This window comes from Pygocentrus nattereri, chromosome 14 (assembly GCF_015220715.1).
Source record: "Pygocentrus nattereri isolate fPygNat1 chromosome 14, fPygNat1.pri, whole genome shotgun sequence".
NCBI lineage: Eukaryota > Metazoa > Chordata > Actinopteri > Characiformes > Serrasalmidae > Pygocentrus > Pygocentrus nattereri.
This window is the reverse complement of record NC_051224.1, coordinates 25,069,381-25,181,986: the sequence shown is the minus strand read 5'-3', so window position 1 is coordinate 25,181,986 and position 112,606 is coordinate 25,069,381. Positions and strand designations below refer to the sequence as shown.

General features: G+C 39.4%; 5 protein-coding genes across 10 annotated transcripts; 2 read left to right on the top strand and 3 right to left on the bottom strand.

Moving 5' to 3' along the window:
• The first annotated feature begins 10,261 nt into the window (after positions 1-10,261).
• On the top strand, positions 10,262-34,783 carry rgs9a (regulator of G protein signaling 9a). Its single transcript, XM_017715491.2, has 17 exons — positions 10,262-10,404; positions 12,599-12,695; positions 16,789-16,839; positions 16,937-17,043; positions 17,152-17,203; positions 17,917-17,975; positions 20,020-20,096; positions 20,644-20,725; positions 22,122-22,184; positions 24,981-25,010; positions 25,098-25,159; positions 27,105-27,218; positions 27,685-27,800; positions 28,590-28,677; positions 28,900-29,038; positions 29,128-29,210; positions 33,754-34,783. The coding sequence occupies exons 1-17, from the start codon at positions 10,339-10,341 to the stop codon at positions 33,908-33,910; spliced, it is 1,443 nt and encodes a 480-aa protein (XP_017570980.1). The 5' UTR covers positions 10,262-10,338; the 3' UTR covers positions 33,911-34,783.
• A 2,117-nt stretch (positions 34,784-36,900) lies between these two features.
• On the bottom strand, positions 36,901-60,915 carry cog1 (component of oligomeric golgi complex 1). Of its 2 annotated transcripts, XM_017715490.2 has the most exons (16): positions 60,550-60,915; positions 59,197-59,441; positions 56,298-56,479; positions 55,164-55,337; positions 54,268-54,424; positions 53,208-53,418; positions 50,141-50,353; positions 48,627-49,214; positions 47,917-48,063; positions 44,892-45,053; positions 44,266-44,390; positions 43,927-44,035; positions 42,066-42,175; positions 40,895-40,976; positions 40,674-40,725; positions 37,377-37,512 (listed from the first exon to the last, which is right to left on the bottom strand). In XM_017715490.2, exons 1-15 carry the CDS (start codon positions 60,856-60,858, stop codon positions 40,720-40,722), a joined length of 2,820 nt encoding a protein of 939 aa, XP_017570979.1. In that variant the 5' UTR covers positions 60,859-60,915; the 3' UTR covers positions 37,377-37,512; positions 40,674-40,719. The 2 variants fall into 2 exon arrangements, with proteins under 2 accessions (XP_017570978.1, XP_017570979.1); XM_017715489.2 differs by lacking the exon at positions 40,674-40,725 and having other exon boundaries at positions 36,901-37,512.
• A 1,134-nt stretch (positions 60,916-62,049) lies between these two features.
• On the top strand, positions 62,050-68,094 carry smim22 (small integral membrane protein 22). 3 transcript variants are annotated; one of them, XM_017715512.2, is made up of 4 exons: positions 62,050-62,206; positions 64,571-64,708; positions 65,356-65,423; positions 67,632-68,094. In XM_017715512.2, exons 2-4 carry the CDS (start codon positions 64,579-64,581, stop codon positions 67,677-67,679), a joined length of 246 nt encoding a protein of 81 aa, XP_017571001.1. In that variant the 5' UTR covers positions 62,050-62,206; positions 64,571-64,578; the 3' UTR covers positions 67,680-68,094. The 3 variants fall into 3 exon arrangements, with proteins under 3 accessions (XP_017571001.1, XP_017571002.1, XP_017570999.1); XM_017715513.1 differs by lacking the exon at positions 62,050-62,206 and adding an exon at positions 62,862-62,880; XM_017715510.2 differs by lacking the exon at positions 62,050-62,206 and having other exon boundaries at positions 64,560-64,708.
• Positions 68,095-70,519: 2,425 nt separating this feature from the next.
• rogdi (rogdi atypical leucine zipper) lies at positions 70,520-82,065 on the bottom strand. The gene is made up of 11 exons (XM_017715509.2): positions 81,868-82,065; positions 80,279-80,350; positions 80,116-80,198; positions 77,399-77,453; positions 76,608-76,688; positions 76,144-76,239; positions 75,001-75,099; positions 74,797-74,910; positions 72,651-72,700; positions 72,351-72,477; positions 70,520-71,332 (listed from the first exon to the last, which is right to left on the bottom strand). Exons 1-11 carry the CDS (start codon positions 81,943-81,945, stop codon positions 71,291-71,293), a joined length of 897 nt encoding a protein of 298 aa, XP_017570998.1. The 5' UTR covers positions 81,946-82,065; the 3' UTR covers positions 70,520-71,290.
• Positions 82,066-86,566: 4,501 nt separating this feature from the next.
• Positions 86,567-109,529, bottom strand: glyr1 (glyoxylate reductase 1 homolog (Arabidopsis)). 3 transcript variants are annotated; one of them, XM_037544884.1, is made up of 16 exons: positions 109,440-109,529; positions 108,362-108,398; positions 107,791-107,870; positions 107,565-107,703; positions 104,591-104,707; positions 104,198-104,281; positions 99,235-99,288; positions 96,509-96,559; positions 96,354-96,427; positions 93,982-94,081; positions 93,069-93,179; positions 92,733-92,834; positions 92,210-92,372; positions 89,804-89,983; positions 89,585-89,709; positions 86,567-88,293 (listed from the first exon to the last, which is right to left on the bottom strand). In XM_037544884.1, exons 1-16 carry the CDS (start codon positions 109,475-109,477, stop codon positions 88,219-88,221), a joined length of 1,530 nt encoding a protein of 509 aa, XP_037400781.1. In that variant the 5' UTR covers positions 109,478-109,529; the 3' UTR covers positions 86,567-88,218. The 3 variants fall into 3 exon arrangements, with proteins under 3 accessions (XP_037400781.1, XP_037400782.1, XP_017570977.1); XM_037544885.1 differs by lacking the exon at positions 99,235-99,288; XM_017715488.2 differs by lacking the exons at positions 99,235-99,288; positions 104,198-104,281.
• Positions 109,530-112,606: the final 3,077 nt, after the last annotated feature.

Below are 112,606 nucleotides of genomic sequence, written 5' to 3'. Positions count from 1 at the left end.
GTTATTTTTATTAGATTCATTATTATTCGTTATTTTTATTCATTAGATAATTATTACATTTTTCTAAAACATTTAGAATTATAGTAATATATGTCAAAGAAGCCTCATAAAATCAACAAAACCGCTAAATAATTCTATTCATAATTCTATAACATTTCTGTAAAGCCCTTAGAGCTTCCACCAGTATGAAAAGTGCACAATAAATAGAGGTATTGTAATCATTGTGGTTGTTATTGTGTTTACCCAGTCCAGTCCTAGCTGTCATTGTTCGCGAAGAGGAGGGGAATGGGGTTAATTTGACTAATTAGTGACGTGTTATTTGTGTATTTTTAGTGGAAATGATGAGTGTAAATTTGACTGATCGCTCTATCCACCCACCCTGGGGCGAAAATGAATCGGTGAATCGGACCTTCGATTCACTGAAACGGACCGCAGAAATAAATCGATTCCCCAAACTGAATCAGACGCCCCTTGTCTACAGTGCTGGAGGGCGCGGTCACGAGAGGCCGAGCGCGGGCACGGCTCAGTCATGGGCACGTTTAATCACATTAGTTATGTCAGTAGGGAAGATTAATGTGTCTGAATATCTTAGATGGAGCTCTGCTGAACTGCGCAGCGCGCTGAACAGGTCGTGAAATAATAATGGCACCCATGTTGGAGCTGTCTGGGGTTTAGCCGCATGGTAACTGTACTGAGGAGGCCTGTTTGAATCTGATTGAGCATCTTGAGTAGTAATTTATCATCAGGGTTGGGAAGTGAAAGAATATGTATATTAGGAATACATATTCAAAACACAGAAATTAAGTATCTGTATTCAGCCTGGGTTGTGTTTTGTATGGGCAGCATTGAGAATACAATCACTTTTTGAATTTTAAGTGAAAACATCTAGATCTTTAAAAGAAACACCATCAATGCTTTTTTATTAACTTATCCTAAAATCTGCACCCTTGCCAAAAAGGCTTGTTAGACAAACTCTAAAGAAGGCCTCAATTAACAGCTTTTTTTTATAAACAACGAAGTTCCCGCTAAAGCCTGAGTAGACTGATAAATCAATGTGATCAGTTATTAATCTCTTTGTTACAGAGGTCTGTTAAAGTCTGAGGAGACTGATAAATCAATGTGATCAGTTATTATTCTCAGCGTTACTGAGCTCTGTTAAAGCCTGAGTAGACTGATAAATCAATGTGATCAGTTGTTAATCTCAGTGTTACTGAGCTCTGCTAAAGCCTGAGTAGACTGATAAATCAATGTGATCAGTTGTTAATCTCAGTGTTACTGAGCTCTGCTAAAGCCTGAGTAGACTGATAAATCAGTGTGATCACTTATTAATCTCAGCGTTACTTAGCTCTGCTAAAGCCTGAATAGACTGATAAATCAATGTGATCAGTTATTAATCTCAGTGTGACTGAGCTCTGCTAAAGCCTGACTAGACTGATAAATCAATGTGATCAGTTATTAATCTCAGCATTAGTGAGCTCTGCTAAAGCCTGAGTAAACTGATAAATCAATGTGATTGGTTATTCATCTCAGTGTGACTGAGCTCTGCTAAAGCCTGAGTAGACTGATAAATCAATGTGATCAGTTATTAATCCCAGTGTTACTGAACTTTGCTAAAGCCTGAGTAGACTAATAAATCAATGTGATTGGTTATTTATCTCAGCGTTACTGAGCTCTGCTAAAGCCTGAGTGGACTAATAAATCAATGTGATTGGTTATTTATCTCAGCGTTACTGAGCTCTGCTAAAGCCTGAGTAGACTAATAAATCAATGTGATTGGTTATTTATCTCAGTGTTACTGAGCTCTGCTAAAGCCTGAGTAAACTGATAAATCAATGTGATCAGTTATTAATCTCAGCGTTACTGAGCTCTGCTAAAGCCTGAGTAAACTGATAAATCAATGTGATCAGTTATTAATCTCAGTGTGACTGAGCTCTGCTAAAGCCTGACTAGACTGATAAATCAATGTGATCAGTTATTAATCTCAGCGTTAGTGAGCTCTGCTAAAGCCTGAGTAGACTAATGAATCAATGTGATCAGTTATTAATCTCTTTGTTACTGAGCTCTGCTAAAGCCTGAGTAGACTAATGAATCAATGTGATCAGTTATTAATCTCTTTGTTACTGAGCTCTGTTAAAGTCTGAGTTGACTGATAAATCAATGTGATCAGTTATTAATCTCAGCGTTACTGAGCTCTGCTAAAGCCTGAGTAGACTGATAGATCATTGTGATTGGTTATTTATCTCAGCGTTACTGAGCTCTGCTAAAGCCTGAATAGACTGATAAATCAATGTGATCAGTTATTAATCTCAGTGTGACTGAGCTCTGTTAAAGCCTGACTAGACTGATAAATCAATGTGATCAGTTATTAATCTCAGCGTTACTGAGCTCTGCTAAAGCCTGAGTAAACTGATAAATCAATGTGATTGGTTATTAATCTCAGTGTGACTGAGCTCTGCTAAAGCCTGAGTAGACTGATAAATCAATGTGATCAGTTATTAATCCCAGTGTTACTGAACTTTGCTAAAGCCTGAGTAGACTGATAAATCAATGTGATCAGTTATTAATCTGAGCGTTACTGAGCTCTGCTAAAGCCTGAGTAGACTGATAAATCAATGTGATTGGTTATTAATCTCAGCGTTACTGAGGTCTGTTAAAGCCTGAGTAGACTAATAAATCAATGTGATCAGTTATTAATCTCAGTGTTACTGAGCTCTGCTAAAGCCTGAGTAGATGATAAATCATTGTGATCAGTTATTAATCTCTTTGTTACTTCGGTCTGTTAATGCCTGAGTAGACTGACGAATCACTGTGATCAGTTATTAATGTCAGTGTTACTGAGCTCTGCTAAAGCCTGAGTAGATGATAAATCATTGTGATCAGTTATTAATCTCTTTGTTACTTCGGTCTGTTAATGCCTGAGTAGACTGACGAATCACTGTGATCAGTTATTAATCTCAGCGTTACTGAGCTCTGCTAAAGCCTGAGTAGACTGATAAATCAGTGTGATCAGTTATTAATCTCAGCGTTACTGAGCTCTGCTAAAGCCTGAGTAGACTGATAAATCAGTGTGATCAGTTATTAATCTCAGCGTTACTGAGCTCTGCTAAAGCCTGAGTAGACTAATAAATCAATGTGATTGGTTATTTATCTCAGCGTTACTGAGCTCTGCTAAAGCCTGAATAGACTGATAAATCAATGTGATCGATTATTAATCTCAGTGTCATTGAACTCATTACTTTTTATACATTGTAATGTGATATGTTACTAAATACATTTAGCCCAACTCAGCCCATCGCTGCATTTGTTCTAATTACACTTCATCTTACTTTGACTTTTTACAACATAATTTGCATTTAAATGAGCAAAGACTATACATTAATATGTTTGTATATCACTACTTGTCTCTCTCCCTCACTTTGAAACTTTGAAACAATTCATCTTGATTTACCCATGAAAGTACAGTCCTAAAAAGGATGGTTCTTCAATCCATCCATCCATCATCGTTGACCGCTAGTCCAGACAGGGTCGTGGTAGCAGTTGGGAGAGCAGAGAATCCCAGATGACCCTGTCCCCTGCAACTTCCTCCAGCTCATTCCCGGGACCCCAAGCCGCTCCCAGGCCAACTTGGAGACATAATGCCTCCAGGCGTCCAGGGGGCATCCGGATCAGATGCCCGAACCACCTCAGCTGGCTCCTCTCAATGCGGAGGAGTAGCGGCTCTACTCTGAGCTCCTTCCGGATGACCGAGCTCCTCACTCTATCGCATAGCGTGTAGCCCGCCACCCGACGAAGAAAGTTCATTTCCGCCGCTTCCACCCACAGCTCATGACCATAGGTGAGGGTTGGGATGTAGATCGACCGGTAAACAGAGAGCTTCGCCTTTTGGCTCAACTCCCTCCTCACCACTAGTCCGGTACAGTGACCGCATTACCGCTGCCACCTCTCCCAGCCTATGGCCGATCTCACGATCCCTCATGTCACTCGTGAACAAGACCCCAAGATACTTAAACTCCTCCACCTGGGGCAGGTCCTTTCCCCTTACCTGGCGTGGGCATGCCATTCTTTTCCGGGCCAAGACCATGGACTCAGACTTGGAGATGCTGATCCGCATACCAACCGCTTCACACTCAGCTGCAAACCGCTCCAGCGAGCGCTGGAGGCATCCATGTGATTCCGCCAAAAGAGCAATATCATCTGCAAATAGCAGAGACGCCACCCTCCGGCCTCCACACATAATGCCCTCCTGACCCTGGCTACGCCCTGACACTCTGTCCATGAATATCACAAACAAGAGTGGAGACAGAGCACAACCCTGGCGGAGTCCTACGCTAACACTGAAAGAGTCTGACTTAATGCCAAGTATACGGACACAGCTCTCACTCCAGGAGTACAGAGATTAGATAGCCCGGAGTAGTAGCCCCAGCACCCCATACTCCCGGAGGACCTCCCACAAGATATCTCGAGGAACACAGTCATAATTATCAACCCCAGTCTCCACTCCATCAGATCCAACTGAACTAGATTTACTAACCGATTATTTAGAAAATACCTTACGATCCACCTTAGAAAATGTGGCCCCACTTAAAATAAAAAGAATAAGGCAGAAAAAGTTCGCCCCGTGGTACAACGATAAAACCCGGACCTTAAAACAAACAGCTCGGAAATTAGAGCGGAAATGGCGTCATACCAAACTAGAAGTGTTCCACACTGCCTGGAAGGACAGCCTTATAGAGTATAGAAATGCTCTCACTGAAGCTCGCTCAGCATATCTGGCCTCGCTGATCGAGAATAATAAGTATAATCCTAGAGTTCTGTTTAATGTGATTTCCCAAATCACACAAAATCAGGCAGGTAATGAACCAGAAATCCCAGCAACCCTCACCAGTGAAGTTTTTATGGACTTCTTTAATAATAAAATTGATAATATTAGACAACAAATTCAACCCACAGTATCAAATTCAAATCCAGCTTTGCTGCCATCTGACTTGGCTGATATAGAACAAAACACAGCTGTAGAAAAGAGTCTGGAAACCGTTTACCCCCTCCCACAGCTGGAGCTAGAGAAGATTATCTCCTCTGCAAATTGCACAACCTGCACACTCGATGCAATTCCATCAAAATTACTCAAAGAAGTACTGCCAGTTATTATAAACCCTATCTCAACTATTGTAAACTCATCCCTTAGTCTGGGCCATGTACCCAAAGCTTTTAAACTTGCTGTTATCAAACCTCTGATCAAGAAACCAAATCTTGATGTCACCGTTTTGTCCAATTACAGGCCTGTTTCTAACTTACCGTTTATATCTAAGATCTTAGAAAAAGCTGTGGCCCAACAACTTAGTTCATATCTACACAAGAACCATATATATGAAAAATTTCAGTCTGGATTCAGGCCACACCATAGCACTGAGACGGCTCTAGTTAAGATAACTAATGATCTTCTTCTTGCCTCTGATCAAGGTTACATATCTCTCTTAGTGCTACTTGACCTTAGCGCGGCTTTTGATACAATAGACCACAATATTCTTCTAGAAAGGTTAGAAAACATGGTTGGAGTCACAGGGACGGCCCTATCATGGTTCAGATCTTACCTATCAGAACGTTATCAGTTCGTTAGGGTAAACAATTTATCTTCCACTTATTCAAAAGTGAGATTTGGAATTCCGCAGGGGTCTATATTAGGACCATTACTATTTACACTATACATGTTACCGTTAGGCACAGTTATAAGTAATCATGGCGTAAACTTTCATTGTTATGCAGACGATACTCAACTGTACATATCAGCCAAGCCTGATGACCAACACAGGTTAAAGAAAATGGAGGACTGTGTAAAAGACGTGAAAGGCTGGATGTCACGCAACTTCCTCCTATTAAACAGTAACAAAACAGAGGTTCTCCTTCTGGGTCCAAAATTAGCAAGAAGTAAATCACCAGATTTAATCTTAAATCTCGCCGACTTTCCAGCCGCACCTGGACTAGCAGCAAAAAATCTCGGCGTTATAATAGATTCAGATTTATCATTCGATCAACACATAGGCAGCATCACTAGGACAGCTTTTCTACATCTTCGCAACATTGCCAAGATCAGAAATGGCCTATCCCTGCGTGATGCAGAAACACTAGTACATGCCTTTATTACTTCTAGGCTAGACTACTGTAATGCGCTACTGTCAGGATGTACGAGCAGGAATTTAAACAAACTCCAACTAGTCCAAAACGCCGCAGCTAGGGTCCTCACTAAAACTAGAAAATTTGAGCATATCAGTCCAGTGCTATCATCACTTCATTGGCTACCTATTAAATTCCGTATTGATTATAAAATCATTTTACTGACTTATAAAGCCCTACATGGTCTTGCCCCTGAATACCTGCAAGACCTTATTTCTCATTATGAGCCATCACGACCACTCAGATCCCAGAGCGCTGGCTTATTAATAGTTCCTAGAATTCAGAAGGTTTCATCTGGGGGAAGAGCTTTTTCTTATAAAGCCCCCAAACTCTGGAATGATCTTCCAGAAACTGTTCGGGACTCAGACACAGTCTCAATCTTTAAGACTAGGCTGAAAACACACTTGTTCAGTTTAGCTTTTGGTAGGTAATGTTCCCCCCTAGATAAAGGCAGCAGATCCAGGGGTCCATGGACACAGGGAATTATAGTAAACTGAGACGCTGGTGCTGTCGTCCCGCTGCTCGCACGCGGTCACTCAAGTTTGTGGACGGTGGAGTGGAGGGATGCCGAACTGTTTCAGAGTGCTGCCGTGTCTGTGTGTCCTTCCGGTTCTCTCCTTTTAGTTAAGCTGTCATAGTCAGATCTGCCGGGGTCATTAGCCACACTCTGTAAATGTTTACATTCCCTGTTCATGTACAAACGGATAGAACAAAACTAATCCCATGTACCTGCTTTTTTTCCGAGTATACAACCGCCCACATGTCCGGCTGGACACTGAAGGACGACTGACTGCCGAGCCCCCCTGCTACCCACTTCAGACCAGCTGCCCATGCCTCAGCTACCACCAACCACCTTGGATGAGCTGCCCACCCTACCCTGATGTTCTCATAGACTCCTAGATATTCCTAATATCAATATTACTGCTGATAATATTAGTAGTATAATCACTTGTAGGTAGTTTGACCAGAGGAGGATGGGTCCCCCCTGGTGAGCCTGGTTCCTCCCAAGGTTTCTTCCTCAGTTCTGAGGGAGTTTTTCCTTGCCACTGTTGCCCCTGGCTTGCCCACTGGGGGGTTTCTGTACAGTCTTCATATTCTTTAAGTCCTGTGGAAACTTTGTCTTTTCTGAAATCCTGTAAAGCTGCTTTGTGACAACATCCGTTGTAAAAAGCGCTATACAAATAAATTTGATTTGATTTGATTTGATAAGCCTTCTCCAAGTCCACAAAACACATGTAGTCTGGGTTGGCAAACTCCCATGCCCCCTCAACAATCTGTGAGAGGGTGAAAAGCTGATCCCTTGTTCCACGGCCGGGACGGAATCCACATTGTTCCTCCTCAATCTGAGGTTCAACAATCGGTTGGAGTCTCCTTTCCAGCACCTTTGCATAGACTTTCCCAGGGAGGGTGAGCAGTGTGATACCCCGATAATTGGCACACACCCTCTGGTCCCCCTTTTTAAAAATAGGGACCACCACCCCAGTCTGCCACTCCAAGGGTACTGTTCCCGAGGTCCATGCAATATTGCAGAGGCATGTTAGCCATGACAGCCCCACAATATCCAGAGCCTTAAGCGTTTCTGGACGAATCTCATCCACCCCCGGTACCTTGCCACTGAGGAGCTTACCAACTACCTCAGTGACCTCAGTGACCAGGGAAATGGAACTTGACACCCCAGAAGCCTCTGGCCCTGACTCCCGTGAGGGAGGCACGTCTCCTGGATTAAGAAATTCCTCAAAGTGCTCCTTCCACCGACTGACAGTATCCTCATTTGAAGTCAGAGTTTCTCCACCCTTGCCGAATACAGCTTGAGCGCAGCCACCCCGACCCCTCCTGAGTCGCAGGACAGTTGTCCAGAACCTCTTTGAGGCCGAACGAAAGTCTTTTTCGAAGGCCTCACCAAACTCCTCCCATGACCTGGATTTTGCTTTTGCCACCGTTGCAGCTGTCACCTTTTTTGCCTGTCGGTACCTATCTGCTGAATCGGGAGTTCTTTGGGCCAACCAGTCCCTAAAGGCCTCTATCTTCAGCTTGACGGCCTCCCTCACCACCGGTGTTCACCAGGAGGTTCTTGGGTTACCGCCCCGACAGGCACCCACAAGCTTTTGGCCACAGCTACGCTTGGCAGCTTCCACAATGGAGGTTTTGAACAGGGTCCATTCAGACTCCATGTTCCCTACCTCCTCCGGGACGTGAGAAAAGCTCTCCCGGGGGTGGGAGTTGAAATCATTCCGAACAGGGGCCTCTGAAAGTCATTCCCAGCACACCCTCACTATTCGCTTGGACCTACCGGATCTGACCATCAGTCTTCCCTGCCATCTGATGCAACTCACCACCAGATGGTGATCAGTTGACAGCTCAGCTGACCTTTGACCCAAGGAGCTCTGGTACCATGTACACTTATGAACATCCTTGTGTTCGAAATTGGTGTTCGTTATGGACAATCCATGCCTGGCACAGAAGTCCAATAACAATTCACCATTCGGGTTTAGATCGGGCAGGCCGTTCTTCCCAATCACGCCTCTCCAGGTCTCCCAGTCATTGCCAACGTGAGCATTGAAGTCTCCCAGTATGACTATGGAGTCTGTAGGCGGGACCCTTTCCAGAACCCCGCCCACTTCCTCCAAGAAGGCCGAATACTCTGACCTGTTGTTTGGTGCATACGCACAGACAACAAAGTGTTTGTACCTTGATGAACGAAAAACGTACCTGATCAGAACCTTTATTTCTAACCGTGTAGATGACAAATGGTTGATTAGCACATGTTGGAATAGTATGTCTGCACCTTTGGTGAAAGTGTGGCTGATAGAGTTCTCTTCAGGTCTAATTTTGAAAGAATAACTGATACGATAAAACATAAACACAAGGCTTTTTGTGACATATAGAATTTTCTTTTGAAATTTTTGAGGAAATAGATATCAGGTTGGCACCTCAACATTCCACCTGTGAATGGGTTGAATGCACAAATGTATTTATTAATTTACTCTATTATTATCATTATGGTCATCATTGTTATTATTATTGTTATTTATTTATTTATTTTAATTATCTATTTATTTAAAAGTGAATCATGATTTTGCATTTGTGATTGTGTCAGCCACGTGATGGTAAAATGAGTTAACTGTCAAAAATGAGTCCGTTATAATCGTTTATGGTGTTAATGACTTTTTACAGTTGGATACATGCGTTAGAGAGTCTATAAACGTATACAGTTTATAGACTCTCTAATCATTAGACTCATATTTAGCCTGTAATGTTATTGATCCAAATACATAATTTTCTCATTAATGACTAAACTATGTTACACCAACACATTAAAACCAAAACTGTGAATAATTGGTGGACGTCCCCTTTGAGTACACGCCTAAAAATGATGGTTCTTCAGTGGTTCTTTGGTAAGAAAAAGAAAAACAGTTCTATATTATGTATCCCTCCACCATAAATGGAGTTTAAGACCAAAATCCTCTCAAAACCATCATTAAACCGTGTCTCAGACATCGGGCAGTGAGTTCATAGCCATGTAGTAACTTTCTGTGAGGGAGCTTTTAGAGGTGGACATCTGGTTCCATTCACCACCACTGTAAGCAAATCTGACTCTGTAAGTATCTCTAGATCAAAGCGTTTCACGCCACTCTGTTTGCATCTTGACCACATAATTATGGAAGATTTTTTGTAAAATTGGTGGAATACCCTTTATACAATGTATGAGCATTTTCAGATCTTTTTGTGGTTCTACATGGAGCCATGAACACTTAAAGAACACGTGCATGATTAAAGGGTTCTTGGCATCATGAAATGGTTCTTCAGATTGACAGAGAGTGCTGTGTATGATTTAAGATTTTTTGTATTGTTTACAATGTTAATCTTGTAACAATAGAAGAACCCTTTTGGTGCTATATAGAACCATTTTGTTTTACTAAAGAACCCTTGGAGGACCATCCTTTTTATGTGTGTGGATTAGGGCAGAAGTGATGGAGCAGTCAAAATTCGCTTTGGCGGCGCCTGCTGGCCACCGATGGTACTGCAGCGCCTCCTTGCGCTCTGATTGGTGGACAAATCTGTCCTCGGTCAGTGTCTGTTTCTGTAGAGAGTGACTTCTCTAACGGGGGAGAAGCTGTAGAGCGCAGACTGAACTCGCTGCACCTTTAGGAAGTAATAACTACAAAGATGACGATAAAATTCATCCGAGATCATGGACAACATTACCGCCCGAGAATGGCCTGTTTGGCGAAGGTGGGTCAGCCTGTGTTCCACTTTATTAGGGTATAGACTGTAGAGTTTATCAGTGTCTTACTGCAAGTAAGATATTTCTTGATGAATTCATTCATTTCAAATGTATATTCCATCTATTTTTCACAATTCCTGCAACCATAACTTTTGCATAAGCCACACTTGTGCATGGATGCATGGATATATTGACTTATTTTTCGGTTAGAAAATCAACAAAAAGATGGATTTTTTTTTCCAGACTTTTGAACACGACTGTATAAAACTGACTCTGATATTATATATGATTATATAGTGCTGGTGCTCTGTACAGAGACAGGCTGTTTGCAGCCACTGATGCTAATCTGCCTGCACTGGCTATATACAGCAGCTTTCAATTCTTAATAATTCATTCGTTTCAAAAGGACATTCAATTGATTTTTTACAATTCCAGCAAACAAATGGTTCAGATGTCTTTACAGTGGTGGTGATGGGAACCAGGGGTCGCCGTTACTACAACACAAATATAAACATTTTATTTACTATCCAGAACAACCAGAGAACCTACACAAGTCTTCTGAGTTTATATGGAATGTTGATGATGGAAAATAGTGGAAAATGTGGAATAATAAGTTTTCTTTGGGGACTATTTTGTCTCACAGCGCCCTTCATGTTATGTATCCCTCCACCAGTTTAAGAGTTTAAGGCCAAAATCTTCTCAAAACTATCATAAAACAGCGTCTCAATCATCAGGCAGTGAATTCATAACCATTTCATGTAGTAACTTTCTGTGAGGGAGATTTTAGAGGTGGACATCTGGTTCCTGGTTCCATCTGTTTGTTCATATCTGATGAGTTGATGAAAAGGTTATATATACATACAGCAGCAGATGACAAGAGACATTGTAGCAGAGTCCTTTTTTTGGTGCTATATAGAACCATTTTCAAAGAGATTCTACATAGAACCATCTGCAGCACATTCTCCATCAGTCTGAGGAACCCTTTCACAATGCAAAGAACCCTGTTAATCGTGCAATGGGTTCTTTGAATGTGTTCATGGCTGTATATAGACCCATTTCCTTTAGTAAAGAACCCTTGAAGAAGCATAATTTCTAAGAGTATACACTCACTGAAGAACTAAATCTTAATGTATATAATCCAAAATTATTTTTCTAAAATAAAAAAGTCTGTTTTTTGCTTATTGTTTTCTGTGTATTGTTCTGTGTACTGTGAGTGCCTGGAGCCGTGAGTGCAGGAAAGACCGCTAATGCTAATCCTTTTTCACTTTAAAGCCAATTGGTTTGGCACATGGCCACTTTTGCAGGCCTTACGTTGACCTGTCTAAGATCAGAGGTGACACTGTCCATGAACAGAGCTCAGTTTTTCTCCCATTACCTTTTCAAAAGCAACAAAGTAGCTGTTGTGTGTGAAGGGTGAAATGAAGGGATCTGTACTTTAACTTTAAAACGATTGAAATTAGCATTTAAATGATCACAAAAGCTCTTAAAATGTCTGTGTCCACCTTTAAAATTGTGATTTTGGGCTGCCCCTCCGTCACTGGCACTGAACTTGTGTATGAAATATATTCATATATATCTTTCTGTAACACTATAGTTGCAAAATAATATAGTATAATATAGTATAAATATAGTATAATAGTTTCAAGTAATTTAATGTTAATTAGAAGGCGGGGCTATATTTTAGCCATGCCCCTGCATTTTAGAGCAGGATGAGAGGCTGCATCCCTGTCCCTCATGGCCACATGGTGATCTGTTACATCCCCTTGTTTTGAAGTAAATGTGTCCCAAAGTGTGAAAGTCAGTGTGGAACATTAATAATCGTGATATTTTCTGCAGCTCAGCACTTTAAAGTGTTTTAATGAAGAATATGATGATTTTCTGTGTGAACAGCTGTTCAAAGCTGTGTTTGCTGGTCATGATCTGAGTTTTTGAGCTCAAAATGAGCTACAATTGTCACTGAAACAGTCCCTAAAATATTTGGTAAAGCTTGGTAGAGTTATGATTGTATTGGCAGTGACAAAAAACAATATTCAATCATTAATTTAAATAAAATAATCATAATTAAGGTTTAGAGTTACTCAGAGCAACAGGATTTTAGTCTAAAGTCTAAGATCAGTTAAAAGTCACAAATATATTTCAGCTCTGACTTTGAACCCATTGATCCAAATGTGTGATATCCTTGTTTGTACCACTCTGTCTCAGGTGGAGGCCATGGTGTTGGAGATGCAGGACTCCAAATCTGGGGTGAAATCGTCTGAACAGAAGCTGAACATTACCTCCATTCCTCATGTCGTCACTGGTGAGTTGAAATGAAATAAACCTCTGTCGTTAGAATGTCTTCATTTCACACTGACATGATATCCGGATTCAAAATACTGAGTCTTGATTCAGCAAAGTAACTTCTGACTGTATTTGTGCATTTAAAGCGGCCGTATCATGGGTAAACAGAGTACATATATGTGGTCACTTATCAGCCCATTTTAAAATTCATTGGCCCAGTCCTGTTTCACCCCTTGCCCCACCACTCGTCCCTACCCCGCTGTTTTGTGCATTCACGTCTAGGGGGTAGGGTGCCCCGATTCTTGTTGAGATAGAGGGGGAGGGTGAAGTGTTAGGGCTACATGACCCTCCAAATGGAGGTTTTTCAGAGACTCCAAACAGAGTGATATGAGGAAAATCAGAAAAACCGGTAAGATGGAGCACAAGAGACTAAAGAAACCCACAAATGTGAGAATCTACTCTGTTAAAATTGCAATAACCATCATTCTATTATATTAGTTTAATGTCGTTTTAAGTGTATTATAGTCGTTTCCTTCATAACAATCGCTAATACTATGCTAAAGTCTCAGTAGCTATCTAGCTAAATTTCACACTCCACCTTAAATAGTTCAGAAGTTCTGGCCCCTGAGGTGCCAGAATGTAACTGCTGCTTCATTTAAGGTGGAACAGGAAAATTCTAACGATAATCTGGTAAATGTCTGACTTCAGCTTCATATCACTGAAGAATTAGGGGTGGGTGATAATAAATAATTGCCCCCTCTTTGAAGGCATAAGATGCCCAGCAGTGAGGAACTGAACTTTCCCCTCCTCTGCTGTCACTGCAGACTGGCAGGGTCGCCTACAGAGCAGTGCTAATAGTTGTTAATGAAGTAATGCTCTTTATTTGAGGGCCCCATTTCAGAGGGAAGATTTCAACCACTACCCCTTATAACTCAATTCTAAAGGGCAAGGAGACACTGGAAAACAAGGGACAGGGGTAAAAATTAGAAATGGGATAGGGCCATTGTCTCTGTGATGTCACAAACACCAACACATTTACATATTATATTATTTGCTAAGTTTAACAAAAAATAAAATGTAAAATATAAAATGTGCCATAATTTTTGCACAGGACACATTTTATGTTTTATTTTTTCCAATATGTCAAATTAAGCAAATAAACATTAATTGTGTATTAACATTTGCAGAAGCGTGTCTCTATAGAGACTATGTTCACTTATTTTACTTTAAAAATCAACAAAAAAACAGAATTTTGGCCAGGGTGCTCAGACTTTTGCACACGACTGTATAAAACTGACTCTTATATTATAGAATCATTATTATCTACTGTATGGAATCATTATATCTACTGTGGAATTTATAAGTACAATATAATTATCTTCACATCTTTAGTATCTGTTTATTCCTCAGTCTGCACATACAGTATGTGCTGTAATGAAAGCCGACATTCTAGGTAAATGTTCTGTGCTGGTGCTCTGAACAGAGACAGGCTGTCTGCAGCCATTGATGCTAATCTGCCTGCACTGGCTATATACAGCAGCTTTCAATTGGATGAGGTCTGTGTGCTGATTTGTTCTTCAAAGTTGCCCTTTAATCCTAATGAGGGAGCATGTATGAGCCTCGTGTGCTGGAGACCCGCAGAGTCAGCTCCCTCCTCGCTGTTGTATGACTTCATAGCAATAAGAGGAGTTTTATCACTGCAGAATAAAAAGATGAAGCTAACCTGATACACTTACACTAGCACCACACACACTATCATGTCAGTATCACTACTGTGCTGAAAACGGACCACCACCCAAATAATATCTGGTCAGTGGTGGTCTTGTGGTGGTCCCTTTCCACTGAAATTTGTGGAGGGGGGGCTAATGACAGATGAGCTATAGTCTATAACTGTACACCTACAAAGTGCGTCTATATGGTAGGTGTTTCTGATAAAATGGCCAATGATTGTATTTTATGCAGTGTTTCCACCATTTTTTGCATGCCCTGTTTTGATTTCATACTTAAATAATGCATAATGTCTAATTACATTACGTAATAACATGTAACTATGACAATTGTCTTCATGCTCTTAGATATAAGACTTAATGGTGGTATGTACAATGAAAGAAAAATGGGTCTAGTACAGAACCCTGAGATATACCATGAAGAAAATCATGTTTTCCAGAGAAATGCTCGCCTAATCTAACATAGTACTTTCTTCAGTTTCTTCAAGACATGTTTAATATTACTGTTCCAGTTTAATATCAGTGTTCCACTATTCTCTGTTCCCAAGAAGCTTCACACACATTAGTGAAAGAATGAGTCGTTTTAAGCAGCTCGCTGAATTTGAGCGTGGTGCTGTAATAGGATGCCGCCATTGCAGCAAGTCAGTTTAGTGAAATTTCTATTCTCCCAGATACAGTTACTGAGGAGTGCTGCAGAGCATAGAGCATAAAAGTCACCAACGCTCTGCTGTACTCAGTAACTGCAGAGATCTCACCTCCTCTGGTATCAACATCAGCACAAAAACTGCACCGGGAGCTTCATGGCAAGGTATCCATGTCCATGCAGCTGCATGCAAGATTTACATCACCAAGAACAATGCCAAGCATCCAGCCACCACTGGAAACGTATTCTGTGGAGTGACGAATCAGCTTCTCTATCTGTCAGTGTAATGGACGGGTCTGGGTTTGGCGAATGCCAGGAGAACTGCCAGCTGTAAAGTTTGGTGGAGGAGGGATAATAATATGGGGCTGTTTTTTAGGTGTTGTCTAGAGCCCTTAGTTCCAGTGAAGGGAAATCTTAATGCTTCAGCACCAAGACATTTTGGATAATTGTATGCTTCCAACTTTGTGGAAACAGTTTGGAGAAGAACCTTTTCTGTTCCAGCATGGCTGAGCCCCAACGCACAAAGCAGCTCCATAAAGTCATGGCTGGGTGAGTTTGGAGTAGAACTTCACTGGCCCTCACAATGTCCTGACCTCAGCCCCATGAAACACCTTTAGGATGAACTAGAATGGAGATTGTGAGCCAGGCCCTCTCGTCCAGCATCAGTGTCTGACCTCACAAATGTCCTTCTGGATGAATGGGCAAACATTCCCATAGATACTCTCCAAAATCTTGTAGAAAGCTTCCCAAAAGAGTGGAAGCTGTTAGAGCTGCAAAAGGAGACCAACTCCATATTAATGCCTATGGATTTAGAATGGGATTCATAAAAGCTCCCATGGATGTAATGTGTAGGTGTTCCAATGTGTTTTGCTTTTTTTTTTTAGTGTATACACATATATATATATATATATATATATATATACAAAACAAAGCAATGGTATGCATTTTATGGTTCTTAGGATGAAGTATAATCCTGGTAGGTTATACTATGGATGGTTTGGATGGTGTCCAAAACTGTGAGGTTTGGTTTTTGAGAGATACATACAGTTTTTCCATTGATATGTGATCCAGTAACGAGTTTTTCCAGTGTGTAATGTTAATGGAATTTTTTCAGTTTCCAGCTCAAGAGGATGGTTTTCATGGTGATGTTAGTGCTTTATAGATTCCTCCAGTATATCTATTAGTCACACTGTTTACTGTCTCCAACCAGACAAAGTGATGGAGGTACGGGCTTGATTTCATGTGTATATAATGCATAATATCTAATTACATAATGTAATAATGTAGCTATGACAACTGACTTCCTGCTCTTCAAAAATCTAATGGTATCATGTGCAATGAAAATGATAGTGGGCATAGTACAGAACCCTGAGGTACATCACAAAGAAAATGTTTTCCAGAGAAATTCTCACCTAGTCTAACAAAATACTTTTTTCATTAAAGATATGATTCATATCACTTCAAGATGGTTCCAAAGAGGGCAATCAAAGGGTAGATGCATTGTGCAGCAACAGATAAACTACCGTGTGTAAAGTGTGAAAAGAACTCTTATGTGGCCAGAATTTCTGATCTCGAGTTGTTTCCATTATTGTGCACTCTTTTATAGATTTCACAATAATATAATGCATAATATTACATTATATGATAAAAAAATTATACATAGTAGTAGGTGTTTCTGATAAAATGGCCAAGTTAAGAGAGTCTAATCAACTGAAAACTCTGCAAGAATCTGTGTTGTGCAGGTCAGGACATTCTCGCCTGGATTGCCAATCATATGAAGGTGGATGCTCAAGGTAACCTCATCGTTTCTGGCCAGAATAATCTGTGATATTGAAATGCTGCAGTTTTTTGCTTTGTACTCATCAAAGTCTTTTTAATTGCCTTTGCTAGAGGCTCAAACTATAGGCACCATGCTGGTGGCGTATGGGTTCATCTACCCACTGCAGGACCACAAAAAGCTCATCCTCAAACCGGATGTAAGTCTGTACCGCTTTCAGGTAACTATGTGTTTATTGCTCTTTCTTTATACAACTTTAGGAAAGATTTTAAAAAAATAATTTAATGTTACACTGTGCAGTAATCTTACATCTTTTTGTCTATGACAGACTCCTTACTTCTGGCCTGTTCAGAAATGGAAGGCTGACAACACTGATTACGGTAATGTTGCTTTCTTCATCATTAGCTATGCTTACATGCAGCCTGATAAGCCATTAATAATCTGAGCAATAGCTCAATCGTAGTGGAGTACATTCATATGTACATTCCATTCGGATACAATTTATATCCGACTAAACAAGGTGAGCAATCCTGTAAATAATCTGGTAAATAGAAGAATAATATCTGTGTAAATGCCTGTATCTGATTACATTCCCTATCAGAAAGTTTAAGTCTGTTCTGTGCATGTGCGTCATGTCAGAAAGTTTAAAATGTTCAACGTTTTGTTTTGGATTACTTGTAGTTATGCATGTAAACTGACATTGTCCATCAGATTGTTGAGTAGAGTGAGCAGGTAAACACTTCGGTCTTTATCTAGAAACAAAATGTATTCAATCAGCAAAAATCTTTGCATGTCATGCAAAATGTCATGGCATGACAGCCATTCAGTCATAAGAAATTGAGATACTTCATTACACATTGGTAGATACTGTAAATCTTCACAAGGTGCACTTGCATTTTTATTTTATTGTAATTTTACAGTTATTTAAAATTTTATAATTCACTACCTTGTCTGTGTAAACGTGAGCTAATTTCAAGATAAATTCTTTATGCACCACTGTTCAAATTTTGGCATGTTAATACATTTTATTATTTTATGTACAATTTTGGACCATTTCTATTTCTAATTAAGCCACTCTTTTTTCTCACTTAAGCAATTTACCTGGCAAAGAGAAACATTCGGAAGAAGGGCACGCTGGATGTGTATGAGCAGGTGCTGTTGCTTCTACTTATCAACTCATATTCATATTACTCATGTATTATATTATATTACTCAATACTACAACCCCATTTCCAAAAAAGTTGCGATGCTGTGCAAAATGTATGCAAAAATAAAATGCAATGATATGCAAATCATGTAAGCCATAATTTTAAAGGAAAATACTACAAAGACAACAAACCAAATGTTGAAAATGAGAAATTGTATTGCTTTTTGAAAAATATATACTCATTTTGAATTTGATGCCAACAACATGTTCCAAAAAAGTTGGGATGGGGGCATGTTTACCATTGTGTTTTATCATGTCTTCCTTTAACAAAACTCTGTAAGCATTTGGGAACTGAGGAGACACTGCTGTAGTTTTGAAAGTGGAAGTTCCTGTCCTTCGTTGATGTAAGATTTTAGCTGCTCAACAGTTCGGGATCTCTTTTGTTGCATTGTTCATTTCATAATGTGGCAAATGTTTTCAGTGGGTGACAGGTCTGAACTGCAGGCAGTTTAGCACACAGACACTTTTAATACAGAGCAATGCTGCTCTAATGGGTGCAGAGTGTGGTTTGACATTGTCTTGCTGAAATACTTAAGGCCTTCCCTGAAACAAGACGTTGTCTGGATGGCAGCATATGCTTTGTCTGGATGCCAAAACATGTTTATATCGTTCAGCATTAATTGTGACTTCACAGATGTACCAGCCACCCACACCATGTGCACTAATGCCTGCCTATACCATCATGAAAACTGGCTTTTGAACTGTGCACTGATAAAAGGCTGAGTGGTCTTTAGTCCGGAGGACTCAGTGTCCATGATTTCCAAAAAGAATTTCAAATGTTGATTCGTCAGACCAGAGGACACTTTTCCACTTCCCCTCAGTCCATTTTAAATGAGCTCAGGCCCAGAGAAGGTGGCAGCGTTTCTGGATCCTGTTTATATTTGGTCTCTTCTTTGCCTTTTTAGAGTTTTAACTTGCATTTGTGGATATAGCGATGAACTGTTTTCATAGACAGTGGTTTTCAAAAGTGTTTCTGAGCCCATGCAGTGATTTCCACTACAGAATCATGACAGTTTTTAATGCAGTGCTGCCTGAGGGCCCAAAGATCACAGCCAGCCAATACTGGTTTTCAGCCTTTTCCCTTACATACAGGGATTTCTCCAGATTCTCTTAATCTTTTAATGTTATTATGTACTGTAGACGATGAAAAGCAAAAGTTCTTTGCTATTTTATGTTGAGAAATGTTTTCCTTGAATTGTTTCACTATTTGATTATGCAGTCTTTCACAGAGTGGTGAACCCCTCCTTATCTTTACTTCTGAAAGACTCAGCCTCTTTGAGATGCTCTTTTTAACTACCAGATGTTTTTTTAGCATTGCACAATTTTACCAGCCTTTTGTTGTTCCAACTTTTTTGGAAATGGTGTTGTATCAACATAACTATGATCTTATGGGGTTATGTATCAACATAACCTCCCCCCCTTAAAAATGACGTAATTTGCTTGTTTGTTCATTGCTGTGTCTCAACCAAGTATGCTAATAATTAAAGGATTTTTGAAGTATGATTATGTGTTCGAAGCTACCGATGAGTGCTAGGTGTAAGATTCCATAATCAGTGATTATAAGTAGTGCTGGGCAGTATGACAATATATATAATTATCGTAATAAATTATGTCACAATATGATACAACATGCTTTTCTGAACACGGTGTATATCTCGTCAGCACTGAACAACTGCATGTTTCATTATAAAGAGAGCAAACTTAGTCCTGTTTAACTGGATTTAGTGACAAAAAATGAATAAAAATCACAAACAACTGATCAGATGTCTGAAAAAATAAATATTGTGACAAGTATCATGAAAAATGACTTAAAGTATCACAATATTGTATTTTTGCCATATTGCCCCTCTAGAGATAAGGGGTCCAATGAAGACATTAGGGGGTTTGCTTATGCCTAAACACCATGTGCCCTTACCACTCACATCACTGTTTGTACCTTCATGTTTTGTGATAACAACAACATAATACCAGTTTAAATGTCTTAAACAGGAGTACTACAAGAACCTTCACAAATGGCTCAACCATAAATGGGACTTTATCGTGATGCAGGCCAAAGAGCAGTACAGGTCAGTCTCCACTGTGATCATGATAAAATAAAATAAAGCTTTGCTTCTATAATTATTGAACCCTAAATGTAGCTTGATTTTGGCCCATTTATGAATAAATACATTGTTGTAGACATAAGTTATTATTATAAAAAACATTTATTGCACCAAGACCTATAGATTAAGAATAATCCCAGACCTCCAACATCTTTTGAAGCTCCAGAGCAACCTTAATACTATAGTTTGCCATTTTCCCCTTTCTCCAAATATCATTGATCAGACAGGTTTGAAGTTTAGCCTCTTTAGTTTTACACTTCTTTAGTTTTACACTGGACCACGTGGAGTTGTTCAGTATCTATAATAGTACACTGTATGTCATGTACATATTGTAGTATTGACAATAAAGCTGACTTGACTAATAGAATTGTGCTTTCTGACATTGACTCATTGTTATCTATAAACATGGACTACAGCACATTAGCTTAGCTAAAAACAGTACCATTCATGTTGAATTCTGTCAGCACGTTTTTGTCCATTTTTTATATTTCTGCTGTGTTGTGTGTCGCAGGGCGGGCAAGGAGAGGAATAAAGCAGATCGGGTTGTGTTTGATTGTCAAGAGAGAGCGTACTGGATAGTGCATCGGCCTCCAGTGAGCAAACACTGAAATATACCTATTTGTTATGGATAGCTAGACATCCACCAGTAGAAAAAGAGCACAGCTAAAAATCTACCAATAAGAGAGCAATACAGTTAAAAATCCACCAGTAGAAGAACAATACAGTTAAAAATCCACCAATAGGACAGTAGTTCAGCTAAAAATCCACCAAAAGAAGAACAATACGACTAGAAATCTACCAACAGAAGAAAAATACAGCTAAAAATCCACCAATAGAAGAATAATACAGCTAAAAATACATCACTAGAAGAACAATATGAATAGTAATCCATCAATAGAAAAACAATACAGCTAAATATTTACCAATAGAAGAACAATACAGCTAAAAATCAACCAAAAGTAGGGCAATACAGCTAAAAATCAACCAAAAGGAGAGCTATATCCACCAATAGAACCAAAAAATCCACCAATAGAAGAACAATACAGTGAAAAATCCACCAAATCCACCAATAGAAGAACAATATGCAACAAAACTAGAAATCAACCATTAGAAGAAAAGCATGGCTAAAAATCCACCAATACAAGAACATTACTGCTAAAAATCCACCAATACAAGAACATTACTGCTAAAAATCCACCAATAGAAGAACAATACAGCTAAAAATCAACCAATAGAAGACCAATACAGCTAAAAAGTCACCAATAGAAGAACAATACGGCTAAAAATCTACCAATAGAAGAACAATACAGCTAAAAATCAAGTAAGCATGCAAAGTTTATTTATATAGGTTGTTTGCTTGCTTGCTTGCTAGCTAAAAATCCACCAATAGAAGAGCAATACAGTTAAAAATCCACCAATGGAAGAACAATATGGCTAAATATCCACTAATAGAAGAACAATACAGTAAAAAATCCACAAATAGAAGAACAATATGGCTAAAAATCCACCAATAGAAGAATAATACAGCTAAAAATCCACCAATAGAAGAACAATACAGCTAAATCTCCACCAATAGAAGAACAATACAACTAGAAATCCACCTATAGGACAGCAATACAGCTAAAAATCCACAAATAGAAGAATAATACAGGTAAATATCCACCAAAAGGAGAGAAATACAGCTAAAAATCTAAAATAAATTGTGCATGAAGGTTTGCAGACAGAAACCATCTGTAGAGGTTGTGTTTAATTTATTTTCACTTAGAATATCAACAAAACATACTTTGAGTCTGTGGTGTTCTAACTTTTGCATATGATTAAGTACTATTAATTGTAATTTCACAATAGCAGTACTGCAAATTAATATTATTTTATATTATTCCATGAAGTATCCAGTCCTGTACAGGTTTTATATTGCAGTTTTAGGTTATGTTACATTGCTGAGGAAAAACTGACCCATGCTGATTTGACCTTTTGTCAACTCCTCAGCCTAGAACTCATAGTGCTATGGACTATGGAGTGGATCGTCTCATTGACCCCAATGCAGAAGAGGTGAAAGGTGAGGGAGCACATGGTGTGCGTGTTTTGTCAAGCAGGACAGCAAACAGCAGCAGATTAATGTTAGAATCCACCTGATCATTAGATTGGTCTGCTAATGTATCCTCACTATGTCTGATTAAATACTGGTGATCAATGCAGTCGTGCTGTTGCGTTATATCTCAACTAAAGCGTTTTAACAGGATCCAACTTGACTATTTTTGTACTTCTGATAAGAACTGGAGACCAAAATGGATCGGACCACCTCAAACTCCACAGGCTAATAGCGTTAGCTCAGATTAGTTAGCTCAGCCGTGTAGCTCTCTCAGCACTGAGAAGGCCTTGGACAGTCTCTTTCTATCTGCTTAGTCTGATTAAGAGGATTCCTGACCGCTGATCGGCCCAGGAGTTCGCCAACCCCGCCCTCACTAATGCTAGCATGGATTAGCATGAGCAGCACATGGCCTCTCTCTACTGGCAAACAAAATACTCTGCTAATTCATTAGTGCTGGGGCCAAACTCCTACACTGCACTTGTGTTTATGTTGGTGTTAGGAGGATAAATAAAGCAACCCAGGGCATTTTTTCAAAGCTGCTCATCTTCTATATATATATACACCGATCAGACATAACATTCTGACCACCTCCTTGTTTTTACTCTCTTTGTCCATTTTATCAGCTCCACTTACTGTATAGGTGCACTTTGTAGTTCTACAGTTACAGACTGTAGTCCATTTGGTTCTGTATATACTTTGTTAGCCCCCTTTTACCCTGTTCTTCCGTGCTCAGGACCCCCCCTGCACCCCCACATAGCAAGTACTATTTGGGTGGGTTGATCATTCTCAGCACTGCAGTAACACTGACATGGTGGTGGTGTGCTAGTTTGTGTTGCACTGGTCTGAGTGGGTCAGACACAGCAGTTCTGCTGGAGGTTTTAAACACTCTGTCCACTCACTGTCCACTCTATTAGACACTGCTACCTTGTCAGTCCACCTTGTAGATGTAAAGTCAGAGACGACAGTTCATCTACTGCCTCACAGTTTGTATTGGTCATCCTCTAGTCCTTCGTCCACTCACTGTTCATTCTATTAGATGCACCTGCATTGTTGGTCCACCTTGTAGATGTAAAGCTGATGATAGCTCATCTGCAGCTACACAGTTTGTGTTGGTCATCCTCTAGTTACCTGTAGAACTACAAAGTGCACCTCTATAGTAAGTGGAGCTGATAAAATGGACAATGAGTGTAGAAACAAGGACGTTTTTCAGTTTTTGACATGATATGAAAATGCCGGTTGCCCTTTACATTACCTTTTAATTCCGTGATGAATGGAGTAAAAGAAACAACCTAAAATGACTTTCAAATGGTTTCAATGACTTACATTAAAAGTAAAGTTTGTTTTCTTCCAACAACAGTGATATATCTGATAGAAAATATTCATTCAGTATTCATATGTGGATGGCATATATTACTTATATAAAATAATTATATAAAAGTGCTGAAGAGTTTGTGGGTTCAGTCTGTGTTTTTGCTGTTGTCTCGGCCTGAATAGAACACAGAGATTAGCATTCAAACAAACCGTAGATCCAGACAGAACTCGCTTGCCTCAGTACCGAGAACAATGATCACTGTTGTTGACTGTGAGTGCATGGATCACTCGTGAGGTGGACTGATTTTTTGGTGTGTGTGTGTGTGTGTGTGTGTGTGTGTGCGTGTGGACTAGTTGCATAAACTGCTTTCTCTCTCTCTGTTTTTTCCAGGCATTTTTCATTTTTCTCTTTAGCCTGCATGGCTTTTCAAGAAGATGTCTGCTTACATACTCAAGAAAATAAAGTTTTCCCCTCTAATCTCTGACTGATAGAGACTGATAGACTGCAGAGTTACCGCTGATACAGATCACAGCTTAAAACCACAGTTCTTCTCATCTTAGCAGTTTTTAAAAACACCTACCTTGTGGTTCCACTGACTGGCCACTTTATTAGAATCACCGACATTGTACTTTCACTCACGGGCCACTTTCTTAGAAACACCCACCTTTGTACCTCCACTTGCTGGCCACTTTATTAGAAACACTCACCTTGTACTTCCTCTTACTGGCCACTTTATTAGAAACCCCCACATTGTACTTCCTCTAACTGGCTACTTTATTAGAAACGGCCACCTTGTACTTCCACTCACTGGCCACTTTATTAGAAACGGACAACTTGTACTTCCACTCACTGGCCACTTTGTTAGAAACACATACCTTCTAAGCTCTACTATGAAGGTTTCATACTGTAGTCCATCTGTATCCTGAAAGTTTACCAGCCCCTCTGTTTCATTTATCACTGACCATTCTGACCACAAGACTGCTGTTGTCCAGATATTATTGGGGTGTTGGTCAGTTCTCAGCACAACAGTGCCACTGACATGATAGGGTGTGTATTAGACACAGCGGTGCTGGTCTTTAACACATTAGTGTCGCTGCTATGTTGAGAGTGGACCATCCACCAGTAGGGTAGTTTCTGGTTAAGTGGCCTGTGGGTGGAGCTACAAGGGAGGAGATTCTGATAAAGTGGCCAGTGGGTGGGGCTACAAAAGGAGGGGTTTATGTTTATGAATTTCAGAGAGATAGTATTTCTCCACACATTTTCCATCAGTTTATATGTCAGTTTAAGAACTGTGCATTTAAGTCTGCCTTGCTGTACATTTAGTCATAGAACCCTTGAATGTGTTGGATGTTTGTGTTTGTGTCATGTGTAAATAGTCTGTAAATAGCTGCTCTCTTTTTTTCTCAGAAATAATAAAGTGCTTACGTTCTGTCCTTTTTTTTAGAATAAAACGTTTGACTACTACAGAAGAATTGTGAGTAAAATCTCTTTAAATAGTGTTAAACTAGTTTGGGTTATTTCTGTCCTCATTAATCATTTTAACTCTGATCTTCCCTTTTAGATCATCTTCACACAGCAAGCCATCATGAGGTCAAAGGTCAAATCCACAGTGTCCCTCGGAGCGTAAGTCCAATAACAAAACAAAGTTTAAACTCATGCATACTGTATCATTTACCATTAAAGGGTCCATATCATACATTTTTCTTGCATTTTATTTTTTCTCTTATCATGTTTGTGTGGTTTTATGTGCAGTAAACACTCTCTTTATCCTTTAGAATGAAAAAAGCTGCTTATGTTACTGCACTTTTAAGATATGTAAATGACCTCTATTCAGATTGGTTTCCTTGTGTCAAGCTTCATTTAAAAAGCACTCCACTCCTTACAACTTCAGTGTGAATGGGTGGAGCTAAACTGCTCGTGAGATCGTTTTGTAAAACTTTTGGTGAGAGCACAAAAGCAATGACTACAAAATGGGGTGTTTTTGCAGCTTAGTTTCCATATATGGACTGTAAATTGGTGCCTCTTTAAAGGGCCCATATCATGGAAAAACAAAGTTTCAAAATGTTCAGTTCACTTCCATAATCCATATATGTAAATTACGCTGCAAAAACAACCGATTTTATATTGATTGTTTCTGTGATGTCACAAAAAACAACAAATTTGCATATAGCTGCCTATTCAGTCTACTGGAGTTTAGCGCCGCCTACTAACAATGAAGTTATAAGGAGTGTGTCAGTTATGAGTCCTTTTTAAATGAGTCACAATACAGGACAGCCAGTTGGAACAGAGCTCATTTACATATACATTATATTTCCAAAAGGATTCAGTCACCCATCCAAATCATTGAATTCAGGTGTTCCAAGCACTTCCATGGCCACAGGTGTATAAAACCAAGCACCTAGACCTGCAGACTGCTTCTACAAACATTAGTGAAAGAATGGGTCGCTCTCAGGAGCTCAGTGAATTCCAGCATGGTACCGTGATCGGACACCACCTGTTCAACAAGTCCAGTCGTGAAATTTCCTCACTAATAAAATATTCCACAGTCAACTGTCAGTGGGATTATAACAAAGTGGAAGTGATTGGGAACGACAGCAACTCAGCCCCAAAGTGGTAGGCCACGTAAAATGACAGAGTGGGGTCAGTGGAACAGTTTGGCAATGGCCCCTTCCTGTTCCAAGATGACTGTGCACCAGTGCACAAAGCAAGGTTCATAAAGACATGGATGAGCGAGTTTGGTGGGGAAGAACTTGACTGGCCTGCACAGAGTCCAGACCTCAACCCGATATAACAGCTTTGGGATGAATTAGAACAGAGACTGCGAGCCAGGCCTTCTCGTCCAATGTCAGTGTGTGACCCCACAAATGCGCTTCTGGAAGAAAGGTCAAAAATTCCCATAAACACACTCCTAAACCTTGTGGAAAGCCTTCCCAGAGTTGAAGCTGTTATAGCTGCAAAGGGTGGGCCGGCATCATATTAAACCCTATAGATTAAGAATGGGATGCCACTCAAGTTCATATGTGTGTGGAGGCAGACGAGCGAATACTTTTGGCAATATAGTGCATATCAGTTTTAAAGGCACAGTAACAAAAATAGCCTGTTTAATAAAGCCCTATTGGTTGTCAGTAAAAACACTATTTAACATTAGAATGAATACAAATAAACATAAATACAGTAGTCAGGAGTCAGAATGTGTTGTTTTAGTGAAGTTATGAATGTGAAGGTTAGAAGTTATAAATAGTTTGGTTTCTGACTGGCTGCACTTCAGCCATTGCATGGCTTTGTTCAGTTCCATTACCAGACTTAATATAATGAAGTATTGATAAGATGAAGCTGATATTGGATGATAACTATACATAATACTGAGGTTCTAGGGCAGGAAATGGTTAAACACACACTCTGACATACATGAAAGCACTATCACTAAATCACTTACCTACTTATTTTACTGTATTGTATTGTATGTGTTGTTTGTTGGCTTAAACGTTTGCACATTACTGTACATACTGTAGATTTTCCCATAGTAAATCACTGAAAAGCTGATCTGTTTGTTGCGGGTTTTTTTCAGGATCTTGAAGCACATGACAACATATAAAGACCATGACCCCTTCCTCGCCCCATGCCTACCCAGCAACCCCTGGCAGACTGACGACAGCTCCTACTGGGACCTCAACATGAGGAAGTGAGATTATACCACATGGGCTTAAAGGGGAACTCCACCAATTTTTCAAAATTAAGGACATTTTTAAAGTCTGTTCATGGTGGACTACCAATACACAACCAATACACTACCAATACACTACCAGTGCACTACCAATGCACTACCAATGCACTACCAATAGCGTAATTGCTGTGGCTGCGTGGACCTCCGAAGGTGATGTGGCTTCATATAATCAAATCAAATCAAGCTACCTTTATATATACAGCACATTCAGTAGATGTTTAGTGTCGGCCAAAGTGCTGCATGATAGAATCAACTGAAATATGAACCTAATTAAATAAAAAGAACAATAACACCATGAATGAGAAGTCAAAACTGCACAATAAATTAAACAGGAAAAATAACATACAGATATAAATAAATTGAATAAAAAGCCTGTGTTTTAGATGGTAGGTGATCATGTTTTTGTGCTTGTGTTTTTCCACAGTGTTGAAATTCCCACAAAGATGAGAGTGGAGCGCTGGTCCTTCAGCTTCTTCGAACTACTGAATGACCCACGAGGACGAACTGACTTCAAAGTGTTCCTGAAGAAAGAGTTCAGCGGTGTGTGGATGTTTATTATAGACATCTTATAGAAATATTGTATTATGTAGTGGTCAAGTTATGACCACATCCTTGTTTCTATGCTCATTGTCCATTTTATCAGCTCCACTTACTATATAGGTGCACTCTGTAGTTCTACAGTTACAGACTGTAGTCCATCTGTTTATCTGATACTTTGTTAGCCCCCTTTTATCCTGTTCTTCAGTTCTCAGGACCCCCATGGACCCTCACAGTGCAGGTACTATTTGGGTGGTAGATCATTCTCAGCACTGCAGTAACACTGACGTGGTGGTTGTGTGTTAGTTTGTGTTGCACTGGTCTGAGTGGATCAGACACAGCAGTGCTGCTGGAGTTTTTAAACACGTAAATGTCACTGCTGGATTGAGAATCAAAAACATCCGGCCAACAGCGTCCTGTGGGCAGCGTCCTGTGACCACTGATGAAGGACTAGAGAATGACCAACACAAACTGTGCAGCAGCAGATGAGCTATCGTCTCTGACTTTACATCTACAAGGTGGACTGACAAGGTAGAAGTGTCTAATAGAGTGGACAGTGAGTGGACACTAGCAGAACTGCTGTGTCTGATCCATTCACACCAGCACAACACACACTTACACAACACCACCACATCAGTGTCATTGCAGTGCTGAGAATGACCCACCATCCAAATAATAAATAGAACAAAGTATGTTCTGTATAACAACCTATAACCTCTTTCTACAGAGGATGGTCATTTTGCAAGGTGGAAGTTGGACTGATTTGATTTGATTTGTATTTTGTTCTTGCAGGTGAGAACTTGGCCTTCTGGGAAGCTGCTGAGGAGATGAAGTGGGGGACAGCATCGTCCATCTCTGAGAAAGCGCAGACTATTTTCAAGTGAGCGTTTCATTAGTTGTTTTAAACAGGCGTAACAACACAGCTTGAGTTATGTATTACATTTTAAATGGATCATATCGTACGGAATTGGTTAAAAGTCAGAGCTGAAACACTTCTGGGACTTTTAAGTGATTTAGAGTTCAGACTAAAATCCTTTTGCTTTGAGTGACCTTACACCTTCATTATGATATTTTATTAAAATAACTGACTGAACATGTGCAGGACCTTTCTGGCCCCCGGAGCTCCACGCTGGATCAACATCGACGGCCGGACAATGGGTCTGACGGTGAAGGGTTTGGAGCATCCTCACCGCTATGTCCTGGACGCTGCACAGACTCACATCTTCATGTTGATGAAAAAGGTTTGTCCGTGTGGACACTGTGATTTAAAAATCAGAAAAGGGGAAAATGATGATGTTTAACACTGTCTTAATCCGCATGGTTTTTGCAGGACACTTTCTACCGATATCTGAAGTCTCCAGTTTATAAGGACATTCAGAAAAAGGCCCTTTCACCTGCTCCGCATAACTTCACGTAAGCATGTTTTAATACACAGTTTTATATATATATCTTCTTCTTTCAGCTGCTCCCTTTAGGGGTCGCCACAGCGGATCATCTGCCTCTCCATTGCCTTATCCATTGCCTCCTCTACTTTCACACCAACCATCTCCATGTCCACCTTCACTACATACAGTTTTATATATATATATATATATATATATATATATATATATATATATATATATATATATGTATTTATTTATATATATATATATATATATGTATATATATATGTGTGTGTGTGTGTGTGTGTATATATATATATATACATCCATCCAGCCATCATCTTCCGCTTCTCCGGGGTTCGGGTCGCGGGGGCAGCATCCTGAGCAATGAAGCCCAGACCTCCCTTTCCCCAGCCACTTCCACTAGCTCCCTGGGAGGGATTCCAAGGCGCTCCCAGGCCAGCTGGGCGATATAGTCACGCCAGCGTGTCCTGGGTCTTCCCCGGGGTCTCCTCCCCGGTGGACTTGCCTGTGACACCTCCCAAGGGAGGCGTCCAGGAGGCATCCTAACAAGATGCCCGAACCACCTCAACTGGCTCCTCTCGACGTGAAGAAGCAGCGGCTCTACTCCGAGTCCCTCCCGGATGACCGAACTTCTCACCCTATCTCTAAGGGAGAGTCCAGCCACCCTGCGGAGGAAACTCATTTCGGCCGCTTGTATTCGCGATCTCGTTCTTTCGGTCATTACCCAAAGCTCATGACCATAGGTGAGGGTGGGAACGTAGATCGACCAGTAAATCGAGAGCCTTGCCTTATGGCTCAGCTCTTTCTTTACCACAACAGACCGGTAAAGAGCCCGCATCACTGCTGACCCAGCACCAATCCGCCTGTCAATCTCCCGCTCCCTTGTACCATCACTCGTGAACAAGACCCCGCGATACTTAAACTCCTCCACTTGAGGCAAGAGCTCATCCCCGACCCAGAGAGGGCTCTCCACCCTTTCCCGCGTGAGAACCATGGCCTCGGATTTGGAGGTACTGATCCTCATCCCGGCCGCTTCACACTCGGCTGCAAACCGATCCAGTGAAAGCTGAAGTTCACGGCCTGATGTCCCCAATAGGACCACATCATCTGCAAACAGCAGAGATGTGACCCTGAGGTCACCAAACCGGACACCCTTCATCCCCTGACTGCGCCTAGAAATTCTATCCATAAAAATTATGAATAGAATCGGTGACAAAGGGCAGCCCTGATGGAGTCCAACTCTCACTGGGAAAAAGTCTGACTTACTGCCGGCCATGCGAACCAAACTCCTGCTTTGTTTGTACAGGGCCTGAATGGCTCGTAGCAAAGAGCCATGTACCCCGTACTCCTGAAGCACCTCCCACAGAATACCCCGGGGAACACAGTCGAATGCCTTCTCCAAATCCACAAAGCACATGTGGACTGGTTGGGCAAACTCCCATGAACCCTCCAGAATCCTGGAGAGGGTAAAGAGTTGGTCCAGTGTTCCACGACCAGTGCGGAACCCGCACTGCTCCTCCTGAATCCGAGGTTCGACTATAAGCCGGACTCTCTTCTCCAGTACCCTTGCATAGACCTTACCAGGGAGGCTGAGGAGTGTGATTCCCCTGTAGTTGGAACACACCCTCCGGTCCCCCTTTTTAAAAAGAGGCACCACCACCCAGTCTGCCAATCCAGTGGCACCACCCCCGATGTCCACGCAATGTTGAAAAGGCAGCCCCACAACATCCAGAGCCTTGAGGAACAATGGAGGAGCGGAACATGACCCATTCTGAGTCAATGTCCCCCACCTCCCCCGATATCTGGTCAAAGTTCTGACGGAAGTGTGAGTTGAAGATCAATCTGACAGGTTCTTCTGCCAGACGTTCCCAGCAAACCCTCACTATACGTTTGGGTTTGCCTGGTCTGACTGGCATCTTCCCCCACCACCTGATCCAACTCACCACCAGGTGGTGATCAGTTGACAGCTCAGCTCCTCTCTTTACCCGAGTGTCCAGTACACATGGCCGCAAGTCCGCTGACACGACAACAAAGTCAATCATTGAACTGCGGCCTAGGGTGTCCTGGTGCCATGTGCACTTATGGACATCCTTGTGTTCAAGCACGGTGCTCGTTATGGACAAACTGTGGTTTGCACAGAAGTCCAAAAACTGAACACCACTCGGGTTCAGATCAGAGGCCATTCCTCCCAATCACACCCCTCCAGGTCTTACTGTCATTGCCCACGTGAGCGTTGAAGTCCCCCAGTAGGACAATCGAGTCTCCAGGAGGAGCACTTTCAAGCACCCCTTCCAAGGACTCTATGAAGGCTGGGTATTCTGAACTGCTGTTCGGTGCAAAAGCACAGACAACAGTCAGGACCCGTTCCCTAACCCGAAGGCGTAGGGAAGCTACCCTCTCGTCCACCAGGGAAAACCCCAACATACAGGCGCCGAGTCGAGGGGCTATGAGAAAGCCCACACCTGCCCGCCACCTCTCACCATGGGCAACTCCAGAAAAGAAAAAAGTCCAGCCCCTCTCAAGGAGATTGGACCCAGAGCCCAAGCTGTGTGTTGAGTTGAGCCCGACTATATCTAGCCGGTATCTCTCAACCTCGCGCACGGTAACCCTGATCCGGGCAGGGTACACAAGTCCTGCTTTGCTGTCCTCATAGGGGTGGTTATGGATCACACTTTGTATGGCCTGTCACCTAGGACCAGTTTGCCATGGGAGACCCTACCAGGAGCTTTTGCTCCAGACAACATAGCTCCTAGGGTCCTTCAAGCACACAAACCTCTCCACCACGATAAGGTGGTGATCCATGGAGAGGTGTATATATATATATATATATATATATATATATATATATATATATATATATATATATATATATATATATGTATATATATATATATATATATATATATATATATATATCCCGCGACCCTGACGGGGAAGCGGCTTAGAAAATGGATGGATGGATGGATGGATATATATATATATAGCTGATGTCTGAACAAAACCTTGTATCTCCAAAATAGTAACTTTACAGGGGAAGGAAAAGACAATGGAACCAGAAGGTATTTTGGTCTGTTTCTTTTGATCCATTCATCATGAAATTTACACACAGTGCAAAGAGCAACAGGCATTTTCGAATTATGTCAAAAACTGAAAAACAACAAAAATGGAGATTTTTCTTCTGACAACAGCGATATATATATAAGCAGTTTATCTGGGCTTTGTGTGTGTTTTGGCAGTAAAACATCACATAATGTAATAAATACGAATAAACATGAATACAGTAAAGCATAGTTGAAGTGTGTTGTTTCAGATGAAGTTATAAATATCGTTGCTGTTGCCGAACAAAACCTCATATCTCCAAAACACTAATTTTACAGGAGAAGCAAAACACATTCTTGACTTTCAATGTAAGTTAATGCAACAAGTTTTCATTCTAAGTCATTCTGGAACATCGTTATGAAATTTTGACACTACGTTCCCAGTCCCATTTCACCCCTCGCCCCTATCACTCAGCCCCACCCCTCTGTTTTGCGTGTTCACATCTAGGGGTAGGGTGTCCCGATTCTTTAGAGAGAGTGGTGGGGCTACATGACCTTCAGAGGTTTTTCAGAGAATCCAAACAGAGTATTATGAGAAAAACAGAAAGACTGGCAAGATGCGGCACAAGAGACCAAAGAAACCCACAACTGTGAGGATTTTCTTTGTTAAAAAATTACTATATTATTTTATCTTAGTTTAATGTTGTTTCAAAGTATTATGGTCCCTTTTCTTCATAATAAGCATAAACAATTGCTAGTATGCTGAGGCCATTTAAGGTGGATTCGGAAAATTCAAACAAGAAGCTGGCAAATTTCTGACTTCAGCTTCATGTCACTGAAGAATTAGGGCTGGTGATAATAAATAATTGCCCCCCACTTTGAAGACTATGGAAGCATACAATTATCCAAAATGTCTTGGTGCTGAGTCATTAAGATTTCTCTTCACTGGAATGAAGGGTTCTAGACCAACCCCTAAAAAACACCCCCATAGCATCCCTCCTCCACCAAAATTTACAACTGGCTAAGTGCCGTCAGGCAGGTAACGTTCTCCATACCCAGACTCGTCCATCAGACTGACAGATAGAGCAGTGTGACTCATCACTCCACAGAATACGTTTCTACTGCTTCAGAGTCCAGTGACAGCGTGTTTTATACTCTGTGAGTTTGCGATGTCTACCGCTTTGTAGCTGAGCTGATGTTGCTTCTAGATGCTTCCATTTAACAATAACAGCACTTACAGTTGTCTGGGGCAGATCTAGCAGGGCACAAATTTCACAAACTGAGTTGTAGCAGAGGCGGCATCCTATGACAGTGAGTTTAAAGTCACTGAGCTCATCAGTGCCAGCGTTTGTCTATGGAGATGGCAAGGCTATGTACATAACTTTATCTAGCTGTTAGCAATGGGTATGGCTGAAACACCTGGACTCAATAATTAGGAGGGGTAGCCCAGTACTTTTGTATATATAGATGCATAAAGTGTGAATAAAGCCTTCACTCGTTTCTCCACAGTCCTTCTCAGCTGGAGCAGAACGCTCAGAACCGCAAACCAGGGATCAATCCCATCATCATCTGGCAACAGGAAGAGGAGGAGAGGGCCAAAGCAGCCGCCGCTGCCGGACCTATTGACATTAAAAAACTGATGGCCAGCAAACTGGACCGTAAATAGAGGTGTGAAGGCGGGAGCAGACAGAGCTTCAGGTTAACTATCTGAAATAGGTCAAAACATCAGTAGTAAGTCTTAAATAAGTAGTAAGAAAACCTCACACCTCTAACATGGTAACTTTACTAATGAAGGAAGAACCATCTGTTAACGTAATTAAAGATAATTGAATGGTTTAAAATTTTCTCATGATGTAAAAGGCAGCTGGTGTAAAAAGAAATCAAAAGTGGGAGTTTTATTGGTGAAACGTCCTGCCAAAAATATTTGTATGATTGTCTGGAGTTTGTGTGTGTAATCAAAAAATAAACAAAACCCAAAAGTTAAAACATGTATTTTAATTACATCAATTTCCATATAATTTAAATACATACATCCAATGTAAAATGGTATTATAATGTATGTTTCTCCATCATGTTCAGTAAACCAGAATGAATTAAATAAGGTTTAAATTAGAAGCGCTTGCAGGATTTATGCAATTCTTTTACATGACATTTATGGATTTCTAAAGAGTTAATAGTACCTTCTGTATTCACAGCACAATTACGTAGACTGTGTAAATGTATTAAATGATAAAATATGTTAAATTCAAACATTTATTGTAGTCCAGACTGTATTGAACAATATTTCCTGAGTCACATTACACGACGCATGTAATCTTTAAAGTCTAATATGAAAGAAATAAACAGAACTTTATAGATTTCAGCTGTGATCAAATTCCCTGCTTTAGAATTCCTGTTCACCCCCAGCTGAGCTACTAATTAAGGCAAATGTTTATGGGCACAACATTCCTATTGAGGTGCAGCTCTCATGCTAACCATCATGCAAGTTAGCAAGCTAACGCTATCAGGCAATTCATGCCGTGCTAATATGTTGAGGTCACCTACAGTTACAAAAACCAGGAACTGTTGATTTGAATATTAATGGAATACATTTTTATTTACTGCACTTCACAATAAATCACTGCCACTGTTTATTTAATCTACCATTTGTACCCGTTGCCATGGCAGCAGACCTAGCAAGGATGCTAGCTAGCTAGTTCACTGGTGTGCAGTGAACAGAGAACTTGTAGAGAGGAGAATTCCTACTCTGCAATGTCTTCCGGGTTTCTCAGACGCTAGAGTGCGCTCCCGAGTGAGTTCAAAGCGAATGGGTTGATAGGGAGCAAAATCATAGCTTATAAATGCTTCAACATTTTTAATGTAACAGAATACAGTAATCTCCTGAACAGCATAAAACATTTCAGCCCTGCTGTTATACTTTCAGAGCTTTTAAAAATTCGAGCTATAGGAGTTTAAAACGGAGCCTCATGTAGGTCCCTGACGTCAGTGAGCGCAAACAGCCAATGAGCTGCTCCGCTCGCCAATCAATCAGCTCATTACTAGTAAAGCCCGCTTCCTGCTGCCCGAAACCCATTTGCTGTAGAAAAAAGGAAACATGTCGGTAAGATTTCTTTGTTTTTTTAGTGAAATACATCCTTCTGCTTTCGAAAATTAAAGAAACTTTCTGGGTAAAAGATTAGAAACTATTTTAACTTTTCGTTTTTAGCCTTTGAGCTCCATTTACTTCCATTCAATAAGGACTCACTTGCGGGTGCCCTCTGCTGTTTAGCCGTTCTGTTTTTCATATAATGGGGGAAATAGGAAGTGGCTTCTTGTAAACCGGCTCTGGTCTAGAGTAGAGTTGATGATGTGTTTCCTGTTACTATTGCATTTGCGCACAGCCTCCTAATAAGATTTAGTGGAAAAATCGAATAGGTCTTATACAATTCAGTTAAGTTAGTTTTGGATTTATCCAAATTGGGTTGCTTCTAATGAATATAAAAAAGTAAAGTATATTTTTATGTTTATAAATAAGTTTTATGTAAAATATTTGCTTAATGTTTATGACGGCCATAAATATTTTTTTTGTGTGTTTCAGACTGGATGTAGCTGTAGTTCTACAGTAGGTATTTGTCGTTGGACTGACATTTCTGTAAATATGACAATGCAGTCACTCTAGTGAGAGTGCAGCGCCGTGCATAGGTCAGACCCCCAAACAGCCTTTAAGCATTAGGTTATTCATTTTTCACAGAGAAAATGTGATTCCTAACAACCACCTGGAAGACCTGGGAGACCCCAAAACTGCCCTCATCAGATAAACAGCACTGAAAGCTTAAGAAAATCAAGCAGCTTCAGATCTGAAAACATCTGAAAGGATGTGTAGCTGTTCAAAAAGAACCTCACTGAGAAAAGGAGACGGACACATCAAACAAAGTAGCTGAACAACGGACTGACCACCCCAAAGACCAGACCTCAACACCACTGAATGTATTTGATTACTTCAGGAAATCATCAACCAGCTTCTAAGATTCTGTTGTCATTCCATGAATATTTTGCACTTAATAGCCGTTATGACTGGAAATAAACTAAATGGGTCTCTGACTTTTGCACAGCGCTGTATAAAGTACACTAAATAAGCTGTTTTCAGACTATGTGGTTCATAGATTCAGTGTTTTGTTCTGTATCAGGCTTATTCTTTGTGTATTATGGGTGTAAAAAAGCTATCAATATAAACTGTTACTGAATCTGCTGTTATTGAAATATTTCCTTTTTAAATTCACTATATCCCATGTCACAGATGTATTAAAGGGCCCGTGTCATGGAACACCACAGTTTCCCCACATTTGTCCCATTTTTAACTTTTAAATGTACTATCCATAAAATGAACACATTTATATATTTGCCTGTTAAGCATTCTGCAGTTTAGCACCACCCATTCCTTATGTGGACTTTTTTTTAATTTTTTTAAATTTTTTTTTTACAGCCAATCAGAGCAGCACTAATTTACATAGATCAGTCTTAAAAGCCCAGTAGCAAAAACAGCCTGGAATAAGAAAAAAAGAAAACTTTAAAAATGAAGAAGAAAAAAAATATAGAAATGATCTATGACTGTTTTTTGGTACCAAAAACACATAAATGTCATAAATGGACCCAGAATTCAATACAAACAAACTAATGTAGATTTAGGCCCTTTAATGTTGTCACTGTCACTAACGACCCAGCAAAGCCCTTTTCAATTGTGCTTGTTTAAGGTTCTGTCTTGTTCTTGTTTGTGTGTGTTCTGTACATATGATTGATCTCCCATAAAGATCCATAGCACATTATGGCTTACAGTTATATTGTTACGCTTACATGCTTAACAAAGATGGTTCTCAGGTAAAGACAATGGTTCCTTATAGAACCATGAACACTCAAAATAATTTGAGTGCAACATTAGCGCTTTTTATTTCTGACAGAACCAATTACAGCTAACCGATTCACACGTGGCCCAATATTATATTTCAATATTTTATTTTCTCCAGTATAAGAAAACAATCATCCCAAAACATATTTATACATAATATATATTATTTTTACAGCCTTTTGTGTGTTAAAAACCTTAAACTTCATCCCAAAAACAAAATAAAGCAAAACAAAAGAAAGAAATTAGTACTATTTGGCCATGCCGGAGAGCCAGCCTAATTTAAAGAGGGAGGGGCCAGCGGGTTCTTCGTCCTGATTGGCTAACTGCCTGAAAAGGTTTCCTGGGCGGAAGGTGTCTTCTGGGGCTGGAGTGGACGAGGGAGCCATCTGAAAACAAAAAAAAAGAGAAATCAAAAAAGAGCATACACTATAGGTATAGATATATAATGATAGGCTCAAAGAGATAAGTAAACAAACAAAAAAAATCCAGTTTAGAGCATCTCAAATGCACTCATACATGTTTGGTGTCTGAAGTTTGTTTCTTTAGTCAATAATATTTGTCAGAGCCACAGTTTCACGCCAGCAGATTCACTTCAGCAGGCTCAAGCCAGTAGCCTACACCTGTCTTGGTATTCATGGCGTATTTTAGGTGAATTGATATCAGTAATTTTATTTAATACATAAGTTATGTTAGTTTCCAATAAATGTGTGAAGCATTTGCGCTGGGCTAACAACATATATAAAGCTTTAGGCTAAAACAAACTGGTTTGAACACACCAGTGGTGGTTAGAAACTGAGTAAATGTAATTGGTTTCTGTACTTAAGTAGTTTTTTGTGTATCTGTACTGAAGTTTATCCATTTTGGGCGACTTTTTACTTTCACTCCACTACATTTCAGAGTCTAATATCTGACTTTTTCCTCCACTATATTTTGAGAAATCTGTCCTTCCTTTTGGTTTCTGTGTGTATAAAAACGTAACATGTTAAAATGAAAGAAGAGCAAAGCAAGAACACCAATCAGGGCACAGCGGTCACTTTGTTTTGAGCTTGTTTTGACCTGTTGGTCATACCGATCCAGTGCAGCACACGTTTCAACATCAGCGCAGCAGTGTAAAATTTTTTAAATCTATTCAACATAAATGATGAACTAACCTAACTTTGTGTAAATAGAGCACAATATAGAAATATGGACACACATGCTGACGCGGCTTTTTACTGAATTTATACAAACACTTTCATTTTTCATTGGTGGTTGGTGTAGTGTAGTGGTTAACACCTCTGCCTTCTACACTGTAGACTGGGGTTCAATCCCCACCTGGGTGAACACCCTACACTATACCAATAAGGGTCCTTGGGCAAGACTCCTAACACCACCTTGGCCCCCCCGTGTAAAATGATCAAGTTGTAAGTCGCTCTGGATAAGAGCGTCAGCCAAATGCCGTAAATGTAAATTTTATAGTAAATTAGTTTTGGCTAGTTTATGTTTATGAACAGAGGCCTACAGATTAACATAGTAAAGGAGCTCATTTGTGATCCTGAGTTTAAAGCCAGTTTATATTAAATTTAAACTTGAAACTAAGTTGTAAATAAATCTTAAACTGAAATTTTAAACTTTGTAAAAAGTGATTTCAGAGCCACTCGGTTCTCCCTGATGGAAACTGTGCCTTCAGTGTTTTGTGCTTATGATAATTTTAATAGACATCATCATTTAATAGACATTTAATAGACATCAGCATGTTTTTTAAGCACAGATCAATAATAGAGGGCTCAACATTAATGTTTGCCCACTTGCCCTAGACAAGTTTTATTGCATATTGTGACATCATTTATCACAATAAAGATTGATATTGTCATATTTCCCAGCCCTCATATTTAGTATTCAGATCATATTGTCCTTTTTTAAGCCACAAAAATTATTATCTGAGTACAGTTCAGCCGGCTACATGCCTGATTTCAGTTTTCAATTTGTGCCATTACTGTTTATTTAAACATCCCCTACTAGAAACAATTCAAACTGCAGTAATAATCATCCTTTTACTTTTAATATATATATATATATATATATATATATATATATATATATATTTTGCTTGCTTTGCAAGTTTGTCTGACATTGGTAATCTGATTGGCCAATGGCATCAGTCTCATAGATCCAGGACAGCACATTGTAGCAACAAGCCAATTTTCATGTCAATCGGACAGCCTTTGGTTGAGTAACTCATTTCTGCAATTTTCTGCAATTTTTTTGGTAATTATTAAAGTTCAGCTTCTTAGGCTTCTAATGATAACAGACTTGTGCAGATTGTGTGAAAATATTTTTTGCAAATTTGCATAAAATGCTAAATTATATCACCAGAGATTTTTAATATGAGCAAAATAGCTGTTTTGTACACCATGACATTACTAATCAGGAGAAGAAGGAATTTTGTCCCTATGATATACGGTACAGAATCACCAGCCCTAAACATACAAACTTTGCTATAGCACCACCGTCAGGCCAATTGGGCTGAGCTTGAGTGCCTGAGTAGCGGGACTAATACTTACTGACCACATTTCATGTCTGTACGACTTGCGGTTTGGTCTGCATGATTTGTTTTAGGGCATAAAAAGACGAAGAAGAAAAATCCTAAAAATTACAATAGGGTTTCAGCATTTTGTGCTTGGACGCTTAATTGGTTTTTAAAAGTGCTTTTGAGAATCAGCATTCAGGTGCACATTTGGAAACACCAATATGTGCAGCCTGTTAAATACTGTTTGGGGCAGCCCTACAAAACGTGATACAACTCAAATCCAACTGAAAGTTATTGTAAAGTCACTGCATCTGATATTCACTTTCAGAAATAAAGCTGCTAAACAGAGCCCCTCATCTCAGTACCTTTAGTCAGGGAACATAACTGAACAATAATCCACTGAAATCATATGTTCTAAGCTGTACTGACTCCACACACCCCATCTCTTAATTTTACTGTTCTGTTTTAAAACATTCGGTTAGGAAAGGTACAAATACAAACTTTTCACTGGAAAAACTGATTGAAGGTGCACAATCGGATCTTAAAACGATCTTGAGTCACATTTACACTGTTTGAACCTTGATGAACAGAAAATGTACCTGCACAGAACTTTTATTTTCTAACACTGTAACGTCTAAACTGTTTAACTGTGCAGCTTTACAGCATGACCGACAAAGTGACCGCTCCTTCAAATGCCGTAAAAGCACTGCTAAAATAAAGATGGACTAAAAAAAAAAAAAAAATGTTGTCAAAAAAATAACAAACATTGTCATCTTTGGCAAATAAATAAGCCTTATGCATATTTGCCACACTTGGCGACCACTTTTAAAATTTAGCATAAAGTCCTGTAGAGCTGTTGGTCCTGCATAATCTGAAATCGGCCAATCAAAAGGTGCTTTTCACACTCGGTTAAAGCCTGGAACTTCCAGCCAAAGCTAAGCCAAGAGTGGTTTAGTTTTAGGGCCAGGAGATGCAAAGTTCTTGCAAACCACACTGCAAGCAGAACCACAGCAAAACCACACAGCATTATAACATCACCGAGATCCTCCAGATCCACCGGGCCACCTCCTCCAGACTTCACAACTCAAAACTGAAAATTGCAAAATCAGGAAACTGCTGGTTTGAAGAGGCACAAAAAATGAAGTTCATGACAGCTTGACCATCACACTGTAATTCTGCTGTATGAAGAAAGGATCCTGCTCGTCTGAGCAGGCGGATGCTTTCATATGAAACACACTAACAGTGCAATTTACACTTACGAGTGGTTTAGTGATGTCTGTTGCTCGAGATGTTGATTTGGCTTTCCTGGAGTTGGTCATACTCAGCGGCAGCAGACCAAACCTAACAGACACACAGCAAAAGAGGAGAACAGCAACAGTGTTAGAGGTTACATAATCAGAATATGTATCACTTTAGCACTGAAAGCTATTATAAGTAAATACAAATATGGACAAGAATAGATCTTGAAGAGGAATTCCACTTTTTTTCCAAAATTTGTCCATAATTAAATGGTTAAGATGTACACAAAGTCACTAAGCATCAGAACTGTTCACAGTGGTAGTGATAGGAACCAGACGTCCACCTCTAAAAGCTCCCTCACAGAAAGTTCCTACATGAAATGGTTAAGAATTCACTGCCTGATGACTGAGACACTGTTTTATGATAGTTTTGGGAAGATTTTTGCTTAAAATATACTGTGTATATAAATATAGTAAAATATACGTCACTGTCCAATATAAAAACAAGTATCTCCAGAATGGTAACTTTATAGTAGAGGGCACTGCAGCTTTTAATACAAGTTAATGTAAAGAGATTTTATTCCAAATTATTTTATTGGTCCATTCATCACAAACAAGCGACAATATGTTCTATAATCCATTTATGATATAGCAATACAGTCCCCAAAGAAAAATTATTATTTCAGATTTTACACTATTTTCCCCCAGTCACCATTTAATTATAAAAATACCATAGCTTTGCAAACACTACACTGTTAGTAATTAAGGTTCTCTGCAGGTACATTTTTCTTTCATGAAGGTACAAACAGTGTAAATGTTCCCTCAAAGGTGCAGCAGTGGTTTTAAGGTCTGATTATGAAGCTTAAATATGTTTTTCCACTGGAAAAGTTCATATTTGTACCTTTTCATAAGCAAATATTTTAAACAGAACAGTAAAATAAAAGCCTGGAGGCGAGGCGGGGTGTGTGGAGTCAGTACAGCTTAGACAATATAATTTCATATATGGTTCAGTTATGTTCCCTGACTAAAGATACTGAGATGGACCCGTTAGGGACCCACCTCAGCAACGGGAGGGGCACTGACCCAGTGACAGCTTAGTACCTTTATTTCTGAGAGTGTAACAGTGTTGATGACTTTCTTTTATTTAAAGTGGATTCTTCAGAATGTAGCTCAGAGATGTAAACATGCTCACCGGATCTGGCTGCTGGCCAGAGGAAGGATGTTGTACGGTTCCTGAGAGCCGACGCTGCTGCTTCTGGGAACAAACTGCTTCTCTGTGCCGGTTAAAAGGCCTAAAAGCACCTGCAGATTACACAACGTTCACAAGCGGAACAGTGAGATACGATAACACCATCACAGTGTTACGGTGCAGCAGCACATCCAACCGGAAATTAAGTGAAAAGGCGTCTTGATCTCATTAAAAGAGCCCCTTCACAATTTCTTTACAACTTCGATAAGAAGATCTGTGGCTGTTTATCAAAGACCAAGTCAAAAATATCTTCACACAATCAGTTTTGATGTTTTTGCTGCTTTTTCCTCCCTGAAAATGAACAAAACATTCTGATTTCTACACTTGCAGCAACAAGGGTTCTATGTAGTGCCAAAAAGGGGTTTATTGGCTTGTAATTACAGTGGACCCTTTTTAGTGTTATAAAGAACCATCTCTACAGAACCATCTACAGCACCTTCTTCATCAATCTGAAGAACCCTTTCACGATGCACAGAACCCTTTAAGCATGCACAGGGTTCTTTGAGTGCTCATGGTTCTATATAAAACCATGTTCTTCAGTAAAGAACCCTTTAGGAACCATCATTAAGAGTGTATGGCTACACTGTATCCAGTATATACATCAGATAAAGGTGAATAAATGCAAACATAAGTTAATTAAAGTGGCTACAATTTTTTTATTTAATGTTTATTAGTTATTAAATTAGTTATTAGTTTATGAATATTATTTGATGGGAGCTGGTATATAAGAATAAAATAAATATTAAATGAATACACTCGTAAAAAGGTGGCTCCCTAGTGAAGAAAATGGTTCTATTAGGAACCATGAACACTCAAACAATCCTTTGCATGATTAAATTGCTCTTTGTATGGTGAAAGGGTTCTTCCGATTTAAGGATTATATATAGCTCCAAAAGGGTTCCACTATTGTTACAAGCCAAAGGAACCTTTTTTGGTACTTTATAGAACCCTTTTTGCTAAGGCTATGTTCACACAGCAGGTAAAAGTGGCCCAAATCAGATCTTTTTCTCCGTATGTGACTCAGATGTGTGTCAGTGTGAACAGATAAAAACATTTTCAATTCCGATTTGAGACGCTTTCATATGTGGTACTCAAATCTGCAGCAATGCGACTCCGTCTGAACAGCCAGCTCAGAATTCATGCAATTTTTATGTCAGTCCAACTCGACATCTGTCATGATGTCGCACTGCTGAGACTCAAACATTTAGGCTGATGTTTCTGTACCAAAAAATTAGAAGAGACTCATCCTAGCCTCTTCGTGTTTGAAGAGGTTTCGAATGAAATGGCCGAATGTGGCTGGAGGAGACGAGGCTGCAGCATCAGAGAACAGTTTAAAGAAACCGAGGACACAAACTCAAGTAGTGGCCGAGGCCGAATAACGCGCCCTTTTTACGGCGAACTTGAACACACTGTAGGTGATGAGCTCAGCTGTCAACCATTAGAACTTAATGATTACTCCTGTGATGCTGGTGAAGACGAAACTGATGCTCCAGGAGTGACAGGCGTTTGTTGGCAGTCGTGATTGTTTACCTCTGTGAAGCTCTGCTCTTTGGCTGCTGTGGGTCAGTTTAGGAGCTGATCTATTCAGACTAATGTCGCATACAGATCGCAATTAAAAGACAATGTGAACAAACAAATAAATCAGGTTTGTTGAGAAAATCAGATTTGGGTAGTTAAGTGGAATTTCCTGTGTAATCATACTGAATGTTAAGGTAGAAAGTGTTCAGTTGTAAATATTTACTCATTGTTTTACTAAGTAAAGCATTAAACTGTCTTGTTTTGGCTAGAAACTCTCTCTGCTTACTGCAGTTCTCTGTGTGAGGCGGTTCAGGTTGCTGTTTAGATGCGGGGTGAACACGTCCAGGTCAAAAGGGTCAATGTGACCCTCCAGTAAGTCACAAATCTCCTGGATCCTAAAAAATAAAAGAGAACCGGCACAAAAGCATCACAAGGTGAGTGATGTGGAGGAGATAAAGACAGTTCTACCATTTCTAAACATCAACAGATCCAAACAAATTAAACAGTGATTAAACAGACAATGAAACAGTGACTAAAATGCCACACAGGACATTTCCTTAGTTCTGGTTGGTGTTTGAACCTGTGCTGTAGAGAAGCAGAGGTGAAAGGCGAAGGGTTGGGGTACCTGGGGTCCTGCTGCGAACGGGAGCTTTTCCCCTCCTCCAGTCGAGAGCCCAGAGTGGCCGAGAGGAAGCGCAGATCAAACAGCAGCTGCAGTGCTCTATTCTGCGTGATAGGAGGCGCTGCATCCTGAAACAGACAGAGGGATTTACAAAACATGAAAAAGGAGAAGGGGAAGGTCAAAAAGAAAAACTAGTGGGAAAATCAGAAGAAAGTAAAAACAAAGCCAAAGACAAAAAAAAAGAAATTCATATAGAAAATCAAAAGAAAAGAGAATAAAGCACAAAGTAAGGTAAAAGAAAAATAAGAAAATAGAAAGTTTGTTTATAGAGCACACTTCATACACAAAGGCCATTCAAAGCATTTTATACAAATAAAAGCAAAAGTAATTAAAGTTAAATAACAACAAGAGTTAAAAAATAATTACATTTAAATAAAGTCAGTGAAGATAAAGCAATGAACACAGAGTAGAAGAACAGAAATAACTAAAGGAAGCTAAAGAGCATTACCTAAAAAAGAAATAAACAAAAGAATCAGAAAAACAGGAAAATAAATTATAAAACAGAAGCTAAAATAAAAGAAAAACAAAATTATAAACAATGAAGCATCTCCGCTGTGCTGTGGGCTCACCTTTCTCTCTGAGCGCTGAGTGAGCTTCTCGTACTCGGTCAGCACCTGATCCATACAGCCCCTCAGCAGCTCCAGCAGAGTGACCTTTGGCAGAGCATGACCTCCAACCCTGTTCACCTCCAGACATAGCTGGAACAGCAGAGACTGAACGTACCACGATGGCTGACGACAACAACAAAAAACAAAGTTGATGCACATTAAACACTGTATTAGAGCTGGACTGGTTTACTATAGATGATTTTGCAGTGCAGTGCTGTAAGAAATTCCACTGGCTGATACATATATAATAAATGTGATCTTTAGATATTCCCAAATTACCCCAGACAGACCATCTAAACATCACTGAGCCAGGCGTTCAGGTCAGCATTAGGTTTAAAATTAAACTCATAATTTATCCAATGTCGCAATGATGTCATCACCAGAATGCAGTATTACCAGGATTACAGTAGCTCCGTTTTGAAAGTGTGGATAAAGTAAACGCGCCTAGTTGGACCGGTTCTTTGTCCATCAGCAGGTTGTTGTTATTACATTACAGTGAAGTCAATTTAAAACAGCAGTACTATTACCGAGGGATGAGGGAGCACCGGGTTCAGCAAACTATTTAAGGTATTTGTCCCTGGAATAATAATAATAATAATAATAATAATAATAATAATAATAATAATAATAATAATAATAATAATAATAAACAACAACAACAACAACAACAACAACAACAACAACAACAACAACTCTTACTATACCTTATACTCAGCAATGAGTATAATAAAAATGCTTTCTTTTTTAAAAAGTGATATGACACATATTCTGGCTGTTAATAGCCTTTCTTAAAGAGATTTTGATATTTTGTTTTCACCTCTGCCTCTTTAAGCATCAGACATCTGCTATAGTTGATATCCAGATTATAGTTACCTGTAGACTAAATTCACACATTTCCTGTAAGTTAGTATAGTTGTATATATATATATATATATATATATATATATATATATATATATATATATATATATATATATATATATATATATATATATATATATATATATATATATACACACACACACACACACACACACACACACACATATATATACACAAATACAAAACTCCTAATAATTAAAACAATTAATAATAAAATAACATGTAATGATAAAGTAGTGACCCAGAGATGGGTGAGTAAGCTTGGGATTATAAATATATACACTATATTGCCAAAAGTATTGGCTCATTTGCCTTCAGATGCATATGAACTTGAGTGATAACCCCTTCTTAATCCATAGAGTTTAATATGATGTTGGCCCACCCTTTGCAGCTATAACAGTTTCAGCTCTTCTGGGAAGGCTTTCTACAGGTTTTTGTGTTTATGGGAATTTTTGACCATTCTTCCAGAAGCGCATTTGTGAGGTCAGACACTGACGTTGGACATGAAGGCCTGGCTCACAGTCTCCGCTCTAATTCATCCCAAAGGTGTTCTATTGCGTTGAGGTCAGGACTCTGTGCAGGCCAGTCAAGTACTTCCCCACCAAACTCGCTCATCCATATCTTTATGGACCTTGCTTTGTGCACTGGTGTGCTGTCATGTTGGAACAGGAAGGGGCCATCCCCAAACTGTTCCCACAAAGTTGGGAGAATGAAATTGTCCAAAATCTCTTGGTGCTAAAGCATTCAGAGTTCCTTTCACTGGAACTAAGGGGCCAAGCCAAACTCCTGAAAAACAACCCAACACCATAATCCCCCCTCCACCAAACTTTACACTTAGCACAATGCAGTCAGACAAGTACCATTCTCCTGGCAACCCACAAACCTAAACTCGTCCATTGGATTGCCAGATGGAGAAGCGTGATTCGTCATTCCAGAGAACACGTCTCCACTGTTCTAGAGTCCAGTGGCGGCGCTTTACACCACTGCATTCCACGCTTTGCATTGCGCTTGGTGATGTAAGACTTGGATGCAGCTGCTTGGCCATGGAAACCCATTCCATGAAGCTCTCTATGCTGTTCTTGAGCTGATCTGAAGGCCACATGAAGTTTGGAGGTCTGTAGCGATTGACTCTGCAGAAAGTTGGCGACCTCTGTGCACTTAGCCTCAGCATCCGCTGACCCCGCTCTGTCATTTTACATGGCCGACTTCGTCAGGCTGAGTTGCTGTTGCTCCCAATTATTTCCACTTTGTTATAATACCACTGACAGTTGACTGTGGAATATTTAGTAGTGAGGAAATTTCACAACTGGACTTGTTGCACAGGTGGCGTCCGATCACAGTACCACGCTGGAATTCACTGAGCTCCTGAGAGTGACCCATTCTTTCACTAATGTTTGTAGAAGCAGTCTGCAGGCCTAGGTGCTTGGTTTTATACACCTGTGGCCATGGAAGTGATTGGAACACCTGAATTCAATGATTTGGATGGGTGATTGAATACTTTTGGAAATAATAAATAAATAATAACTAAATAAATAGTGATGGGACATTACCATGTTTGATGATACATGGCTGTATAAAAACCAATGATGACAACTTCAAACTCCGAACAGCCTGGTACAATTACTGCCTTAAAAATTTAAACGCCAGCCCAAGAAAAGTAAATATATACATACATACATACATACATACATACATACATACATACATACATACATACATACATACATAGTTTATTTTATAACTTAGCAGGCTACGGACACGGCAGACCCTCTCCATTGAAAACTAATCAAGCTCCAATAGGGCTGCAACATGTTTACACAGTAAAGAGTGTCAGTGCTACAGTGCAGTAATTTCACATCCAACTAAATCACAGTGGATTTTCGGGGTTATAATGAAATACATGCGTCTGTCAGTATAACTACAATGCATTGATTTCATATCGGCAAAACACAGAATACTGTAATACTTTTGATCACCGACACTGGCACGTTCACGTCCCTCCATACAACTAAAATGTATCACACTTTGCTATTAACTCAGCCACAAACTGCCATCAGCATTCTGCAACACACTGATATTAACAGTGTCCTCCTGAGGTGTTTACCTGTACAGGCAGGTGGATTTTGGACATGATGGTGTTTCCTGACTCTGCCTCCTCCTGGATCTCCTGCTCTTCCCAGTGTGTAGCAGTGGCTAGGATGGAGCCGGCCGAGCCAGCATGGAGAGAACCCGTAAAACTGGCCAACAGCGCCTAATATAGATTAGAGAATATTAAAATATATTTGTTTAAATCTTAATATTTATAATTTATAATTACCTAGAATGAAGTTCTGATAAAATTAAAATCCAAAAAATTTGTTTATAAATTTAACAACCATAATGAAGTTCTAATAAAACTTATATTTAGTAATTCAATTAAATTAAAATTAAATAAAACACCCAGAATGCATGGTAATTTGAAGATATTATTGTAAATATAACCATATAGTGCATTATTTAACATAATAACTTCTTGATTTTTCTCGTTTTACTTTTCTGATGTTTTTTTTTTTTATTTCTTATGGTTTTGTTTACAGTCCACTTTATAGCATTGGATATGGTCAGTTTAATGACTTGCATTGAAATGCAGCATGAAATGGAAATTTCTGGACTTCTTACACCAAAGGAGAAAAAAGGAATGTAACATATTTTAAACACAGGATATGCAGACATGGACAAACTGCTGTGTAAATTTTATAATAAAGTTGACGTGTAAACTGCACAGTAAACAGGTAACAGGTGACGTAGCTTCACAATCTGAGTGGACAGTCTGACCTTGGACACAGCGCTGCTCCAGATGCGGTACGCCTCCATACTGCAGGCCAGCAACTCCTCCTTCAGTCCGGCCCATTTTGCCTGAGCTGGACTAAGCTCCACCCCTTTGACCGCACCGCCTTTGCCCAGCTTTTTGCCCTGCCGGGGGGTTCCTCTGCCAGCAGCGTCCACGGCGCCACCCTGCTGGCCCAGCACGCACTGCCTCAGGCTGGGACACAGCTCCCCCAGAGACTGACACAGCCGCGCCATGAACAAGGTTGAGCTCATTCGGCCCGAACCGACAGGATCGGCCTGCAGCCCGGTCAGCTGTGAGCGAACGCTGGACAGGATGTCCCTCACGCAGGCCAGGCAGTGCTCCCGCAGAGCCTCCTCCACAGCGCTGGAGTCTGTAAAGCGGTTGAAGGAGGGTGTGGCCGGTGCCGGTGTGCTCTCAGGCTGATCCTTCACAGCTGGTTCTGGAGGTAAATAGTGCTGCAGGTCCTCCAGCTTGACCTTCAGCTTAGTATCGAGCGCGGAGCAGAAACTCTGAATGCAGGGCGTGAGGGCTTGGGTCTTCATGGACAGACTGCTCTTCACCTGAGGATACAGCTGCATGATATAAAATAAAATATCAGGAATATATGATGTAGAATAAATGTAACATCCAGAAGGAAGATCTAATAAAATTACCATTCAGAATGAAGTTCTAATAAAAATTAATATCTAAAATTAAATTCTAATAAAATAATAACAGCCAGAAAGAAGCTCTAATAAACTGACATCCAGAATGAGGTTCTAATAAAATGAACAACCAGAATGAAGTTCTAATATAATTAATATTCAGAATTAAGTTCTAATATAATTAATATTCAGAATGAGGTTCTAATAAAATTAACATCCAGAATGAGGTTCTAATAAAATTAACATCCAGAATGAAGTTCTAATATAATTAATATTCAGAATTAAGTTCTAATGTAATTAATATTCAGAATGAGGTTCTAATAAAATTAACATCCAGAATGAGGTTCTAATAAAATTAACATCCAGAATGAAGATCTAATATAATTAATATTCAGAATGAAGTTCTAATATAAATATTCAGAATGAAGTTCTAATATAAATATTCAGAATGAAGTTCTAATATAAATATTCAGAATGAAGTTCTAATATAACTAATGCTATATACTAATATATACTAATAAAATTAAATAACATGAACATGAATGACTGGTATTTTGTAGATAACAGAATGAAGAAATTATTGTAAATATAACATTACAGTACATTATTTAATACATAATAACCTTGATTTCCCAGAAAACTTGAACTATTAACCTTAAACTACTTTTATTACTTAACAAAAAAAGAGCAATTAATATGTCAAATCTTTTGAACAGTAGTCTCTAGAGTTTACAGCTATATGCAAAAGACAACCACATTTTATTGCATTTTTTCATGTTCAATGTTAAATTCAGTAATTATTGTGATCCACAGCCTCAGGCACTGTGTATGTTATATATATGGTGCCATGTTACCTGCGGGCCACGCTGGGACACGCTGACCCACGCCGCGTCACTCGGCAGGTCTCCCTGAGACTCCGTCCACAGAAACGCAGCCACATCGCTCTCGTACTGAGCTCCCCGGCCGAACACTCCGGACTGAGACTGAGCCTCCAGGTCCCGCAAGGCAGAGGACAGGAGCTGCCTGGAGCTACTGGAGATTCCCTCCATGCCCTCCTGGGTGATCGCCTGCAGTGACACAACCAAACATCAGCAAACTACATAACACTGCAGTTACACTCAACTCTGCAACCCTCTTGTCGTTTTACTGCACTCAGAATATCTGTTTACATTATATAATTGACACATTCAAGAGTTTGGGCGCTCCAGGTCAAATGGCCTGTTTTAAAGGGTGGACAATATCACAAGAATTTATTGTTATTGTGATAAACTATGTCACAATATGTTAAGAACACTAATCACGTTTCACTAGAAAGTTAGCATAATTAGGCCTATTTAACTGGATTTAGTGCAGTGCAGTTTGTGATCAGCTAATCTGTAACTCATCTAACATACAACAAACTGCGTCTGCACTGACACACTGAGCCAGTCAAACCAGTAACATCCGCAATAAAACACTGCAGACACTGGGTGTGGCAAGTAGGCCTGTGACAACTGTGAACCTAGAGCTAGACAATATAATGACCACATAAATAACTGTGATTAACAATTTAATAGTCTGTTTTGTTTACTGCATTCATTATAAGTACACAGACACGGCACAAATCATGGGTCAGGAACCCGTATACCCCCTCTGGCAAAGTGCAGTAACTCAACGTGGATCGATTCAGCAAGTGGACGGAAGGCATCTCGAGGGATGAATGTTGAGCCATGTCATCCGGATAGCCAACCACAGCACTGGGGTGTTTATAGGTGCAGGATCTCTAGTGCGAATGGACCTCACAACCACATCCCATAAATGCTCGAACAGGCTCATATCGGACACATATGCAGACCACAAAATTCATCAGAACTCTTCAAAATGGTCCTCGAATCAATTCTGGACAACTTGGACCCGAAGGCACAGAGTATTACCCTGCTGGAATACCCCATCATTGTGGTGGTACATGAAGTCCATGAAGGGCTGCACATGGTCACCAAGCAGTGAAACGTAGCAGTCCCCGGTCAATGACATGTTTAGATGGACCAGTGTATCCAACCCGTGCCATGACAACACACCCCACACCACTGAACCACAACCAGCCTGCACAGTGCTTTGTTGACAACTAGGGTAAATGGCTTCATGGAGTCTGTGCCACTCACAACCCCTACCATCAGCCCAAAACAACTGGTACCATGACTCCTCAGACCATACCACATGCTGCCAGTCCTTTAAGGCCCAGTTAGCAACCTCACGGGTCCAGGAGTGAGATGCTGTGTCCAGTCTTGTGGTGTTAACCGAGGCACTCTGGTGGGCCTTCTGCTCCCACATCCCATGGAAGCTGCAGTGACCTGCATGTGCAATGTGGGGTCTCCAGCATTGAATGTGGATATGATTTCTGAGTCGCTTGTCTGTTCATTCTAGAAAGACGCCACCGGTCACGATCAATAAGCACCTGTGCACTGTCCAGTGTGGGTTGTAATGCATTTTATGATGTATTCCCGGCAAACATGTAGCACTGTGTATCAAGGAATGAAAAATGCCTGCATAACTTAGAATATGGAACACCCCATCCATCTGGCACCCACTACCATGCCTCGTTTGAACTCCAATAATTCACCAAGGCTGGCCATGACCATGCTGGCCAGCACTCAACCTCACTCACAAGATAACACCTCACAACTTATACAGGTGTGGGTGTCCCAAACCATCCCCTGAGGTAAGACTACTTCACATCAGTTTACAGACTACTATCCCATGGCAGTTAGTACGTCAGTGTACAAGCCTAAAGTGTCCTAAAGTCTCATCTGGGTGATCAGCTGTTTTCCCTCTAGCTGTTGACTCTCAGTAACTTCCAACTTACGATGGACACAGCTCAAATTTAAATAAATAAAACATCGCTCACCACCGCCCCCTAAAGGTGATAAACAAGTGAGAAGTAATGACTTCTATTACTGTAAGACTCATGATGTGTCTCAATAAGCATGTTTCATACCTTCTTTTAGTTACATGTATTTGCCTCAAACCAACTGATAAAAAACATGTGGAAGGTAAGAACTGAAAATATTCATCTTATTAAGAAAATAACTACGATCATCTCAAATAACTGCAATCAGGCAATTACATAATAACTGTGGAAGGCCTAATGGCAAGTTTATTTAACACCATTTGCCGGAGTTTGTTCATGTTTTATTGATTTTTTCTTTTAAGTGAAATAAGTTAACGTCCTGTACAGACTGCACACGTTAACACACAATTACTTATTGTTTCAAATTGATTATTTGAACAACTGTAACCTAGCAAACCTCCCTTACTGTATATCTGTATAACAAATCCTGATATGTACTGTGAATAATAATTTATTTAGACTGATTCCTTTTATATGCAACATACTTGGTGACAAAGTGACTCTGATTCTGCTTATTTGCTGAATTTAACATATCTGGAGGAAAAATCTATCATTAAACAAAGTCTGTACAAAAGTAGCGGCCCATATTATATTTTATGCATTATATTTTCATATTTTCCCAATATGTTAATCTCAGCAAATAAATAGAAGCAGAAAAGTGTAATATTTCACTGTGATCACTACAGAGGATGTGGTAATTTCTTTTTTACTAAGAAAATCAACGCAATGTGTAATCTGCTGTCGGAACAAAACCTCTATTTTTATATATATATTTTTTTTACATAATTTGAAAATGCATGTTGTCTACTACATTATGAGCAAGTTCATGATGAATGGATCACAACAAAAGGCCCAGAATAACTTGGAAAAAATATTCTGGTTCCATTGACTTACATTAAATGTAAAGTATGGTTTTTCCTTCTCCTGTAAACTTACCATTTTGGAGATGCAAGATTTTCTTCCGACAAGTTAATTTTTATATATATCTACACACACACACGGCATGCAGCGCTAGGGTGTTCAGTGCTGTGTACCTGCAGGCGCTGCAGGAAGAGCTGCTGCAGCAGGTCGTCCCACAGACAGAGTGGTTTCTCCAGCAGCCGCAGACACACCGCACTCCAGTGCAGGCTGATGGACTCGCTGCTCAGCAGCTCCCACACTGCGTCCCTGATCGCCGCCAGGGCTTTCAGACTCTTCACATACACCAGCAGACTGCTCACACCGCCACGGATATCCTCCTTACACCTGCAGCACACAGCAGAACACTCATAATAATAATAATAATAATAATAATAATAATAACAACAACAATTTTAAAAAATAATAATGGTAATAATAATAATAATAATAATAATTCATTTTTAATTCACCTTTTCAGACTGAAGTTCACTGTACAATACAAATACATCGTTGCTGTCGGAAAACAACCTTGTATCTCCATTTTTGGCATTTTTCAGTTTTTGACATAATTTGAAAGTATCTGTTACCCTTTACATTGTTTGTAAATTTTATGATGAATGGCCTAAAAGAAATGACCCAAGATGACATGGGAATAATTCTGGTTCCATTGACTTACACTGAAAGTGAAGTATGTTTTTTCCTTCTCCTGTAAAGTTACTATTTTGGAGATACAAGGTTTTCTTCCAACAGCAGCGACATATAAAAGGTGAAAAGCTAACAAAAATAAAAGTTACCAATAATTTTGAGCACATCATGTACTGCACAGATATTTAAATTATAATTAGCATGCTGGTCTATTCTATTTTTGTTAATTTTTTATAAAAGTGAGAAAATGTGGATGGTTAAGGAACTTTGGAAAGGTGCATCAAAAACCAAGAGAGAAATATGAGTGTGAGATTTTTACATAACAATTCCAAACGATTTATAAGGACATCTTAATGTCTTAACTTTCTGTGAGGGAGCTTTTAGAGGTGGACATCTGGTTCCTATCACCACCACTGTGAAAGATTCTGAGTTTCTCTAGAATAGAGAACTCTGTTTACATCTAAATCCCTTAATTGTGCAAATTTGAAAATATAGTGGAACATAAGCCACAGTGTGTTACTGAGTGCAGATGGAATGTCAAACACTCACGTGTCGATCCACTGCTGCAGCGTGTCTCTGAGCTGGTCACTCTGTATAGGCTGGGCCAGCGTGCGGAGGACAGGCTGGAAGTCGGTGACGGACGGAGGCAGATATTTAAACCAGCTCCCTGCGCTGCCCTCACCATGCAGGACCTTCCGGCCTTTAGCTAGAGAATAAAGAATATAAACAAAACCACCAGACATCAGCAAACCACATCACACTGCACTTATACTCAACCTGGCAAGCACTCTGTCCTTTTACTGCACTCAAAATATCTGTTCACATAATATAATCTGACAGAGTCAAAAGTTTGGATGCTCCAGGTCAAATGACCTGTTTTCAGGGGTTGGCAATATGACACATTATGATGATAATTCATGTCGCAAGATGTTTTTCTGAGCAGATATCATCAGTAAGAAACACTGTCTACATGTTTCCCTACAGAGTGAGAATAATCAGGCAAGTTTAACTGTATTTAGTGCAGTCTGTGAAACAGTGTATAAAAACACTGTAGCTGTAGGTTTATTATTATTATTATTATTATTATTATTATTATCATCATTATCATAGTATATGTGACTTTGCAGTTAACAAAGTAAAACACAACTGAAAAATCTGACCTTACTGTTAAAATGAAAACATTCAGATGTCCTTTTAAACACACAGTAAACAACAGCAGTTTAAATCTCAATCTCATTCAATTCTTTCGGTATGATTCAGAATTATTACTGTAAAATTCCAAACACACAAATGTAAGTATTTACAAATTTAGTGGAAGATAATAACAAATAAAAGTATACAAAACCTCAGATCAACCATGATACATTAATACATTAGTGCCACCTGTAAACAAATATATAAATAGAGTATAAAGCTTGTTTTGTGGTGTTAAATCTTCTACTCACTGGTGGATGTTGTGGAGGTGACGTTTTCCAGCGTGGTGAAGAGTAACCCGCAGCTCAGCCCAGGGTCCACCCCCCGAACTCCCTCTGGCGGCAGGTAGAACACGGCGTATGCCTGATACAGTGTGGTCACCAGCAGCTCCACCAAAGAGCAGACCTGCGCTTTAATCCCAGCTCCTACATGAATGACAACATGTAAGATTAACATATAGATATATATATGTAGATACACATACACACATTCATACATACACCAATCAGGCAAAACATTCTGACCACCTCCTTGTTTCTACACTCATTGTCCATTCTATCAGCTCCACTTACTGTATAGGTGCATTTTGTAGTTCTACAGTTACAGACTGTAGTCCATCTGTTTCTCTGAAACTTTGTTAGCCCCCTTTTCCCCTGTTCTTCAGTGGTCAGGTCCCCCATGGACCCTCACAGAGCAGGTACTATTTGCGTGGTGTATCATTCTCAGCACTGCAGTAACACTGATGTGGTGGTGGTGTGTTGCGCTGGTCTGAGTGGATCAGACACAGCAGTGCTACTGGAGTTTTTAAAAACCTCAATGTCACTGCTGGACTGAGAATAGTCCACCAACCAAAAATATCCAGTATACACTAACACACCACCACCACGTCAGTGTTACTGCAGTGCTGAGAATGATCCACCACCCAAATAGTACCTGGTCCATGGGGGTCCTGACCACTGAAGAACAGGGTAAAAGGGGGCTAACAAAGTATCAGAGAAACAGATGGACTACAGTCTGTAATTGTAGAACTACAAAGTGCACCTATACAGTAAGTGGAGCTGATAAAAAGTAATGACTATAGAAACAAGGTGGTAGTCATAATGTTATGCCTGATCGGTGAATATAGAGCCTTTTTGAAAAGGGTTCAATATAGCAACAAAATGGGTTCTGCTTTTGTTACAGGCTTGACATCGTAACCCTGTTTGGTGCTATTCACCAATAGGTTCTATACAGAACCACATACAAAACATTTTATGGCCAAAAAAAGTCCTTTAAGGAGCCACCTTTTCTTAAAGGGTACAATCTGAGGATTGGCTGTCCTACACTGAGACTCATTCAGAAAGCACTCAGACAGTGATGGGGAGTAATGTGCCTGTTGAGGGTACCATGCTGTGGCTGGTTCAGGAGCTGCTGAATGGAGGCTTTCCTGGCCAGCAGGAAGTCTGCTAGGGCCTGTCTAGGCGAGCTGCCTTCCAGGAGCATGGTGGATACCAGAGCTTCGGCTATAGCCTGGTCAGACACTGCCCGACCTCGCAACACCGACTTACTGTCCAGCAGGATCGTGGACCTGGAACAAGAAGAGAAGGAGAGGTTCTAAATACCATGTGTCAAACACAAGCCAGGCCTGTGGCTCGATCTTATTGGCCACAAAATTATTTAAATTGTCTATTAATATTAGCCCATTTTACATGAGCTGCACTACAGTTCCCAGCATGCACTGCACCATAATGTGTGCTCCCACCCTCTCCCCATCAATGATCTATGGGACAGCCCCACAAAAGCAAAAATAAAAAAATTTTTTAAAAAGTGTCCAGTTCAAGCGAATGGGCAGTTTTTAAAAAATGACTGTATGTTGGGGACATTTAAAGTAGCTTAACAGAATCTGCAGCTAATCTGTTATTTTATATAAAACTATTTGTTTTTATTTCAAATTATTGTGAATTGTTCAACTATTTAGTGCCTTTTTTAGGCATATTTTAAGGCCAGTTGGGGTCATGGCAAAATGTAAAAATAAAATAAAAACACTGATCTTGAGATTTTTTAATACAGTCTTTTCAGTGCTTGAGTTTGACACCCGTGATCTAAACCAACAGCACCTTCTGAGGCCACATGCCTAGAGACAAAATGGCACATGAACACGGATCTGTCCAAATCAGATCTGATCCACTTTCATATACACTCCTAGATCAGATAGACATCTGATGTGTGGCCATGGTATTTATATAATATAGTTGTAGAATATATTTTTATGGGGTTTACCTTTAACTCCTTTTGCCTAAAATACTATGCACTAGGAGCCTTATTTATTCCTTATCTGCAATAAATATAAATAATTTGGACACTTAGGCTTCACACAGCAGGGAAAAGTGGCCCAAATCTTTTTCCTACATGTGACGCAGATGTGTGTCAGTGTGAACAGATAAACACACTGAATCTGACAACTTCAAATGCGATTTGAGACGCTTTCATATGTGGAACTGAAATCCTACACGTATTCAATCTGCAGCAATGCAACTCAGTCTGAACAGCCAGATTGGAATTGATGTGGCTTTTACGTCCGTCCAACTCCACATTCGTCATAATTTCATGCTGCTGACATTCATAAACATTTAGGCTGATGTTTCTGTACCAAAATTATTAGAGACATATCCAAAACCCTCCGTGTTTGAAGAGATTTGAAAGAAATGTCCGAACGAGGCCGTAGAACAACAAGGGTGCAGCATTTCAGAACAGTTGAAAGATTGAAAGCAAAGTTTAAAGAATCTGAAGACACGAGCCAAAGAAGTGATCGTGCCCTTTTAATAGCGAGCTGAACACATTCTGGGTGATGAGCTCAGCTGTCAGTCAGTGAAGCTTCATGATGGCTCCTGTGATGCTGGTCATGATTGTCTACCTCTAGATGAGCCATGTGAAGCTCTGTTCTTTTGTGCATTGTGCATAATGGTCAGTTTAGGAGCTGATCTGTTCAGACTATCACATACAGATGATATTTAAAATATAATCTGAACAGCCAAAATAAATAAATAAATAAATAATCAGATTTGGACCACTTTTACCTGCTGTGTGAATGAAGCCTTAAAAACCAACGAGAAACACAGCAAGCAGTGGTGGACAGTAACTAAGTAAATGTAATTGGTTTCTGTACTTAAGTAGTTTTTTTTCGTGTATCTGTACTGAAGTTTTTCCATTTTGGGCGACTTTTTACTTTCACTCCACTACATTTCAAAGTCTAATATCTGACTTTTTCCTCCACTACATTTTGAGAAATCTGTCCTTCCTTTTGGTTTCTGTGTGTATAAAAACGTAACATGTCAAAACAAAAGAAGCGCAAAGCAAGAACACCAATCAGGGCACAGCGGTCACTTTGTTTTGAGCTTGTTTTGACCTGTTGGTCATACCGACCCAGTGCAGCACACGGTTCAACATCAGTGCAGCAGCATAAAACTTTGGGAGAGTCTATTCAACATAAATGATGAACTAACCTAACTTTGTTTAAATAGAGCACAATATAGAAATATGGACACATATGCAGTCGTGACTGACGCGTCTTTTTACTGAATTTATACAAACACTTTCATTTTATAGTAAATTAGTCTGGGCTGGTTTATGTTTATGAACAGAGACCTACAGATCAACATAGTAAAGGAGCTCATTTGTGATCCTGAGTTTAAAGCCAGTTTTTATTAAACTTAAACTTGTAACTAAGTTGTAAATAAATCTTAAACTGAAACTTTGCTTGTTTGTAAAAAGTGATTTCAGAGCCACTCGGTTCTCCCTGATGGAAACTGTTTACCTTCAGTGTTTTGTGCTTATGATCATTTTAATAGACGTCAGCGTCACTAATTAATGACGTTCTATTAAAAGACTAGTTTACCAAGAGAGACACTGGAGGATTTTCACCTAAAATTAGTTCATGAAGCGAGTCTAGTTATAAAAATGATAACAGGACATTAAAGTCATAATTAATTTTTCAGTACTTTTACTTTTGATACTTTAGTACATTTGAAGATGAATACTTTTGTACTTTTACTCAAGTGGAGGTCTAAAGGGAGGAACTGCTACTTTTAATGGAGTAATATTTTACTTTGGGTTCCTCGACTTTAACTCAAGTACAGGGTTTGTGTACTTCGTCCTCCACTGACAGCAAGCATGTCCAACAGCCTATTTTCACAACTAATTAATATATTTTTTTCTTTTTTTTGCACTGGTCTGTTCAGTATGTGTGCCCTCACTGAGACAACTTTCTCACATGTGTAAAATACTCAGCGAAAGTGATAACTGTACCTGAAATGCCCGGCCGCAGCCACCTGGCGCACCAGTATGGGGAAGCGTGAGAGGACGGGGCTATAGTGGGGGCTCCCTCCGTCCAGGTGCAGCTGGCGGTGGAGGTGACAGCATAGCAGGTAGAGCTGAGTGGCCTGCAGGTACTGAGAACACTCCATAGCACTCCATATCCGCTCGGGTATCTCCAGGAGGAGCTTTATCTGCGAAGCGATGGAGTAGAATTTCTCTTTGGACTGTTTCTGATCCTGTAAAACATAGAAAGAGCAGTTTAACATAGCTTAGACTGATCAAGGGACAAATCCATCAAATAAAAATCTACAACATTTTAAAGGGGTGTTCCAGCCTAAAATAAGCATTTAATATGTTATTTTACAGAATTTGTGATTTTGGGTCCTGTTTTTTGTTTCAGTTTTCTCTCAATACAGTACATATTATTCGCAAAACCTGGAGAGCGAGTTCCATGGCCACATTGTTGACATTACGTCAGCGTAACGCAGGGGTGCAACTTTTTTTTAAAGGTTGTGCTCTGTCAAAACATGGGAGGGCTGAAATATTATTAATAAATGATTAAAAGTATCAAGTTTTCAAAATATCAGCACATAGAATCTGAGCTTTCAGTGAGCTACCGCGTTTCCTATCACTGCATAAAAGATGCACAAGGCTTCATGCACAATGGTTCATCTCTGCATGGTGAAATGGTTTGTCAGACTGATGGAGAATGTGTTGAACGTGGTTCTATATAGAACCTTTCAAAAATGGGTCTATCTAGCACTCACAGTTCTGTTTAGAACCATTTCATGCTTAAATGTTTCTTTGGTTCTTTTTGAAAATGGTTCTATATAGCACTCGTGGTTCTATATAAAATGTTTTTTTTGTTTTTTTACACACTGAAACAGTTCTTCAGAGCTGATGGAGAATGTGTTGTACGTGGTTCTACATAGCACCAAAAAGGGTTCTTTGATTGTAACGAGCTTGACACTGTAAACAAGAAAAGAAGCTTTTAGGTGCTAGCTATGTAGAGCCATTAAAAAAAGGTTCCTTATAGAATCTTATACAACACATTCTCCATCAATCTGAAGTGCAATTTAAGAATGCAAATGGTTCTAAATAGAATCCTAGAACCATACGTACTACACAGAATCGTTTTCCAAAAAGGTTCCGTAAAGAACCATATACAAAAGACTCTAGCTATCAATCTGAAGAATACTTTAAGCATGCAAGAACCGTTTCTATCAACGAAACGCTTCTATCTAAAACTCATTGTTCTAAACAGAACCATTCCCTTTACTAAAGAACCCTTTAAGACCAACTTTTTTAAATGTGGTTCCGCGGTAAGAAGGACCGGCGCATTACCTCCAGTTTGCTGAGACTCTGTAGAGGGTTTCTGGACTGTTTGAGCTGCTGGCAGTATCGGTCCATGTCCTGGATCGACCGGACCACACTCTCCGAGCACTGCCGCATCTCCCCGATGGTGTCCGCGGCGTCGATCAGGTCTCGGTACCGCTCGCCCACCATCTGCCGGAGCTCCTCTTTCTTCTGCTCGATCTCTCCGCGGATCTTCCGCTCCACTGCGCGGATCTCCTCCGTGCTGTACCGCTCGAACAGCACATTGGGGTCTTTAATGTCCGAGACCCGCAGAGAGTGGGCCGGTACCGAAGCCATGGCTCTCCGATTCCGGAGCAAAAACGCCAGAGACGGATTTTGTGTTTGTGTTTTTCTCCAACCCGTTTTCCGGAACGTCCCGCCTCCCGGAAGCTCGGATTGGCTGCCGCCTGCGCTCGGATTGGTCAAAGGAGAAGCGTTCTAGAACGTTGAGTGAACTAGTAGCCAATCCCAGCTCAGGTGAGCGGGGGCTTGTCTGAAAACAGGTGGGAAATAAAAACGCCAGCTCCACCTATGAGCTCCACGTCAACGCAAGTTCAGAGATGAAAATCAGACTGTTACAAAAAACGGTACAGCGCCTCTACCGGCCAATGCGTTTTATCATCCGAGCCCCGCAAGTAGATCTATAACTCACCAAAAGCCTGCGGATCTTAGAAATGATGGTTATTCAAAGGTTCTTTAGTAAAAATGAAATGGATATAAATAGAACCATGACTATATAGAGCCATTTTATGCTCAAATGGTTCTTCTGGTTGTTCAGATCGATGGAGAATGTGTTGTATATGGTTCTATATAAAACTTTTTAAAATTGTTCAAGATATCTAGCACCAAAAGGGTTCTTTTACTTTTACTACACAATGTCAAACGTCATAATGGAAGAACCCTGTAAATGGCAGTGACATTTAATAAGAGAACTTGTAGAGAGGAGAATTTCCACTCTGCAATGTCTTTCAGGTTACTCAAACGCTAGAGGGCGATCCCGAGTGAGTCCAAATGGATTGATGGGGAGTATTTGAGCAAAATCATAGCTTATAAATGCTTCCACATTTTTAATGTAACAGAATACAGTAATCTCCTGAACAGCATAAAACATTTGAGCCCCGCGGTTATACTTTCAGAGCTTTTAAACTCGAGCTATAGGAGTTTAAATCCGAGCATCATGTGTGTCCATGACGTCAGTGAGCGCAAACAGCCAATGAGCTGCTCCGCTCGCCAACCAATTAGCACTCAGTAGCAGTAACGCCCGCCTCCTGCTGCCCAAAACCCGTTTACTGTAAACATATCGGTAAGATTTCTTTGGTTTTTGGTGAAATTCATCCTTCTACTCTCTAGAATTAAAGAAATTGATTAGAAACTATTTTAACCTTTCGTTTTAGGCATTAAGCGCCGTTTACTCCCATTCATCGAGGACTCACTCGCGGGCGCCCTCTGCTGTTCGGCAGTCCTGTTTTTGCTATAGCGGGAGGAGTAGGGAGCGGCCCGGCTCCTCATGAACCGGCTCTACTTTAATCACTATGAGATTGTGTAATGGGGAAGCAGCGCCCTCTGGCGCCGCGACACGGAGCTGCGCTTCTGCGCAACAGGTGAGACGCAGGTAACGCGGAAACGAGACCAAACGAAAGCACAGGTGAGTGAGCTCGTGTTTCTGTCTTCCTAACAGGTGTTTTTTATCAGGTATCAAGACAGAAAAAGCTGAAAGTTAAGAACAAATCGTGTATTTCGTGGGTTGGCGCAATACAGAACGGGCTGTGTTTATGTTTTACGTTTTTAGCTTTTGTCGCTAATTCAAACATTTAACCACTAAATACAGTAAAGTTAAAATTCCTACACGTTCATTGTACATCATAATTAGCCTACACCAGCAGTTAAAAGTGTTACTTTTTCTCTATTTATATCAGTTGATTTTACGTTTAAGGAAGAAAAACTGAAACTCTTCTTCCTTAAACTGTTTCCGGGAGCTTCTCTCACCACACAGCGGTGTTTATTTAGCCTTTAGCTGGATATTCGAGTTTTTTGTTGCTTTCTCAGTCAGGAGAGAAGCTAGGAAGAAAATATAGTTAAAAATATGGTTGGTCAACATTTTGCTGTATGTATTTATTTATTTATTGCTCAGAAACGCAGTTCAGTGGTGCTTCAGTAATCAGTAATAGAGTTGAGTGATTTAGGTGTATTTATTGTGGAGAAAAGAAGCTAAAAGGAGAATTAGAGTGCAGAAATGTGCCCGTAGTAAACTAATGGCTTTCTTAATGCCTCCTACAGACTACAGCTTTACAAACCATCTGCCTTTGGTTGAATTTTGAGGTAATTCTACGTTTAACATAAACGATACTTTAAAATTGTGGTATAAGCTAATATGTATTAGCCACTACACAATAACATTAATAAATATACGTTAAAATTAAAACAATATGCAGTTTAGGAAAATGACGACTTTATATAGGGCACTACCTAATTTTATTTGTGTATTAGTACCAGATTTCAAAATAAAAGTCTCTTTTAGAAAGATGCTAGGTGGTGAGAACGACAGCAACCAGCTTGATTTACTGCAGAATTTGGGTTATTCGTGTTATTTTTCTCTGTCTGGGTCATTGTAGTTCATTTTTAGCCATGTGGAGGGAGAATAGCCCAAAACAAAGCACAAACAAAACATTAATTCAGTAACGTCCTGATTAGAAGCTAAATTAGCCTCCGACAAACAGGTAACCTACACTACTGAAAAGATGGTTTATCATAGGTTCTTTAGTAAAGGCAGTGGTTCTGGCCAGAACCAGGAGTTTTACGTAGAACCTTTCTTCAGATTGATGGAGAATTTGCTCTATATGTTTCTGTATAGACCATTTATTAAAATGATTCTGTAGAACACCAAAAAGGGTTCTTCTTTTAAGTTAAGTGACCCTTATTAGTCCCACAATGGGGAAATTTCACCTCCGCATTTAACCCATCCGTGAAGTGAAACACCACATACACAGCACACACACACTAGGGGGCAGTGAGCACATTTGCCCAGAGTGGTGGGCAGCCCTATCTGCAGCGCCCGGGGAGCAGTTGGGGGTTAGGTGTCTTGCTCAAGGACACCTCAGTCATGTGCTGTCGGCTCTGGGGATCGAACCTGTGACCTTCCGGTCACGAGGCTGGATCCCTAACCTCCAGCCCATGACTGCCCCAAAGAGTGTGCTTTTCACTAAGATGGTTCTTCAAGGTTTTTTCTGTAGTAAATGGAATGGTTCTATTTAGAAACCAGAGTTCTGTATAGAACCATTTGCATGCTTTGCTGTTCTTTGCATGGCGAAATGGTTGTTCAGGTTGATGGAGAATGTGTTGTATATTGTTCTAGATCCTTTTTTAAATGGTTCCGTGTAGCTCCAAAAAGGGTTCTGCTCTTGCTTTGATGTCAAGCTTTTAACGGTAGAACAACCAGGTTTATTTAAAAAATAATAGAACCGTATACAACACATTCCCCATCAGTCTGAAGAACCATTTAAGCATGAAATGGTTCTGTGTATAGCCACTAGTTCTAAATGAACCTATTCCTTTTAGGAAATCACTCTTGAAGAACCATCTTTTTTAAAAGGGTACAAAAACTTTTTCAGAGTTCTTTATAGGCCTAAACTTGGTCTATAAGGAAGGTCCATCCATTTTGCAAAATTTCTGCATAATTAAAATTAAAGCAGAGTCAGAACTGTTCACAATGGTGGTGATAGGAACTAGGCGTCCACCTCTAAAAGCTCCCTCACAGAAAGTTCCTACATGAAATGGTTATGAATTCACTGCCTGATGACTGAGACACTGTTTTATGATAGTTTAGAGAAGATTTTGGTCTTAAACTCCATTCATGGTGGAGGGATATATAACATGCAGGGTGCTGTGAGGCAAAATAGTCCCCAAAGAAGAGGTACCACTGTAAAGAAATCTCTAAAGAGTCTCCATGATCATTTTAAACCCCACTCTCATGTGTTTCTTTCCGTCTGTGTCCCTCTGAACAAAATCCCAGGCGCAGTGATGGCTCAGCAGGACCTGCAGCAGGACTTTCAGAACCAGTTTAACGATGTCGTGAGCAGACTGCAGTCTAAGCAGCTCTTCCAATCGGACTGGGACATTGCTTCCTTTGCCATCTTCTTCATTTTTATAGGCAAGTCTAATTAAAACACTATTAACCTCTTCAGCTCCCCAGGACCACCGGTAGTTCCAAAATGCACTTTATCATATTCTTCATAACTTTCATATTTCATAAGCTACATTCAGAAGGTGGGCGTCATATAAGGCTGTAACTCTTCTTTCCAGTCAAATAGATGGTGATGTCATTTTAAACCCTTATAATAAAAGAAGCTGAACTCACATTTTATTTTTCTACTGAAAGTCGATCCATTTTTCCACAAATGTGGGCTATAAACTACAAATAGATGTCGTCTTTTCAGTGATCTGCTCTGTAAAAATGATTTTTATGAAATAATACAAAGAGCGTCTCAGATTTTTTTCTTTCAGCAGTAAATTGTAAGTATATAGCAACATGTGTAGATCATAAAACATTTTCTGTTACTTTAGGGGAGCTTTTACAGAAAATAAAACTTGAACTCTGTAAATGTAAATGAGCTCTGTTCTGATTGGCCTGTCATGTACTGGGTCTTATTTAAAAATCAGTCTGGGCTGAAACACTCCTAGTGACTTCAGTGGATGTGGCTAAACTGTGGTAGGCCACATAGGAGGATATATGCGGAAGCTGGTTTTTGTGGCTTGTGATCTAAAGGACTGACCTACAGGTTGATGCTGTTTCCTCAGGTATGGTGCTGCTGCTGGTCATTCTGGTTATCATTCGATGCTGCTGCTGTTGCTGCTGCGATGAAAAGGTATTAAAGCGCTTCACAAAAAAAAAGAAAGGAAGAAAATTATGTCTTGGATGCAAATCCTGTCACTATGTGTCTGTAGACACCTGCATAATTCAGTCATTCAGATGTAAACAGAGGGATTCAGAGTGGTTTGGTGTGAAGTGGTTCAAACCTCTCTGAATCACTCCGTTTAGATCTTAACCCCTTAATTATGCAAAAAATGTAAAAAGTAGTGGAATTTCCTTTTAACAGCCGTAATGATATGTTGCATGTAAATAATAATGGAAACAGGAGGAGTGACCATAAATATAAACTGTTACGACCCTCAGTAAACACAGAACACAGTAACCGAGACTTATTGAGGAAGTCAGAGCTGATAGGATGAAAGATATAGCACTCTTGTAGCCCCGCCTTCCTGGACATTTGCATATTGACTCTGTGCTCCCATCCGTGCAGTGAAACACCACCTGGGGAGCAATTGGGGGTTAGACTTCTGTCGCATACTGTTGGTTCAGGGGATTAAATTGAGGCCTTCTGGTCACAACGCTCGTTCCCTAACCTCCAGCCCACAACTGCCCCAACATAAGCTGTGCTAGAGCAGGAAAATATTTTTGAAAAATAGGTGTGATTTCCCTTATAAGTGGCTGAATTCACTCAGAAGGGCTCTCTGAATATTTTTGGTTATATTTTGCATAATATGAATATGTATTTCCTACAACATCCCAAAAAGATGGCTCTTCAAGCGTTCTTTAGTAAAGGCAGTGGTTCTATATAGAAGCATGAACACTTAAAGAACCATTTGCGTGATCAAATGGTTCTTTGCATGGTGAAAATAATAGAAAATATAAGATTGACAGAGAACGTGTTGTACAATCACTGGCCACTTTATTAGGTACACCTTGCTAATAAAAGGTTGGACCCACTTTTGCCTTCAGAACTGCCTTAATTCTTCATGGCATACTTTCAACAAGGTATTGGAAACATTCCTCTTAGATTTTGGTCCATATTGACATGATGGCATCACGCAGTTGCTGCAGATTTGTCCGCTGCACATCTATGATGCGAATCTCCTGTTCCACCCAAAGGTGCTCTATTGGATTGAGATCTGGTGGCTGTGGAGGCCATTGGAGTACAGTGAACTTATTGCCATGTTCAAGAAACCAGTTTGAGATGATATGAGCTTTGTGACACGGTGCATCATCCTGCTGGAAGTAGCCAACAGAAGATGGGTGCACTGTGATCATAAAGGGATGGACATAGTCAGCAACAATACTCCGGTAGGCTGCGGCATTTAAACGATGCTCAGTTGGAAGTAAGGGGCCCAAAGTTTGGCAAGAAAATATCCCCCACACCATTACACCACCACCACCAGCAGCCTGAACAACGCAGGATGGATCCATACTTTCATGTTGTTTATGCCCAATTCTGACCCTACCATCTGAATGTTGCAGCTGAAATCGAGAGTCGTCAGACCAGGTGACATTTTTCCAATCTTTTAATGTCCAGTTTCGGTGAGCCTGTGCGAATTGTAGTAGTCTGTTTCCCGTTCTTAGCGGACGGGAGTGGCACCCGGTGTGGTTTTCTGCTGCTGTAGCCCATCTTCTTCAAGGTTTGACGTGTTGTGTGTTCAGAGATGGTATTCTGCGTTCTTTGGTTGTAATAAGTGGTTATTTGAGTTACTGCCGCTCACTGGATAATTTCTCTTTTTCTGACCTTTTTCTGTAAACCCTAGAGATGGTTGTGCGTGAAAATCCCAATAGATCAGCAGTTTCTGAAATACTCAGACCAGCCCGTCTGGCACCAACAACCAGGCCATGATCAAAGTCACTTAAATCACATTTCTTCCCCATTCTGATGTTCGGTTTGCACTTCAGCAAGTTGTCTTGACCACCTCTACACGCCTAAATGCATGAGTTGCGGCCATGTGATTGGCTGATTAGCTCTTTGTGTTAACAAACAACTGTACCTAATAAAGTGGCTGGTGAGTGTATATGGTTCTATATAGAACCGTTTTGAAAAGGGTTCCATATAGCACCAAAAAGAGTTAATCTATTGCTACAATGTCAAGTTTGTAAACAATACAAGAACCCTTTTTGGTGTTATACAGGACCATATACAGCACATTCTCTATCAATCTGAAGAGCCATCTTTTTAAAGAGGGAATAAAATAAATAAAAGTAAACATGTTCTCTTATCTAATAGTGTTTTTTTTTTTCTTCAACTTTACAGCCCAAAAGACGTAAAGTGGGCATCGACAACATGGGACTGGAACCATAAAGACCAGGATTAGTATCAGGATCAGAGTCAAATCAACTTCAACACTATATTTCAATCATACCACTTTATTAACTATTTTACTCTTGAAATTGTGCCACATAATAATGTGAATGTTTCAAAATGAGTTATGAATAAGGGGCATATGTAAACTGGATGTAAACAGGCAGAGTTCTGAAATGTAAATATTGTTATGAAGGTGAACAAACACATTTCCCAAATCCTCTTCATCATCTTTCAGTTCAATAAGGCAACATTTTCTGCACTGTACGGCATGCAGGGCAAATATTTACAGAGTTAAGTACTGTTTTCTTTTTCTCTGAGACTTTTAATATGTAAACAAATCTAACACTTATGTAAGCTGATGTAATCAGTCATAGAATTATTTATGATTTAATAAAAAAAACTCATAAACCTCTCTGTTGCAGAACTGCAGCAGTTCTTTAAATTGCTCTGTTTATGATGTCTGCCTAAAAACTACAAATCTCAGCATTCTGGATGGAATTGTAGCATCAGTTGTGGTGAAAAAAATGTTAAAAACATTTTAAACTTATTAAAAACATCACTCACACTTTATTAACACTGAAAGAACACTTTAAGTCCACCTCCCTATAGACTCACTGTGCATTCTATCAGCTCCACTTACTATATAGGTGCACTCTGTAGTTCTACCGTTACAGACTGTAGTCCATCTGTTTCTCTGATACTTTATCAGCCCCCTTTTACCCTGTTCTTCAGCAGTCAGGACCCCCACGGACCCCCACAGAGCATGGATTCTGGATCATTCTCAGCACTGCAGTAATACTGACATGGTGGTGGTGTGTTAGTGTGTGTTGTGTTGGTACGAGTGGATCAGACACAGCAGTGCTGCTGGAGTTTTTGAATACCGTGTCCACTCTCTGTCCACTCTATTAGACTCTCCTACCTTGTCAGTCCACCTTGTAGATGTAAAGTCAGAGATGATGGCTCATCTGCTGCCTCACAGTTTGTGTTGGTCTTCCTCTAACCCTTCGTCAGTGGCCAGAGGAAGCTGCCCACAGGATGCTGTTGGCTGGCTATTTTTGGTTGGTGGACTATTCTCAGTCCAGCAGCAACACTGAGGTGTTTAAAAAAGTTTCTCACTACAGACCTCCAAACTTCATGTGGCCTTCAGATCAGCTCAAGAACAGCGTTGAGAGCCTCATGGAATGGATTTCCATGGCCGAGCAGCTGCATCCAAGCCTTACATCACCAAGCGCAATGCAATGCAAAGCGTCGAATGCAGTGGTCGAGAACAGTGGAGATGTGTTCTCTGGAGTGATGAATCACACTTCTCCATCTGGCAATCCGACAGACGAGTCTGGGTTTAGCGGTTGCCAGGAGAACAGTACTTGTTGGACTGCATTCTGCCAAGTGTAAAGTTTGGTGGGGGGGGGGGGGGGCGGGTTATGTGTGGGGTTGTTTTTCAGGAGTTGGGCTCAGCCCGTTAGTTCCAGTGAAAGTCTGGAATGCTTCAGTACCAAGAGATTTTGGACAATTTCATGCTTCCAACTTTGTGGGAACAGTTTGGGGACGGCCCCTTCCTGTTCCAACATGAGTGAGCACCAGTGCACAAAGCAAGGTCCATAAAGACATGGATGAGCGAGTTTGGTGGGGAAGTACTTGACTGGCCTGCACAGAGTCCTGATCTCAACCCGACAGAACACCTTTGAGATGAATTGGAGTGGAAACTGCCAGCCAGGCCTTCTTGTCCATCAATGTCAGACCTCACAAATGTGCTTCTGGAAGAATGGTCAAAAATTCCCATAAACACACTCCTAAACCTTATGGAAAGCCTTCCCAGAAGAGTTGAAGCTGTTGTAGCTGCAAAGGGTGGGACGACATCATATTAAACCCTATGGATTAAGAATGGGATGTCACTGAAGTTCATATGTGTGAGAAGGCAGATGGGCAAATACTTTTGGCATTATAGTATGTGTATATGTGTTTACATATTTTGCTTTGGGAAATATTTAATAAATTATGAAATATGATGCACCACTTTACTCACAAACACTGCTGAATTCTGTTTATTGTTCCAAATGTTTTTTACTGAAGAATATTGAAAAAAAGTTGTCATAATACACATTTTTTTGCATTCAATAAATTTATTGCACAGTTATTATACGATTGACATGAAATACACACAGCACTGACAAGCAGCTTCAACATTAAATTATACATTTGTTCTATGTTGGAGTTAACAGGCAGATTACAAAACACAGTGGCTCCCTCAAGCCAAAAGCAAGTGCAATTAACAATAGAATAAATAAAGCATTTGAATAAATTAATAAAGAGCTGACAATGGCATTTTTACATGAGGATGATAAATAATCTAACTTAGTTTCTGGCTGTAATATGTTCCTTTTATATTTATGGGATGCTGTTTAATGAAAAGTGTGTTAAAAGTCCCTAAATTCACTTCCTTTTTTGCAGTAATACAAAACATAAAAGACTCAAACTGTTTAGTGTTTATCTTTTTACCACCTATTATCATCATCATCCTCCTCCTCCACATTCATAATGCATTTACAGCTTTCCGTTATTCTTGCTAGTAATAGTCACCACCATCAGCATAAAGTATTAAAACTGATAAGATTCAATGCTACAAATTAACACTGTTAAACAGAATTTGTTCATTCTTTCCTACAATTAAGAGGGAATTCCACAATAATTCAGTGTGTGAGATGTAAACAGAGCGATTCAGAGTGGGTTTGGTGTGAAATGGATCAGATGTCTTTACAGCGGTGGTGATGGGAACCAGGGGTCACCATGACTACAACACAAATATAGACATTTTATTTTATATTCAGAACCACCATAGAACCTACATGAGTCTTCTGAGTTTATATGGAATTAATGATTAAATAGTGGAAAATCTGAAATAAGTTTTCTTTGGGGACTATTTTGCCTCACAGTGCCCTGCATATTATGTATCCCTCCACCATGAAATGCCAATATCTTCTCGAAACTATAATAAAACAGCATCTCAGTCATCAGGCAGTGAATTCATAGCCATTTCATGTAGGAACTTTCTGTGAGGGAGTTTTTAGAGGTGGATGACTGGTTCCTATCACCCTCACTGTGAACAATTCTGACTGACTCTTGAACAAAGTGTTTCACACCAAACCACTTTGTTTACATCTAGATTCTTTAATTATGTGGAAATGTCAAAAAATTGGTGGAATTCCCCTTCAAGATATTTCACAGTTTTTGCTCAAAATAAAGGAATGAATGGAATGTGAGAAATGTGACCTTCAAGAATTTAATGTAAAATCCCTGGAGAAGCAAAACACGGCTTGTATTGGCAAATCGCCCAACAAACCCAAAAACCAAAGTAACTCGTCATCATTTGTGCCTTTAAGCTCATTGATGACTCAGTGTGTGTTCTAGCTACTCTTTCTACACCCTGATGCAGTCAAATAATGCAAATAAATTATATGTGCAGCAGCACAGAAAAAGTGAGCAAGTGGTCCCAGAGCAAGCTGCGTGAATGAATTACTCAGAGCTGTATTGTGTTTCTCAGCGTGTAGTGATTATGTGTAGATATACTGATTTACACACACATATAGAAGTGACGAAGGTCTTTGGTCAGTTCAGAACGGCCTGTAGTTCCAGAAGCTGGAGAAAACAGAAATCTGCAAACACAAGAAAAAAAAAAAAAAAAAAAAAAAAAACCCTTTTAATTCTCCAGAAATCTCATTAGAAATCAGTCTAGTCTTCATTTTCTTCCTGAAGAAAATCCAGAGCAACTGCACAGTGTAAACAGTGGACAATTGCTAGAGTGCTGCCAAATGGTTACCATACACTTCATGGTTGATAGGATTTTTATTATAGTTTCCCAGCTGGTTGTTAGGGTGATGCTATGGTAGGGAATGCTATGTTGTTACTATAGTAACACAGTTAATAGGATGTTGCTGATGGACTTATTGTGATAAGCTGGGCGCACAAACTTTTACACCCCATTCACTCCGATAAAAAAATAGATTGTACAAAAATTGTACATCCAGTTCAAAAGTACACAAGCACACCATTCCCAACCAGACTGAACATGCCAGAAGAGGAACAGTATCGATATCTTGAAAACCACAAGATGAGTTAGTAAACAAAAATCTGTCAGAAGGAGAAGATGAAGAAGAATGAGGAGGAGAAGGAGGACAAGGAGAAAAAGAATAATAAGAAGAAAAAGAATGGAGAATAAGAAAGGAGAAGGAGAGGAAGAAGAAAGAAAACAAAGAAGAAAGGAGGAGGAGAAGGAAAAAAAGAAAGGAAGAGGAGGAGAAGTAAAAGAAGAGGAAAGGAGGAGGAGAAGGAGAAGAAGGGGAGGAGAAGAAGAGAAAGGAGCAGGAGGAGAATATGAAGAAAAAATGAGAAGAAGAAGGCGAAAGGAGGAAGATTAAAAGAAGACGACCAAAGGAAAAGGACCAGAAGAAAAAGGAGGAGAAGGAGGAGGAGGTGAAGAAACCGTCAGATAACAGTAATGCTGCACGCTGCTTTGCAATCACTAATCAGCAAAGCTAATATCTAAGTAAGCACTTTAATAATTACAGTTCTGGCTCCACACCCAGTACTATGAGTGATTTAAGCTGGATTAGCTGGTGTATATTATGTAGGCCTTTGCTGTGAACAGGCGCTATCAGTGCTGAACACACCCACCTTGTCTTTGAGCTGCTGGCAGAGCTGCAGGGAGATGGTGAAGAACACCAGCGTGTCGTTCAGCCACGGCACCACACACTCCACTTTGTGCACGTGACTGACCTCAAACTTAGTGTTGTTGATTTCACTGCAGGAATAAGAACAATAAAATAATTCTTAGTCACACAGATCATGTTCAAAACAGATTGCCAAAAGCTTGCTTAGTAAAGAAAATATAAGAACACAGTAAAGGGGTCAGTCGTTCTAATACCGCTTATAAAAAAACCCCAAACAACAGACAGAAACACAGAGAACACTCACAACATCGCTCCAGGATTATGCAGCACTGAACTTCCTGCAGGTTTAAAGTTCTACAGAAGAAAAAAAAAAAACAATGTTAACATTTTAAACTGCAGGGTTATCAATCTGTTATCTAAAGGCTCATCATTCAGTACCTACTATAAATTATTCAGCACCTACGAGGGATTATTTAGTACCTAGGAGTTTTTCAGCACCTAATATAAATTATGCAGAAGATACTATAAAATATTCAGTAACTACTATAAATGATTCAATATCTATTATAATTTATTTAGTTTCTGCTTTGAATTATTTAGTACCTACTATATTTTTTAGTATCTACTACAAATTATCCAGTTTATACAAATGATTAATATCTACCATGAATTATTCCTATATTCTATAAATTATGCCGTATCTTCTATGAACTATTCAATATCTACAACAAACAATTTAGAATCTGCTATGAACAATACAGTATCTACTGTAAGTTATTTAGAATCTATATGTATATAAAATATACAATATTGAGGTCTAGCTTTAGCTGCGTCTCTATTACCACATAGATACAGTGCATCACAAAAGTGAGTACACCCCTCACATTTCTGCAGATATAATAATAATAATAATAATAATAATAATAATAATAATAATAATAATAATAATAATAAGAGATAATAATAAGTATATCTTTTCATGGGACAACACTGACAGTGTGTTGTGTGCAGCTTATATAACAGTGTAAATTTATTCTTCCCTCAAAATAACTCAATATACAGCCATTAATATCTAAACCACCGGCGACAAAAGTGAGTACACCCCTAGGAGACAGTTCCTGAAGTGTCAATATTTTGTGTGGCCACCATTATTTTCCAGAACTGCCTTAACTCTCCTGGGCATGGAGTTTACCAGAGCTTTGCAGGTTGCTACTGGAATGCTTTTTCACTCCTCCATGACGACATCACGGAGCTGGTGGATATTCAAGACTTTGCGTTCCTCCACCTTCTGCTTGAGGATGCCCCAAAGATGTTCTACTAGGTTTAGGTCTGGAGACATGCTTGGCCAGTCCATCGCCTTTACCCTCAGGCACTTCAATAAAGCAGTGGTCATCTTAAGAGGTGTGTTTGGGGTCATTCTCATGCAGAAACTCTGCCCTGCGACCCAGTTTCCGGAGGAAGGGGATCATGCTCTGCTTCAGTATTTCACAGTACATATTGGAGTTCATGTGTCCTTCAATGAAATGTAACTCCCCAACACCTGCTGCACTCATGCAGCCCCAAACCATGACATTCCCACCACCATGCTTGACTGTAGGCATGACACACTTATCTTTGTACACCTCACCTGATTGCCGCCACACATGCTTGAGACCATCTGAACCAAACAGATTAATCTTGGTCTCATCAGACCATAGGACATAGTTCCCGTAATCCATGTCCTTTGTTGACATGTCTTCAGCAAACTGTTTGCGGGCTTTCGTGTGTACAGACTTCAGAAGATCCATTCAGACCAATTTGATGTAGTGTGTGGCGTATGGTCTGAGCACTGACAGGCAAACCCCCCACCTCTTCAATCTCTGCAGCAATGCTGACAGCACTCCTGCGCCTATCTTTCAAAGACCGCATTTGGATGTCACGCTGAGCATGTGCACTCAGCTTCTTTGGACGACCAACACGAGGTCTGTTCTGAGTGGACCCTGCTCTTTTAAAACGCTGGATGATCTTGGCCACTGTGCTGCAGCTCAGTTTCAGGGTGTTGGCAATGTTCTTGTAGCCTTGTCCATCTTCATGTAGTGCAATAATTCGTCTTTTAAGATCCTCAAGAGAGTTCTTTGCCATGAGGTGCCATGTTGGAACTTTCAGTGACCAGTATGAGAGAGTTTGAGAGCTGTACTACAAATTTGAACACACCTGCTCCCTATGCACACCTGAGACCTAGTAACACTAATGAGTCACATGACATTTTGGAGTGAAAATGACAAGCAGTGCTCAATTTGGACATTTAGGGGTGTACTCACTTTTGTTGCCGGTGGTTTAGACATTAATGGCTGTATATTGAGTTATTTTGAGGGAAGAATAAATTTACACTGTTATATAAGCTGCACACAGACTACTTTTCATTGTGTCACTGGGTTTAAGTCCATGAACTATCTCAGTGTGCAAGCTACCTTGGTGGTGTTGGGCTGCAGGACATGTAGCTGATAGACGGTCAGGCAGAGTTTGCTGAGGTTAATGTAGAAATTGATCATCACGTCACCGGGCATCGGAGGGGTGAACATTTTCTGACGAGAGAAAAAGGCAACGCCACAGAGGAAGTCAGTTAAACTGATTAAATATCTGCTGCGATTGGGCAAACAAAAGCTCTGACTTACCATCAGGCCGCTGGAGGCGAGTTCAGGTAGAGTCAGAGTGGCTGGAGTGGTCAAACGGTTACGCGCTCGGGTCAGCTGCAGCATCACCGCGTCCATCAGCTACAACACAAAACCTCCATTACAAACACATACAAAACCTCTGTGCTCTTAAACTCACAGAGATTCCTCCTACATGTAGCTCCAGTGCTAAAACTAAAACTACAAGTTTAATGTAATGCAATTACCATGTTAATCAATACCACTGTTTTTCCACAATATTTCTGCATTATTAATGCAATTGTTCAATCAAATCAATCAAAATTCCTGCGTAATTCAGCATGGAAACCAGGGGTCGACATGACTACAACACAAATATAGACATTTTATTTACCATCCAAAACCACCAGAGAACCTACACGAGTCTTCTGAGTTTATAGGGAATGTTGATGATGGAAAAATAGTGGAAAATCTGAAACAATAAGTAAATAAATTCTTTGCAGACTATTTTGCTTCACAGCGCCTTGCATGTATCCTGGTTCCTATCACCACCACTATAAAGAAATTTCACACCAAACCACACTGAATCAGTCTGTTTACATCTTAAAAACTAAATCATGTAGAAAATTTTAAATATTGGTGGGATTCTCCTTTAAGTCAGCTCTAATAGACTTTTATTAGATTATGTGGATTATGTGGTTTCTGACACTGTTATCTATAAACGGGGACTAAAGTATATTAGCATAACTAAAAACAGAGGCTGTGTCGGAAAGCTTGAACATTATCTGCACTTTATGTACTTTAGTCCTTGTTTATAGATAACAATAAAAAGTCAAAGCAGAAAAAAAAAAACAGTTAAAGCCAAAATAGGCGATTGGATTGGAAGGATTGGGTTGTCCATAGCACAAAAAAAATATAATTACATAAATAGCTAAATAAAGTAAGTGATGTAACTACACTGGTATGTTGCATCTTTTGGAGTTAAAATACTTTTTTATATTAAAAACTATTTAATATTTATATAAAATTATAAATAATTCTTAATTTCAGTCTCAAAAGTCAAGATTCTGCCAGGATGAGACAGTAAGGAGGATTCTGACAAGCCTTAGAAACACTCAAACACTCTAACACAAGGTCAGTCTGCCCTGTGGAACATTGCTGACCAACCTTATTGACCTCAGCTCCGGTTTTAAAGTGATAACTCTCGTCGCGGCTGCTGAGCAGCTGCAGGGCCTGATTTACATGGTTCCTTGCGTCCTGGATCTGAAAATACACAGGAGGGATTTCAGAAGTAATGTTTAATGTACCATGATGAGAAAAACATTAAACATTAAAGAGCCAAGTTCTGAATCAATGGGTATGGATAACAACAACAACAACAACAACAACAACAACAACAACAACAACAATAATAATAATAATAATAATAATAATAATAATAATAATAATGACTCTCTTCGATCAGTTGTTAAATATTTCCATTATTTACTACTTTACTACTAATTTACATTTTGTACCCCTTTTTACTACAGAATTCCTCAAAGCCCTATTTGTATTTTGAGTGTATGTAATGTACTTCAAAATAAACAATAATATGCAGTATTATACTTTACATGAAAGTAAAAGCCCACCTGCTGTAATTTCCACTGTTTATCATCCCGGAATGTAAAATGCATGACTTGACTGCTTTTAGCAACTTTAATGTTGATATCCTGCAAATATATGACACGGATACAGTCGGTGTTTTATTAATATATGATACAGAAAAAAAATACAGAGTTAAACAAATACATGGATCAGCTACTTTGTTGTGATAATTAAGTCGTTATAAATGTAAACAGAGTTGTTCAGAGCGGTTTGGTGTGAAATGCTCTGTTCTAGAGAAACTTAACGAGTCAGAACTGTTCACAGTGGTGGTGATAGGAACCAGACGTCCACCTCTAAAAGCTCCCTCACAAAACGTTCCTACTTGAAATGGTTATGAATTCATTGCCTGATGATTGAGACACTGTTTTATGATAGTTCTGATATGATTTTGGCCTAAAGTCATTATAAGTCATAAAACACAGGCAAAAATAAATGTCTATATTTGTGTTGTAGTCATGGCGACCCCTGGTTCCTATCACCACCGTTCATAAAGACATCTGAACCATTTCACACCAAACCACTCTGAATCTCTCTGTTTACACCTCACACACTGAATTGTGCAGGAACTTTGAAAATTTGGTGGAGTTCCCCTTTTAAAAGGAAATGATGGTTCAGCAGTGATGATGGGTAAAATATTCAGTTGAATCTATTGCAAAACATCCTTGTGATGTTGCACTCTCAGCACTAACAGGAAAACACATCCAGTCCTGCTCCAGTAGGAGGAAATGGCCAGTATCACTGAGAAACACACAGCAAATGGTTATGCAACACTTACAGCCTGAGTCAAAGCCTCTCCCTGCAGAGTCAAGACACCTTTGACCTGGTCCATGCTGTACAAAAAACAGAACACATGACCGTTAGACTGTTGGTGTAGGATTAAAGGGCCCATGTCCTACATTTTCTTGCCCTGCTTTTACGTTTTCCTGAGGCCCACTTATGATATCTGTACCAAACACAGTCATAATTCAGTTGTACATGACCATTTCCAGTCCTTTATCTCTTAGAATTAAACAGAAATAAAGAAAGACAAAAGCTTTGATGTAGCTACACTGGGATGTGTTATATAGTTAAAATACATTTTATATGAACAATTATACACCAATCAGGCATAACATTATGACCACCTCCTTGTTTCTATACTCACCGTCCATTTTATCAGCTCCACTTACTATGCATTTGCATTTTGTGGTTCTACAATTACAGACTGTAGTCCATCTGTTTCTGATACTTTGTATGCAGATCGTACTTTACAGGAGTACAATCGAGAGTGTTCTTACCAGCTCCATCACGGTCTGTTATGGAAACAGCACTGCTCAGGACAGAAAGGCTCTCCAGCGTGTGATTAAAACTGTGCAGTCTATCTCAGGAGCAGCCTTCCCCTCACTACAGGACATTTATCATGCCAGGGTCATCAGGAGGGCCCACAACATAATCAGGGACAGTACACACCCCCAGCACTCTTCACACTCCTCCCTTCAGGCAGATGCTACAGGAGTGTGAAGTCCAGGACTAGACTGATGAACAGTTTCTATTCACAGGCCATCAGGCTGGTGAACGCCTCACTCACTACCTCTGTACCGGTTTAACTTCGGTCAACCTTGCACTCAATAACTGCACCTTACATACACTGTACTGCTGCTGTCAGAACACTAATGTTTACTGTTTACATCTGTTACTTGCAACATTCACTTTATGAACTGCTGCTCTACATACACACATGTAACTTTCATTTTTCTTTCAACTTTGCACATAAAACTTTCTTTCTTACTATTGTTTTTAGTGTTATTCTTCTATTTTTCTCTATTTTCTTCTAAGATTATATTAAGATTATATTTGGTGAATGGAGGAACAGCAAAGTAAGAATTTCATTGTACAGTGTAACTGCCTGTTCTGCTGTGCATATGACAATGAACTCTTGAATCTTTGTTAGCCCCCTTTTACCCTGTTCTTCAGTGGTCAGGACCCCCATGGACCCTCACAGAGCAGGTACTATTTGGGTGGTGGATCAATCTCAGCACTGCAGTAACACTGATGTTGTGGTTGTGCTGGGGTTCAATCCCCGACCTGGGTAAGCACCCTTCACTATACCATTAAGAGTCCTTGGGCAAGACTCCTAACACTACCTTACCCGAAGTTGTAAGTCGCTCTGGATAAGAACGTAAATGTAAAGTCAGAGACGATAGCTCATCTGCTGCTGCACAGTTTGTGCTGGTCGTCCTTCAACAGTGCCCACAGGACGCTGTTGGCTGGATGTTTTTGGTTGGTGAACTATTCTCATTCCGGCAGCGACACTGAGGTGTTTAAAAACTCCAGCAGCACTGCTGTGTCTGATCTGCTCACACCAGCGCAACACACACTAACACCACCACCACCACATCAGCGTCACTGCAGTGCTGAGAATGGACTACAGTCTGTAATTGTAGAACTACAAAGTGCACCTATATAGTAAGTGGAGCTGATAAAATGAACCATGAGTGTAGAAACAAGGAGTCAATGTAATGCCTGATCGGTGTATAAAGAATGTACTAAAAACAGATACAGTCTCAAGGATGACAGCCGGTCAGAATGAGACACAAAAAATTAAACATTAAAGGACCCATATCCTACATTTCCTTGTCCTTTGTTTATGTTTCCATGAGGTCCACTCATGACATTTGTACCAAAAAGCCATATTCAGTTTGTCATAGCCATTTCCAGCCTCTCTTTATCCCTCAGGCTGTTTTTGTTACTTGAAGACTTGTGTATGTAAATGAGCTCTGTCTGATTGGCTGCCCTGTATTGTGCATTCTAACAAAATAGTGTGCTAAAACACTCCTTATAACTTCAGCATGAAGGGGTGGAGCTGAATAGGCTGGTATATGTAAATATACATTTTTTTTTGTGACATCACAAATACAATAAATTCCAAAATGGGCTGTTTTATCATGTATGGACTGTGTGGACTGGAGAGATAACAGTATGTTCGGAAACTTCAGAAATGTTTACACACTACATTAAACCAAGACATCAAACAAGAAATGATTTTTTAATGATACAACCCTTTAATTTTAAAATGCACAGGTCGTTCCTTCATCACGATCCAAGTGATCTGTATATGTGTTCTTTTACTGTTTGCCCTTGAACTCACCTTACCTTGTCTACCCCTTACAATAAAGTTATTTTCATCTTTCTTTCCCTCTTTCTCTCTTTCCTTCTATCCAGTTTTATCACATTATGTTTGAATCCTATTGTTTTATTGCCTTGGAAGCAGTTCAGGGCAGATTTAGCCATAATTCTGCACCCTTATTTAGAATTTACTACAGGATACTACACAAATATTACATTTTACTATAAGAGCCACTACAGGAATATCATAGAATATAATAGAAGCTACACAGCAGCAGAGAAAGCTTACCGTTTCTCACGGTCATTTTTGGCTCATATTTGTCTTCACCTCGGCTGGATCTGCCCTTAGTTTACTTTACAATACAAGCTTTAGTGCAAACAGCTTACGTGGAGCTGCCAAGGATGAAGTTCTCTTGTTTAAGCTGGGCCTCCATGCCTGGGGTTGGAACCGCAAACCGCCTCGAGGCTTCCTGAGACGGAAATAGATAACATTCGGGACCAGTCCACCATAATAATTCAATTAATATACAAAATAGTAAGAAAACACTACCTTCAGTATATCCTGCAGCTGTTTCAACACAGCATGCACCTCCTCTTTCAGGAGCCAGTTAAATTCATCCTCCTGAAAGACAGAAAGCAAGTGATGAAAGTCGGATTCCCATTTGAATTTCATTCCATTCGGCATAAAAAAAAAAAACTAACAAAAACAAGTCAAGTATATTTGTATAGCATCTGTCATACACTGCGGTCATTCAAAGTGCTTTATAGAAGAGAAAGTACATAGATAATTCAGATTAAAACGTAAAAAGATTATTAAAAAACATGACTAAAACAATTACAAACAACAGATTTAACAGACAAAATAAATATCAGATTAAAATTTTAATTTGTGTAAAATAATAAATGTTAAAAACGAATAGATTTGATATGTATTATTTTCAATTTTTATAGCAGAGCCCTGTAAAAAAACACATACAAATACATTACAATTATATTGTTATCACAAATATAAAATATATAAATCAATAAAACAATTACAACAAAGAGAAATACACCTACAACTCTACAAAACCAAACTGCTGAGGAGTATTTCAAACTCACTGAAATGTAAGAGTTGTATTTTCAAGGGTTCTTTAGTAAAGACAAAGCTTCTATACCGAACCATAAACACTTGCTTAAATGGTTCTCTGCATGGTGAAATGGTTCTTCAGATCGTGTTGTAGATGGTTCTATGCAGCACCAAACAGGGTTCTGCTATTGTAATAATATTAGACCTCTTTTCAAAAAGGTTCTACATCGAACTATATACACAAACACATGCTTCATCAATCTGAAGAAGCACTTCACCAAGCAAAGAACCATTCCCGGCCAACGCAGCACTTTGGGGGCAGTCATGGGCTGGAGGTTAGGGATCCAGCCTCGTGACCGGAAGGTCACAGGTTCGATCCCCAGAGCCGACAGCACATGACTGAGGTGTCCTTGAGCAAGACACCTAACCCCCAACTGCTCCCCGGGCGCTGCGGATTGGGCTGCCCACTGCTCCGGGCAAGTGTGCTCACTGCCCCCTAGTGTGTGTGTGCTCACTACTGTGTATGTGGTGTTTCACTTCACGGATGGGTTAAATGCGGAGGTGGAATTTCCCCGTTGTGGGACTAATAAGGCTCACTTAATCTTAATCTTAATTTATGCATGCAAGTGGTCCTCTGGGTGTTCATGGTTCCACACAGAACTACTGCCTTTACTAAAAAAGAACCATCTTTTTAAGAGAAGTAAGAAAAGGTGTAACATAGGATGCAAGCTGTTTAAAAATGTACAAAAGTGAAAAACCGCTTCTTACTGGAATTTCACGTTCCACCTTAAATAGTGCCGCAGTTTCATTCTGGAGCCCGAGGCGACAGAATAAGACTGCGGCACCATTTAAGGTGGAACGTGAAATTCGAACAAGAAGCTGTGGAATTGGAAGCTAAATGTTGTTTATCAGCAATAAATCTGAATCTTAACAGCAGTACATGCACATTTCTGCTCAGTAACCCACAAATTATAGTTTAAAAGCCTGGACTAAAGTGAATAATCCCGAATATGAGTCCCGATTTTTCACCTTAAACACATTAAACACATTAAGCACAGCTCCAATCTCACCAGCACGGCTCTCTCCGCCTGGCTCGCCGCCGACATCTTCGATAATTCAGCTAAAGCAGCGCGCTCAGCTCCGAGCATCACCGAGGTCTGCTGTGTGGATCCAAAACAATAAAATAACACAGAAATTAAAGCAGAAAACAGAGTTTATTTATTTACTAGCGCCGAGAAGCAGTCTGCTGCTGCTCCCGCCCCTATAACCTTACGTCACTTCCGGTGTGACCGAAATTCCTGCAATAGTTTTTATTTATTTATTTATTTATTTTTATTTATCAGTCTATCTATTTATTTATTTACGCTCGTTTCAAATAAAATGGAGCATTGGATTACACTCCTTAAAACAATAAATGTCAAAAAGAGCCAAACCTTTCCTTCGATATCTGGAGCTTTGCAATCCCTCAATGTCTGGTGTTTCTGTTATTTTAGGTTATTTCACTGCTGTTAATTTACTCCTTTAGTGTAGTAATGATGTATAACTGTTATGAATAGTTGGATCAATAAAAAAGACATGAATAAAAAAAGAATTCTTTAAATTTCTTTATTAGAATTTATCAAAATGCTGGACTTTGTCGTGCATATTATTATTATTATTATTATTATTATTATTATTATTATTATTATTGCAGGGTGATGCTATTACTATTGAACTACTCATTAATCACTGTACAGTACAGTACAAAAGAGGTCACTAACCCATTCAGCATAAAAAACTCTGTCTACCTATCTGTACATCTATACATTTTTCACAGTTTTATTCACACACACACACACACACACACACACACACACACACATATATATATATATATATATAATTTTAATACAAATATTGAATTATGTTTGTAGACAAAGGTGAGGAAAATAAATCTCATATAGCGAGCACATATCAGTCCACTGGCTTGATAAGCTGCCAGCCCGCTGACCTGTACTGCTGGACCACCGTCTAAATAGCTTTTAATCTCCTCAAATTCACACAGACTTTTATTTTGAAAAAATATACTAAAACAAATCTCCAACAGACCTATAGCTTAGCTTTTAATGCCCTCAAACAGATTTAAAATTCACATTTATTTTTTGAAAAAATATACTAAAACAAATCCACAATTGGCCTAATATAAAATGATTTAGTTGTAAATGTTGTTGTTGACACTGTTCTACATTGGTTACAGCTGGATAACAAGCTTTATTTATAATATTAGTGTTAAAATTATTTACTAAACTAATTTCCAAAGGATAATGAAAGAAAGAAATGAGGGGAAAAGAAGTAAAGCCTGTGGGCCACCAGTTACCCTCTATCCTGTTATTATCCAGTATATAGTGTCACAAGTCCCTATTTTATGTTCTACATTTTAGTTTTTTTTGTAAAACACAGCTAGCATAGGTTAGCTATTAGCTATTAGCTTGCCCTACATATGCCAGTCAGTTAGCAGTTAGCTTACTGCTGCTGTAAGTTTGTTTACACGTAATGCAACAGATTTTATTTTGGTTTGAAGGGTCTCAGTGTTTAGCACAGGCCTAAGAGGCACACTTTAGGCTGTGGGTAGGTGCTCACTAGTGCCTTCACAAGGACGCGAGGACCACAGACTCTATAGCCTGTTACCCAAAAATTCCATGAGATGCAGGCAAGAACCAATCAGAGCGGATGGTTTACTTCACAGCTGTGGCAGAAATGAAGATATGAGTAAAACATGACATTAAAATCTCTGTTTATTAATTGAACTTGTCATTGAGCTGCATTTTGCTTACAATCTGAACTCAGACACCAGATAAGCAAATTAGCCCATTAAAAAATGTTTTAAAAGCACTGAAACAAGAACCTGAAATTCCCACAAGTCTGTCCCAAAAGTCTCGCGTCCTATAGGTTTGCATGTTGTTGACTTGTTGAGGATTTAGGGGTTTTCGGGGCTAACATACCAAGCTGTAAAATGAATGTAAAGGCGAGCACTTCTTCCCTGAACTCCACTTAGCTGTGGATAAACTCCACAGGAGCTCAAAGAGTCAGCAATCTTTATCAAAACAGCTTCTAAATAAAATACACTGGGTCTAAGCTGCATGCTAAAAAATGGCATAGTGACCATTACAAGGTTCTGCTGGTGTCCAGAGGTCACTAATGGTGCTCACAGTGTAAAGGACGCTAATGTGATTAATGTAATTGTTGTTCATGTAACTGATAAAGAGAAAGGGAAGAGAAAACGCTGATGATGACAGAGAGAATTCTGAGAGCACAGGATTTGCTTATCCGTAAATATGTATGTGATTCCAGATGCATTTAAAGGTTTCCTAATGTGGTGTCCTAGATAAGCCAGTTCCCATTAGAAAGCAAAAATCATCAGGTTTTCATCTTAATGGACTTTTCCCAGCAGGGTAATGTACAAAGGAATTCTGGGACGTATTGCTATTCACAAGAACTTGCTGCCTTCCAGAAGCGTGAATGGTTTGGAGCACATTAGCAATGGCAGAAAGACTTAGCTAAATAAGCTAAGCTACTTAGAACTGGCGTTGCCATCTGTCCATATTTCCCTGGATTGTCCAGGTTTTTGCTTATCTGTTGTCTGGATCATGGACTGTCCTCTTCAACCCCAGGCCTCCAACATTATATTATGAATAAAAAAAGAAATCTTCATCAAGCGGCACAGAGAGACCCGACTGCACAAATACCGTGATCCAAACAACAGTTTCTACCATTTATCTGGGGTAGTTTGTTATTTAAACTTGTATCTAAGTTGTAAATAAATCTTAAACTGAAACTTTGCTTGTGTGTAAAAAGTGATTTCAGAGCCACTCGGTTCTCCCTGATGGAAACTGTTTGCCTTCAGTGTTTTGTGTTTATGATCATTTTAATAGACGTCAGCGTCACTAATTAATGACGTTCTATTAAAAGACTGGTTTACCAAGAGAGACACTGGAGGATTTTCACCTAAAATGAGTTCATGAAGCGAGTCTAGTTATAAAAATGATAACAGGACATTAAAGTCATAATGAATCTTTTAGTACTTTTACTTTCGATACTTAAGTACATTTGAAGACAAATACTTTAGTACTTTTACTCAAGTGGAGGTCTAAAGGGAGGAACTTCTACTTTAGCTCTAATTTAACTCAAGTACATGGTTTGTGTACTTCGTCCACCACTGACGTAGGGAAACTGCAAAGTTTAGGCACTGGTCAGCACTTAAACACAGCAACGGAGAAGATTAGGATCTACGCTGAACTGAAATCTGTCTGCCTTACACCGCACTGTGGGCATGGCTACCCCGTTACATGTAAGCAGGTATTTTGTTTGTATGGTCTCTCTCGCTCTCCTGGACTCTCCCTTCACAACCTGGCTCTTTGATCAGTCATGAGGAGGACCTCTGATCAATCAAAGGCCTGGCTGGTGTAGGTGGGGGAGGAGCCTACATTTCAAAAGGTGGCTGAAGAGAGCAGGACTGATCACCTGTGTTTAATCTCTTGTATTGAAGTGCTTTAGTTGGTATTTTACCTGCACAATTTTAAGTTTATTCTACAAGTGACCGACTGTAACAGATGGGACTTCAAACATGTACGAGGGTCGACTACAGCGTCACCATGTAGAAATCCACTGTGTCTAGTTCCCCAGGTCAGAGGTCGCTGCTGCATGGACCTCTGATTACCGGATGGGGAAGTGTAGTTAACATTTGTTTCTGGGTTAAATACTTTTCATCTCTGTGTAGATAAGCATGATTAGGTTTAGTTTTCGTTCTTTTCTTTGGTGCCGTCCACAGTTTGACTCTTCTGATGTGGTGCTAGATATCATAGCACACCATTTTATTGTGGTTGCTTTGAATAAAATGGCCTCAAAAGCTCTGTTGGCTGGTTCCTCCAGCTTTTAGCCCATCATCACCAGTTCAGTCTTTCTAATGCCACATGTAACTGATGCCTCAGCGCCATAGGACCCTGTTGCTGTCCTATGCAGAACTTGACCTGTAACCAATAAATTCTGAAAGTTATTTAATTTCGACAGGGTGGTCCTTTTTTAATCTGTGTAGCTTTTTTAGCCTTTATGGTAGCTTTAGCAGGCCAGGAGACTCACCGACAAATCACATGTTGGTAAAATCACATGACGCTACTCAGCCAATCAGATCTGTGCATTATGATGAGCACAGAGACTCCAGTGATTGACGCCACACAGAGGAGGGACGAGGCGAGAAACAGCAGTCAGAGAAGAAAGTGAGTCAGAGGGAAGTTATTTCACCTGTCGTGCTCTAAAAAGAGAAAACTGACAATAAATGCTGTTGAAATTTGACTGAATTGTACTTTGATTTGAATTTCAGTTGTTGACTGTATAAGATGTTGATATAACAACTGCTTCAGTAAAGAGTATATGGCACTGAATCATGATGCAAGTTGGACCTTATGATGTTCCAGAACCTTGAGGAAATTTTCTCTAACTGGACCTTACTGAATTTTAATTAAACACCCCTGCCCTAGACCAAACACGGGGTCGCCAACACTACCCGTTCACTGAATATGGGGGAAAAAAAAAAAAAAAAAAAAAAAAAAAAAAAAAAAAAAAATCAAGCCACTGAGTGTCCAATTTTACAGGGCTAAGGTGGTAACCCTGCTTAGAACATTGTTTTTACTTCTGCACAAAATAAAGTTTTTAGTTATATCACATTGAAAATAGTATATATTGTTAAACACTTTAAATAAAAAGGCTACAATGCAATAAAAAAAACAACTAAAATTGGACATTGGGTTTGTTTATTCAGGGAAGGATTCAGTTGACTGCACAAAAAAAAGCTTAACATTTTCACATTTACAAGAAATTATAAATATTTCCAATTATCCACCACCTTCCTTTCACGAACTGGAATCAGCTTGTCATTTTTACATCGTCATTAGAAGGACTGTATAAGCCACATAAATCAATCCATTTACAGTAAATAAATCCATCAGCTAACACAAAACAAAAGAACAGCCTAGAATATTAAGACACCAAATGATTAATAATTTCAGTAGAGTCAAACTGAAAGCATGTTACGTCTTGGATTCCTTGAGTAACCCAACCACACAGACGGGGCTATTTACAGCTTACTACAGTCTCAGAGTCCAAAACGATCACAAAGACCCACCTTTTAATGTCTTTCCGACATTTAATCTTTAGAAAATGAATAACCCTGTATTATTCGAGTCGGGTTTTAAAATGGAAACGCTGCACCTCCACAGCCGGAGTCTGGGCGCCTGAAAATGCGTACAATATGTACTTTAAAAATCAAGAAAATTATAATTTAAGGATAAAATATTGCAAAATCTGTATTGAAGTGAGAAAATGGTCGTGCTTGTTCTCCACGATTATAACAAAGCTTGTTAAAATTATCGATTTTAGAAGTTTTCATATTGCAAAATGCTGACCAGTGTCTCAGACAAAATCAAAAGAGGGCCAAAAAAAAAAATAAAAAATTGACCAAGTCATGATTCGACAGCCTTTAAAAACATGAAATGGTGTTATTTTTATAGAGGTCCATGACAAAAACAAATAAATGAACGAAATGCCTAAAACTCAAACTAAATGACATTTTTTGATTTTCTTCATATCCACAGTTTAGTCGACTCATCTCTGAACTTAAAGCAGTGACCGATAACCAGTGACCTCACTGAGAATGACCACAAACCAAAGCCTAGAAAAGCATTTCAGTAGACTGAGAAACCTTATCAGAATTAGACATATGATTAATATATGCCCAATTAAAAAAAAATAAAAATAGTAAATCACATTACTGCATTCTTTATAAGGCATCAGAACACTGCTGACTCTTTAACAGGAGAACCTCAAAATAAAAAATGACAAATATAGTGACGGGCCAAACACTGTGTAGTCTGGTGATCTTCAGAGATAAAATAAATAAATACATCTATGTGGGTTATGATATTAAGGCAATGCAGTGGCTTTTTCTTCATGCTCCTTTCGCCTTTACGGCTCATTTTTCGCTGCAGGCATTTTTTTTGGAATTCTGGACGACGACAGTCAGACGGAGGAAGTTAAATAAACAACCACGCAGAGATATGAGTGATACATAAAACAAACGCCTTCAAACGACGCCGGTGCGCAGAAACATGCTGCCCTTAATCATAAAATTCCCTCACGCGGAGGAAACGCGGAGCCCGAATACAAGAAAAAAAAAAAAAAAAAAAACACAAAACAGTCAGTGCAATGCTCAGAGGAGGCTGCTAAAGAGTTCCCATTATCACACGCGGGAAAAGAGATCACTGCTAAATGGAAATTCATCAGCAAAGGAAAACTGCAGGAAAACAAAGGAAAAAGGAGAAAAGGAGAATGAAAGAAAAGGAGAATGAAAAAGGTTTGTGGTCCAGAATTTTGAGCACATATTCAGGGATTTAGTGAATGTAAGCTCTGTAGACTGCAGACATGTCATTGTCTGACTGGTCCAAAGCCTTTGCCCTCTTGTAGACCTACAACAGAACAACAGTTGTAGAATTAGAGATGGAATTACCAGCCAACATGACAATTTTTAATAATATAACAACTGATATTTCCGTTAATAAGTGTTAATAAGTATCCATAAGCTCCTCTGTAACAGCACTTTATCTTATTTTAAATTTTAATTTGATTTGAATGTTTTAATTATCCTAATTAGATTTTTAATTTTTAGTCAATAAAAAGGAGTGAAAGAAGGTAAACGAGGTCTGAATTTCCATCTAGTGTTTCAATGAGGAACTGCAGGGTCCTGTGACCAAGGAGCCTCACACGGGGCTGCAGCAGCCCTTAAATACGGCTCATATGGTTCACGTCACTGATCAGCTCTCATCATCGGCCAAGTTAGAGAAATATCGGCTGATGGCAGATCGCGTATTTGGGCTGAAAACCGGCCGATACTCATACAGAGTCTATCAATTCTTCCACCTGTATTTAATACACAAAAACTGGGTTATATATCTACGACTGTCCATAACAGAGGAGCATGGTTCTGTGCTGTGACAGCATCGTAAATGGACGAGAAAGTAGCTTAGGGTGATTTCAGAGAGACTTATTCCATATAAAGCTCCATATAAACACACATGTTTATATAGTATACTACACAGCATAAAAATGGCAATGCTGTAGAGCTTCCTGTGGAACACACAGCAGGAACAAGGAAGACAGTGGGGTCCAAAAGTCTAGAGACTACAGTGAAAATCTGAATTTTTTTACATTTAAACTTGGAAACAGATTCATTTTTAGAATTAAAATAAAAAAATTAAAGCAAAGACAATTAAAATGAAGAAACAAAATTCTGCACTACTTCTAGCTCACTTTTCAATTAAATTTTTAGTCTGATCTCTTCCAGTGAAGCTTGTGTTCAGACGACGCTCGGGTGGATTTGATCCGCTGACCAGAGACTTCCACACAGACTGGGGGAGTCAGATCGAGTGCACACAGTCATTAAAGCAAAAGAGGGACACACCACCAAATATTAAGAATATTCTGAAATTAATGTTCAGATTTCAAAGATGCCACATTTCACTCACATGCTAATAATGTGATTCGTAATGAAAAGCGTTCAATTAGAAAAATAAACCAATAAAGAAACATTTTCAGTTGTGGTGTCAGACCTTTGTACCCCGCTGTAGATAAAGTGTACGAGTGCAGGAGTGACAAATTCACAGTGCACAGCATTGTGTGCATTTATCTAGGTCAAGCAGAAGACAACAGCAGTCTGTTCTGTTAATTTAGCACATCAGGAAAAACATTAGGCCTTCTTACCTCATTTGCAGCTGCTGCCATTGGTGTCGGGTGATTAGCTGAATCTCCCATTGAAATGGCTAATCTTAAATCTTTCTGAATGTGTTTCAGGTAGTAATCTGGTTTGAAGTTGCCCTGCAGGATATCTAAAAGAAAAATAAAGTGTCATCATTCTAAATCTGGTGTGGTGCTTGGATATTTGCACATTTGCTTATAGACTCGATGGTAAGCTCCACCTACTTTGGCATTTCTGGTCCACAAATGTGCTTGCCATCTGCCCCTGACAAAGAATATCCAGGAAGGTCTGTTGTGATTGGCCCGTGGCTTGAGCCAGAGTCAGTCCCTCTGCGATGGTGGCCATGAAGCTGCCCTGGACCATGTTGAGAATCAGCATCATCCTCGCAGCGTTGCCGGCTTCTCCTGATTGACAAAACAGAAACCAAATTAAAACACATTACAATCAGAACTCAAACTAGGGCAGGAGTCGCAACCCAAAATGTTAAGAAGAGCTGTTTTGTCAAACCACCTCAGCAGCGCCAACGTTTTATATCCATTTTATTAAGGTAACGTTTTACCATCTTTGCTATAAATGTGTCTCCGTATGTACTGATGTACTAGTATAGGCTAAAAATAGAAACAAAAACATACTTATTTTGTTCTGTTTTAAGCTTCAGCTCAGCTGTAGCTGCTTTTCTCACATCTCTGACAGGAAACTCATCCACAAGTAGAACAGTTTTGTGTAAAATGCCTTAATATTCCATTTTTTATGAGACTGAACTGCCTTTCATTCGCCAGCTTGTTTTTAGAATTTTCCTCTACCAACCTTAAATGGTGCCTGAGGCGCCAGAATGTAACTGCTGCGCCATTTAAGGTGGAATGGGAAAACCGAAGTCGTGGACAGACTGCACTGACGTTCTCAGTCACCTGAGGAACAGCTGCTCGTCTTGAACTGATACAGAAGCATAAGAATTGCACACTTTCAACCACAATTTCCAGCCCTGCTTATGATTTTTACTTCAATCTCTCCAACATACAGAATCAAGGTCAACTGGATCTGCTCAGCACTTTTAAGACACAGAGCATGGTGGGAAGTTAATTTCATGCAGAACACTTGTCTAGAAACATCTGCGCTTGTTTTTCCAGTAATTTATTTACCCCCGCCCCCCCCCCTTTAATTTGTCACCAGTTTGTATGTCTGGCATAGTTAATGCATGACTGTAGTATTAATCAGTAATTAGGGGGCAGTTGTGGGCTGGAGGTTAGGGAACCAGCCCTGTGACCGGAAAGTTGCCAGTTCTATCCCCTTGGCTGACAATCTGTGACTGAAGTGCCCTTGAGCACGGCACCTAACCCCCAATTGCTCGCCGGGCACCGTGGATAGGGCTGCCCACTGCTCCGGGCAAGTTTGCTCAGAGTCCCCTAGTGTGTGTGTTCACTAGTGTGCATGTATGTGGGTGTTTCACTGCACGGCTGGGTTAAATGCAGAGGTCTAATTTCACAGTGTGTCTACACAGTGACAAATGGTTCTAAATTCTATTTTGTTCTATTCTTATTCATCTTTAGAATTTTTACTTGTCCAAAAGCCACAGTAGGCAGGATTGAGCAGAGAGAGGATTTAGCTTAAAAATTTGAACAAGTACAACTTCCAGTTCCCTCCCTCTCTACTGTGTCCCAGCCCCGCTTTCAAAGACCCTTCCAGCAGAGGCAGTGTGGGGTCCAATCTCACAGCCCTGTCTTCCGGTCAGGATATATGGAGTATTATTAGATTAATTATACATATCACAGCCGTCAATCAACAATTCTGGGAGGAACCTCAAAAGGCACGGATAGATATGTATGTGCCTGACTTTTTGGGAACTTGAGTGAACAAACACAACAAAGCTAGCATTAAAGCTCCCGCACACAGCACTGAAAATTAGTCCCGCACCCCAAGATACTGTGTCGGGTCTAGACTTCTAATTAATTCTCCATCAGTCACAGAGGATTCTTGCAGGCATTCGGAGGACTAGCTGGAGCCAGAGAAGACTGATTTTTTCACAGATTATCTGCCTCGTGTACGACTGTCAGAACATAGACACAGTTTAAGCAAATATGACAACAAGTATTTTTTTTATACAGGTTATGTATTCCGGGTTTAAGGCCTATAAACTATTATTTTCTTCAGACAAAGCAATGGATGTGATTTAAACACTTAACTGCTGTAGAGGAAAATGAAGCAACGTGAAAGACGGCGCTTATACATGTGTGTTTTTTTTTCCATTCGTGAAAATCAGACTCTGTAATTAGGTCTTTATACTGCACGGATTATGCATGCAACTCATGATTACTGTATGACTTTTTAAACTGGTTATTGCCACCAGTATCAGCCACTACAAAGTTGTTGGTTATTGTCATCAGCCCAGAAACTCTGCAGTGGTGCAACCAAATATATTCAGTCAACAGCATCCTGTGGGCAGTGTACTGTGACCACTGATGAAGAACTAGAGGATAACCAACACAAACTGTGCAGCGGCAGATCTCTGACTTTACATCTACTAGGTGGACCGACAAGTAGGAATGTCTAATAGAGTGGACAGTGAGTGGACCGTGGTTAAATCAAATCACAGTTAGACTTGCGTTAGAGACACAGTTAGAGTGCAATTGTACCTAAAAAGAAGGATGTTTTGCCCATAGCCTGGAAACAGCTGCTACAGTCTTCGTAAACACTCCGGTCTCCCGCAGCAACTATCACCAACATCCCATCATTGGACAGCTGCTGGCTGCCTGACACTGGCGCTTCCAGGAACCGGCCACCTCTGGATGTGATGACCTTAAAAGACACCAAAAAAAAAAGAAATTAAAACATGAAAATTGCAGTCCAAGGCCTGTAATCAACAACCAACGCAAGCTCCCACTGAAGCTAACGAACAAACAGCAGGATTAGAAATGCCCCATATGTGTCTTTTCACATTTTTGATCAACAGTTTACTCAAATCCAAAGTTTAATAACTGTATTAAACAAAAGCACATCTTATCTTCAGTTGGAGTATATGGGGATTATTAAGCAAACTTTCACTGCCCAAGTTTATCTTTGAGGCCAATAACTCTGAACCTGACCAAGTATAAACACAAGATGGCCATGTCCTTCGGTGATTACACTTTATAATGCACCTTTAGTTAGAGACCTTACCTGTGACAGTTCTGTAATGGTTTCTGGATCGACTGTAGACATTTCTACATAACACTTTCCTGGTCTGATTCCCTGCAAAACACCGCTGGGACCCAGAACCAACTGAAACACAAAGGCACATAAGTAAACACACAGTAACTAAGAATTCAGTACTTAATTACATTACAAATGTTATACTGTACTACTTATAATCATGTAAACTGCTTTTTAACAGGCAGACAGATGCCTGTTTTTTCCTATTTTGGATGCTGAGAACAGGTTTCTTGTCACTGTTAAATACAAAAAAAAGATGAAAGAAAACAAAGCATTAGAGTTCTCCTGCAGGTTTCTACCTACATCTCTGGCAGCTTTTGGGTCCGATACACAGGAGAATGTGATGTCACACATGGACACAACCTCTGCTGGCGTTCGCCCTAATCGGGCACCTTCCTGGATGAACAGGTCACACTGCAGAGAGACACAAGGTCAGTGAGGGAAGCTGGTCACCCTTTTATAACTGACGTGAGAACAGCACAGTCATGTCTGTATTAAGCAGGTGATGCAAATCTGTGAAAAACAGGGAAAAAACTCCTTGAACATGAAACACACTTGGCCATTATGGCCTGTTTGTGATTATGAAAGATAAACTGATATGCAGTGATGTACTGAAGTCATTCAACTATACTGAATATGGAAGGTTATAACCAATTATTATGAATTATAATAAAAGTAATCAGATATGGACAAATGTATTAACTGCATTTTGTCCAATCTGGCAGTTTTAATGGTAAATAAAGGTGAAACAGTTAAGAGCACTTGTGCTGTGTTTTGATACTGCTCTTACACCTGTAGCAAAATATTGCAGCTATTATAATATATTATAATAAGCTAGTATAATAATTATACTCAACTTACTGTGAAACAGCCAGCTCTTATATTATATGCCACTTAATCTAATCCAGGTTATTTAAATAGAGATGCATTTTCATTTAAGAACTTAAAATACCAGTTTAGCTTATTAAAGAGCAAATAATGTTACTTATATTGTGACTTTACCTGAAAATGCACTTGTTCTTCATCAAAACAGAAATGATTTTCAAATGTAAAAGTCCAGTGTGCTGTTTCACTGCCTATACTGAAGTGCTGAGCAAAATACTCACTCGAAATATCAAATCATGCTTCAAAGAAAGATTCAATAAAACACTGAAAAGATTCCATAAACCATCATGACAAAGTGAGGTCAGAGATTTAGACTTATAATAAACCTCACCTTCTCTGCTGTGCGATTCCACACGGTGACAACATGCCCCATCTTCAGCAGGTTAGAGACTATACCACTACCCATTAGCCCAAGCCCGAGGAACCCTATCCTGTTACAACAAACAGACCACCAACAAGACAAGGACTTAAAAACTTAAAAACAGCTACAGAATGGAATGCAAACAAACCTCTCAAAAATATCACTGAATCTCAGATTTTTTGCATAGTGTGTGTGTGTGTGTGTGTATATATATATATATATATATATATATATATATATATATATATATATATATATATATATATATATATACACACACACACACACACACACACACACACACACACACACACATCTATCAGGCATAACATGACCACCCTCGTTTCTACGCTCATTGTCCGTTTTATGAGCTCCACTTACTATATTGGTGCACTTTGTAGTTCTACAGTTACAGACTGTCGTGCATCCGTTTCTCTGATACTTTGTTAGCCCCCTTTTTACCCTGTTCTTCAGTGGTCAGGACCCCCTTGGACCCTCACAGAACAGGTACTATTGGTGGGTGGATCGTTCTCAGCACTGCAGCAACGCTGACGTGGTGGTGGTGCATTAGTGTGTGTTGTGCTGGTCCGAGTGGATCAGACACAGCAGTGCTGCAGGAGTTTTTAACCTCTGTGTTGCTACTGGACTGAGAACAGTCCACCAACCAAAAATATAGTGTCCTGTGACCACTGATGAAGGGTTAGAGGATGAACAACAAAAAATGTGCAGCAGCAGATGAGCTATCATCTCTGACTTTACATCTACAAAGTGGACCGACAAGGTAGGAGTGCCTAATAGAGTGGACAGTGAGAGGACAGTGAGAACAAAGTATGCAGAGAAACAGATGGTCTAGAGTCTGTAATTGTAGAACTACAAAGTGCACCTATAGAGTAAGTGTACATTCTGTCCAGTCGCTGTTGGAACAAAACCTTGTTTCTCCAAAACAGTAACTTATCAGGAAAAGGAAAAAACATTCTGAATTTATAATGGAAATTAATGTTAATGATTTTCTTCAAGTAATTTTGGGCAATTTGCACTTGTTCATTGTGAAATTTCAACACAGGGCAAAGTGTGACTGAGGTTTTCAAATCACGTAAATAAATAAATAAAAGATAAATATGAAGAGATGAGGTTTTTGCTCAACAGCAACTACATACGTTCAGGCCCAATCTTATTTCTTCTTTCCACCTCTACCCCTTGTTTTCAAGCATCATCCTATCCCCTTGGATCTGAGTCACAATGGGTAGTGGTTGAAATCTTCCCTATTTAATGAGACCCACAAATTAAAATAAAAAAAAAATTTAAAAAGAGCATTACTTCATTAACAGCTACTAGTGCTGCTCTGTAGGTGACCCTGCCAGTCTAACAGTGACAGCAGAAGAGGGTAAAGTTCAGCTCCTCACTGCTGGGCTTTAATTACATTTAGAGCATCGTAGGCTTTGAAAGAGGGGGGGAAATTATTTATTATCGCCCACCCCTAATTCTTCAGTGATATAAAGCTAAAGTCACTTATTCACCAGCTTCTTGTTCAAATTTTCCCATTCCACCTTAAATAGTGCAGCAGCTACATTCTGGAGCCTCAGGCATCAGAACTGCTGGACAATTTAAGGTGGAACGGGAAAATTAGCGAGCTAGCTACTGAGACATTAGCTTTTGATGAAGAAAACGACCATTATACATTGAAACGACATTAAACTAAGATATGATGATTGTTATCGTAATATTTTAACTGAGATTAAATTACATTCTCAAAAAATTTATTTTTTATTTGGTCTCTTGTTCAGCCATCTTTCTGGGTTTTCCTCATAATACTCTTATTGGAGTCTCTGAAAAACTTCCATCTCGAGAGCCAAATAGCCCTAACACTTCAGCCTACCATTCTATATCAACATAGTGGGACACCCTACCCCTAGACGTGAACGCGCAATACAGAGGGCTAAGGGCCAAGTGGTAGGGCTGAGGGGTGAAATGGGATTGGGCCTCACACCTGCATATCACGTCAGAAACATAGACCAAAGTCCAAAACATAAAAGCTTTTACTGATTGTTTTGGGCTGGTCAGACTCCAAAAAATGAAATCAACATACTGTGACATGCTGTGTTGAAATAATAACAAAAATAATTCTTATTAGAAAGTGTTATTATTCTGAGAAGTCCTGATTACAGCATAGTAAGTCTAAAATGCTTTGACCTACTGCTTACAGAGACAGTACAAGCCTGATTTATTTGACATGGGATTGGGCTACCATACCGCTCTGCAGCATGTGTACAATTCTAAATGTCTCTGCATAAAACCAGCTGATCCTGAACGTGCAGTTCAGTCACTCAGCCTTCAGACGGTACCTTTTGTCTGTAGGTGTGATGCTGCCATTGACTGCTGTGCTGTCTGCTGCCTGAATGGATGTGGAGCCAGTGTCCTACAGAGGAAAACACAAGTACTTATAGCCCTATTGATTAACAACATCTCCATCCAGAATGCTAAGGGAGAAAACTCTCACCTCCTCGATTATCTTCAACCGTTTGCTGATCGGCTCCATCGAAGAGGCTGGCTGTAAAACAAAAGCATCTATCATGAGACTCTGAAAAACTTCAGCAGGCTCTGGCACCAAGCGTTCACTCAATCGCTAGACGTGCATTTGCTAGAATTTGTGGGAGACCTAGTCAGAAAATAAGGGAAAGTACAGAGAATAATAAGGTTAAAATTATTTAATGATATGGACTCTTTCATAGCTAATGGTGCAATGTCGGACAAGCTTTGATAGAACGTCCAGCAACAATTACGCCCAAGAACTGCTAAGCACGGCTTGGCAACGTGACTGTTTATTGTGTAGCCAAACATCATAAAAAGACGGAAGAGAGTAATCAGAAATTTGACAGTAGAAGTATAGCAAGAAATAAATAAATAAGACCAAATAAAATCAATACATTTAAAAAAAAAACCTTTGACATAAAAATTCACAAATCAATACAAATCAAATGAAACTATTAAGCACATTATAAATAAAAATAAGCTAATAAACCCCTAAGCAGGGTAAAAAAAAAAGATATAATACTAATAGCAATACTAAAACAAAAATTATAATAAAACAAAAACAAAAATATCAAGCAAATTACACCAATAAAAATATATACTCGCTGTTGTCGGAACTACTTTTTTACTTTTTACTACCAGACTTTTCATTATGAAATTTACACACGATGTAAAGGACAACAGGCACTTTCACATGACGACAAAAACAGAAAAACGACAAAAATGGAGATTCTTGTTCCGACAGCAGCGATATATTTAACAATAACAATAAAAATACTAAATCAAATCAATGAACACAATGAAGTCAAGGCAGTTGTCATATGATGCCATGAACGATCATGTTAGATTACATGCAGTAATATAACAGTAATAATGTTACTATTAATGGTAACTATCATTACAGATGCCAGAATGTTTCATGTCATAACACAGTTTATAGAGATACAGATGGAGTCTTCTACCTATACTTAGCAATGCTATTGGCTCAAGAGAGAAATGACCACATATAAGGTAATATAAGTGAATAGAAATCTGTTCACATAATAACGTATTTAATGGCCTTAGACACTGCCTCTGTCTCTTTTGTAGTTGCTACATTATTACAGCCTACTCCACCATCGCTACGTCTGTTGTCAGAAACTTTTTGACTCTGTTCTGCCCTCTAGGGAATGTACTGCTTAACATCCACGCCAATTTAAAAGACGCACGCATGTATGCGGACAGTGATGGTTACATCGTTTGTTTTTGTACGCAGATGGAGTATATGGAGATTTTTTTAAAACTGAGTCTGTTCTTTAATTTCTCATTAGGCTGAATGAATAACCGGCTCTAAATGTAGGTATTGTGATATAAACTGAGTCTGTTCTACAGTTTCTCATTAGGCTAAATGAATAACCGGCTCTAAATGTAGGTATTGTGATATAAACTGAGTCTGTTCTACAGTTTCTCAATAGGCTGAATGAATAACTGGCTCTAAATGTAGGTATTGTGATATAAACTGAGTCTGTTCTACAGTTTCTCATTAGGTTGAATGAATAACCGGCTCTAAATGTAGGTATTGTGATATAAACTGAGTCTGTTCTACAGTTTCTCATTAGGTTGAATGGAATTTTTACCAGCGCTCGGTAAAGCTTGTCCAAACTCACAACAATAGCTACAAAAGAACGCAATTTGGGCGGGTCGATTAAAAACCGTGCCGCAGGCTGCCTCTAAAGCTTATCATCCATGTCATGACAGCACAAACCGTCCAATCTGGTACAAGAGCCAAAAAGGCAGCATTATCTTTCACAGCCATAAACTTGGTTTCAGTTTAACTGAAACGCTCCAGTGAGACAAAACTCTGTCTGGCAGTCATGAGTAGTTCAGCGCATAGAGGATAAAAAGCCAGAGGCAACCGATTGGCCAGTTACTGGTCATTTCCATTCACTCAATCACATCAGGATGCATTTGATACTGTCTGAGTCATTTGAAAGCAAGATGTGTTCAGAGCAGGAGGTAAAAACAGTGTGCAGAGGAAAGGGAGAGACTTAACTACAATACGCAAGCTTAAGTGCCTTTGGGAGGCTTGTGCACATAAGGAAGTTGGCTAGGACTCTCTGTTGGCTGAAAACAACCTTTTCCAATTAATCTTTTTCATTTTCCAATCAGTTTTCAGAGGAAAAGGTTGTTAGCAGTCTAACAGGGGACGCACAGCCTGACTGGTTAGAGTGACTTTTAATAAAGTGGTGAATGATAACTTTAATAACTATTAATGTTCAAATATTTAAACATTGACACATCTATACAACATGTTTTTAATAAAATATTGAATAAAAGACTCATTTTAAAGGTTTTAAGAGCAAATAAAACAAAAAAAATCTGATTATGGGTCAAAATTCAAAGCTTTCGGTGTTGTTAACAGTATCAGAACAGTAAAAGCAGTATAGCGTGCCATCTCTAACGTCAAACTGTGCATTATTCTGAAAATGAACGTGTTCGGCATGTCTGAAATTTTCAAAACATTTCCAAAATAGCAGCTCCAGCTGTGCTCGGTTAGCATGGCCAGTGTCACTGTTACAGAAAACCAGCAGTAAAGAAAGGGAAGGAGTGGGGAGAAAAAAAAAAAACAAAAAAAAAAAACATCACTACCAAGCCGTGTGCAGGAGATAAAGGATAGTAAGATATACTAATGAGGCATACTGCATCTCCTCTTACCTTCTCAGACTGGCTGAGCAGAAAGTGATGGAAATGTGGGTCATCCTTTACCGGCTATAATGGAAAAGAGTTAAATTGGAAACTATTCTCTGAAGAGATGTACTGACCTGATACTGGACTAATCTGAGTCTGTGTACAGCTGAATGGTGGGAGGTAAAGTTAGAAAAGAAAGCTGTGGGAGGAATAATTCGGCTATCGGCCAAAACGGCCCATCTGCACAGCAAACCGTACATACAGTGCCATGAAAAACACCTATACCTGCTGATTCTCTGCGTTTCTGCAGAGTAAAGAGTTGATGTCGCTTGCGATTGTGCTGTTTTGTCTGAAGTGTTGTGCTCATCTTCCAAATGTTCTACTTTATCTTCATGTAACTTCCTTTTAGCTGCAAAGAATGAAAATGCTCACAAGTTTAACTATCAGGTTTGTTTATTTTTCGTTCGTTTTTTGTTTTGTTTTAATGTGTAACTACACCAGACCAGGGATGTTAAACACCCTTGACTGTGGCTTTACTCAGCACTATCTGCTCAAGTCTGTACCTGAATCAAGTCTAGTTTTAGACTAAATTGCAACGACAATGAAATTTTAGCGTGGAAAACTTTTTAAATCCACTTTTGAGGTTCACTTAGAGACTTAGTTTTCATTTAAGGGTTTATTATTATTATTATAAACAGCACTAGTAAATAAATACAAGTAAGTAATTAACTATTAAACCTCAAAATCAAACATTATAAGAGAATCTAGTGAGCACATGTGCTTTTCTAAACTGAAACTGAGACTTATTTTGACCTCTGGTAGGAGCACTCATTTAACTGATTACATTTTTCCAAAAATATGACTTATTTACTCAAAAATTAAGACCATATTGTAATCAGTCAAGACTTTTACTTTGTCTTTGATACAGCAGATCAAATTTTGTGAAAATAAATAGCCTATTATTCTACTACTACAATTATTATTAACAAATATACGAGAAGCTGGTGAGCATATTTTACACACATACACACACACACACACACACACACACACACACACACACACACACACACACACACACACACATATATATATATATATATATATATATATATATATATATATACATACATACATACATACATACATACACACACACAGTTTTAATTACTTTTGGACAATGTAGTTGCCCCCTTTGTAAAATAATCAGTAACAAGTGAAACCATTATTATCACTACCATTATAATCACTTCTACTATAAATTATTTTTATTATTTTCATTACTATTTTATTATTACTCCTACTACCATTATTATTAGCATCATAAGTATTACTTACTACTATTAGCACTAAACCCCAAAATCAAACATTATAATAGCTGGTGATATACACACACACAGAGCACAACGTCTTCCTCTCGCCGCTTCCTTAATAAGTACATGTGCAGGATGTTTTTCTGAGTTTTCAAGTCATAAAAACTCAAGCGCACCAACTGTAAACTCATCTCACTCCGACCGGACTTCACGTGATGTTCGCTGTCTTGGTAACGTTTACTCTAAGCGCTACTCCACGCATGCGCGTCATTCTGCATCGGATTACTTGTAGCGAGCATGTAATCGAAGATTTATCAGATTGTTGAATAGAGTGAGCATATAAACACCTCAGTCTGAATCTGTAATCCAATTGTACTTAATCGGACTAGCAAAAATCTTTGCATGTGAACATAGCGAGCGATCCGTTTAAAACTTTTCCATAGGGAAACCCCGGCCTTCTCCACACACGACCATTAAACATCATCTTCATCATTCCTCTTTTTCTCTTTTACTTAAACATCCATAAGAGTCCTGTTTCGTTCTGCTTCTTAGAACCTGTTCTGTGATTAACGCTAATCTGAGTTTACGGATGATTTTGCTCGCGGCTTTAACTGTGGTGGCACTGAATCTGCAGAAGTTTAGAGGAGAGGTTTTTTGTTTTGTTTTTTTAACACGGTATGTTGTGCATCTGCAAGACTGGCTGATTAAAACAGAGTAAATTTCCTTTCAATTAATTTTATTAATTGCAAATCCATAATCAGATCTGCAAATCTGTGAGTCTGACTGTGTAGGTCAAGTATAATACTCATATTAGAACTATGAAACCTATTCATGTTGCATTTTATGCAATAACATGTAGTAACATACTTCACACTAGTTTAACAAATCACTGCTTGCTGAATCTTTGCCAAAGTATTACAACTTCTGGGTTTTGACAGAAATAGGTCACATTCTTAGGGCTGTCCTGTTGAGCTTCCTTTAGTGAGCAGCTCACATACAGGGGAGGACAAAATAAACACCACTAGTGAAAATCCACCACATCTTTTTGAATTGCAGTTAAGTCAGCGACACTGTGCAGCTGAACACGCTCCAAGGAGAACATCAAACACCAGCTCTGTTGTGTTAGGTACCCGACACCTGTACTGGATAGCGTCATGTTGAGGGAGATTGGGGCCATCCTGCCCACCCAGATAGTGTAGACAACTGTGTTCTCTTGAACTCATGACCACTGACAGCTGTACCAGCATCACCAGGGATCGAACTCCCAATACCGTGATTTTTTTAAAACTGTCCTTGCACAATAGATTATGGAGGACCGAAGGGTGTGATTGTGAGCACAGTGCAGTTAGCCACGCTGCTGCAGCTGTTTCTCAGCATGTTTGCTCAGTACCGCTATTCTGAATAAATCAGTTTTACTGATAATTGTCTGTAGACAGACTGTCTGTAAATGCTGTGCTTCACGTAGCAGGTCAGTGAGACGGAGTGTTTTCGTACAATGCGAGTATAAAAATAGAAGCTTTGTCCGAACCTTTGTTCTATTCAAACAAACGTACAGTGTGAATCACCAAAGAACAAGATTCCTAAAATCACATGTCTGTGTTGGGAAATAATGCATTCATTTACTACTTGATTCTACATAAGTAACTATGCTTGGTATAAGACTTGGTATCAGTGAGTACAAAACATGCTGAAAAATCTGAAAGTATGCTGATGCATCCCTTAACAAAACACCCCATTAGAACATCAAACAATAAAACCTGCAAAACTGCAGAACAAAAAACAGGGAAAGTGGTTTTTCATGGCAGTGTCTGCAAAATACACAGTACCTGGGGAAACACGCTGGATAATTCTAAGTTTCATTTAAAGGCGAATTCCGCTGATTTTCCAAAAAATTCCTGTGTAATTAAGTGGTTAAGATTTAAACAGAGTCGTTCACAGTGGTTTGGCGTGAAACGCTCTGATCCAGAAAAACGTACTGAGCCAGAATTGTTCACAGTGGTGGTGATAGGAACCAGACACCTCTAAAAGCCTCCCTCACAGAAAGTTATCATACGAAATGATTATGAATATTCACTGCCTGATGTCTGAGACACTGCTTTCATATATTGTTTATAGTGGATGGATACATGCAGTGTTGTGAGGCAAAATTATAAATATAAACTCAGAAGACTCGTGTAGGTTCACTGGTGGTTCTGGATGCTAAATAAAATGCATTTGTGTTGTAGTCATGGCGACCCCTGGTTCCTATCACCACCACTGTAAAGACATCTGAACCACTTCACACCAAACCGCTCTGAATCTCTCTGTTTACATCTCTCACACACTGGATTAAATGCATATAGTAAAATCACTAGAATTCTCCTTTTTCTAAATTTCTAAATGTAATTACATGCAACTGTTTATTAATAGAAACTTTGTTATAACACTAACATTTCTGATACATAAGCCTAGTCTTGGACTAAATAGAATTAATGGAATCTCTCTACTTTTAAGGTTCAGGCCTACTAAAGCCTGGGTCTGGGTAAACTGGACCTAAAACAGTGTGATTTTGTGACTAGGCCATAAAACTTGAGTCCCACATATTGTTAACTCTGTCTGCTTAATTTATGAACACAGCAAAGTACAGAAGCCTGTTTCAGCCACATAGGAGAAAACCAAACTCCTCCCCATCTGATTCTGACAGAAGTACGTAAAAACACTGACAAAATAACTATTTTTACTCAGATTTGATGTTATGTTGACTTTCTCCCAAACATGTAAATGTATTACTCAGAATGTTGACTTACTGACTCAAAAATTTGACCCATGCTGAAGTGATTATTTTTTATTTGACCTAACTCAAAAATTAGACAGTTGAATTACTGCCACTTTGATATTTGTCTTAAGTCAAATGTTTGAGTTATGTCAAAATAACATTCTAGAGAATTTAATTCTATGACTTGTCAAAAATCACATTTTTACAATGACAATTTTACAGTTACAATCTGACTTAATTTGAAACTTCATCAAAATCATTTTTGACTACATCAATATAATGATTTTCCTCAAAACTTGACTTAATTCATGTTTGACCTGGGTGTAAATAACATTTTAGAAAATCTGACTTAATGCTTACATCATGTCAAAAATAATAACATTTTCACTAACTGACAGTTTTACAATTTGACTTAATTTTAAATTTTGACTACATCAAAAAAAATCTTTAAAACTCTTATTACTTGTCCAATATCATATTGACAATCTGACAGTTTTACAATGACAATTTATAACAATGAAATTGATTACACCAAAATAATGATTTTCTTTCAAATTTTCAATTGTCAGTGATATTTTCCCAAAATCTGACTTATTAACTGAGCAATGTTAATTTAAAATTTAAGTTTAAAGTACTTTTTTGCAATATTAAGTGAAGACTTGTAGCTGAACTCAATTTCAATATGCCAAGCCATATTTTGTGAAAATAAGTGACTGTGAATTTCACAGAAAAAAAATAGTCCTACTTTTCAGATGAAAAGTCAAACTTTCAACAAAAGTTCAAACTCTGACATACCGCTGTCAGAATGGGGGGGGGGGGGGGTCCACAAACAACTATTTTCGTCCTCCTACCTGGCCGAATAAAAGGTTCTTCCATATCATAGAGCAGATTAAACAGGGCAAACTGTGAGTTTATCACCTACACTGCTCTCCCATTTGAATCCTGCAACTGTTCCAGCCACCACCCGCTGCACAGAGGACGGTTCTGGGTCAGAGTCAGTTTGATCCTTAAGGGAAAGAGAGACACATTTACCAAATACTTAGACTTGATTTCATCTGCTGAATAAAGCCTAAAGCAAAGCCGTAGAGCTGTTCATTCAGAACACAGCCTCGTGTGCACTCAAGCTGCACGGCAAAAACAAACAGCACTGAAGCGATGATGAAGCGTGAGTCGGCCCAACCAGACGTAGACGTGTAACCGTCACCCACAGCAGGCCAATCACGTGACCCCACAGACAGAGTCGGAAGCATACAGCCTATGGAAAGCTCAGACGGACTCGTTCAAAAGGGTCCTTAAAGCACAGCAGTGTACTGACCTTGTCCGAAGAACCGCCCTTAAATGCGTCCTCATCATCTTCCTCTATAATCTTCACCGGTTTCGCTGTTGTTTTCTGTCCCTTCCCCGTTTTATTTTTGTCATCGGAGGCATGTGCCTGCGAAAAGATCAGCGGTGGTGAATATGATACGTTACCATCACGATCAACTCCATCATAGCTCTCTGTTCTGGATCTTAACCTCTTTTTAAAAAAAGAATATTAAGACTTCTTTTTAGGCGTGTTTTAATAAATTTAGTTTTGTACATAATTCTGGTTCTCTCTCCTTAAGAAGAATCTTAATTTTCAGACATGGTTTTAAAAATTCATTTTTGTTCAATCCAATTCTGGATTTTTTTTTTGTTGAGAAAAATCTTAATACTTTGTTTTAGGAGTGTTTTTATAAATTTCATAATATACTTAATTTTTGTTGTAAGTCATTGTTAATCTCTTGAGATCTAGAAAAATCTTACAAGTTTCCCTGTGAAATGTGTTTTATGAAATTCTGGATCTTTTTACGTACAATCTTCAGACTTTTTTTTGTTTTGTTTATTTTTCTGTTAACCGTTTACTAGAAATGTAAATGGACACAAAATGTATTGTGAAATTGTTCAGTTCACAGTCCAGGTGACGTCTGCTGGTTCAGTACAGCACATGCAGCTATTTTAGTCTAGAATTCAGACTACAAGGCTAATGCTGCTAACACAATCTAGTTATTACATTTGGGCCATTTCTGTAGCTCCATTCCAGGATTATTATAGCGTTCAATTTGGATTTTTTGAGGTTTTTATTTTTGCTTTTGGTTTCAGTTTCAGTTAGTGTTCATTAATCGGTTTAGTTTTTTTATTTTAAGTAGTACTTTTAGAATTATAATGAACGCTGTGATAGTGGGTATTTAATAAGTGTACAATAAAATTAGAACAACAGTAGACCAAGCTCAGCAAGCTCTCATTTTCTCAGAACACACACACAAAAAAAATAAATAAAAAAAACTTGTCAATAATTTCACTTAGTTTTGCTGTAACATTTCAGCTTTGATTTAGATTTTGAAAATGTATTTTAATACAGTAAAAAATTCATTTTTTCTACTACTTAATCGTTTTAGTCAGCTATAATGATCCATTCAACCTAAAATTTAACACAAGTACAGACAGAGATATGAGGCTTTGTCTTAACAAAAACAATAAATAAAATAAAAACTGCCGTTTTTAGTTTATCAATGTCAGGTAGACCACACTGCGACTCTTTGGACCAGCTGCTGGGTTATGCTTGGCCTTAGTGATGATCAGATTGATTACTTCTGACAGCTTTCTCAGAGTAAATGTTGATGTTAGTGATGTTACTGCAGAAATTAAACAGTGTCATATGGGTTAGCTTACATGGAAATACAGTATAACCTATTTTCTGATGGCTGTCCTCGCATCAAACCGTATGGCACAACATATCTGAATTTTTTCTGGTCATGAAAATTATGGCAACATCACACAGAGACGAATGACGAAGAGTTACTGCTCAAAATGCATGGTAGTGATGGCAGCATGGTGTAAAACTACTAATTTTACTACTGGATCGTCCCCCAGTTGTCCTTAAATATTACAAAACTTAAAAAAACGCTGTACTCATAGTTTTAAGCCTTCTGTAATGTGGCACCACTGTTTCCTTGCTGCATATCATCTTTTCCAACTTGACAAAACCAAATATTGTGATAGACTGTATGTCTACAACCTACAATTCCTTTGGATTTTATTTTTGCCTCTGAGGTCCACTGGCTGTTGTGGTTTTATGTTCCTAAAACAAAAACCATACCTAAAACCACTGCAAGCAGAACAGGTGAATGTGTGCACAAAAACAGTGAAAACAGGCTGTTTTTCTGTTTATCTACTGTTTATCTACTATATCTATATCCTGGAGGGTCAGCGTCCAGCACAGTTTGGTGATCTACCTGCTTGAACACAGCCGATTAGACTCGGTTAATCTACTTCTAAACTGTGAAGCTCTGCTCACCTTTAATTACACAATCAAGCTCAGAGCTCACTTTTCATAAACACCTGAACTCTTTAACTCGGCTCTTCATTAAAATTCTACGTCTTGTGGTGTTTATCTTTTCAAATTGATCTGCATCATCTTATATGATGTTAAATAAGTATGATTTCTTGCATTACTGTTGAGCTTTATCTCCTGTCTGTAAAGCTCTTTGAGCTGCCACTTAAAAAGTGCTACATAAATATAGACTATTGTACTATTATTGTTATTATTGATTACAATCATCATCCTCCAGGTTAACTGCCTGCTTTAGTAGGTGTGTTTGTGTGGGCAAACTACCAAACTGTATTGGACTCCAGCCATCCAGGACCAGAGTTGTGCAACCCTGTAATAAATAATCTCTTTCAAAAGAACAAGGAAAACTGCTTTTTTCATAATATGAGCCCTTTAAAATCATAACTGTTTACTTTTGACATATAACCAATATGAATATACATCACCATCATGTACAATGCAATATGATTTTCTGAACATATCAGGTATATCGTCAGAACTTGTAGACACTAACTAACCACATGTTTTATTATAAAGAGAACAAAATTAGTCCAGTTTAACTGGATTTAGTGCCAAATATTGAATAAAAACTGATCAGACATTTGAAAAAAGTAAATATCATGACATATGGTGTATCGTGAGAATATCTTGCTATATCACTGGGATGCTTTTCATGTGTTCAACTGGGAAATATCATCCCCCTGGCCCTTGGAAACTGCACTAAATCAGCCCACAGTCATGTTTATATCTGGGAAACTCATGACTTCTAGTCAATAAGGAAACTCACTAGATATGACACGACACAACTTTTCACCTTTTTTTGGGGGGGGGGGGAATCAAAAGTCATATTTGCTGTGTAACAATACGGTAAATACAGCCTTCTGATATGCAAGTTTCAAACAATGTAAGGTACATGACAGCCAATGTCAAACAGGCTTACTTGCTCTTTCCCCTTGGCTTTCTTTAGATACTCTTCAACAGCGTCCACTGCCTGCTGGAAGCGTTTGCCTTTGTTTATCTTGATCATCTCCTCCTTGTGGGGGTGGTAGGGCTTCAGCTGTTCGACTTTTATCCAGGCACTGAAGGGACAGAATGTTTCTCCAGTGAGCACAAGCTTAATTTCTTCACAAAACCCTCAAATGCTCCCACAAACAGAGTTTACTCACTGATCCTCGGTCCCGAAGAACTTTACGAAGAAGCATTTCTTGCCTCTGGGCTTTTTCAGGTCCTTTGGAGGACTGACGACCTAGAAAGAAAAGGATGGTTTCAATGTCAGAAACAGGATCTGAGAAACATGATATGGAAAACTCTCAAAAAGGTTTGGTGACTTTCAATCCCCTCCAACTGATAACAGCATTCAGGACCACACACTTAAAAAAGATGGCACTGTAGCAAAGGCAATGGTTCTATTTAGAACCATCAGTCCTATACAGAACTATAGGCATGTTTGACTGGTTCTTTGCATAGCGAAATGGTTCTTGAGATAGATGGAGAATGTGCTGTATATGGTTCTACATACATCACCAAAAACTGTTCTTCTACTGTTACAAACTTGATGTCATAGTAACAGCAGAAGCATCTTAGGTACTACACTGAACCATTTTCAAAAAGATTGTAGATAGAACCATTTAAGCTTGAAATGGATCTATATTAAGCTCATGGTTCAAACGTGCTGAAGGACCATTGAAGAAATAGACAGACAAAGGTAAATGACATGTTTACAGATTCTGAACTTACTTTTCCTGGCCAGGGTGGATACCGTCCAAGCTTCCCCCTAAAGCACAACATTAGAAACAGGAACATAAGCTTAAAATTTGGATCAGTTTGTAAGTAAGTTTGAGTAAACGTACAAAGACACAGCTTACTATTCAGCTAAGCTTGCAGAATGAAAGGTAAATCCCACTGACTGTCCAAAATCCCTGCATAGTTAAATTGTTTGGATGTAAACAGAGCCATTCAGAGCGGTTTGGTGTGAAATGCTCTGTTCTAGAGAAACATACAGAGTCAGAACTGTTCACAGTGGTGGTGATAGGAACCAGACGTCCGCCTCTAAAAGCTCTCTCACAGAAAGTTTCTACATGAAATGGTTAGGAATTCACTGCCTGACATCTAAGACACTGTTTTATGATAGTTTTGGGAAGATTTTGGCCTTAAATTCCATTCATGGTGGAGGGATACATAACACGCAGGGCGCTATGAGGCAAAATAGTCCCCAAAGAAAAATTATTATTTCAGATTTTCTACTGTTTTCCATCAACATTCCACATAAACTCAATAGATTCGTGTAGGTTCTCTGGTGGTTCTAGATAGTAAATAAAATGTCTATATTTGTGTTGTAGTCATGGCGACCCCTGGTTCCTATCACCACCACTGTAAAGACACCTGAACCATTTCACACCAAACCTCTCTGAATCTCTGTTTACATCTCAAACAGTGAATTATGCAGAAATTGTTCACATTTGGTGGAGCCCCCTGCTAATGGTTTTTCTCGCATCGGCAGAAGCGAATTCGCTCTGTTAAGTCGTGTTTTATCGGCGGCAGAAGTGTTACGCGGGGGAAAGAAGCGCCTGGTCGATGTTTTGTGGGTTTAATCTGGGAATAAGCGCTGATTCTGCAGAGTGAGAGCTTCGTTAGCCTCCAGGCTAAAACCTGCTTCTGCTCAATGTTTGGTTCGCTGCTGAAAAAGCACGGATTCTGAGAACCAAACTGCTCCAACACATCAACTACAGCGACGCTTAAAGTGCGTACTGGGCGGTGAACCAGTCGAAGCAGTCGAACCGCGATAAAGAAGCATTTTAAAGAGAGAAAATCTCACCAAACCAAATCGCCGATCCGCAGATGCACCGTCGCCATCTTAAAACCCTTACAGAAACGCAGTGAATGCAGGGAAGGCGCACACCCACATACGTCACTACCATGGATGTCTGGGGGGCGGGGAGGGGGTGGGTGTACACAGGACCATCGATATCCGTACGTGTGACCATCGATATTGACAGGCTTCGCTTTCGTGAGCGCTGAGTTTACCGTGTTAAACTGAAGAGGAAACACGTCTTCAAAGTCTGTGAAAAGTCTGTATCGACGAATTAACGAGGATTTCCAGCGCCGTTTTCAGCGTTTCTGTATAATTAAACGATGTATGACGACACGATGATTATGTCTTAATAAAGTTAAGTTATATTAAGTTAATAAAGTTATTATACTGAAGCCACAAATTACAGTATTGAGCCCACAATTTACTCTTCTGCACAAGTGACCTGTACTTAGGTCACAAATATGATATACTATACTGCCAAAATTATTCAGTCACCCATCCAAATCATTAAATTCAGGTGTTCCAGTCACTTCCATGGCCACAGGTGTATAAAACCAAGCACCTAGACCTGCAGACTGCTTCTACAAACATTAGTAAAAGAATGGGTCGCTGTCAGGAGCTCAGTGAATTCCAGCATGGTACGCCACCTGTGCAACAAGTCCAGTCGTGAAATTTCCTCACTACTAAATATTCCACAGTCAACGGTCAGTGATATTATAACAAGGTGGAAGTGATTGGGAATGACAGCAACTCAGCCACGAAGTGGTAGGCCACGTAAAATGACAGAGCAGGGTCAATGGATGCTGAGGTGCGTAGTGTGCAGAGGTCGCCAACTTTCTGCAGAGTCGATCGCTACAGACCTCCAAACTTCATGTGGCCTTCAGATCAGCTCAAGAACAGTGTAGAGAGCTTCATGGAATGGGTTTCCATGGCTGAGCAGCTGCATCCAAGCCTTACATCATCAAGCAAAACGTGGAATGCAGTGGTGTAAAGCGCCACCACTGGACTCTAGAACAGTGGAGATGTGTTCTCTAGAGTGACGAATCACAGTTCTCCATCTCGCAATCCGATGGACGAGTCTGGGTTTGACAGTTGCCAGGAGAACGGCACTTGTCTGACTGCATTGTGTCAAATGTAAAGTTTGGTGGAGGGGGGATTATGGTGTGGGGTTGTTTTTCATCAGTTGGGCTCAGCCCCTTAGTTCCAGTGAAAGGAACTCTTAATGCTTCAGCAGACCAAGAGATTTTGAACAATTTAATGATTCCAACTTTGTGGGAACAGTGTGGAGATGGCCCCTTCCTGTTCCAACATGACTACGCACCAGTGCACAAAGCAAGGTCCATAAAGACCTGGATGAGCAAGTTTGGTGTGGAAGAACTTGACTGACCTGCACAGAGTCCTGACCTCAACCCGACAGAACACCTTTGGGATGAATTAGAGCGGAGACTGCGAGCCAGGCCTTCTAGCCCAATATCAATGTCTGACCTAACAAATGTGCTTCTGGAAGAATGGTCAAAAATTCCCATAAACACACTCCTAAACCTTGTGGAAAGCCTTCCCAGAAGAGTTGAAGCTGTTGTAGCAGCAAAGAGTGGGCCGAAATCCTATTAAACCCTATGAATTAAGAATGGAATCTCACTCAAGTTCATATGTGTGAGAAGCCAGACGAGTGAATACTTTTGGCAATATAGTGCATATTGAGGCCATGAGTTACTATATTAAGGCCGCAAATTAATATAATGAAGTCAGAAATTGCTATATTGAGGCCACAGTTTTCCAGATTAAGGCTACAATTTATTATATTGAGGCTGCAAATTAACATATTGTTGCGTGTTCAAGCAATATTCTGCAGGTTAATTTCAGAGTATTGATTCTCCAGAGAATTGAACATAATTATTTTACAAGGACTCTTATTCTGAAGGCAGGGCTAGCAGCTAGGTTCTGTATTTGTGCCTGTAGAACAAAGAAGAACTGGAAGAACATGGAGAACAGGAGAGAGAAAGTGTTTATGTGAGCTTATTGCTGTGGCCGACTACAACCTGTTAATAAAGCACAATTACTGGCGCTTAAGCTGTGTGTCTTCTTCCACAGTGCTATGATACAGAAGCCATGAGTTATGTGAAACTTGTGGCCTCAGTAAAAGAATTTTATCACCATGTCATTTTAGGGGCTCTGTTCTAGAGAAACTTACTGAGTCAGAATTGTTCACAGTGGTGGAGATAGGAACCAGACGTCCACCTCTAAAAGCTCCTCACAGAAAGTTACTACATGAAATGGTTATGAATTCACTGCCTGATGACTGAGATGCTGTTTTATTTTTGAGAACTTAAAATCCATTCATGGTGGAGAGATACTTAATATGCAGGGTGCTGTGAGGCAAAATAGTCCGCAAAGAAAACTTATTATTTCAGGTTTTCCACTATTTTCCATCAACATTCCATGTAAACTCTGAAGACTCGTGTACATTTGCTGGTGGTTCTGGATAGTAAATAAAATATCTATATTTGTGTTGTAGTCATGGCGACCCCTGGTTCCTATCATCACCACTGTAAAGACATCTGAACCATTTCACACCAAACCACTCTGAATCTCTTTGTTTACATCTTACACACTGAACTGGAGTAACTAGACCCCTCCACTGTACATGGCAGGCCTGTTCAAGTCTGTACTTTTACTAGTGACCATAAATATGCTGAATTGTGATTATAAATCTGTATAGGCTAAATATTTATGGGGTACTTCTCATGATTATTGATATTTACAGACTAGCTGTTCGTAACCATGTGACCATGTCTAGCCTACAGATGTATGCAAAATTTAAACACCCTGGTCACAATCCAGGTGTTGTCGATTTTCTAAGTGATAATAAATTAATGTCCTCTACAGAGAACACACTGACATTTTATTGCAAAATTTCTGTTAATTTACTCACTTTAATATATTTAAAAACATGAAATCTAAAATATGGCATAATGTCTAGACTATAACTATATATACTTATAGGTTACTTACTCTTGGCCAATATCTTTAAGAGATCTATAAGAGGACTCACTCATGAAAATAGAAATGTATGGTACTTTCTCATGTCTGTATGTGTTTATAGATTATCTATTCATGATTATTATCTACCCTGCTGAAAAATGCACATATCAGTATTTTTTCTATGCTTG

Bases quoted from the DNA above. Each gene is read 5' to 3' on its own strand.
- cog1 (XM_017715489.2), bottom strand. From the start codon at position 60,858: ATGGCTTCGGTACCGGCCCACTCTCTGCGGGTCTCGGACATTAAAGAC. The intron at 53,419-54,267 runs GTGAGTGTTTGA...TGTGTGCTGCAG, and splicing joins CTGCAGCAGTGGATCGACAC to GTGTAAGGAGGATATCCGTG. The intron at 44,391-44,891 runs GTGAGCCCACAG...TGTCTGTTTCAG, and splicing joins CTCAGCGCTCAGAGAGAAAG to GATGCAGCGCCTCCTATCAC.
- rogdi (XM_017715509.2), bottom strand. From the start codon at position 81,945: ATGCTCGGAGCTGAGCGCGCTGCTTTAGCTGAATTATCGAAGATGTCG. The intron at 76,240-76,607 runs GTGGGCTTTTAC...GTGTATTTTCAG, and splicing joins AACAGTGGAAATTACAGCAG to ATCCAGGACGCAAGGAACCA. The intron at 75,100-76,143 runs GTTGGTCAGCAA...TTTGTGTTGTAG, and splicing joins CCGGAGCTGAGGTCAATAAG to CTGATGGACGCGGTGATGCT.
- rgs9a (XM_017715491.2), top strand. From the start codon at position 10,339: ATGACGATAAAATTCATCCGAGATCATGGACAACATTACCGCCCGAGA. The intron at 17,044-17,151 runs GTAACTATGTGT...TGTCTATGACAG, and splicing joins TAAGTCTGTACCGCTTTCAG to ACTCCTTACTTCTGGCCTGT. The intron at 22,185-24,980 runs GTGAAAGGTGAG...CCTTTTTTTTAG, and splicing joins TTGACCCCAATGCAGAAGAG to AATAAAACGTTTGACTACTA.
- smim22 (XM_017715512.2), top strand. From the start codon at position 64,579: ATGGCTCAGCAGGACCTGCAGCAGGACTTTCAGAACCAGTTTAACGAT. The intron at 64,709-65,355 runs GCAAGTCTAATT...CTGTTTCCTCAG, and splicing joins CATCTTCTTCATTTTTATAG to GTATGGTGCTGCTGCTGGTC. The intron at 65,424-67,631 runs GTATTAAAGCGC...TCAACTTTACAG, and splicing joins GTTGCTGCTGCGATGAAAAG to CCCAAAAGACGTAAAGTGGG.
- glyr1 (XM_037544884.1), bottom strand. From the start codon at position 109,477: ATGGCGACGGTGCATCTGCGGATCGGCGATTTGGTTTG. The intron at 96,428-96,508 runs GTGAGAGTTTTC...TTTCCTCTGTAG, and splicing joins GGTTGAAGATAATCGAGGAG to GACACTGGCTCCACATCCAT. The intron at 93,180-93,981 runs GTGAGGTTTATT...GTCTCTCTGCAG, and splicing joins GGAATCGCACAGCAGAGAAG to TGTGACCTGTTCATCCAGGA.